The 144,179-nt window shown below is 41.7% G+C and overlaps 1 protein-coding gene across 1 annotated transcript; it reads left to right on the top strand.

The window, feature by feature from the left end:
• The first annotated feature begins 28,120 nt into the window (after window positions 1-28,120).
• SLC28A3 (solute carrier family 28 member 3) lies at window positions 28,121-87,756 on the top strand. The gene is made up of 19 exons (XM_037494024.2): window positions 28,121-28,482; window positions 36,650-36,836; window positions 60,021-60,119; window positions 61,624-61,706; window positions 64,882-64,973; window positions 65,746-65,935; window positions 67,292-67,436; window positions 68,690-68,803; window positions 69,620-69,697; window positions 72,324-72,404; window positions 73,751-73,831; window positions 75,940-76,065; window positions 77,884-78,014; window positions 79,384-79,552; window positions 79,971-80,168; window positions 85,299-85,380; window positions 86,083-86,181; window positions 86,409-86,529; window positions 87,364-87,756. Exons 2-19 carry the CDS (start codon window positions 36,777-36,779, stop codon window positions 87,488-87,490), a joined length of 2,076 nt encoding a protein of 691 aa, XP_037349921.1. The 5' UTR covers window positions 28,121-28,482; window positions 36,650-36,776; the 3' UTR covers window positions 87,491-87,756.
• The last annotated feature ends 56,423 nt before the right edge of the window (window positions 87,757-144,179 follow it).

Raw genomic sequence — 144,179 nt, 5'->3', positions numbered from 1 at the left:
ATAAGTTTTGCTCCAATTTGACTGTTCCTTCTTATTTTGTTATCAGTCATCCAGATGCTTAGTGAAATCTAGAATATTTCCCAAAATACATATGCCCTCTCCAACACTCTCCAACACTCCATCCCAATCCTCCAAAATCTCTTCTGGAAAAAAAAGCAACCCCAGAATGATAATCTGTTTAAAGAAGAAAGAGAAGAGAGCCTCCCCTGGTGGTGCAGCGGTTGAGCGCTGGGCTGCGAAGCTGCCTGCAGCTTCTGCAGCGCGGGCTCGATCCCGGGTCACCAGCGAGGGTCCCACATGGCGCGACAGACCTCTCCAGACATGCCAGCTGCTCCCCTCAGCAGTGCGTTTCATAGGTCTATCTGTTCTGTTCCCCGCTCTGGCTCTGGTGAATTCTCTCACCCTCCCGTGCTTCTGACTGTACCCAATGCTTGTATAAATAAATAAATAAATCTTAAAAAAAAAAAAAAAAAGAAGAAGAAGAAACCCAATTATGTTTCCAAATGGCTTCTATCAACTGAACCCCAAAATGCTGAGCTCCACCTAGGGAGACCAGACTCTCTACCCAGATGCAAACAATCCCATTACTAAAGTCCAAACATTCCATGTTCCATGCACTGTTTTAAGTCAAACTAAAATACTCTGAAAGGGAAAAAACAAATCAAGAGTCTCGGGGTTTCAAACCATAAGGAAAGTCTATGCACCTAACTTTATTTGCATGACTGAACATCTTTTATTATTTGCTGAACATTCAGAATGATATGTTGTAGAGACTCAGCTTTTATTCCCCTAAAAAAATGCAACATTTTGTTCTGACAGTTAAGGAACAACCGTCTCATCTAGATCCTGTTGATTCTTGGGTCTGGGCTTTGCCAAGGCAGGTCTCTATCATTTTTGCTCTCAGACCTCCAGCATATTCCTCATTTCTAAGACACAGCCCTTCCTCTTAAAGGGAGCCAACTTTGGGCTCATATAAGTGTCCAACTCCACTTTGCCTAGATTGACAGCTCCCTAACACCAGGAACTTCTAATGCAATGTTCACTGTTCAGTTCACATTGGAGAGTGTCACTTAGCTTTTATGCAGCTAAGATTTGGCAAAAACCTGAAAATATCCCTCAACAGATGTCTGGAGCCATTCCCTCAGTTTCCTCTTCTCTGGTGCCTACCAAACCTACAAATTCCAGCATCCTTAACAAACCTGACCTTTTATCTTTGATTCTTTCCCCATTCTCCAAACCCCCCACCCCCAGAATGCCACTCTTTTCGTGGGCACCACCTCCCCAGGTAAAAAGTCAGAATGAAAGCAAGCCTTGTATGCTTCCCTTCTCTTGAGGACTGAAGCCCTGTGATGCCCACTGTCCAAAGCCTGCGAAGAGCTGTTCATATCACTGACCCAGTTTTATAGCTGTAGATGGTAGAAAAATAAACTGATTCCTCCATCTTGGCAAAAGCTGGAAATCCTGTGTGTTTATCCTAAGAAAGACATTATTATTATCCTAAGAATAACAAAAAACTCTAAGCTAGTTACCAAAATCCAGTTAAAATAAGTCCTAGGCTGAGAGCAACTAGGCCAAGTTACTTCAGGCCCTCGTTGTCGTTGAAGCTCCCCAAACTCAGTTTTCAACTGTCAAGCAAGCTAAGCTACATGGTCACACTGTCTCTTTTAGCTCTATCACATTCTGATCCTTCTGCTCCTATTACACACGGTTACGCACATCGGATGAGATGTGCGCGCTTCAGGAATCATGTCGGCAGTTCTCATGATGCCCATAAGCTCACTGAATGTACAAGTCCTCCTAGCCTTGAATGGTGGTGCGGGGAGCCAGGTCAGTGCCAAGGATGGGAGCGGGGAGCAGGATGAAGGATCACGGAGTGGTGGACTCAGATGACTTCAGTTTGGTCCCAACAACCAAATTCTTTCACAGCAAGTCCTATCACTTCACTGAGCTATTTCCTGCTTCAGGGTTAGTCTAAGGATCAAATGAGGTTATGTATATGTTGAGGAGTAACCCACAAAAGACTTTATTCCCATTGATCTTTAAAGATGCATAGTGGCCTCAGAGAAATAGCAATTCATGCATTAAATTTTGAAATTTCTTCTCCCTGACCCTATCTTCACTACACCCCTTGACCAAGGCCCCCTGGTTACATGGATGGGGAGCAGCCAGGATCCAGCAGTACCTCCAAAGTGGCACCTTATCACCAATCCCCTTCCTTAAGAAGTAATCAGATTTTTTTTCACTTTAGATGAAAAAGAAATAGGAAGGTTTTTATTAACATTATTTCAAGAAGGAAATGAAATACACTTTTAAGATTTCGAGGGTTGCAAAGGAAAAAAAACATCTCAACCCTGATCTCCTAAATCTCTCCACCTACCTACCCAAATAGTCTCAGAACTAAAGAGGTAGGATTTCAGATCATAAAGGAAGGTCTCCTAAGTCACTGAGGGGTATAGCCCCAGAGGAGAGTTACTGAGAACTGAGAAATCGCTCCAGAGAACCCACTGAGGAGCACTCTGGGCAGAGTGAGACCCAGAGGGAGGAATTCACCTTGTTTTGAAGGGTACCAACCTGTACTGGTGATGGGGCAAGGTCAGATACAGAGGGGAACAATCTGTGTTCCTCAGAGCCCCCAAATGGCAATAAACAACCACTAGAGGGCTGACCAACACTAAGAGTTTTCCCCACTTGAAAACGGAAGTTGGCAGAAATTTCCTTTTCAACTGCAAATGTTTCCAAAAGTTCAAGGATGATCCAGAAAGGAGAAGAGACCCCAAAAATGAGCCTTTTGCAAATCTAGCAGATGGGTACCTGAGCACATATTCTATATCAGCTCCTACCTAATAGCTGAATAAAGACCAAAAACAGGACTTAAGACCTGACAAGTTCTCAGATTATTGTTATGAATAAATGCAAGCTGATTTAAATAAGGACAAAGGCATATGTGCAATGGTTCCAGGGCATATTATACAAAATGGTGTCCACTAAAATGTAATGTTGACAAAGACAGTATTTTCATTTTGTCCACTGATGTTTACCCAGCAAACAGGACAATGTCAAGCATGGACAGCTTAATAAATATTTGTTAAATTGAAAAATAAATTTGATGAAGAGTGGGACCTTCTATAACATGTCACATAGCCATGTTCCTCTCCCTTTACCATTCAGTATATTTACCAGCAGCTTGAGGGAAAATCTGGAAGTTTCACTTACCAAATTATCCTACAACATCCTGGGAAACATAGTTAATATGATGAACAATTTGCATCAAAATACCAAAAATGGAACTCAAGCTAGAAAACTGGACTGAAATCAACAAGATGGAACATAATTCATACAAATTCCCACATACAGGCTGAAAAAATTAAATGTACCATTTCAGGATGGAGAAGGCCTGGCTTGACAGCAGTCTCTAAGGAAAAGGCTTGGAAGTTTTAGTTGGCAGCAAGGCCTGCATTAGCAACATTTGACACTATCAAAACATGCAAGCAATGACAGATGGCCTCTTTGGAAGGGAGTGTCCAGTCTAATAGCTCAGCAGTGGGCTCCCTCTCCGGGGCTACGTATAGAGTGTACGTATAGAGTGTCACACTCATCTGGGGAAGAATGTGGGTGTGTGGGATGCAAACAAGAGAAGTGCCAATAATAATAAATGAGAAATCTTGAAAATGTATCACATGAGGGGCAGTTTAAAACTTGATTAAAAAATCAAGGTGGTTGTAGAGAACAAAAGGCTCCTGGAGGAACAAGATGGTTGTTTTTAAAACTTCCCATAGTTCTGAGTATTCCCAAAAAGATAAATAAGGGTTAATGGATAAAATTATAAGCTTCTCACAATCTGGAGCTCTTTGGAAATAGCATCAACTGTCTTGAGAAGTTGCGCTTCTTTATCATTATAAGGAAAGAGAGGAGAATGAGAATTTTTATTGACTGATTTATTTATCCTTGATGTTTGCCAGGTGCTGGATTAGAAGTTCCGTGAATCTCATTTCATGTTCATAGTCATTCTATGAAATAAGCACTTATTAATATGCAACCCTTATATCCATCACTATCCACCTGCAGAGGAGTGGTCCATTGAAAAACAAAATAAAAGTTAAAGCGGGGAATCACAACAGATATTTAATTTTATCTTAATATAGATAAAATTCATTCATTCCCCAACCACGTTGTTGACCCCAAGGCCTTGTCTAAACTCTATTTCTATATTTCATCATCATTTCCAGTTTCTATTTCTTTAAAGTGGAGTGAGAACTTTAACTCTCTAAAGAAACAATGTGAGGGCCTCCCCGGTGGCACAAGGGGTTAAGTCTCAGCACTATTTAGCTATTAGCAGCCACTGCAGCATGAGTTCAATCACCGGTCAGGGAGCTAACCTACATGGCACAGCAGATCTCTCCTGTCTTGCCTGCTGCTCCCCTCAGCAGTGTATTTCAGTAGATCAGTCTGGTCTGCTTCCCACTCTGTCCCTGCTGAATCTTTTACCTCTGCACCTCTGACTACACCCCAGTTCTTGTATGCATAAATAAATAAAAATAAATCTTTTTAAAAAAAGAAAGAAATGTGAATTGGAGACATCTCCCAGGCTTTTATAATTTTCCCCAAGACTTGACAACCATCTCCTCTACACCTAGTTCAAAAGTCATTTTTCACCATATGATCCAGCAACTCCACTTCTGGGTATGTATCTCCAAGGGAAAATGCAGTCACAATCTCAAAAAGATATCTTCACCCCATGTTCACTGCAGCATTATTCACAATAGCCAAGGCATGGAGACAACCTAAGCATACCTGGATGAATAGATAGACAACACACACACACACACAATGGAAGACTATTCAACCATGAGAAAGAAGGAAACCCTGCTGTTTACAACACCGATGAACCTTGAGGGCATTACACTAATTGAAATATATCCAAGAAAGCAACAAATATTCTACGATCACACTTACATGTGGAATCACAAAATGTCAAATTCACCAAAGCAGAGTAGGGTGCAGGTTGCCAGGGGCCGAGAGGAAATGGGGAGATTTTGGCCAAATGGTACAAACTTCCAGTTATAAGATGAATAAGTTCTGGGGTTCTAATGTCTGCAAGGTGGCTATCATTCACAATACTGTATATTTGAACCTTGCTAAGAGAGTTGCTGAGATTTTAAAAGTTCAAACTACACACATTGACACAATGTGACTGGAGGTGGCGTATGTGTTAACTAACCTCATTGTGGTAATTATTTCACAGTGTATACATACATTAAATCATCACATTGTGCAGCCTCAAACTTAGAAAATGTTACATGTTCATTCTAGCTCAATAAAGCTGGAGGTAGGAGCGAGTTCCTTATCGACTCACCTGCTCCACATTTCAACATTGCACCCAACCATTTCAGAGAAGGAAACAACTCTATTTTCTTTGTCATCCATATTTTTTCAACGTTCTCAATGTTTGATTAAATTATGTGATCAAAATATTCAGCACAGCTGACATGGGCAGGTTTTGGGAGAGAACATGACTACCTGTGGGTGTGTCTGCTTCTTTCACCACTGGACGTGACCGTAGGTACCTCCATGGGCATCTCCAGATGATCCTAAGCAGCTCACCATGTAGACAGATTGGGTCACGCTACAAAGATGGTTAAAAGAAGATTCATTAAGCAATTTTCTATTCTACCTTTCACTGCAAGAGAGTCCTGGCCCCAGGGAAGGTAAGTCACTCCCTCAGCGCCAAAGAGTCAATGAGACTCTCTCTCTGAATCTCCACCCTCTCCACCCTGAAAGAGCTTGCGGAAGTACTGGGTGTCTTCTCCTGGGAGCTTTAATTCAACACGCAGACTCCTAGACTCCACTGGACCCAGAGAACAGACTGAGCAGAGGATGGCAGGGCCCCGCAACTGTGTCTGATGCATCTCCCCATTGATTATGGGGCAGCTCTGGACAGGAATTTTAGAACCTCCAAAGTGGATGAGCAGAGCAATCTTGGCAAAGAGGCACCTGGCCTGGAAGGTCCTACAGCCTTTTGAAGGTCCTCACGAATGCTTTGTCCCCTTGGGTTTCACTGCCTTGCCCTCTTGCGGGTCTCCTGTGGGAGAAGCTTCCGAGGGAGGGACCCCTTAGAAAGAATGGACCCTGGGGGCTTCACTTGGTTATCGGGGAGGGGAGTGGTGGGGATAGCAGAGGGAATCAAGCTGACTCACAGCCAGTCACTGTCTTATGTTTCTAGGGACTCACACCGTCCCTAAGCATCGTTGCCTGGCTGAAGTTTCCCAGTCCTCGTATCCTTTTAGGCCCAATTGAATGCAGCATGTCCCTCTGATTACCTTCTATTGACCCTCCTGCCAGCGACTAAGGGGCTCTTAGCAGAGAGATGTTCTAATAGCAAAGAAGATAGGGAGGAGCCAGGGGATATCTGTTACAGCCATTATTCTCCACTCAGAATCCCATTTTGCGCCTTCACTTGAGGGCTATAAATTGAACCCGGAGGGAGGGGCCCCAAATCCGCAGTGGGGAGTTCATTAAAACAGACACGGGTTGCCTAGGGCTGACCAAAGTGAAACACTGCCACCGTGTGGCTACTCGGGGTCATCACAGGCTGCCTCCGCACCCGACCCCAGCGCAGCCGCCACTCGGCTAGGCACGGACCGCAGGATAGAGCAGGTGGGTACACATGAGACTTCCTGACCGTTTCTTTATGCATATTTATAGAAATATATTCACACGGTACAAAATCCATAAGGCCCACGGGCTGAACAATGGAATGTCGATCTCCCCACTCTTGAGCAGTTTCTGGGGTAGCCTGCAGGAGGTGCCCCAAACACTTGCACAGATGTCGTCTAGTCTACACAATGGAGGCAGGCGCTTGCCTGTGCTTTCACTGCTGTATAAATCTCCTCCCTGTCTGTGCTTTGATACTTAAACCTACTAAACACACGGTCCTTGTCTTTGCAGTTGACAAAATCCCATCTCTTACACATGCAGCAGGAGAAACCAGAAGAGCGATTATAAATGGTCATTCCTGCTCAAATTAACACAAAATTCACCCAAACCACAGTGGAATAAGATTTGGAAACTCTCTTCTGCAACCTTCTCAGTTGACAAGTGAGAAAACAGAGAGGGAACAGGGTCTTCCTGAGTTCACACAGCATTTGCCTCTAGGACGCAGTAGATTCAGCTGTGAGCTTATTGAGGCTCCACACTTCCTCTTTAACCCAGGCCTGCCTGCTCGCTGGGCATTGTCCCCTGCTCCCCAGCATTGCCTCCTGCTCCTTGTTCTAAAGGGCTGTTTTCCAAGAGCTCACCACTGACCTCCAGCTATTGCCAGAAAGCTAGACTAACTCAGCAGCACCATGGCCTGCTGCGACATGCTGGTGGTGAGCAGGCCTGAGCACCAGCCCCCTGGACAGGCTGATCTGAATGAGCCTCAGCTGCCCTGAGTGCTAGATGAGCCTGCAGCTGAGGAACTCAGGCTGGACAGACACAAAGTCCTTCTAATGCTACAACCCTGAAGCAGGTGTACAAGGGAACTAACAAAATGTCTGGAGGTCTTTATAACTGGATTAAGTTATGAAATTATACTGTGTATAATAGTCTCTAGTGCCATAAAACAGAAGGTATAGCGTGATAAGAGCACTGAGGCCTGCCTTACATTTAAAACTCTTTCTGACATGCATTGACTATGCATTTTGCTATGAATAATTTATTCATTCCCATAAGGAATAGATAGTACACACCTATTTAGTTGAACTGTATGTGCCAGACTTTTTGCTGCTTTTAACATCATGCTCACTTGAAGATTATCAAACAACTCCTTACATTTCCATTTCATGAAGAAAGGAGCCCAAGTTTTAGATATTTTTTCTTAATTGATACTTTCATAATTATTTGGGTGGGCGACAAGTTTTAACTTTTTTGCTTGTGAAATAATGGATCATTTTGAAATTGAGGAATTATTCTTTTGCTTTTTTTTTTTTAAGATTTATTTTCAAGGCCTCCCTTGGTGGCACAGGCGGTTGAGCGCAGCGCTGTGAAGCTGTCCACAGCCTCTGCAGAGCCAATTCGATCCCAGCTGACCGACGAGGGTCCCACATGGCACACAGACCTCTCCTGTAGTGCCCGCTGCTCCCCTCAGTAGTGTGTTTCATCAGTCTGCCTGTTCTGTTCCCTGCTCTGTCTCTGGTGAATCCTCTCACTCTCCCACACATCTGGCCTATACCCCGGTTCTTGTATAAAATAAATAAATAAATCTTAAAAAAATATATTTATTTTCATTTATGCATACAAGAACCGGGGTATAGGCCAGAGGGGCGGAGGGTGAGAGGATTCACCAGAGGCAGAGCGGGGAACAGAACAGGCAGACTGACCGAAGTACACTGCTGAGGGGAGCAGCAGGCGAGTCAGGAGAGGTCTGCTGCGCCATGTGGGCAGCTCCATGGCCGGGAATCAAACTCGTGCCGCAGTGGCTGCGGACAGCATTATAGGTTGCGTCCGAACTCCTTGCGCCACCAGGGAGGCCCTATTCTTTTGCTTTTAGTGATGTGTAAGTGGAACTAACGCCAGATGGCAGTATCTGACCCTAAGAAATTAGTCAAATAATTGGGTTTCAAAAGACACAAGGTGGGGGGGGGGCAGGGAGAGGAAGAACCAGAGACAAAATAAGGGGGGAGTGAAATTATATGGGGAATATAACCAAAATGAAAATGCATACATTGTGCAAAGATGAAAAATGATGTGAGAATTATATAAAATAAAATATTAAAAAGAAAGAATTAGAATATAAAAAAATAATAATAATTGGGTTTCAGAAAAATGGAAAAGCTAGAACATGCACAGCAGAGATCTGGAATCGTAGAACATTAGAGCTATATCTGAGAGATGAGATCAAAGCAGAGCTCCTTTTTTATATAAATGGGGAAACTGAGGCCCAGAAAGCTAAGTGACTTGCCCATGCAACCCCTCATACATGTCTCTACTCAGCAATTTCCTGGGGTGCAGGGTCTTTAGGTTCTCACTGTCACTCAGCAGCCTCCTGGTTGTGAAACCCCAGGGTGCCATTTACTCTCTCTAAGCCTCAGTTTCCCCCATCTGTAGAATGAGTAGGCTGGACAAGAGGACATCTAAAAACCTCCATACTCACAAAACTGAACATTAAAAAACACAACAATCAATGCATACATTTTTGCAATATCATCTGTAAAACAGAAACCAGCCATAACCTGGAGGCCTTCATTTTCAGCCCAGACCCTCTATCCAACATGCTCTGTATTTCTCATCAATCAGGCTGCAGCTGTCATGCAATTTCCTCCACAGCTGCGCTCCACCCCGCACCCCACCCCCAGCCTTCCCCCCAGCGGGTGCAGGTCGGTGGGAAGGGGCAAGTTTCCCTACAGCGAGCTGAGTCATCCTTCCCAAGTAATTTGCTTCTGGAGATATTTGGAAATACATTCAGAGACCTGCAGTCAAGTAGAGAGAATAATCCATCATGTGAATTGCAGCTGCCTCCATCAGAGCAGGAGGGAGACCCGGCAGAGTCCAGGATGCCATCCCACCACCTACAGGTGACCCCAAAGCTGCAGACAGGGCCCTGGGCAGATCTTGCTCCCAGCAGGTCAGTGTTGACTTCTCATGGTGAGAGCCGAGGAGATTTGGGGGAAGTTACCCTGTGCCTAAGCCCCACTGCCTGTGATATGGGTGGGTAGCCGGGAAGCTCCCGGGGAGGAACAGGGGGGATCTGACCAGATAGCTGGCCTGCCTCAGGTAGGAGACACCCTCACAGCAACACCAGATCCAGCGTACTCCTCGCTTGGCATCTGGCGTGACCCTCCTCCCACTTCAGTCTCCCTCCTGCCTTCCTTCAAGATTCTACCCCCATCTTTCTCCCGGGCCCCGCAGCCCCATCCCTATACCTTGCTCCCAGGTTTGACCACCAACCCCAACTCCTAGTGTTTTCACTTGCACTGCCCATGAGTAGTTGGGTGCCTTAAATGCCAGCTCATACGAATGTTGCCTGAACTACATGGGTTTATGGAAGCATTTGGAGAAGATGAAACATACGCTGCCTGAGGAGGAGCCTGCTTTTCAGGGGGTGGGGGGGAGGGGCTGAGGGGAAAAAAGGTACTGAAAGGTACTTAGTCCTCCCCAAAATCTGAACAGGTCCAGAATGATACCTGAGTGCACCTGTGAGCCCGCCCAAGACAGGACACGGGTTAGGCTGCCCACAGGCTTTGGAGTTCCTGGGATAGGCAGCCTGGGAGGTGGGAAATGGAAGAAAAGTTATACCCTGGGTATTCGTGTTCAGAGCTGAGGGGTGTGCACCCTGCCCCACGCTGCTCCTAGTCCATCCCCTGCCAGGAGAGCACAGCTTTCAGGTGAAGTGACCACTTTTCTCTGCACAAACATGACTTCTGCTCTAAAATTGCCTGCCCCAGGGCTGAAGTCATCCTTTTTAAATTTGTCCATCTGGGACATTTTCTCCCAAAATGTACACACAGAGAGCTACTGGCCTCCTCATGCTCTGGAGGCACCTTCCCCCAAAACCCCAAACATGCCCCACTTCGTCCTCCCATCAGGACCCAGGGGAGCACTCCCCGTGCAGAGCAACCGCCTCTCTCTGCAGGCTGCCCAGGCTGCTCATTACAGCACACCTAGGACAGGGTGGTGAGGAAGGCACCTGACCTGGAGATGCATTAGAGTACACCTAGGGCCAGCCATTACCTCTAGTCTGTGAGGTGAACCCGCAGGTGTAAATATCTGCTAGCCCAGGAGAGGTCCGTGAGATGTTCCCAGGCCACAAGCGCAGGTGACCTTAGAGGGACTGGAACTCAAGTATTCCTCTCCTGTACCATCCATCTACTGCAGAACTGTGATTTTTTTAAGAGTTGAAAAATAAAAAAGATGAATCAATAATATTCTGGAAGGACCCTACTTCAGTCCTCAGGGTTCTCCAAGATCCCTGAATTCCCTAGGGGGACAAATACTTAAAGGTGCCAAGCCCTTCACTATCCCCCACCACAAGTCTGAGGGGCTTAGAATGACACCTGAGTGCACCTGTCTGAAGTGCAGAAATGCAGGTGGTATTAGAGAAACCAGAACTTACTACCCCACTTTCATACTTCTGACCACTGCTCCCAGTTTGATAAAATTTCTTTAAAGAGCTAAAAGCAGAATTTCCCAGTGTGGTGATTTACCCCCAGGAGGGCTGTGAAACTGCTTTTTAGATCAAAGGTGTCTTTGTTATGTGGGGTGGCTTGGAAATGGGTAGTGAAGTAGAGGTTCCTGACCCCGTGTTCTGTTGGACATACTTTCAAGTCCATTCTCCTTTCATGACTTCCACCACCCTGTGGAAGCTTCCAACATCTCTTGCTTGGAAAACTGCAGTGGCCTTTTCAGAAGTAAAATAATTACATGTGTTCTGATTATCTCTGATTCACTGTGAAGGTTAAGTGAAATAGTGTTGTGAAAATATCTATCCCAATGCCTGCTTATTTTAGACACTCAAAAAAAAATGTCTCTTCAAAAAGAGGGAAAAACACCAAGGATATGTTAAATTTAATTGTAACTTATAAATATTAATAAATGCAATACAAATTTTAAAAAAGAAAACCCAGCTTGTCTATGTATACGTTCTGGTCCCCTCATTCATTCTTCACATGCAGCCAAAACCAGGTTTTCCAAAACACAAATCTGATCGCGCCCAGTCTTGATACTCAAGTGAAATGGATCTGCCACAACAGAGCTGTCCCATGCTTCCCTGAACAGGCTGTCAGTCCCGTGACCCCTTCCCTCTGGGAATCTACCTGGACTTGTCCCATAAATGACCTTATATGCAGCCACTGGTTAGAGGATTCTAGTTGCATGAATCATAGGAAGTAGAATAAATCTGATCTCTTGACCTTAATTCTATCTGTACCTCTAAACCTTTCATACAAAGTATGACTGGAGGCCCTAAAGTCTGGAGAACTGGGTTTTGTTGAGCTCACAGGCAGAGTTTTATGAACTGATTTGTGGCTGCTTACCATAAAGTAATGTTTAATGCTTACTTTTGTAAGGAAAAAAATTTAAATAAAATTTTTTAAAAATACTTATCGATGAAGAGCCAAATTTGATTTGAGTCCATTTGATATGAGCCACCAGTAACAACTGGTGGTGACCATCATATACCCAAAAAGAATCTAATCCCTGTTCATGTGCACAGAATGTTTTCAACATGAGAAAAAAAGAAGTCAGAGGCCAGAAAAAGGCGTAGGGGCCCCAGGAGGCCTTACTGATCACAAACACACAGTTTATAAGAGTTTTGAAGAGTTCAACATGGTAAAAAAAAAAGCATCCAATGTTTAAAGGTTTTCTACGATTCCAGGAAAAATCAAAGATCTTGTCCATACATACTGTTATTTTCTGTTCATTGCTGGAGTTAAGACTCATATATTTAGAAAAGCATTCTCAAGGTATTAATCAAATGACATGAAATCCTGGTTTATAAATAAAATAACCCGCTAATGTTTAGAAGGAAAGGAACTAAGGATAACCATAAATAATGACAGACTATTAGGGATGAGGTTATGAGGCTTCATAAGACATCTTTCCCACTTAGGTATATATTTGAAAATAGTCATTACAAAAGGTAGAACCCTGGGTCTGGGTCAGAAGGACCCAAAGAAGTTTTATGGTTTATTGGTTTATGCCCTGAAAATAACTCAACAAATATTGTGGGGTGAATAAATGACTTAGACATTTAAATCAGTAAAAGGTCTTTATTTGTTGCTTTTTATTTGTCTCTATGGAAAAAACAAATCAATACCCTTGTGTATTTTGTTCATGTCCAAAGCTATAGTTCAATATGTTTTAAACAATCACTCATATCCAGAAAGGGATTATGACTGTCCTCATATTGTGGATTATACAAAATTGAGGTCTAAAAAAGTTTAAATGTTATGTTCAGGACTGAAATTTTTCATTTGAAGAAAGGACTTAACTTGGGTCTCCTGACCCAGATCCAGGGTTGTTGTTCTTTCTATTTTTAAGCAAACAATGAAAACAAGGGAACTTATCTTTACCATTGGTTTTTAGAATGTGCACTTTCCTGCATCCTTGAGGGCACAGAAATAATCCTGCATTAGAAATGGGATTATCATAGCATGCAAAGTATATAAGGAGTGTTTTGTTGATTTAATTATAGCCAATCTATGTAAAAGTAATTTTTAAAACCCTAGATGGTACCAGCTTTCAAACTTTGGTCTGTACCAAAATCATTTGCACTATTTATTTAAAACATACATGTCTGTTTGCTGAAACAATTCTAATGCATTACAGGGCATTACAGGGCAGAGGGGACTGAGAGAGAGCAGTAAGATAGGAAGAGAAACCAGGAGAGTGATGAGTCATAGAAGCCAGAAGAAAGTACATCAAAAGGCAGAGTAAAGGTTGAGAAAGGAGAAATACATAGAAGTGTCCATTGGAGGTAGGAACATGGAGGTCATGGAGATTTTGACAAATAAGTCTTCAAAGAAGTGAGGGCATCAGGGTCTCCCTGGTGGCGCAAGAGTTAAAGTCAGCGCTATCAAGCTAGCCGCAGCCACTGCAGCATGACTTCAATCCCTGACCAGGAGAGGTAACCCACATATGACGGAAGCAGACCTCTCCTGCCTTGCCTGCTGCTCCCCTCAGCAGTGTATTTCAGTCAATCCTCCTGTTCTGCTCCCCACTCTGTCTCTGGTGAATCCTCTCAGCACCCCTGCACCTCTGGCCTACACCCCAGCTCTTGTATGCACAAATAAATTAAAAAAAAAAAAATTTTAAAAAAACAGGGAAAACAAAGAGTTACTGCAGCCAAAAATGGCCGTTTACCTCATCTGAAGCAGTGTCCAGTGTTTTATAGTTGTGAAATTTAACGCCCCCAAAATGGTGTCTTCCCACCACGGAGGGCCTGGAGCACGTGGCAGTCAGACTATATGCTGGGATCCAACTCAAGATGACAGCAGAAGACATCACAGGAGATGCTCACCAGAGCTGCCAAGATGCCCCAGCACAGCACCAGACAAGCGACATTGGAAACAGCAGCTGCAGCAGCCGAACCACCTGACAAAAGGCCACGCTCAGGCAGCTCAGTGAGGGGCTGAGCTCCAGGACTCGGCCTTGCCTTCAGGCTGTAACAGCTGCAAATCTGGGAACTGTTTCAGTTGCTCGGCTAACTGCAACTTGTCCCAACTTTTCTTCTCTTGAGATTGGCGGCTGGAAGCCTCTCCATGTCCTTTAGAGGACCGCAACAGCCTTCTGGAAGATCGGCATGGTAGGGGTAGAAATCGCTGACCCCAGAGTCACTAAAGATCCAAAAACGCTGAAATTCCGAAAGCTGAATCCTGAACATTGAATCCTGGGGGCTGCATCTGCAGTCCTTTGTATTTCTTATCAGAATCTCCACCCCCACTGACTCTTTGTTAGTATTTCACCTGGGGCTCTCACTCCTCACTAGCAACCCCCTCCAGGGGATACCACCTGTAACAGTCTATGGCTTCAGCCCCCTGTTACACAATGACGCACATGTACTTGCACAGAACAAAAGCACCCTTTATGTAAACTTTAGAAGGGCTGCTCCTGGGAAAAGAAGACTTCCTTCTTCCTTCTGCTGGGGTGAGGAAGCAACATCACTTCCCAGCAGAGATGGAAGTCATGTTGAGTCCTGCAGTTTGCTGATTGCATTTGCATGGGAATGCTCTTGTAGCCTCTCAAACTCATTTAAATAGGGCTTCTGTCTGTAGTTTTTACAGGTGCTAGAGGGTATGCTGACTCACTAACATATAAACCACAAGAGAACAGGGCATTTATAGTATTTATAGCAGAATGCTTGAATCTGGGCCTCAGCAGAGATAAAACTGCATAAACAGTTAACCAGCATTTGACAATTGGAGCCAAGGATGCTCAAAGGAAAAAGGACACTGAAGCAAAAACTGCTAAGAAAAGAACTAGGCTGCAGTTGAAGGAACAGTTGATGTTTGGGAGTCTCAAGAGACCATCCCTGTGGTCTTGCTCCATCAGCCTTGACCAGATAATGATTACAAATTGATCCCTCAGGTCAAGTAGTTGCAGCACCAAGGGAGACTTCTGCCCATGGAGATCTGCCACAGCAACCTTCACATCCCCACATATCCAGCCCACACCCTGAAGACTTGTGCTAGCGCTCAAGCTTCAGTCATCCCGATTGTGATGAAGTTACAACTAATACAACAGCAAAAAGCACAACGTGCAAGACCAACAGCCCTGGGCTGCAATTCTAAAGCAAAGCCATCACAGCAGAATTGAGAAAGAAAGCAGCATATGGAGAAAAAGGAACCTTCATACACTGTTTGGAAATTTAGATTGGTTCAGCACCATGGGAGATAGTATGGAGGTTTCTCGAAATATTAAGAAATGGGGAAGGCCAGAGGTGTGGGGGTGAGAGGATTCACCAGAGACAGAGTGGGGAACAGAACAGGTTAGTCCATAGAAATAATCACAGAGCATTGAGAATAATGAGGAGGCAAAGGAATTCGCTCCAATCAATGCATCAATATAAAATAAAATCTGGAGGAAATGCCCCATGAAAAAGAACAAACCAAACTACCAAAAAGACTTCAGGGTAACCATCTTAATGATACTTGCTGAAATTAGGAGAACAATGAATGAACAAAATGAGAAATATAATACAGAGAAAATATGAAGAAGTTCCAAACAGAAATAAAGAATGCAATCATTAAAATTATCAATATGGGGCCTCACCTGGTGGTGCACCGGTTGAACGCTGGGCTGCGAAGCTGCCCGCAGCCTCTGCAGCACTGGTTCAATCCCTGGCCACTGGCGGGGGTCCCGCGTGGAGCAGCAGACCTCTCCTGCCTAGCTTGCTGCTCCCCTCAGCAGTGTATTTCAGTACATCTATCTGTTCTGCTCCCTGCTCTGTCTCTGGTGAATCCTCTCACCCCCACCACGCCTCTGGCCTGTACCCCAGTTCTTGTATGCATAAATAAATAAATCTTTAAAAAAAATAGCTGAGTAGTATTCCTTTGTTTATATATACAACATCTCTATGTTAGCTATTGTTGAGATAGTCATTTCCCTAGTAGACTATTGAACATATGCTGCATTGAACATGAGTACATCTATCCCTTTGAACTAGTGTTTTTACATTCTTTAGGTAAGGGGTTGCTGGCAACATGGTAGATCTATTTTTAATATTTTGAGAAACCTCCATACTATTTCCCATGGGGCTAAACCAGTCTAAATATCCAAACTGTGTATGAGGGTTCCTTTTTCTCCATATCCTTGTCAACACTTGTTATTTTTGGTCTTATGGGTCATTCTCACCGGTGTGAGATGGTATCCCATTATGATTTTGATTTGCATTCCCTTAATAAGGAGTGATGATGAACATTTTTTCATGTGCCTGTTGGCCATCTGTATATCTTTGAAGAAGTGCCTATTTAGTTCTTTCCCCATTTTGTGATTGGGTTAGTTTGTCTTCTCTATGTTGAGTTGTAAGAGTTCTTTGCAGATTGTAGATATCAGCCCTTGTTGGATGTATGGTGTGCATATATTTTCTCCCATTCACTAAGATGTCTTGCAGATTCTCATGCTGCAGTGGCTGCAGACAGCTTCATAGGCTGTGTCTTAACCCCTTGTGCCACCAGAGAGGCCCCTATTCAGCTATTTAAAAAGATGAACCCTGGAGCCTCCCCTGGTGGCGCAGCGGTTGAGCATTGGGCTGCTAAGCTGCCCACCGCCCCTGCAATGCCAGTTCAATCCCCAGCCGCTGGGCGAGCTTCCTACGTGAAACACAGACTGCTCCTGCTGCGCCCGCTGCTCCCCTCAGCAGTGTACTTCGGTCCTTCTGCCTGTTCTGCTCCCCGCTCTGACTCTGGTGAATTCTCTCACCCTCCCACGCTTCTGACTGTACCCAGTGCTTGTATAAATAAAATAAAAATCTTTAAAAAAATAAAAAGATGAACCCTAGTCATTGCAACAACATGGATGGAACTGGAGAGGATTATGCTGAGTGAAATAAGTCAGAAGGAAAAGACAAACACTAGAATGATTTCATTCATATGTGGAATACAAAAGAAAAAAAGAGAAAGCAAAGAAATAGGCAAAAACAAACTCTTGAAATCTGAGTGCAAAACTGAGGCTACCAGAATGGGAGGGGGGTGGCAGCAAGTGGGAGAGGGGCTCAAGAGATTATGGTGGAAAATTACTGGTCTTTTGGTTATAGATGTGGTGTGATAACATACATTTGTAGAGGTTTGAACCTATACCCCTAAAATATAAAGTGTTGTAAATCAGTGTTACCTCAATAAACACTTTAAATAAACACAATTTAATAGATAAATAATAAATTATCTGCCTCTGCAGTAGGAATAATCCATTGCACATACAGGTACCAAGAGCTATAATTGAAAGTGGAGGGTAAGGGCAGCAAGGAAACCATAAAAATGACCAAAGACCTTATTGTATGGAAGGGTGTGAAAACAGCCTTGTATTTTGCCTCTTGGAATTGATGTTTACTACAGAGAAATTACTAACTTCCTGGAACCACAAGGAAAGACCCTTTTTTCCTGAAACATCACGGAGTCCAAATGCTTCCCAAGTAATCTCAATTTTTTATAACCAATGAGAAAAGAGAGGTTGGTTCAGTCCTTACCCAGGCCAGAGGTGTGGAAAGTGAGAGGATCTACCAGAGACAGAGTGGGGAACAGAACAGGCAGACTGACTGAAATACACTGCTGAGGGGAGTAGCGGGTGAGACAGGAGAGGTCTGCTGCGCCTTGTAGGTAGCTCCCTGGTTAGCTGAGGATTGAACTTATGTTGCAGAGGCTTCGGATTGCTTCATAGGTTGTGTCTTAACCCATTGCACCACCAGGGAGGCCCAGCCGATCTGTTTTAAACACTGCCACCTTCTTCTAATCTATATACTCACTGCACAGAAAGCACAAAGATGAAATAAAAATCAGGTCTGCTAATCAGAAATGACAATTAACAGTCAATTCAATTTGCTTTATGTCATTTCTTTTTTAAAGAATCAAAATAGCACATACAGATAAACAACTCTGTTGTCGAGGAACCCTTGGCCACCGACCCAGCCTTCCTTCTCTTGCTCTACAGGGGCTGTCACCACCATGAATTGGATTCATTTTCTCCTGCTCTGATCTGCTGTGATGCCATGGATAGGTGCTCACAGATCAGACATTTCTCTTCATTGTTTCCTGAATGCTGAGTCCTGGTTAAGGAACACTAGATTGCAACCTCCCTCCCCCCAGATAATCGTGTGCTTATTATGCAGGAAATGCCATTCTTGAACAAGGGATTGAGATCAAACTTATGCTCAGGTGCAAGGACTGAAGGGTTTTAATGCTAAGGTCATATTGTGTGGCAGAATATTCAGCTGGAGCTGGGGAGAAGACCTATGTTCAAAGAACTGGGCTTTCGTCTCTGCTCCTTGCTACCCACCACAGACTCTCCCTTCTCAAGCAACAGCGACCCCATTCAGTAGCTAAGGCAAATTCTTGCTATGATTTTCAACATTCTCCGGAATTCCAAGTACTGTAGATCAGGTCAGGGATCTTTGTTTTATTCCCTGATGACTTCCTGGTGTCTAGAATAGTGCCTGACTCATCAGAGGCACTCAGTAAATATTTGTTTGGAGTCTGCAGATGCCAAAGGCAGATGTATGTGCATGAGGAAAAAAAAAACCCAAGTGGGTAAATGTGGAGGCAGACAGCCTGGATTGGGCTGTCTGGCTTTAGCAGGTTCTGGCTTTGTGACATTGGGCAAGATGTTCTGAGCTGCATGGAATATTCTGGGCCTGGATAGGATAGGTGCTCCATCAAGTTAACTGGGTGTGACAACTCTTTTAATTAAACAATTCTGTCTGGGTGACACGTATCTCTTAACAAGTCTATACAAGCATAGTCTCCACCCCGCTCCAGAGGATCTCAACCTTCAGAGGTGCCTTTGTGAACAGCTGTGACCATTCAGAAGAAACAGTCAGGGCTGAGAATCCGGATACCTGCTCACTTCCTGTTACTAATACAAGCAGAGGGAGAATTAAGGGGAAAACCCTGCCTGCTCTGTAGACTGCCAAATTACACATACTCGCTCTGTAACAGTTTTGATGTTTCCTTGACTCAACACAGTCTTAAAGGGAGACAAGTAAATAGAACTATTTCCTAGGCTGCAGTCTTAAGCAGGTACTTCATCAGAGCAACAACTGAAAATCAATATCCAAGCTGACAGCTTAGTAAGGATTTATAAATAATTAGACCAATATTAACTAATTGATACTAATAAAACTAACATGAAAACACCCATGTTTCAGGCACTATTGTTGAAACTAGGGTTGCCAACATCCCTGTTGCAGGTCAATGAACAAGACAAATATCTCTGCCTTCACGGAGCTTATAGTCTAGCCAGGGAAATAGTCAATTAATGTAGTTAATAAGTTCTTCACTTGGGGCCTTCCTGGTGGCACAGGGGTTAAAGTCTCAGCACTATCAAGATATTGCCAGCCACTGCAGCATGAGTTCAGTCCTGGGCCAGGGTGCTGACCCACATTGTGCAGCAGACCTCTCCTGTCTCACCCGCAGTATTTCAATAGATCCTCCTGTTCTGCTCCCCACTCTATCTCTGGTGAATCCTCTCACCCCCCACACCCCAGAACTGGCCTATACCCCAGTTCTTGCATGCATAAATAAATAACTTTAAAATTAATTAAAAAATAAATAAGTGCATTGCCTGTTTAATAAAGGGATAAGTGCTATGGAATTTTTATTCTGGGATAGGAATTATAAAAAAATGAAAGGATTTTGCAAACAAAGTTGGCAAGATTGTAGTGAAAAAGGAATTCTCATCCAACTTGGGAAGGCAAATTGGTAAATTCCTTGTGGAAAACAGTATGGAGATTTCTCAAGAAAACAAAAATGGGGCCTCCCTGGTGGCACAAGGGGTTAAGGACAGCACCGTGAAGCTGTTCGCAGCCTCTGCAGCATGAGCTCGATCCCCAGCCAGCCAGGGAGCTACCCACATGGCACAGCAGACCTCTCCTGTCTCACCTGCTGCTTCCCTCAGCAGTGTATTTCAGTCAGTCTGCCTGTTCTGTTCCCCACTCTGTCTCTGGTGAATCCTCTCACCCCTTGCACTTCTGGCCTATATCCCAGTTCTTGTATGCATAAATAAATAAATCTTAAAAAAAAAAAGAAAAAGAAACCAAAATGGAAATTTCATATGATCCAGTAATACCTCTATTAGGTATTTATCCAAATAATATGAAATATCTAATATGAAAAGATTTATGCCTATGTACATAGCAGCACTCCCAAGTCACAGAACCAACCTAAGTTCCCTCCAACAGATGAAATTGTGAGAACATATACTCGGTGGAGTACTATACAGCTACGAAGAAAGATGAAAAGGTGGCATCTGGAAAAAAATGGATGGACCTCAAGGTAATTTCATTGAGTGAAATCAGTCAAAAAGTGAAAGACAGATTATCAGATGGTTTCACTCATTCTTGGAATATAAATAAAAAAAATTATACACAAAGAACAGAAGGAATAAAACTTGAACTCAGCAAAAAAGAAGATAATGGTTACCAGAGGGAAAAGGGGGGGGGAGATTTATTATGAGAATGGGTTATTTGGTGGAGGAGAAAAAAAGAAAATTTTAAAAATAATTGACATGTGAACAAAGAAATGTAATAATCCAAGCACATTCTAATCGGTGATCATGGAGATGCAAATATTCTAAAGCAACATAAAAATAATGACGACTGTACACCCACATCTTTTACAGTAGCTTTATTCACAATAGTTAAAACATAGAATTGAACCAGTTTTCCACTGATGAATGAATGGGAGGGTAGGGAGGAAGAACTGTTACAGGACAGGTAGAGGGGCATCCCAGACCCCACAAACCTGCCTGCTCTAAATAGGTTCTGTCATCCACCAAATCAACACAAAACATATGAGACTTTAATGGGAAGGAACTTTAATACAATTAGGAAACAATACGGGAAAGGCAAAGAGTATAGTTTCTAAATCAAGCACCCAGAATTACCCGTCCCCTTGTGGGTAAAAGTCCACCCAAGCAGGATTGGCCCAGAGCAAGGCCCCAAAGCCTGCCATCTTCCAGTGGGGACCCACAGAAAGGGATCAGAAACAACCAGACAAGTCTGGAAGGAAAAGTGCAATATCAGGACAAAAACCATCACTGTCACTTCCCCATGGGTCTCTCACCCACATCCATATCAGCCAGTCCACAACCAAAAGGCAAGAGCAGTTTCTTTATGTGTCTCTCGGCTCCATGCGCCTCCTCCAGGTCTCCTTCTGGCTCCATCCTGCTTCCTTCCTCCTCCAGTCTCCTCTGCAGCTTCTTCTCTCCCTGCTCAGCTCCACCCTCCTTTTGGGTGGAGCAGGAAATGTGGAACCTCCCACTTTCCTGGGGACCACCCTGTTACAGAACCAGGCAATCTAATTTTAGAGTTCTCAAGGAAAAAATAGAAACTAAATCATACATACAAGTGATAATTTGCACTTCATTTTGTCCCACATCAGAGGCTTAAAACACATGGTAGACCCACTTAAAAGCAAATTGCCCAATTGGAGTAGGAGTGGCCTGATCAGTTTATTCTGCTGTTTCACTAACCCCTGTGCCAGAATGTCACCTTTGTGCCACAGCTTTGACTGTATACAATGTTCAGCACTCCAACAACTGTCTACCCAATAGTTTAATAACAACTGATCATCCTAGCTCAAAGGATCTCCAAATCATGCTTTTCTAATGCTATCATTCCTCTTATATTTGCTGCTGACATTGTTAGGGGGAAAGGATGTCCTGAGCCAATCCCATACAGGCTTTGTGGACTCCAACCACCCCACTCCAGACTAAAGCCATCAGGACATTGGGAAAGACAAATCCCATCACCACCAAAGGGAAGATTGCTGGAATCTGAGGGTAGGGTTAAGCAGCCAGGTTTGGTATAAAACCAGACACGTGGGTTTTGGGGGCCTTGCTCTGTCGCTCACCTCCTGGCTTCTCGGCTCCTGGCTTGCGGCCAGCTCTCAGAGTGCCATTTGGGATTCCTGATCGGTGGATAGGGTAGTACTTATTTAAAACTTTGTCTCCCACTTTTCTCCCTGAGCTGTACATTTCCTCATTTCCCCTTCCCTTGTAAATAAACCTTTTATTAACCTTTTGCGGGTGCCTGCAGTAAAGCATTGATAAGTCCTTTTAAGCGCGCGGGTGAGGACCCACAGTCAGGCACCCCGTTTTGTATCGGGGTTGCTCTACAACAACATCATTATACAAAATGTAGCTCCTTCTCATGAACTGGGACTATTTGGTTCCCTTGAGATGCAATTTCTACCGGGCAATAGGTTTACATTTACCCTGAACTAATTTCATTTAAGCAGGTTTAACTCCTGCTGAAATGATGGCAAATATGAGGGGGGTTCTTTTTTAAGATTCATTGCGCACTCATGATTTTTCATAGATTTGATTATTTCAATTCACAGTAAAGGTTTTTTTTTTTTAATGTTAAAATAATCTCTTTGACTTTCAAAGCCCTTATCAGATCACACCTTTTAAGTATAACCTCAGGTGTAAAAGCTTCTTATTTCCTAACACAAGAAGTTCTTGGTGCATCCATCCAGTTCCTTTTCAAGGGATGGTGTTTAGAAGCTGAGATCCAGGTATTGAGAGTTCATTTGGCATCTGTGCTGCCTTCAGGCCAGGATGGGTATGGGCACAGGGGATTCTGTGCGCACAAGGCTCTGCGCTCTTAATTAAAGGAGAGATGACCAAAGGACTGGACGATCTGGAAAAGGCTGGCGGAGAACTGAGATGCAAGCAATGAATGTGAAGAACCAGTCCAGGTGATGGAATTTTGTGGCGTTGCGGGGTCCTTGGGTTCACTCTGGGAAAGGTGTCACCAGAGCTCCTGTTTCAGCGGCATGTGGTGAGTTTCCCAGGCGAGTTTCTCCATGAGACAGAGACGTTAGTCATATTTAAAGAACAGGTTTATTAGGGAAAGGGAAAGGGACAGGTTTGCTAAGAGAGGCCTGCATGGTCGCAGGCGGGCGGCCTTGAGGAGAGCAGCCTTCGCTGAGGGAGGCCAGTGAAGAGAAGCCCCGGCGTGGTACAGGTCACGGGCAGGCAGGAGGCTGCTGCCCTGCAGAGGAGGAGACTTGGTGAAAAGAAGTACTGTTATAGGACAGCCCCGATATCGAATGGGTTGCCTGGCTGTGGGTCCTCACCCGCGCGCTTCAAAGGGACTTATGAATACTCCACTACAGGCACACACAAAAGGTTAATAAAAGGCTTATTTACAAGGGAAAAGGAAATAAGGAAAATGTACAACTCGGAGAAAATAGGGAAATAAAGTCTTTAATGCGTCCTACCCGATCCGCCGACCTGGAAACCCAAGGTCACTCTCCGAGCTGGCCGGACGCTGCGAGCTGGTGGAGAGCCAAAATGGGGGACCCCCACAAAGCCCACGTGTCTGGCTTTATACCAACCTGGCTGCTTAACCCCACCCTCAGGTCCCAGCCACCTTCCCTTTGGTGGTGATGGGATTTGGAGTTCCCAGTGTCTTTGGCTTTGGCCTGGGGTGGGGGTGGAGTCCACAAAGCCTGTAAGTGTAACAGGGTGGTCCCCAGGAAAGGGGGAGGTTCCAGCTTCCCTGCCCCACCCAAGGAAGGGTGGAGCTGAGCAGGGAGAGAAGAAGCTACAGAAGAGACTGAGGAAGGAAGGAGCAGGATGGAGCCAGGAGACCTGGAGGAGGTGCATGGAGCCTAGAGACACGTGAAAAAGCTGCGCTTGTCTTTTGGTCGTGGACTGGGTGACACAGATGTGGGTGAGACCCGTGGGGAGGTGACCATGGCAGCTTTTATCTTGATGTTGATTTTGCTCTTTTCCTTCCGGGCTTGTCCAGTTGTTTCTGACCCTTTTCTGTGGGTCCCCACTGAAAGATGCTTTAGACTTATGGCAGGCTTTGGGGCCTTGCTCTGGGCCAATCCCATATGGATGGACTTTTACCCACGAGGGGATGGGTAACTTTAGGTGCTTCATTTAGAAACTAGACTCTTTGCCTTACCTGTATTGTTTCCTAGTTTTATTAAAGTTCCTTCCCATTAAAGTCTCCTATGTTTTGTGTTGATGCGGCGGATGGCAGAACCCATTTAAAATAGGCAGGTTTGCGGGGCTTGGGCTGCCCCTCTCCCTGTCCTATAACATAAGGAATTAGCTTTAGGACATCCTTTTCCCCCTAACATACCTGCATAGTCACAGGTGGGCAGTGGGAGTGCTGCCCCCAGCCTGTGCAGAGACTGCACTGACAAAGTCCTCTTCTCTTTGGGAGGGCTCACTCCTCCGTGGAAGGGCCTGCTTGTTGCTGATTTGGGATAACTAGGCAAAACCAGGAAGGGACCAGAGATTCCAGGGTGGGCCCAATCTCCATATCTTTACCCTCAGGCCTGTGCTCCACTCCCTGTAGCATCTGAGACTGCTTGGGTCTCATGCCTTGTGATAAGGCGCTGGTGCCTGAGGGTCATGACCTCCACAGCTGGGTTAATGGTCATGTTATTCCCCTCGACCCCCACCTCCTTGTGAGTCAGGTTCTGGTCTTGGGGCATCTCCTTTCCAGTCTTTCTGTTCTTGTCCTCCATCACAGGGAGCAGCCCAAGTTGAAGTAAAAATGTTCCACAACCAGAACAGAGTCCAGAGGGCTGGGAAGATTTATGAGTGAAGAAAAAGAGAGTAGAGCAAGATGGAAAGAGAGCAGGATTCTGCCTCTGAATTGAAATAAAGTTTGTTTGGAATCTGTAGTTTAACCAGGGAATAATATGTATTTTCAGAGACTTCAAAAACTAAATGAGCACCTGAAACCTGTATAATGCTATATACCAAATGTCACTTTGATACTGGAATTGTCAGGCCTAGTCTCTCAGCCAGGAATGGATCCCAGGCTGCAGGGGCAGCGCTGAGCCCCAGCCACTAGACCCCAACGAGTTGGTGTCTCACAAAGCCACAGCAGGAACTTCGCAGACTCTCAGGCAAGCAAGTGAGAGGAGGCAGGTTTGTTTAGAGAAAGAAAAAGTTTATTGAGAAAAAGAACAGAAATAAAGTAGGACTCCCAGGCCAGGGAACCAGGCCTGGGAGGAGCAAGGAAGCCAAAGTGGAGTTGTGCTCAGGGAATATTGACCTTCTTTCCCTCATTATTCTAAAGCTGCCCCAGTCTCTTTGTGATTAGTTAGTTCTCGGCTGTCTCACTTAATTTGCTACTGAGTGGGGATCTTCACATTCCTTATCTAACAGCTTTCTCTTTCCCCATTTGTTGCATCTTTATCTTTATGGCCCAGTCCTCTGGATGGGCATCCCTGCATTGAAGTTAAACAGCTGCCTTTTAAGTTGTCCATAAATTAAACCACTCTCCATTTCCCCAATCTCTACCTCCCTTTACCACCTGAAGGAAACCAAGGCCAGCGTTAACAATGTTGTCCTTGGTCCTGGGATATTTGTTTTTCCAGGTGGAATTAGTTACACTCCTCTTGCTGCCCTTATCTCTGAAGCCTTCCTCAACTCTCCGAGGTCCCCTCCTGCAGTGTCCCTAAAACTGCCTAATTCCTAGCTTGCCCTGTGTCTCAACTTCAATTAAAAAAAAACTTTTAATTAAAAAAATATGAGGGCTTCTGGGGCAGTGAGTGGCTGGGTCAATGGCATGACAGATCCACTTCCTCAAAGGGAAAAATTGATCTGCTGTTGGGAATATCCTGAATGTTGCATGGATGTAAAACCCACTCTCCGAGAAGACTGAAATGAGAGAGCACTCACACACCAGAGTGAGAACCTGCAGCAAATATCAGCTACTATTGTAGAGCAGCCCTGATACAAAACAGGGTGCCTGACTGTGGGTCCTCACCCGAGCGCTTGAAAGGACTTATCAATGCTCTACTGCAGGCACACACGAAAGGTTAATAAAAGGTTTATTTACAAGGGAAGGGGAAATGAGGAAATGTACAGCTCAGGGAGAAAAGTGGGAGACAAAGTTTTAAATAAGTACTACCCGATCCACCCATCAGGAATCCCAAATGGCACTATGAGAGCTGGCAGCAAGCCAGGAGCCATGAAGCCAGGAGGTGAGCAACAGTGAGCCCCCCAAGGCCCACATGTTTGGTTTTTATATCCAACCTGGCTGCCCAACTCCACCCTCAGGTCCCAGCCACCCTCCCTTTGGTGGTGACGGGATTTGTCTTTCCCAATGTCTTGATGGCTTTGGTCTGGAGTGGGGGTGGGGTCCACAAAGCCTGTATGGGATTAGCTCAGGACAGCATTTCCCCCTAACACTACAATGCAGCTTCTGAGCAAGGCCGCCCTGGTGCAATCGCCCCATTCCTCTACGCTGGAGGTGCCCACTGATGTTTTTGGGGTTTTTGGATTTGGAGAGCAGGGTCCTTGAGTTCCCTCTGGGAAAGGTTTTTTTTTTTTTTTAATTAATATTTTATATAATTCTTACATCATTTTTTCATTTTTGCACAATGTATTCATTATCATTTTGGTTAAATTCCCCATACAATTGCACCCCCCCTTATTTTGACCCTAGTCCTTCCTCTTCCCTTCCCTCTCCCCCCGCAACAAAGGTTTTGTAAAAGGGTGGTCCCCAGGAAAAGGGGAGGTTCCAGGTTCCCTGCCCCACCCAAAGGAGGGTGGAGCTGAGCGGGGAGGAGAAGCAGGAGAGGAGACTGGAGAAGGAAGTGTAACAGGGTGGTCCCCAGGAAAGGGGTAGGTTCCAGGTTCCCTGCCCCACCCAAGGGAGGGTGGAGCTGAGCAGGAAGAGGAGAAGCTGGAGAAGAGACTGAGGAAAGAAGCAGGATGGAGCCAGGAGACCTGGAGGAGGCACATGGGGCCTAGAGACACGTGAAGAAGCTGCGCTTGTCTTTTGGTCGTGGACGGGGTGACACAGATGTGGGTGAGACCCATGGGGAGGTGACAATGGCAGCTTTTATCTTGATGTTGATTTTGCTCTTTTCCTTCCGGGCTTGTCCAGTTGTTTGTGACCCTTTTCTGTGGGTCCCCACTGGAAGATGCTTTAGACTTGTGGCAGGCCTTGGGGCCTTGCTCTGGGCCAATCCCATTTGGATGGACTTTTACCCACGAGGGGACGGGTAACTCTGGATGCTTCATTTAGAAACTAGACTAGAAACTAGACTCTTTGTCTTACCTGTATTGTTTCCTAGTTTTATTAAAGTTCCTTCCCATTAAAGTCTCCTATGTTTTGTGTTGATGCGGCGGATGGCAGAACCCATGTAGAATAGGCAGGTTTGCGGGGTTTGGGCTGCCCCTCTCCCTGTCCTATAACAGAAGGAAGCTGGATGGAGCCAGAAGGAGACCTAGAGGAGGCACATGGAGCAGAGAGATGTGTGAAGAAACTGCGCTTACTTCTTGGTCTTGGACTGCTTGAAACAGGCATGGGTGAGAGACCCTTGAGGAGGTTAACAATGGCAGCTTTTGTCTTGATTTTGATTTTGCACTTTGCCTGGATGTTTCTGACCCCTTTCTATGGATCCCTGCGAGAAAGTGCTTTAGACTTGTGGCAGGCTTTCAGGCCTTGCTCTGAGCCAATCCTGTTTGGGTGGACTTTTACCCACGAGGGGATGGGTAACTTTGGGTGTTTGATTTAGAAACTATGTTTTTTGTCTTGTCTGTATTGTTTACTACTTGTATTAAAGTTCCTTTCCATTAAAGGTCTTCTGTGTTTTGTCTTGATGCAATGGATGGCAGAACCTATTTAGAGCAGGCAGTTTTGGGGGTTCTGGGGTGTCTCTCTACCAGATTCACCAGAGCTCCTGTTGAAGGGGAAAATAAATCTTTTCAGCTCCCTGCTGAAGGGTTTTAGGCCTGGTGCAATTAATAATCCAATGCAATTGTAATCAACAAGCTTTGCTCACTTAACAAATCTTTCCTTAGCAGACTAACAAAGTTACAAGGGCAGGCAGCCGGCCAAGTTAGTCTATCTTTTCAAGGCCTTCCCGAGATGTCTGTGTTCCTGCCATTTCCCATCCCCTTGTTCGGGAACTTTGTAGCAAATAGTGTTATCAATATAAGAATAGTTATATATAAAAGAAATTCTTTGTCTGTAAACAGGTGCTCAGACCTTACAGGGCTACCCAGGTCTGGGACTTCATGCATGACCTTGTTAGGGGGAAAGGATGTCCTAAAGCTAATTCCATACAGGCTTTGTGGACTCCACCCCCACTCCAGACCAAAGCCAAAAGACACTGGGAACCACAAATCCCATCACCACCAAAGGGAAGGTGGCTGGGACCTGAGGGTGGGGTTAAGCAGCCAGGTGTGGTATAAAGCCAGACACGTGGGCTTCATTTTGAAAGAAACACAATTTATACCATACTTTGTTAGCTTTAGAAATCTTGGTATCTGTCACCTGACTACTCAAGTATCTGTCAGTTTCCTACTCAGGTAAGTAACCCCATAGGGGTACTTTGTATGGACAAAATAAATATGTTGATTTCTACTGTCAGATGTTTTTGAGGTCCAATGAAGCAGTTGTTTGAAACAGCAAGGCATGGACCCTTCTGTTTCCTTTTCACTGAAGGTTCTTCCCTGAGATTGGTCTTGGGCATGATTCTTATTCATACCTGAACCTTTCTCATTGCATATCTCAAAGCAACTGTTGTGTCACTGAAGAGTTTTTCAGACCACAGATGAAACATTACCCCCTTTGAGGTGGTGGCGGTGGGTTCCAGGAAAGAAGCAGTATCTACTATGTATTTTGGGTCAGTGACTCTGAAAACAGTCATTTCCCCAGCTTGCTATCCTTATATGTGCTTATCACTTATGACTTTTGTTTTTCTTCTGCATCCAGGGGGCTAGGCTTCAAATTGTTGACTTCTGATATTGGCAGATTTCACAATGTGATGCAACTTCTTTGTTGTCAGTAGGTGATTTCTCCAGGGCAAAGACAAATTTCTAAAATCTAAATAAATGTGAAGAAAAGTAATACATTACTGATTGTTGTTATTGTTTAAGAGTGTGACTTTAGTGAGAAAATTATTTTTTAATTTTTAGTAAAAAAATAAGCATATAGTACAAAATATAGTACATACTTCAAAACAGAAAGATTTCTAAAATAACACAAAAGTGTCCATAACTTAATCAGATCCACCATTAACATATTGCCTTACTTAGTTTGTTGCCATTTTTTTTTGAACCATTTGGGAATAAACTATAGAAAACAGATCCCTTATTCCTAAATACTCCAATGTCTATTACCTAAGGACATTCTCTTTTTTTTTTTTTAAAGATTATTTATTTATTTACACAAGCACCAGGACAGTCAGAAACGCAGGAGGGTGAGAGAATTCACCAGAGCCAGAGTGGGGAACAGAATAGGCAGACTGATGAAATACACTGCTGAGGGAAGCAGCAGGCCAGGCAGGAGAGGTCTGCGTGCCATGTGGGACCCTCGCCAGCAGCCGGGGATGGAACCAGCTCTGCAGAGGCTGCACGCAGTTTCGCAGCCTAGTGCTCAACTGCTGCACCACCAGGGGAGGCCCAGGACATTCTCTTATATAACCACAGTGTCAAGGAAAGGACATTTGACATCAACACATTTTTGAACAAAATTTAAATTTAGTTATTTGTCATTTAGAGCAAATATTTCCCTTGGTCCAGGACCTACACCAGAAAGATGTGTTGCATTTATTTGACATGTCTATCTGGTATCCTATAATCTAGAATGGCCTTACCGCCTTCTTTGTCTTTCATGACCTTAACAATTTTGAAGAATATGACCTATTTATTTAGTAAAATGGTCCGCATTGAGTCTAATGTTTTCATGATTTGACTTCAGCAATACCTCAAAAGAGTTGTGTCCTTCTCAGTGCATCCCATCAGGAGGAATGTGATGTCATTTTGTTCCATTTTTGGTGACCATTTGGTTAAGATAGTGTCCTTCAGCTTTCCCCATTATAAAGTCTCTGCTTTTTCTTACATGGATTAACATGTACTTTGTGGGAAGACACTCAGAGGCTATGGAAATATATTTCTTTTTATCTTTAGGCACTAGTTATAGCAACCATTCATGATTCTTGCCATGACATTTACAAACTAGTGAAGGAAACATACAGTCATGTGCCTCACATTGACATTTCAGTCCATGACAACCTCATATATGATGAGTCCCAAAATTCTAGTTGCTTCTCAAAGTCATCCTCAACTACACCCAAGTTAAAGTTGATTGCCATCTCAATCATACCTTCAACGTTCAGTACAGTGACATGCTGCACAGGTTTATAGCGTGGGAGCAATAAACTATACCATCCAGCCTAAGTGTGCAGTAAGCTATACCATCTAGATTTTGTAATTACACTCTATGACTTTTCCACAATGATGAAATTGACTGACAAAGCATTTCATAGAACATATCCTTGTCATTGAGCAATATATGATTATATTGAGTGTTCTTTTTTTGTAAAGATTGCAATATTTTTTTCTAGTAGCAGCATTATTTCACTGACCATCCAAAACCACCCACCATTCCCACACAAACCATGTCCTGTTCTCTCATCCATAAAAAGGGACAAAGAGTATTTCCCACAATAAAATAACCAGCACAGTGGTGCTTAGATGTGATGCCTAAGTGTTCAGACCTTGGTCTGGATCCAAGGACCTTTAAATCATGTGATATTGACTCACCTGATCATGTTAGAAGAACATTGATGAGCTAAAAATTGGAGAGAATTTATGTATGCACCAGCCCCGTATGAAATTGTTTTCAGCAGGCTACCCACATGGCAGTCTTCTCTAAACATTGCAGTCAGATACAATAGTTAACCTTATCTAAATATGTGTTAGGGCCTCCCTGGTGGTGCAGGCATTTGAGCACCACACTGTGAAGCTGTCCGCAGCCTCTGCAATGTGGGTTCATTCCCAGCTGGCCAGGGAGAAACCCACATGGAGCAGCAGACCTCTCCTGTCTTGCCCACTGCTCTCCTCAGCAGTGTATTTCGTCAGTCTGCCTGTTCTGTTCCCTGCTCTGTCTCTGGTGAATCCTCTCACCCTCCCGCACATCTGGCCTGTACCCCAGTTCTTGCATAAATAAATAAATCTTTAAAAAAAAAAATATGTCTTAGGGCCTCCGCTGGTGGCACAGTGGTTGAGCGGTGGGCTATGAAGCTGCCTGCAGCCTCTGTAGCGCCAGTTCGATCCCCGGCAGCCAGTGAGGGTCCCACATGGCGCGCAGACCTCTCCTGACGCACCAGCTGCTCCCCTCAGCAGTGCCTTTGGTCCATCTGCCTGCTCTGCTCCCCGCTCTGGCTCTGGTGAATTCTCTCACCCTCCTGTGCTTCTGACTGTACCCAGTGATTGTATAAATAAATAAGTCTTTAAAAAAAAAATATGTCTTAGTAGTGACATACTTCTAGAAACATACTGAGCCCTACATGTCCACTCTGTGTTGCCTTTGCTATCAGGTTTCCCCCGGAATCTTGACTGTATGGGTTCTTACCACGCAGTGCCAGATACCTTCCATGCAGTACCTCATTTAACCCTCACAGTAGACAAGTGCACCTGTTAACCTCAGTTTGCAGGTAACAACAGCTGTCTATAGAGATTAATGGTTAGTAATTTGCCTAGGTTCCACTTAGTATTAGTAAGAGACAAATCCTGGAAGGGAAGCTGGACTGAGTCCAGAACCTTCTGTTTTAACTGCTATGTTATTCTCGTGCAAAACAACCCCAGAGATTGTTCTTGGAAGGGCCAGAATTAGGGTGAGTAGGGTGAGGCACTTAGGACGCAAAATTTAAAGAAACCCTCACCCTCAAGTGCTTATGTGCACAACATTGAGAGTGAATGCCCCCTAAAATTTGCTCCCTAGACTCTTTCTTATTTCACCTTCCCAAAACCAGTTCTGGGGAGGATTGGTCAGTTCCTCCCTAATTCATTGTGCAATAATTCATATATACTCTTGGGATACATGGGAATGTAGGGATTTCAGTTTTCTTTATTTGACCAACAGACAGGCTAGCCAGTTTTGAGCCTACTCCATTCCAAGCATAATGCTAAACACAGAGGAAAGAGCAGAGATTAAGATGAACCTTCCTCTCCTATGGCTTACAGGTACAAGCAATCATTTCTGATGGAACTAATATGACAGGGCAATGCTTGGGCCTTCTTAAGAATCTTCTTAACTAAGCATTAGCACATTTTTTGAGGATTTCCATGCACACACATAGATTAAACTTTCCTTTTTGACAACCTCATTGCTTTTCCATCAGATTTAACTTTTTGTGTTTACTTTGCTTGTGGTTTACTTTCCCCACTAATAGAATGTGCACTGCTGGGTACTAGTTCAGTTGTGCTTCCCCTAGGATTTCTTTCCAGAACATAGCTCTTGACAAGACTAGATTTCAGAGATATGGATTTAAAATTTAGCCTTGCCACTTATTACGTATTTAGAAAAGTCACTCATGCCCCGGGCATTTCATCTGTGAAATGGGGATATGAATACCTCATTTGCAGAGTTGTGAAGATGAAATAAAAACAATTTAAATACCTATAAGGCAGATAGCTGTGTTCAGCAGATGCCCATTGTCTACTCTTGTTTCTTTATTGGTCTACCCTTGTCCCAAGATTATCCTTCCCAGGGGTCACACTAAAGTGATACAGGCAACAATCACTCTTTCATCACAATTAGGTATCACCCAGGCAACAGACACCACGGTAGGTCTTTGGCTGCCGAAAGTGTTCTGGCTTTCCTAGTACCTGCTGTAGAGTGGAAGTGTCAAAAAGTAAAATCTAACTGAAAGCACATTTTGTTGGAAAACCAATTTGAAAGTATTTCTCATTTCAAATACAGATAATTACTTTTATTTCCTCTCTTGAGTGATCTCAATAATTGGAGTTGATTAAATAGATTAAGCTCTGTAAACCTAGCAGAATAACATTTTTAATGTATTAAACTACTTCAAGACATAGAAACAAATGCTAATGTATAATATATGAAATATTTCCCAGGGGAGGACAGCAGGGAGCAGCTAAAAATCACACAGTGGCATAAAATACATTGTTCTCAACATGGAACGAGTGCTATGCACAACTTTTAAAAATTCATTTTACTCTTTTTGGAAATGCTACCCCCCAAAAACAAAAGTCACAAAAAGCGACTTTATAGAACTACATGCATAAGGCAACATCTGTTTCTATGCCTTTGAATATTTTTACATTCATATTTTCAATAAATTTGAAGGGACTGGCATTTTCCTTTTTCTTTCATGAGCTTATCCAAGCCCAGCTCATGGGTTCTCACTCTATATGCCAACTCTTGGGGAATGGAATAGAACAGAGAAACCATTTGACTAAACAACCCAGTGATGTGGTTGCCACACAATGGTTTAAAGCTTAAAATTGAGTTTGGGAGACACTATAGTGAAAATAACTCCAACTCAGAGCAGTTAAGAAACTGGTTCTTAAGCCCTGGCATAAGCTATTTTTCACAAATAATAATTCTGCATGACTGGAGAATGATTTAAAATGTAGTCTTGTAAAATTGAAAGCATCTTTTTCCTCATTTCCTCATCACCATTTCTAGTTGCAAATTGAACAATATCAGCATAGTAAAGTGATAGTTCCATAAATCAAATCAATTCTTTGCTGCAAAGTAAGAGTCTGAATTTTCGTTAGTTCTAAAAACTCTTAAGTATAGGCTTCAGATAGATAGCATTTTAAGGTAAAACTTCTCTGAATTTGACCATCATTTTTGAATTTCAGTCGTATGACTGTGCATTTACTCTAAGTAGGCCTATTTTTTTCCCTTTATTTTTTTAAGATTTATTTATTTATGCATACAAGAGCTGGGGTACAGGGCCAGTGTGGTGGGCGGGGCGGGGGGGGGGTGCGGGGGACAGTGAGAGGACTCACCAGAGACAGAGTGGGGAACAGAACAGGCAGAATATACTCCTGAGGGAAGCAGCAGGCAAGACAGGAGAGGTCTGCTGTGCCATGTGGATTAGCTCCCTGGCCAGCGGGGGATTGAACTGTGCTGCAGAGGCTGCAGATTGCTTCATAGGGTTGCTTCATAGTGCTGTGCTTAACCCCTTGCGCCACCAGGGAGGCCCTATTTTTTTTTTCCTTTCAGTAGATGTGATACGAGAAGGGAAGGGACAGATCACCACTGTGCCTTTCAATGCACACTGTACAGTGTGCTTTTAAATGTGCCGGCACTATTCAGACTTAATGCTACAGTATAGGGGCAAAAAACACATCTGATTTTTGCATTTTGAAATGTTTAAATCATAACATCTGTGATTATAAATGACAGAAAAAAAGATTTTTCTTTTCTTCCAGGGAGTAGAAATTGTTCATAACCTTAAGTTAGTGTCTTAAATTTATGAAAGTTATATAATATCTGGTTTCAGAATTTGGTTTCTTCTAACCATTTTATAATGGGAGTTTCCCAAATTATCTGCTTTCTATTTATCTGCACCTCCCTTGGCAACACTAATCAGACTTTTACATTTGATAACACAGTGACTACTTTGATGGCTATCACAATTATGGAAAAGAACTGATAAAACAAAATGAAAGCTTGATGATGCTGATAAATTGTGAGGACTTGAAATGGAGGTACATGAACACCCAGTAAGGGAGAAGTCAGAGATCACCCCTCCCATTGCACCAATATGGGGGTGAAAGTTGAGAGATGGAGATGGGAGATTAGAGAGATGCACCTGACTCCCAGGCCAGCCAGGCAGCTCTGCCTTTCAGTATAAGCACAATAGATCACTTGCTCAACAGTAAGCATCCCTGGCCACAGGTAGAAAATATGTACTTAAAACAAATATAAACCACTGTTTAGAGATCATTCTGCTTTAAAAAAATTTTTTTAAGATAACTATTTTATTATAACAACAAATTTACTACAAGTCAGGCACTACTCCAGGTGTTTTAAAATATAATAACACATTTTGTCATCTCGATAATAGGATATAATGGATCCTGTTTATCCCCATTTTATTGATGAAGAATCTGAGGCACAGAGAGCACCGTAATTTGCCCAAATTCATATGGCTAGTAAGTCAGACATCAGCACACATTTTCTGTAGAGGGTGAGGTGGTAGATATTTTAGACTTTGGACCTCCGGGTCTGGCACTACTACCCAATCCAGCTCTCGTGGAGAGACACTAGCCCTAGCTGGCACATAAAGAATAGGTATGTTCATATTCCAACAAAATTTTACTTGTGGACATTGAAATTTGAATTGCACAGTTTGCCACTGTACTGAAATATTAATCCTTTTTTATTTTTTTCAGCTATTCAAAGATCTAAAAATCATTCTTAGCTCTCCAGCAGTATAAAAACAGAGCACAGGTAGGTTTAGCGTTGAGCTATAATTTGCTGCAGTACATGGTAGAACAAGGATTTGCGCACAGAGAGCATGGTTCCAGCGAGTCTGTGAATACACACACACATACTGTATGTCATGATAAAAGGAAACGATGATAGTTACAGAAAATTCAGCGAAGTACAAAGGAAAAATAATGAGCACCCATAAAAACACAACCCACAGGGCCTCCCCAGTGGCGCAGCGGTTGAGCGCTGGGCTGCGAAGCTGCCGCAGCCTCTGCAGCACCGGTTTGATCCCCGGCAACAGGAGAGGGTCCCACATGGCGCGCAGACCTCTCCTGCCGCCCGCTGCTCCCCTCAGCAGTGTGCTTCGGTCCTTCTGCCTATTCTGCTCCCCGCTCTGTCTCTGGTGTATTCTGTCACCCTCCTGCGCTTCTGACTGTACCAAGTGCTTGTATAAATAAATAAATCTTAAAAAAAAAAAAAACACAACCCAGAAATAACTACTAGTATTATTTGATATTTTCTTTCATTCTTTTGTCCACTGCACGCAGTATTCAATTTATTTATTTTTGTTTTCCTTTAGCATAGCATCTTCCATGTATCACATAAGTGAAAATTTCAATAACTGATATATAATGATTTATTTTAATGTACCAGAAGCAATGGCTATTTTAAAAGAATCTTACAACTAATCATTTCATAAAGCAAAGAATCCTTTATTTAAGTGAGCAGCTGGTGACCTTTCCTTTTTCTATCCTATATTTGGGTTTCTTTGGATTTTCTTAAAGCAACTTTGTCTGCAGACAGGGATGGAGTAGAAAAACTTTGTAATCCACCAGATCCGAATTTGACTTTTCATTGTCCCTTTCCTAGCCAAATGGCCCTGAGGAAACGGTCACCTTCCCCACACCTTAATTTCCACTTGTTCCAAAAATAAACCACAACCATCAATGCACAGTAACGACCTGGGACCTGACACAGACCAGCAGTCATTTGACAGACGTCAGCCCCTGTGTTCTCTGCACCCCCACCACCCTCAGTCCCTAACACCACTCACAGGAAATAGATTATTTCCCTCGTGATTGTAGAGAAATTGTCCTTTTCTGTTTTGTGCTCCAGAAGAGTATTCTCCCTGGAGTGCAAATGGACAGGCAGACATGGGGAAACTCGAAGTATTAATGAGGTGACCTGCCCTGGAAGCCTCCACCTGTCCCGCCCCTCCTGCTCCACCCCAACCAAGAGGTTATTAATGAAGTTTCCGAACTGGGCATTTCCCAGGTTTCTACAACAGCAAGTGGCATTCAGGTGTCAGCAGAGGCGGCGTTGATTTTCACAGACACAGAGGACGTCTAGGCGAGCCATCTGGGAACCCCGAGTCCAGCCAATTCCCCCCGGCCAAGAGCTCATGGAGCTGGAGCAGGTGCCCGCCTCCAGCGCCGAGGGCTACAGCAACGCCGGCTTCCAGGTGAGCAGAAGTGTTGTCCTCGGGTACAGACCAAGGAACCGGAATTAACGCTCTTTGCTTGCCTCCTTGGCAAGTTTCTTCACTAAAGTAGTGAGGTCTTAGTTTCCAACACGATTTTTAATGCCACTCTTTAAGCTAACTATTGTTTTTCCTTCTTGGGTTGATAAACCTGAAAAGCCTCTTTTAACTAAGCTTGTTTTAATCCTGATTTGCCCTGTCACTCAGGGGGAAAACCTGCCTTTGCTTTTGTTTCTGACTCACAGCAGGGTAGGGTGTTTACTTGCAGCCACTTAAAAAAAAAAAAAAAAAAAACTGGTAAGAGGGAAAGAAGAGGGGAAACTCAGATGGTCATTAACACCTAAGGGCTCCTTTCTCTGAAACCTGTGCTCAGGGTCCCTCTCCAGGAGGGTCCACCCCAGCTGAGGTGGTTTATGCAAAGCAGCTTCAAGTCACCATCAACCAAACTCACTGAGTGATCACTGCTGTCTGGCTGGGTTGGGTGCTGGTGCCGAGGGGGCAGGGAAGAGGAGTCCTATCGCTTGGAAACCCCAAGCTAGCTTCTCACAGGGTCTGGGATCAGGAGCTCTCAGTGCTGTTCCTAGGTGAGCGCCTTTTCCTGATCTGACCCTCCTCATGGGAGCCCACAAGAACAAGTGTCTGCAGCCCCTTGAGCTTCAAGGTCACTGAACAAGCAAAATAAGCATTTAGGTTCTGTAATTGCAGTAACATTGGCATAGACTTCAAACCCAGACAAATTGAGTACAAAAAAATCTGAGGTTGGAAGTAACTATGCAAAGCAGAGAGGAAGAGAATTGTTTCTCCTTAACTTATTAGTCAGACAGGTCAAGAATCACACTAAGCCTGTGGAGCAGTTTTGCGCAATGCTCAAGACAGGGGTAACTGTAGCCACCCTTTTTTCTAGATGCTTTCTTTTTTCTACAAATATATTAAAACAGGGCCTCCCGGGTGTGCAGCGGGTTGAGGGCTGCGCTGTGAAGCTGTCCGCGGCCTCTGCAGTGCGGGTTCAATTCCTGGTTGGCCAGGGAAATTTCCACATGGCATGGCAGGCCACTCCCATCTCACCCACTGCTCCCCTCAGCAGTGTCTTTGGTCCATCTGCTGTTCTGCTCCCCGCTCTCTCTGGTGAATTCTCTCACCCTCCTGTGCCTCTGACCTGTACCCCAGTTCTTGTATAAATAAATAAATCTTTTAAAAAGATATATATTAAAATATATATTAAAATATATATATTAAAATAATATATAATATATATGTATTTTTTAGGCATACAAAAACTGGGGTATAAGCCAAAGGTGCGGGAGGTGAGAGGATTCACCAGAGACAGAGTGGGGAACAGAACAATCAGATAGACTGAAGTACACTGCTGAGGGGAGCAGAACAACACATGACAGCAATTTGCTGTGTGAAGGAAGTTAGGAAACTCTTTACTCATTCTTCTTCAAGTCATTATGAGCCTACCTAGACCTTCTTTTTTCCGGGGGGAAAAAAATAGGCTAGATGACTAACCCAAGACACTTCCTTGACGTCTCTGAGGATTTAGGGATTTAGTTTTTTCCTCATTCAAGCATGCCCGAATGTTCCCTTTAAAAGAGAAAACCCACTTATTCATCAGTAGGTAAGGCAATGGAAAGAAAACAAGAAATCACTGATAGTGTGGATCAATGTAGATGTGTTATATAGAATATATATTATTCAATAATATTAGCCCTCAGCAAATATCTACATATATTATACATATGTTGTATATGTATATGTAATACTTATATTGTGTTATATATAATACATGTGATATATTATAAAATTATATATGATATATAATATATAATAAATACATATTCTAATACTTTTTATAATTTTTTACTGAGGGAACATTGGTTTACAACATTGTATGTGCAATTAATTGTTCTGATGTTGTTTTTATTTCTGTAAGGTTGGTAATAATGGTTTATGTTCCTCCTGATTTTAGTTATTTGTGTCTTCTTTTTTTGTCAGTTTAGGTAGATTTGTCAATTGTTGTTCCTGTCAAAGAATCAACTTTTTGTTGCATTGATTCTATTGTTTTTCTAGTCTCTATTTCATTAATCTCTAATCTTCATTTTCTTTTTTCTGTTAGCTTTAGTTTAGTTTGCGCTTTTGTAGTTTTTTACAGTGGAAGATTCTGTTATCGATTTATATATATATTAAAGATTTATTTTATTTATGCATACAAGAACTGGGGTGTAGGCCAGAGGTTCAGGGGGTGAGAAGATTCACCAGAGATAGAGTGGGGAGCAGAACAGGAGGATCTACTGAAATACACTGCTGAGACAGGAGAGGTCTGCTGGGCCATGTGGGTAGCTCCCTGGCTGGGGATCAAACTCATGCTGCAGTGGCTGCTGATAGCTTGATAGCGCCATCTTTAACCCTGCACCACCAGGGAGGCCCTTGACTTGCTTTTTTTTTATGCATACAAAAACTGGGGTATAAGCCAGAGGTGCAAGAGGTGAGAGGATTCACCAGAGACAGAGTGGGGAACAGAACAATCAGATAGACTAAAGTACACTACTGAGGGGAGCAGTAGACGAATCAGGAGAGGTCTGCTGCGCCATGTGGATAGCTCCCTGGCCGGGGATCGAACTCGTGCTACAGAGGTTGCAGACAGCTTCACAGCACTGTGCTCAAACTTGATTTGCTTTTAAATAAATTTATAGATATAAATTAGGCCTCTAATAGTCACAAGACAGGGAGATTACTGCCCTCCAACAACTTTTTTAAGTAACAGAAGAGGTCACATCCTTTCTATTTTTGTCTCACTCTGCCCCTCCTCCCAACTCCTTTACCAGATCGTTAGGGTGATGGATAGAGACAGGGGAGTGAAGCTCAGAGGCAAAAGCAAAGCACTATGAGAAGTACAGAGAATACCAGGTGGAAGGGAAAGTGAAGTATGGGTGGTCAGGAGCCCTAAGAGCTTCCCAGAAAAAAAGAGGATCCAGAGCTGATAGCTGCTTACTTGTGTCGTCCTATTTATTGGTCCTTTATTTCTTCCTGTAGTTTTGAGTTATTATAAGTATCCTTTCATCTCAGCTTGAAAGACTACTGTAGTTTTTCTTGTAGGAAACACCTGCTAACAATGAAGTCTCTTTTTGTTTATGTGGTCTTCTCCTAATTTTTGGAGAATACTTTTGCTAATTAAAGAATTATTAACTGAAAGGGTTTTTTTTTCTTTCATCACTTTGAATATGTTGAATATGTATGTCATCTCACTGCCTCCTGGCCTCCATAATTTCTGATGAGAAATCAGTTGTAATCTTATTGAGGATTCCTTGTGAGTTCCCTTTTGCTAGTTTCAAGATTCTCATTTTGTCCATGACTCTTCAAAGTTTGATTATGATGTCTTTAGTTGCGATTCTCTTTATGGTTTTGTTATTGTTGTTGTTTTTAAAAGATTTATTTATTTATTTTATACAAGAACTGAGGTACAGTTCAGAAGTGCGGGAGGGTAAGAGAATTCACCAGAGCCAGAGCAGGGAGCAGAACAGGCAGACGGAGCGAAGACACTGCTGAGGGGAGCAGCGGATGAGGCAGGAGAGGTCTGCTTCCCCATGTGGGGTTCTCCCTGGCCGGCGGGGAATCGAACTGGCGCTACAGAGGCTGTGGACAGCCTCGCAGCGCAGCGTTCAACCGCTGCTCAGGAAGGCCCAGTTCTCTTTATGTTTATTCTATTTGGATTGCATTAAGCCTCTTAGATATGTAGATTAATGCTTTTCATTAATGAATTGGCAAGTTTTCAAATGTTATTTCTTAAAATACTCTTTTGCCCCTTTCTCTCCTTCTGGGACTGCCGCTAAGTATGTGTTGGTATAATTGATGGTGTCCCACAGGTCTCTGAGGCTCAACATTTCTTTTTTTTTTTTTTAGGTTTTATTTTTTTTTAAATAATAAATTTTATTTTTATATTCCCCATAAATTTGCAACCCCCCCATTCTGACCCCAATTCCTCCCCTCCCCCCCCACTCCCCAAAAACTGTCTCTGGTTCATAGTTTTTTGTTGATTTTGATTTTCACTTTCTTATAGTTATTCATTTTCCTGGTCCCTTATTTAAGTTCTCTAGATTCCTGCTATGAGTGAGACCATCCGGTATTTTTGTTTTTCTTTCTGGCTTATTTCACTGAGCATGATCCCTTCCAGCACCATCCATGTTGCTGCAAATTGCATGTGTTTATCTTTTTTGAATGCTGAGTAATATTCCATGGTATATATGTACCACATCTTCTTGATCCAGTCATCCATTTTTGGGCATTTGGGCTGTTTCCAAAGCTTAGCTATTGTAAATAGAGCTGCTATAAACATAGGGGTGCAGGTGTTCTTTGGAATTGATGTATTGATGTTTCTGTGTCCTTTGGGTAAATACCTAGGAGTGGAATTGCTGGATCATATGGAAGCTCTATGTTTAGTAGGTCCAGAAATCTCCACACAGCTCTCCATAGTGGTTGGACCAGTTTGCACTCCCACCAACAGTGCAGAAGAGTTCCTTTTTCTCCACACCCTCGCCAACATTTGTTGTTGCTACTTTTTTTAATATGTGCCATTCTCACTGGTGTAAGATGGTATCTCATGGTAGTTTTGATTTGCATTTCCCTGATTACAAGTGATGTTGAACATTTTTTCATATGCCTGTTGGCCATTTGCATTTCCTCTTCAGAGAAGTTTCTTTTTAGCTCTTCTGCCCATTTTTTGACTGGATTATTTTCTTTGTTGTTGTTGAGTCTCATCAGCTCTTTGCAGATTTTTGTGATCAGTCCTTTATCATTAGTGTTGTGTGCAAAAATGTTCTCCCAGTCGGTGGGGTTTCTCTTTGTTTTTGTTATTGTCTCTTTTGCTGTGCAGAAGCTCTTTAATTTGATATAGTCCCAGCTGTTTATCTTTGCCTTCACTATCACTGCTTTGGGTGATGTGTCTGCAAAGATGTCTTTGATGTGCATATCACGTAGTGTTTCGCCTATATTTCCTTCTATGTATTTTATGGTTTCAGGTCTTATGTCTAGTTCTTTAATCCATTTTGAGTTGATTTTTGTGTATGGTGTGAGGTAGTGGTCAAGCTTCATTCTTTTGCATGTAGCGACCCAGTTTTCCCAGCACCATTTATTGAACAAACTTTCTTTGTTCCAATGCATAGTCTTTGCTCCTTTGTCAAAGATTAGTTGATCATAAATCTGTGGGTTTATTTCTGGATTTTCTATTCGATTCCATTGGTCTGTATGTCTGTTCTTGTTCCAATACCATGCAGTTTTGATGATTATGGCTTTGTAGTATAGTTTGAAGTCTGGGAGTGTGATGCCTCCATTCCCTTCTTTTTTTTTCAGGAGAGCTTTGGCTATTCGGGGTTTTTGGTGATTCCATATGAATTTCATCAATAATTGTTCTATTTCTTTAAAGAATGATATTGAAATTTTGATTGGAATAGCACTGAATCTGTATATTGCTTTTGGTAGGATGGCCATTTTAATAATGTTTATTCTTCCAATCCATGAGCAGGGGATGTCTTTCCATTTCTTTGTGTCTTCTTCTATTTCTTTTAACAGTGTTTTATAGTTTTCTTTGTATAGGTCCTTTACCTCTTTTGTTAGATTTATTCCCAAATATTTGATTTTTTTTGTTTCGATAATAAAAGGGATGTTTTTTTTTTATTTCTTCTTCTTCAGATTTATTGTTTGTGTATAGGAAGGCTACTGACTTTTGCATGTTGATTTTGTATCCTGCCACTTTACTGAACTGATTGATTAGTTGAATTAGTTTTTCTGTGGAGTTTTTGGGGTTCTCTATGTATATTATCATATCATCTGCAAATAGTGATAGTTTGACTTCTTCTTTTCCTATTTGGATTCCTTGGATGTCTTTCTCTTGTCTTATTGCTCTGGCTAGGAATTCCAGTATTATATTGAAAAGCAGTGGTGAGAGTGGACATCCTTGTCTTGTTCCAGATCTTAATGGAATTGCTTTCAGCTTTTCACCATTGAGAATGATACTGGCTGTTGGCTTGTCATAGATGGCCTTTATGATGTTGAGGTACGTTCCATGTATCCCAAGAATTTCAAGGGCTTTTATCATGAATGGGTGTTGCACTTTGTCGAAAGCTTTCTCAGCATCTATTGATATTATCATTTGGTTTTTATATTTCTTTTTGTTGATGTGTTGGATAACGTTGATTGATTTCAGATGTTAAACCATCCTTGTGTCCCTGCAATGAATCCTAGTTGGTCGTGGTGAATTATCTTATGGATACATTGTTGGATTCTGATAGCTAAAATTTTATTGAGGATTTTTGCATCAGTGTTCATTAGGGAGATTGGCCTGTAGTTTTCCTTTTTTGTGTTGTCCTTGTTCGGTTTTGGTATTAGTGTAATGTTGGCTTCATAGAACGTGTTTGGTATTGTCCCTTCCTTCTCAATTTTTTGGAAGAGTTTGTGAAGGATAGGCACTAATTCGTCTCTGAATGTTTGGTAGAATTTATTTGTAAATCCATCAGGTCCTGGGCTTTTGTTTTTGGGGAGGTTTTTGATTACCATTACAATTTTGCTACTTGTAATTGGTCTGTTTAGGTGTTCTATTTCTTCTTTATCTAGCTTTGGGTGATTGTAGAGTTGCAGGAATTTGTCCATCTCCTCTAGATTGTTGAACTTGTTTCCATATAACTGTTCATAGTAGTTACTGATTATTCTTTTGATTTCTGCTGTATCTGTTGTGATTTCTCCTCTTTCATTTATGATCCTGTTTATTTGTGCTTTCTCCCTTTTTTCCTTTGTGAGCCTGGCTAGGTGTTTGTCTATTTTATTGATTTTTTCGAAGAACCAGCTCTTGGTTTCATTGATCTTTTGGATTGTTTTTTTAGTTTCAATTTCATTTATTTCTGCTTTGGTTTTTATTATTTCTGTTCTTCTACTGGTTTTGGGGTTTTTTTGTTGTTCTTTTTCTAGATCTTTGAGCTTCGAGATTAGGTTGTTTCTTTGAGTTCTTTCTTGTTTCTTGATGTGAGCTTCTATTGCTATATATTTTCCTCTTATTACTGCTTTTGCTGCATCCCATACATTTAGGATATTGGTGTCCTCCTTGTCATTCAATTCAAAGAATTTTTTAATTTCTTCTTTGATCTCCTCATTAGTCCAGTGGTCTTCCAGTAGTGTGGTTTTTAATCTCCATGAGGTAGGAAAGTTCCTTGCCTTCTTTTTATGGTTTATTTCTAGTTTGACACCTTCATGGTCAGAAAAGATGGTTGGTATGATTTCAATCTTGGTGTATCTGTTGATATTTGTCTTGTGTGAGGCTCAACATTTCTTTATTGATATTCTTTATTTAGTGAGACATTATTCTCATACTTTACTTCTTTGTACAAGAGTTCCTTTAACTTTTTGAACCTATGTTAGTTAATTTAAAGTTTTTCTAATAATTCCAACATCTAAGTTTTCTTTAAGACAGTTTCTTTTGGCAGATTTTATCCCCTACATATGAACCACTCTTCTTATTTCTTTGCATATCTCATAACTTTTTTGCCAAAAACATAATTGTTAAAATAATGTAGTATGATCAGCAACTCTCTCTCCTTTCCCTGAGCTTTTTTGTTACTGCTGTTTGTAGTTGCTATTGCTTTTATTTGTGTATTTAGTTACTTAACTGAATTAATTCTGTATAATTTATATTTCTTGTCATTTGTGGCCAATAAATATTTGTTTAGTTATCTTAATGATCAGCTAATGATTTAACATAAATTTCCCAGGGTTCTGGAACTAATCTCCCAATATTTGCTGGAGCATCTGTATGCATGCTGCAGGGTTTGCCTTCAGTGCTCAGGCAGGCATTTTGCAACTCCTACTTCACCAACATATCCTGCTTCTATTGAGTCTCAAGATCAGCCAAGGTGAGAGCTTTGGTCCTACTACAGTATTCCCCAGTCATGAACCACAACCTTGGGTATAAGCCCAAACTTCTAGATTCCCAGGAATGTCAGAGATAGATATCTCTCTCTGTTATGGATATCTCATTTTTCAGACTTTCCTTTAAAATTTTCCTTACAGCATTCTTTTTTCTTTGTTTTTAAGATTTATTTATCTTTATACAAGAATTGGGGTATAGGCCAGAGATGCGGGGGGTGAGAGGATTCACCAGAGACAGAGTGGGGAACAGAACAGGTAGACGGACCCAAGTACACTGCTGTGGGGGGCAGTGGGGAAGACAGGAGAGATCTGTCCTGCCATGTGGGTTTCTCCCTGGCAGGCTGGGAATCGAACTCATGCTACAGTGGTTGCGGATTACTTCATAAGTTGCATTTTAACCCTAGCGCCACCAGGAAGGCCCCCTTATAGCATTCTTATCTCCAACTGTTGACATATCTCAGACAGTTGCCTATCTTAAACAATTGCCCCCAGGGGAAAAATATTGGGTGATCTCTCCATCAGATTGAATAAAAACAAACTTTGTGAGTATTTTCTAAAGATCTGCAACAGATCAAATGATGGTAGTTTTACAGAAACTGGACTTTGGGAGAATAAATCCCATTTCACCCCTACCATAGGTCTCTAGTTTTTGTGTTTGCAGGGTTTTTTTTTTCTGGATTACTTCAAGTCTTTGGTCAATTTCCAGTATTTTGATCATTTTGCTAGTGACACTGTGGTTTTTACGAAGAGAGGGACTTGGGGGCCCTTACTAGACTATTTCTGTAATGACACCAATAACCTTAGATTTAAATAGCAAAGCTAGACATCTATTAGGGATTTTGTGTAATCAAGTGATGAATGGTACTGGCCATATTTTTGGTTTCAGAGGAGTTGAAATGCATTGGACAATCGCTTATGAGTAGAGCATGACTAAGATTCTAAAATTGATAGCCATCATTCTTGCTTTTTACCAAAACTAGAGGGAAAATTCAAGCATTTAATGGTTACAGAAAAAAGAAAAGAGGAAGAAATTAAATGTTATTTTTGTCTACTGTGAATATTACCAGAGGGATGTCCTACTGATTTCAACAGTCTCCTTTTTAAGGCTCTATATGTTGAGTGCAAAGAGTAAGACATAGTTTGTTATCCATCTTTAGTCCTACATGGATTGCCATGTAGTCGTCATTCAGTAATGATTCTAAGCTCCTGTTCAGTAATGGGAACACCATTTCAACTGGCTCACAAGCATATCCCCAACCTACAGAGGGTAGGCTGAAAAAGTTTTTAGAAAAAAAGATGTTCTTATATCAGTTAGGACAGAACCAAGACTGATTACCAGGCTTTAGTTTTATCATTACTGATTTAAAGTTATAAAACTTCCTTTCCACAATACCTATTTTTTTTAAAGTTTTTTTAGATTTATTTTATTTATACAAGAGCTGGGGTACAGGCCAGAGGCAGGGGAGGGTGAGAAGATTTGCCAGAGACAGAGCGGGGAGCAGAACAGGAAGACTAACAGAAGACTCTGCTGAGGGGAGCAGCAGGCGAGACATGTGGGTTGCTCCCTGGCTGCCAGGGAATCGAACCTACGCTGCAGAGGCTGCGGACAGTTTCACAGTGCTGTGCTTAATCCACTGCACCACAGAGGGGGCCCCAATACCTATTTTAAAATGGGGGTGGGTGGGATTTGCTGACATATTTCATCCAGACACTATTGATTTTCATGAAAAGTTGTCTCGTGGATATCAGCCAAACTACGGTCACATTGAAAAAAACTCTAAACTGAGAGTACTTAGAATTATTATTGTTGTAAGCATAAACTCCCAGTCTCTAGCATACCATAGAAGTCTGCAACTCTCTCTTCAAATTACATAGTGCATAGTGCAGCATGGTTTTCATTTAAAGCAGGATTGGATTTGGAGGATTGTAATTTCATGACACACATGGGGTAACATGCTTGACACAGAAGCCACTTATAACCACTGCATGCTTAATTGTTCCTTGCTTTTTTCTTTGAAAGTAAATTGAGGAAGGAAAAAACAAAGGGAGAAAAGTAGGGAGGGAGGGATGATAGGGATGTCTTGTGTCCTTTGGAAGAAAATTTAAAGTAGAAGTTTCTCATGAAAATCCTGTAAGTCCCATGGCTATGGAGCTCCTGCAGGTGTTCAGCAGCAAAGTCGATGATTACCAGGAAAGATTCAGTGGGTAAGCAGGGGTATCAATTCCTTCTTATTTCCTGATTCTATAAGCTCTGGGCTTGTTTGTTATCTTCTGACAAGAGGAACTTTCTGACATAAACCATGACTTTTTTTTTTTTTTTTTTAAAGATTTATTTATTTATTTATACAAGCACTGGGTACAGTCAGAAGCACGGGAGGGTGAGAGAATTCACCACAGCCAGAGCGGGGAACAGAACAGGCATACTGATGAAGTACACTGCTGAGGGGAGCAGCAGGCGGTAGGAGAGGTCTGCACCCCATGTGGGACCCTCGCCGGGGCCCGGGGATGGAACCGGCACTGCAGAGGCTGCGGGCAGCTTCACAGCCCACTGCTCAACTGTGCACCATTAGGGGAGGCCCAACCATGACATTTATTGTTTCAACGAAAATGTATTGAATTCTGACACTGTGCCAGGTATTATACAAGGAACTGGAGACAAAGAGCTATTGTTTGGTTAAAATTAGTTAGTAGTGGCAAATTAGCACAATGCAATTTTTACAAAAATCTATTCTTGACATAAGAAAGTGATCACACCTAGATTGGGTATTGGGGAATAGTTTCTAAACTTCCCAAATAAACACTTAGAGGCTTTTATTCTTTCATTTATTCAATTAATCTATATGGAATACCTACTCTGTTCAAGTTGGAAAATTCTTAGTAGGGCACACACAAAAAGTTTCCCATACTACCATGTCAAGAGCTTTTATTTCCATATTACATTACGTGGAAAAGTCAAAATCCTGAAAGGAGATATGAGAGGCTTGATCAGGGAAACAGAAAGGGTGTAAAGAGAAGTCATGAATACAAGCCTGTTCTGATTCACCTTAAGGCTCTTTGCTTATTTCAAAATCCAGTCCCAAGAATCTAAAACCAATGATAAGTTCAGATTTAAAACTGAAATTCTAGGGCCTCCCTGGTGGTGCAAGAGGTTGGGACACAGCCTATGAGGCTGTCTGCAGCCTCTTCAGCATAAGTTCGATCCCCCAGCCTGCCAGGGAGCTACCACCTGGCACAGCAGACCTCTCCTGTCTCGCCTACTGTTCCCCTCAGCAGTGTACTTCGGTCGATCTGCCTGTTCTGTTCCCCACTGTCTCTGATGGGTCCTCTCACCCCCTGCACCTCTCCCGTGCCCCAGCTCTTGTATGCATAAATAAATAAATCTTTAAAAAAAAAAACACCTGAAATTCTATGGACTTGAACATTTTATAATATACTCTATGGACTTGATCATTTTATAATATACCAGCTAGCTAGATTATAATGACTGGCAAATAAGGTAATGGTACAAATTCCTCCATAAGACCATCAGAAAGCAACCCATTCACTTGAGGGAAGGTGTTTTGCGCTATAAGAATGTATCAGTGATAATCCAGGAGGAACCAAGACACGCATATCTGTTTCCCTCTGGAGTATCCAGTTGCCTTCATTTCCTGACCTGCTCACCAGTGGGAGCAAACCAGAATTCGTAATAGTACAACCTATAAAGTTGTATGCAGCTGCCCGCCAACAGGCTCTACTTCCCGATCAGTATCCCTCCCTTTCCCCTATATCACTTGACAACGTTTCTAGCTTTTAAAGAACTCTTATTTTCTAATCTTGATTCCATTGATTCAGAAACATTTGCAAGGAGGAAGTAGGTTAGAACACAATGGTCTAACTTGTGTAATAGGGATGTTTGAAACCCAACATTGCTCAATCGAGGGCCAGACCCATGCAAATCAAACAGGTGGGGTGCAAGGGTCTGGTTACATCATATGGAGATCCAGCAAGGAAGAAATAAGAGAAATAAACATGCTCACAAATCCAACAAAAGACATTTCTAGATGCCAGCAAATGTTAGGCTTCCAGTTTACCCACAAATCACTTCTTTATTCCCTACAAACAATGAGATCTTCAGGGCAAGGAAGAGAGAAACAAAGGAGGAAGAATTTAGAAAGCACAGGTAGGAGTAAGAGGTGGACTATAATGCTGCCCAAACTGGCTGTACTCTGCATGACCTTGATCTTGACTGGAGATGACAAGGGGCCTCTTGAAGAAGGAAGTGGGGTTTTACTAAGGGTCTCTTACATAACCTATTTAGATACAAAAATCTATTCTATTTTAAAAAAGGGTTTTCCTCCTGCCACCACCCCTATAGAGAAGGCCTGTTTGCACCTCTAGTTATCCCAATGATTAGAGTTCAAATTATTGAGTCTGCATTTTATTTTTTTAAAGATTTATTTATTTATGCATATAAGAGCTGGGGTAGAGCCAGAGATGCAGGGGTGAGAGGATTCACCAGAGACAGAGTGGGGAGCAGAGCAGGCAGTGAGTCTGCATTTTAGACATTCTACCTACTGATGAAAGTTATAATAGAGAATTGATAATTTGATAGGACATGAAATGAGTGGGCTTCAACAATTTAATCCTGTTTATGAATTTAAATGCAGTAGTATCAGTATCTAGGATCCTAGAGTTAGCGCCACTCTATAATCAGCATCCAGAAAGACTTGGTCCTTGCTTCACTGCCCTCCTCTTTGCATTCAGAGATATGAAGAGTTTCACATTATTTAAACTCATCTACAAGTGAGGGAAAACAGAAGAATGAACTAACAGGTGGAACATTTACCCTTTAAGCTGTGTCTCAGCTGTTTTCCTGAGCTATGGTTAAGAAAAGAGAGATCAGTAATTCCCATTTATCCTTTTCCTAAATCCCTACTACAAGGAATATGATTCTGATTGAAAAGTTTCTGAAGATATTTAGTATTTATAAATGCCAATATAATATTAAAATAATTTTTAAATAATAAATACATATGAATATACTTGGCGTACTATAAGAGACAAGTATTTGTTATGTTTTGGGTTTGGTTTTTTTTTTTTTGTCTTTTAAAGCAAATATAGATTTTATTTATTCCCAACACACCAATGATGAATCCAATGGAGGGCCTCCCTGGTGGCAGAAGGGGTTAAGCACCGCACTATGAAGCTGTCCTCAGCCATTGCAGCACGAGTTCAATCCCCAGCCGTCCAGGGAGCTACCCACATGGTGCAGCAGACCTCTCCTATCTCACCCACTGCTCCCCTTAGCAGTGTGTTTCAGACAATCTGCCTGTTCTATTCCCCTCTCTGTCTCTGGTGAATCCTCTCACCCCTCACATCTTTGGCCTGTACCCCAGCTCTTGTATGCATAAATAAATAAATCTTTAAAAAAAAAAAAAGATATGATCCGAGGAAATTTCCTGGGAGAAAGGAAAATACTACCGAGATAGCTGGCAATTCTGTGCCACCATAAAATAAGCCTCATCATTATCTATTTGGATAATCCATTCATAGACTTCCACCTTCATAACTTAAACACCTCTCAAAGACCCACCTCTGAATATCACCATCTTTGGGGGTTAAGATTTCAAGGCATGGGGCCTCCCTGGTGGTGCAGGGGTTAAAGTCTCACCGCTATCAAGCTATCCTCAGCCATTGTGAAATGAGTTAGATCTCCACCAGGTTGCTAACCCACATGGTACAGCAAGACCTCTCCTGTCTCACCCACTGCTCCCCTCAGTGATGTCTTTCAGTCAATCTGCCTGTTCTGCTCCCCACTCTGTCTCTGGCAACTCCTCTCACCCTCCCAACACCTCTGGCTTACATCCCAGTTCTCACATGCATAAATAAATAAAAATAAATCTTAAAAAAAAAAAGAAATTTCAAGGTATGAATTCAGAGAGAGACACAAACATTCAGACAGTAGTGACAACCCAGTAAGGGCAAATAGAAGACTAGTTTTTAATGGGAAGAAAAAGGATACTGATCACTGAATTCTTGGTTTCAGGGCAATAAAAAATTGATAACAAGGCAAACATTAGAAATTCAAGGGAAGGAAATGTTGAGTAAGTTTCTCTGGTCTTCTCCCTCTCAAACACACAGTAAAAATTCTTAACAGAGTTCCTGCCTCTATTTTTAACAATCAGCCTAAGTCAAAGGCAAGAAACAATAAAAGGAAATCAGAACCAGACTGAAATAATCACACATTACCAAACACAGATTTTCAGCATGAATGTCAAAGCTGCAGGAAGACTGAAAGTCACCCCAGCAGGAGAAGGGCAGTGATGTCTTGGAGTACATAATTCTACACTTAAATCGCTTAGAGCAGTTCCAGGTCCTGGAAACCGTGCACGTAAAAAAAGAAATAAAAAATACACTTAAGTACATTTGGAAAAATTTAGCTCCACTATTGGTTATGACTTGGTTGGAGTGACTATGGGCAAATCTGTCCATTATAAAAGTAAGGTTTCTCTCTGACTAAAGAATAGGCAATCTGGGCCTCCCCGGTGGCGCAGCGGTTGAGCGCTGGGTTGCGAAGCTGCTCGCAACCTCTGCTGCGCTGGTTCGATCCCCGGCTGCTCTCCGGCCACCGGAGGAGGGTCCCACATGGCGTGCAGACCTCTCCTGCCGCCCGCTGCTCCCCTCAGCAGTGTACTTCGGTCCTTCTGCCTGTTCTGCTCCCCGCTCTGGCTCTGGTGAATTCTCTCACCCTCCCGCGCTTCTGACTGTACCCAGCGCTTGTATGTATGTATGTATCAATCAATCAATCAATAAATAAATAAATCTTAAAAAAAAAAAAAGGAAAGGGTGAGTGACCACCCTTCCATTTTAAAAAAAAAAAAGAATAGGCAATCGGCCTCCCTTGGTGGAGCAGGCTGTTGAGCACTGCACTGTGAAGCTGTCTGCAGCCTCTGCAGCACTGGTTCAATCCCAGCTGGCCGGCAAGTGTTCCGCATGTCACGGCAGATCTCTCCTATCTTACCCGCTGCTCCCCTCAGCAGTGTGTTTTGGTCAGTCTGCCTGTTCTGTTCCCTACTCTGTCTCTGGTGAATCCTCTCACACTCCCGCGAATCTGGCCTGTACCCCGGTTCTTGTATAAATAAATAAATAAATCTTTTTTTAAAAAAAAGAATAGGCAATCTGATGCTTCAAGGTTATGTGCATTTCCTGTTCCTGGTACATCTCCCCCATTGGTTTCAGCAGCCATTGATGACACTTTTCTTATTTGGGGAAAACAGTACTAATTATGCTAAAGCAAGGTTAATACTATACATAAAATCACTCCAAATTACAAAGTAATTAGTTTCCATAGTCCTAAGAATTTTTAATGCAAAATTTAGAATAAAATCACAAATAGATTAACTTCCATGGCATTCAGCTTTCCTTGCTCAATTAACCATGTGCTTTAAAACCAAGAGCCTTCTGTGCAACCTGCTATTCCTCTTGTCAATCTTGGGAAGTCAACATTTATAAAGAATATCAGGACCAGGGTTTTGTTTTTTTTTAATCATATGCCTTAAAAATGTACTTTTTTATCCCGGCAAAAAATCCATATCATTTAAAACCAGATATTTGAATTGCAAGACTAACATCTTCAGTTAATGGACTTCAGCGAATCCTAGGAAACAACCTTCAGTGAGGAAAAAAAAAAACAATGTGACTGATCAGCTATTGATATGAACGGTGTAGGTACCATGCCTTTAACCTTCAAGGCACAGCTTGGAAGTTTGGAAGAGGTGAGGTCTGCTATACTGCATTATCAGAATTCATTGTTTTATTTACAGTGCTACGGGGTTGCATGTCATCTGCAAAGTTGTGTGCAGTAATCTCTCAGTACATTTAATTCCTTAGTCAGCAATTTAATTTGCTTGCAACCATTCATTCTCTTGAACAGGTTGACCCTGCAGGTATCCTGTACTTTCTGCTTGCTGGTTTTTTTTAAGATTTATATTATTTATTTATGCACACAAGAGCTGGGGTGTAGGCCAGAAGTGTGTGTGGGGGGGGGGTGAGAGGATTCACCAGAGACAGAGTGGGGAGCAGAGCAGGTGGTCTGACTGAAATACACTGCTGAGGGGAGCAGTGGGCATGACAGGAGAAGTCTGCTGTGCCATGTGGATCAGCTCCCTGGCCTTGGATGCAACTCGTGCTAAAATGGCTGGCAATAGCTTGATTGAGCTGAGACTTAACCCTTTGAACCACCAGGGAGGCCCACTTCCTGCTTGCTTTTCATTCCACTCTTTTTCACAGCCACGTCGTTCCTTTCTCTGTGTTGAGGATATTGGGGGGCTGTTTGAATTCATAAGAGAACTCTTTGGACTTTGCTTGCCTGAAGGCTGGCTTTGCCTCCTGCCCCCAGGCCAGTGGGCACCAGCTGGGGAACCTGCTGTAACCACTGGCAGAAGCCTGAGTGTGAGTATCACTGGATTTGTTATAGGACAGGGAGAGGGGCAGCCCAAACCCCACAAACCTGCCTATTCTAAATGGGTTCTGTCATCCGCTGCATCAACACAAAACATATGAGACTTTAATGGGAAGGAACTTTAATACAACTAGGAAACAATACAGGAAAGGCAAAGAGTTTAGTTTCTAAATGAAGCACCCAAAGTTACCCCTCCCATCGTGGGTAAAAGTCCATTCATATGGGAATGGCCCAGAGCAAGGCCCCAAAGCCTGCCACAAGTCTAAAGCATCTTCCAGTGGGGACCCACAGAAAAGGGTCACAAACAACCAGACAAGCCCGGAAGGAAAAGAGCAAAATCAACATTAAGATAAAAGCTGCCATTGTCACCTCCCCACGGGTCTCACCCACATCTGTGTCACCCAGTCCACGACCAAAAGACAAGCGCAGTTTCTTCACGTGTCTCTAGGCTCCATGCGCCTCCTCCAGGTCTCCTGGCTCCATCCTGCTTCCTTCCTCAGTCTCTTCTTCAGCTTCTCTCTTCTCTTCCTGCTCAGCTCCACCCTCCCTTGGGTGGGGCAGGGAACCTCCCCCTTTCCTGGGGACCACCCTGTTACAGGTTCACCCCGGAATACTGTTCTGCTGCCAGAGCTTGCTCATCTGGGCACTCTCCCTGGCCAACACAGAACAGACAGAAATGAGGGGTGACCAATGTTTCCCATATTAAGCTTCTGGGAAATCTTCACATGTCCCTGGGGCTGGAGCTGGCCTGACTAGACCCAGCCCACAAGACAGCCAGGAGGAAAATGCGCAGGCTGACCAGAGACCTGAAGCAAACAGCAGAGGGCAGGTGGAAATGGGCCCCCCCCCCAAAAAAAAAAAAAAACGAGGGAAGAACACAAAGGACTATGGTGATGGATCATGGGTGCTGTGGCGGTGGGAGAACTACGGGGACTACACCCGAGTGGAGAAGTCAAATACTGTCCAAAAATTAACAATGTAAATAAATAACATTAATTTTTTTTAAAAAAAGGCCCTCTGTCACCAGAGCGCCCCCATATTTGCTTTCCCGTTTAGAAATTCTGGCCTTTCATCCAGGCAGAGGAACAAGAAGCAGGACTTCAGGAAAGGTGAGGTCAGGAAAAGCTTTCTTACTCATGCACGAGGTCCCAGACCCTATCTGAGCACTGGTTTAAAGACTGTTTCTTTTATACATACCTGTCTTCATATTTGTTACATTGACAGCATTGTTTTTCAGCAGGCACAACCTTTTACCCCAAAGTCCCCAGACAATGGGGGAGGACAGGCAAAGGGGGAAGGCGGCAGACACCCAGACATGGCCTTGGAGAGACAGACAGGCTTGACTGGCTACCAGACCCATTTGAAATGCAAGTTTGTTTAGATAGGAGTGCTGAGCCCTGGCCATGAATCTTTAAAGGGAAAGAGCTGTAAGTAAGCAAACTTGTTAACTATGCCTGCATTGGAGTTCACTGAAGCACCTGAGCTGGAAGTTCAGCTGGAACTGCAACAGGGTGGTCCCCAGGAAAGGGGGAGGTTCCCTGCCCCACCCAAGGGAGGGTGGAGCTGAGCAGGAAGAGGAGAAGCTGCAGAAGAGACTGAGGAAGGAAGCAGGATGGAGCCAGGAGACCTGGAGGAGGCGCATGGAGCCTAGAGACACGTGAAGAAACTGCGCTTGTCTTTGGGTTGTGGACTGGGTGACACAGACGTGGGTGAGACCCGTGGGGAGGTGACAATGGCAGCTTTTATCTTGATGTTGATTTTGCTCTTTTCCTTCCGGGCTTGTCCAGTTGTTTGTGACCCTTTTCTGTGGGTCCCCACTGGAAGATGCTTTAGACTTGTGGCAGGCTTTGGGGCCTTGCTCTGGGCTGATCCCATATGGATGGAGTTTCACCCACGAGGGGACGGGTAACTTTGGGTGCTTCATTTAGAAACTAGATTCTTTGCCTTACCTGTATTGTTTCCTAGTTTTATTAAAGTTCCTTTTCATTAAAGTCTCCTATGTTTTGTGTTGATGCGGCGGATGGCAGAACCCAATTAGAATAGGCAGGTTTGCGGGGTTTGGGCTGCCCCTCTCCCTGTCCTATAACAGAACCTTTATTATATTCATTTGCTCGATAATATATTTTCTCATCATTCCCACATGTTTACTCATCTGCACCACCATTTACCTTTCCCTCAACCCGTCTTATTTTATGACATGAGGAAGGTGCACACGTTCATGTTTATGACTCGTTGCTCAATTTGTCCCTTTTGGGCAGTGATCTCAAAAAGCTTTTTGACAAGGATTGAATTTATTTTTTTTAAAGGACTGAATTTATTGATTAGATATGACCACCCTAGACAATTTTCATAATATATGTTATTTATATGACATTGCACATTTTTCGATATATGATTATGTTTTGTTTTTCCATCTGACTCAAATTGATTCCTTTGATCAATTTGCCAGATACGTTTAATTTTTCTTTCATACACACGGAGGTAAACATTTATATAAAACTGAGATCACTGCTTACCACATTAATGCTTTTAATCAGGTTCCTGCTTCCACAACCTACCGGGTGCCAGGATCAGAAATGAGACCCAGCTGGGCCTCCCCTGGTGGCGCAGCGCTTGAGCGCTGGGCTGCAGAGGCTGACCGCAGCCTCTGCAGCGCCAGCTCGATCCCCAGCCGCCAGTGAGGTTCCCACAGGGCGCAGACCTCTCCTGCCACTCACGCTGCTCCCCTCAGTAGTGTATTTTGTCAGTCTGCCTGCTCTGCTCCCCGCTCTGGCTCTGGTGAATTCTCTCACCCTCCCCTGCTTCTGACTGTCCCCAGTGCTTGTATAAATAAATAAATAAATCTTTTTTTAAAAAAAAAAATGAGATCCTGGGTTGCCCTTCGGTGCAGCCATGCCTTACAACCTTGGTGGAGTGGCACCACCAGGTGGACATTGCATGCAACAACCATTCTCAAGCCTACTTTGGCACTAAAATTAGGGTGGAAGTTAATGTGCATTTCATCACTTTTTAAAATTTATTCTCCTCAATTTTATTGATTTGCAAAAATCTGCATAATAATGTAATTGTGGGATTAAAACTGCATATGTGCACTTGTTTAACTCACCCTCCACCAACCTAAACTGTTTCTTACCCTCTTTTCTCCTCCCTTTCCCCATCCCCTCTTGTAACCTGTATATTTTGAGTTTTAGTTTTTTTTGTTGTACTTCGCCAGTTTGTTTTCTTTGGTTATTTATATTCTGCAGATATGTTAAGCCATCCAGTAACTTTCACTTTCTGACTAATTTCACTTAGCACAGTCACATTACGATACATCCATTTTGTCCCAAAAGGCACTATTTCATCGTTTCTTTAATAGCTGCATCATGACCCATTGAGCATATAGTCCACAATATTTTATCCAGTTGTTGATTGTTGGGCACTGTCAATATACACTTACGTTGGTTCCATGATTTGGTGATTGGACATTGTCTCTACTGCCAGCTGAGATACCTGCATTCCTGGCCATGCTCCCTTTTACCTCTTCTCTCACCTCCCTGCAGCAAGCCACCAGTATAGGGCTGGTACAAGGGAAAGTTTTGGGATTTTGTTGAGGAACTTCTCAATTTTCCTTTGAGCAAATTTACTTTAGCTGTTTTTAGGAGAGAATGTAATCCCAACCTTTCTATTTCACAATAGTGTGTTAATATTAGAGTACTTGTAGACTTTTTAAATTTAAAAAAGTAGGGGGAGGTGTGATCTTAAACAATTTGAAATCAAATTACAAAACAGATGTTGACTTTTTCAAGGTAAATTTCAACAGAGAACAAAGTGGCTGTAAACTCACCAGAGAGAGCAAGCAATTGTCAAACTAAACAATGAAATAAACATAAAGATCAACCAATACTCTATAGACTGTCACTTGCAGCAAATATGCAATAAATTTCATGAGCTATCCCACACTCTTTTATAAAACAGAGCTTGTGTTAGATGATTTTGCCTAACTGTAGACTAATACATGTTTTCTGAGCATGCTTTGGCTAACCGAAGCACTAATGTTAGGTAGGTTATGAGCATTAAATGCATTTGCAACTTAGGATATTTTCAACTTACAATTTAAGGGCCATAACCCCATTGCAAGTATGAGGAAGAGCTGTACAAAACATTGTGAGGGTTTAAGACAGTGTCCTATACATACTAGATAGAAGATCAGTCCAGATGCAAAAAAAAATAAGAAAGGAGAGATGTTTCCTGCAGATAAAAATCAGTAGGTGGGTAGTACAGATCTGGAATGCTGGTCTATGTTTTCAGGTGCCCAAACACCTCTCCCCCAGGTCACCACTGCATCCCGGCCCTACTCCTCTCAGGGCAAGGCTTCTATTTGCATTTCATTGGCAGAATCTAGTTACAAGTGTGGAAATTCAGTCTTTCCTCTGTGTGGCCATGTGTTCAGCTAAAATGCTATAGAAGGGGACACCAGAAATAGTTGGGGGGAAAGGGGTTAGTAGCTTCCTGTGTTCTAGAAGTTATAATATGGTTCGGAAACTGAATGGGAGGAAGAAGGAAATAATAAGCTCTGCCCTTCTGTACTCCCTGTAATATCCTCTGCCCATCACACTCACTCAAGCAGTATGGAAAGGATAAGATGAAAGAGACAGGTAGGAAACACACTCCAGGCACAGTGGACTCCTGACTCAGGGATCTGCCTTTCAAAGGGGGCTCAATCAACATCATCACCCTTAGACTTAGTAAACTAACATTTGTTAACTAATGCTAACAAGCCGTGGCAGGCAGCCCAGTGTTTAGACATTCTCCTACTCAACGCTGCAAGAGTCTGGTGTGCTTAGGCAGCTTTCTGAATTGCTGCATAGATAGCAAGAAACAGTAGGATTAGAAGTGATCACCTTTCACGGTCCCTTTTCCAATTTGAAAAGAAGCAGAGACATAGCTGTGTCACCTCAAATGGGTGTTCTGAAATGCTAAAAAATCAAGGTATGTATTCTACTGAAGGTAAAAACAAACCCATTACACCATGCAAAATACATCCCGAGGTGTTCTTATCACAATCTACACCACCCCCACCACACACACACACACACACACACACACACACACACACACACATGCTTACTTTCTTTTCCATTAATTTTAAAATCATCCTCTCCTGCCACAAGTAAGTTTCAGTTTCTGCCACCAGGTGGCAGGAATAATCAGCATCAAGAAGCTTCTCATGGAACCAGAAAAAGTCAGGATTCTTAAGGTCATAATAGTGTTGTATACAAGGGTGGACTGGGGTGTACATGGCTGTGACCTGCCTGGCATGTAACTAGGGACCCTGAAGACTAGTCCTTTCTATTATGCATCTCCTGTTTCCCCACCAACCCATGCTGTGTTTATTTCTAAATTTATATTAAAGAAAACTTTACCCATTCATGAAAGAAAACTTAAATGAGTCCTTAAATCCCCATCAGGCAGCATCAGCAATTTGTGATCTTTCCATACATACACACACACAATTTCTATACTAACTACCAATGATACTGGTACATTGCTGTATTAGTTACTGCAAAATTAAAATCACCATGTTCATTAATTCAACAAATAATCGATAGTCAGCTATGTGCAAAAAAAAAAACAAAACACTGAAGGTAAGAATAAAGGACTGCAACACAAAATGGTCATGTGGCAACAATTTCTATTTATGTTCATACACCCTTGTGTTTCAATGCCACCCAAATTGGAACTGAAATTTTATCTACATCCATGGTGCCAACCAGAGATAAAAAGTTAATATCAATGTCAGACACTTGTTCCTTTTTCAAAGACCAGGTCACAGTCAAAAGAGTGAGCAGAGGACGTGAGCACAGATGTGTCAGGTGCTATTGTCTACAAGTTGCCTTACTTGGAATGAAGTAGCTTATAAAAAGGCAAATTAGGATAAAATGGAAGAAACTATTGGACACCCCTGCAACACACACACACACAAAGAAGAATGAGCCAGGCATTTGTCATATCTGGAAACAATAGCAAAGGGATCGGGACTTCCCTCCAACCTCAAACCTTCAAGTAAAATCAGTGGTCTCAGGGCCTCCCTGGTGGCACAAGGGGTTAAGATGCAACCCATGAAGCTGTCCACAGCCTCAGCAGCAGGAGTTCAATTCTCCCCGCCGGCCAGGGAGCAACCCACATGGCGCAGCAGACCCCTCCTGACTCACCCGTTTCTCCCCTCAGCAGTGTACTTCAGTCTGTTCTGTTCCCCACTCTGTCTCTGGTGAATCCTCTCACCCTCCATACCTCTGGCCTGTACCCCAGCTCTTGTATGCATAAATAAATCAATCTTTAAAAAAATAAAATAAAATAAAATCAGTGGTCTCACAAAAGAAGGCATTTTCTGTGTGCTGGTTTCTACCAGAGATTGCACTAACCCAAACCAAAATACACTTTAACTCCCAAAAACCTGACATCCAGAATAGAATTACTGGGTCTGTGGTTTATTATTATACATTGTTTTGTTTTCTAAGTTGAATGCCTGTGTGATATGATAAAAAGGAGATCAGAAACCCACCCCAGGTCTGCTGATTACAAAGTTGGCCAAGATGAGAGTGATTGGTCCTCAAGGTTGGACCAGTCTGAGCTTTTCGGCACACCAAAACAAAACAAAAACATCTATTTCATTATGGACCAAGAGTCCCTGGCTCCTTTATCATTTGCCCCATCTAAACACTCATCTTTGCTGTCCCATCCCTCAAAATTCTTCTAGTTATCACTCTCTGAAAGAATATTTGCTTTTTGACGCTAAAATTTTATGTTTGCAATCTGTACTTTTTCCTTAGAATGAAGACGACTTCCGTGACAACCAGAACACATCAGGAAACAACTCACTAAGGAGCAGAGGTGGGCTGATAAACAAAGAGCAAGTAAACGCGCTACAGGTAAGGCTGGAGAGCGGCGGGTGAATCTGTTACCATGGTAACCGCTGTGCAACAAGCACCTGAGAGCTATGGGAACAGAACGCATGGCACTCAGCTGGCACTCAGAGGAATGAATTAAATGGTAATTAGAGTGTATACGGCAGAGTCATGAAGAAAACACACACCACCAAACAAAGAGATTTTGTTTATTCACCTGTTCTCAGAGTTCTCTGCTGGGGAGAGTGGCTGCTGCCTCCATCCTTAAGGCACAGATTTCTAGCTTAAACAAATCATCTCAATTTTAAAGTAAAGGAGGCAGAAGACGATTCTTTCATCTGTGGATATGTTATATATAGATTATATCTTCTACATCTGCATGTGCTTTAGAGAAAATGTTTTTATAAATCATAGAAATATTTCTTACAACTGATTTCCCTGTTGCCCACTTCTCCTACAGGGCAAGTGTCCTCTAAAAATTCTCATCCTGCTTTTTTCTTCATTTAATTAAACTTTGCATTCCTGAGGCTCTTGTCAGTTACTCACATAGCCTACTGAGCTCTTTAGTATGTAGATTAACTTTCATTTTTCCCTTTTTTTGAAATTTTTTTACTATTCATCTACTTTTTTAAATTACACTACATTATCTGAAATCATACTGGAAAAACAGAACTTTCTTTAGATATTGGGAAAGAGGAATAAAAAATTCAGAGGAAAGACAACATTCTTTTGGGGTTGGGACTAGGGAGGTGAAGGGAAGGATTTGTAAACATTTATAAACATGCTCTTCATTGTGATTACGTAAATGTCTTTTCTTTCTTTTTTTAATTGAGATAACACTGGTTTACAACACTGTATGTTATTCGGAGATATAGATCCCACCTTTTCAGATCTGTGTACCCCACCACACCCACCACCAGGCACCCATAGTCCTGGGAGCTCCTCCACCCACTGTTCTGCACATTTTCTCTCCCTCTCTGATAGTCTCAATTTTGCCATCAGGTTTCTATACTTTGGTTTTGGATTTTTTTTCTGAGCCTTTCTTTGTTTATATTCCATATGAGGAACTTTTTTCAGTTCTCGAAGGTGCTGAGCTAGTGTTCCCATCTGTAGGCCAAGCCCTGGGCTGCCAGGAAATAAAACCACCCTTGGTTTCAGTCCTTTGGAAACCAGGGCTCATAGAATATAAAGGAGATTTATGCAACTGCTGCTATTAAATTCATTTAGTACAGAGTGGAGGTTGAATGATTATAGTAGAGACAGAAGCAAAAAGCAGAGGCTGTCTTTTCCCTAAAGAAAAGGAGAAAATAGCTCCTTTGGGAGTAAAGGGAGAGAGTGGTAAGCCTTGATTTTTTGTGATAAGGGAAAAAAATGTCTGTGTGATAGATAATAGATGCCATCTTCTTACATAATAATTTAAAAGGACCCTTTGAAAGTTTTTTTTGCCAAAATTCTGAACAGTGGAGATCAGGGTCCATTGTACCCAGAATTCTCATATTCCATTTCTGCTGCATTGTTTCATTTCTAGGGTGAAGCACAAGTCACCATTGAGCAGGATTCTAGAAGAAATAAAGAAGCCACAGAGGATGATCCAGAAACATATCAAGAAGGGTACAGACTTAAACCAAAGAAACAACCACATCTACCACTTATTTTGTTTCCCACTTGGTTTTATCCTCACCTAATTTTAAACATTTTGACAATAGAGATTATCACCACCATGAACCCCTCTTCCCGGCTAACCCACCTAACACCATAACAGAAAAGTTAATGGAACTGTAGGATGATCAACAATGGTAAATTCAAATTGTTGATTCCTGGGGACCCAATATCCAGGACAGTCTTCTAATTAAAGGTATATATATTTCCAACTAATTGCGCCAGTCCACACAAAAGTAGTTAATTCATCTTCTCAACATCAATTGATAAGCATTTGACTTCTCCAATCCTGATCCACCTTAAATCCCAACAAATTTGCTCTTACCTATATTATTCTGAAGGTCATTCAAGTTCAAATTATTTCATAAGGAAAAGAAACAAATTACTACCTTTATTTTGGGGGCCAGGAAAATGAAGGTCAGAGAATTGACTTACCAAAGGTTAGTCAGCTAGAGAAGAACAAAGCCAGCTTACAATTACAGCTTCTGTTTCCCAGTCCAAGATTGTCTGGTACTCAATCATAATACTAAAGTATTTGTCAGTTTTTTGAATTCCTATTTAAATTTTATTTTAATGCATACATCTCTAAGGAACTTTGTTTTTATATATCAAAATATATATCTAAAGTTGGTAAGAATTAGGATTAAAATCTCCTGTCATGTATACACAATCAAGAATATTTACCACCTTGGAGATCCAAAGTCAGCTCCAGCGTACATTTTACTTTATGAAACTCTGACCCTGAGAGCTAAGAGTTTTTCTAAGATGGTGAGAGATGCTGAGACTTCAGAGATTTAAAAATCTGATTAATGCAACCTAAAGTAAATGGATGTACCCAAATAAATGGTACCCTTCTCCACAGCTGCTTTTTAACACTATATCTCTATATCCATCAGGGTTGATAAGGCATCACCAGCCTTTCTAAATTTGACGATGAAAACCTTAGTCTTTACTACACCCTTAGTCCCTCAATATCTTCTGGAGCAAGTTTCTTTTTTTTTTTTTTTTTTTTTTTATTTTTTTTTTTTTTTTTTTTAAATAGAGGCATGTTTTATTTATTTATTTATTTGTTTGTTTGTTTGTTCATTTATACATGCACTGGGTACAGTCAGAAGCACGGGAGGGTGAGAGAATTCACCAGAGCCAGAGCAGGGAGCAGAGCAGGCAGAAGGACCGAAGTACACTGCTGAGGGGAGCAGAGGGCGTCAGGAGAGGTCTGCACGCCATGCGGGACCCTCCTCCGGTGGCTGGGGAGCAGCCGGGGATCGAACCGTTGCGGCAGAGGCCGCGGGCAGCCTCGCAACCCAGCGCTCAACCGCTGCGCCACCGGGGAAGCCCCCTGGAGCAAGTTTCTATTCTCAGTATACATATTCATACCCATTCATAAGATGAGTTTCATAAAAGGGTACCTATCACTACTGTGTGTGAGACAGTACTCTATGTGAGATCCTGTTCCTTTTTAAAGATAGGGTCTCGTGCACTGTGTGACTTCACAACTCCCTAATGGGTCCCAAACCACAGCTGTAAAAGACTGCTCCAGAAAAGCAATATACACTTTTATTTTGTTTATCTAGTGATTCAACAAATGCCTGTCAAGTACTCTTAATGTCCAAGGTCCTGGGACTGGAGCACTCACTGGAGGTTCAGTCTTCAAAGGTTCATAAGAGAACACAGTAAAAGAAGACAGCTGAAATAGTGTGCAGCGAAGTCTCTGAAGATGCAAGAGGATTTTGCAAAGGAGGGACTGGAGCTTTGCTCTGAAACTTGAAGGGAGCTGAGACGTGGATATGTGGGCATGACTGCTAGAAGGAAGGAAAGCAGAGGATTTAACAAGTGGATGGGAAGTCCTAGCTAGAGGCTGAGTCCTTTCAGCTCTAGAGATGGTGAATTTATTATGTGGGATGAGAATAGTGGTGGTTTTAGAAATATTCTTCAGTGGTCAGGAAGTGGCAAGTTAAATGTTGAGTAAATTCCTTCCACCAGCCTCAAGTGGGAGAAGAACAGGACTCCATTAGAAGGGCCATTGGTGTGGGGAGACCAGGAGCACCCCAAAAGTTCAGGACAGTGTTGTGGTTATGGCCCAGCAACTTCTCTAAGCTCACACACTAGTGAGTACGATCCTCCCCATAAAAAGTGAGCAATGCATTCATTTTTCATGCACCTCACACCACCTCAAACCAAGCTCCAGACAGTAACAGACACACCAACTATCTTAGAACTTTCTGGAAAAGCTATATTATAACCCATTGATAAATAGTCTTCAAATCCATGAAATCCTACTTTACATTTCAAGGTCCCACTGAAGTCTGTCAGCCTCCCACTCCAGAGGATAGTGATTGAGGACAAGGAGCCACCAACGTACTCAAACTTTGTGGAATCAGAAAGGATGCATTTTTAATAATCAACATTTAATAATTGTGGCCTAAAGCTAATAGGCACCCTTACAGTCTTGTGATTAGACTTTCATCCTGTGGTTTATTTTCAGGTTTTGGTCAGTTCTCCATTTCCCCTTCTCTATTTCCAAGAACATTTTTTCTTTCTAGCATCTCTATAACCCTCCAGGGCTGAGCACATCCATCCTGCAAAGATTGAGCCAAGTCATGACTTTTCCCATTTCTATTTGTAGGACACAGATCTCATGAATTTGTTTGCCTGCTGATTTTACAAAGCACCATCTAACCTTAGCATGCAAGTTTATTTCACGAGCTATAATAACAAAAATTCAACTGCGTTATTTTTAAAGATTTAATGAGCTTTATTAAATAATTATAAATCAGGCAGCATTTCATCTAGCAAGTAGAAGAGAACTCCAGAAAGCTGCGCAAAATGAAAAGTTTTTATAGGCAGAAAGAAGGCAAGATAAAGGAAGGGGGAATAGAGAAAGGTTTTGTGACAGATTATCTCACCTTCCCTTGGGGAATGGAAAGTCTCTTCACTAGTACTGGCCAGAAAATTCCATACCGACCAGTTGAGACTACATTCCTTAGGGAAGTTGAAGCTGCAGTAAGCTTAGTGTTAAGTCTTGGTGGGCTTAGCCCAAGCACCCCCATTTTGGGACTGTGGTTTCCTCTTTAACACATCGCTGGCGTTTACTTCTACCTGCCTTTTTGTTTTTATATCGTTACAGGTATCTGGAAAGGAAGTGTGGTACTGTTTGTGATTTTTTTAGGAAACATAAAACCACCCTTCAGTACATCTTATGGGGTATTTTACTAGCAGGTAAATAATAAAGGTGGATGAAATACCCATGTTTCTTTTTGAGGATTCCCTAAAAATTGGATCTTTGGAAAAGACCTTGCAAGGGCTAGACTGGCATGACAAGACTTTCTAATACCTTCAGGGGCATCACACACACACACACACACACACACACACACACACACAGATTTATTACCTGTTTTTTGGGAGATAGATATGTAACTGGACAAAACATCATTCTTGGACCTCCTGCTTTTCAGTTGCTTTCAATTCAAAATAACCAGCATGCCATTTTGGCACATAGGGGGCAGCCTGTTCTTGGTTCCCTTCCTCCTTTGGATATTCTGTGACACTTGGAGATTGCTGTAGGCCTAATTCCCAACTGAAGCTTAGGTCAAGTCAAAGCTGCACACCAGGAGAATCACTTTTTGCCAGTGGTTCCTTCTACACCTGGCTTTTCTTTAATAGAAGGTCACTTACAGAGTTGCAATGCCAGAAAAATTTGGTTAGTACTGAATGAGAGGTCAATTATCAAGCCTCAACATTCAAGAACTCAGGAGGGTCTATAAGGAAAAAGATCTAGCACCCTGTCCTCCTAGCATTCGTGCGACACTCTTAGGGACTAGCATGAGAAAACCCCAAACCCCCCAAATGTAGTTCTCATAATCAAAGGAGTAAAAAACTATATCAAGAGTATACTCTGGCTTGCCTGCCCTTGGCTGAGCCAGATCAGACAGTGGGGTCCCTAGTGGGCGATGGAGATGTTCCCTGTCTGTGTTTGCTCCCTGCACAGGTTACCTGGCCATGGTGATTGCAGCCTGTGTGCTGAACTTCCGCAGAGCCCTTCCTCTTTTCGTCATCACTCTGGCTGTCATCTTCTTCGTGGGCTGGGATCATTTTATGGCCAAATATGAACATCGAATCGTTGAGTTCCTCTCTCCCGGCAGAAGGCTTCTAAATAGCCATTGGTTCTGGCTGAAGTGGTAAATGCACTTGGTTCTCCAGTTTCATTTGAAGAAATGTTAGTCTTTTCCTACACTGTTCCAAAATTTTGTTCTGAAATTCCATCCTTATTTATGGAATATTGAAGATGCAAACAAACTAAGGAGTAATCCATTGTAATGCCTTCACTTTAGAAAGAAGAAATCAAGGCCTACGTAAGGCAGTGGTTCATCCTAGATCTTTTCAAATGTCCCAACAAATTGCTTTAACTTCATGTCCCTCCAAATTATAAAAGATATTGATTTAATGGTCATCCGTTTTCTACATTAGAGAGAAACCTTTGTACCTACATGTCAAGAAGCATTTGCTAGGGATTCAAAACAGTGCAAGGATTTAGTCATTTCAGGGAGGACCTTGGCTAACCCTCTAACTTGGAAGTAGAAAGGCATCATGATCAATCAGGAATATCTGTCCTGGCAGAGGATGGGGTACAGTAGCAGTAACACCACCTATCTCAATACCTATTTTCATAAAGAATTGATTCATAATATAAAACAATGGAGATTGCTGACAAATATGCCTGGCCTCAGAACAGAGAAGAGAGAAGTGCTTGGACCATTCTAACTTGGGAAGGTGGCTTCTGCTATGGGCATAAAGCTGGCCTCCTTGGGAAGGAGGGTCTGAGAATTATTAAAGCAGACTCTTACCTATACGATTCAATGTCCTGCAAGTGACCATTCAGGGTTTCACCCTCAGCCACTCTCTGCAGGGCCTCCTCTCCCTCAAGGTGGCCATACTGGGTAGGACACAGGACCAGATCTCTCCAGTGTGGCCCACTGGAATCCACCAGGAGCCATCACACATCTTTGACCTAATAAACTAGGATCGTGCAATCCCAACACATCATCCTTTTTGGTTGTGCCATTCAAGCCGTGAGTCAGCCTTGTCATGCTCCCTATACTCCCCAAGGAGTCAGAACCTACTCAAAGTCTCACTTAGCTCACTGAGCCTCATGTGAGATCGCCAACAGCAGAGAACACATTTCAAACTCCGTTAAAAGAAAGATGGTTAAAAAGAAGACCTCACCCATCTCCCAAAACCGGGGTGACAAGTTCTTGGCCTCTTAAAGAAATCACTAGACTTCTCTCTGCAAACATTTTTGCTCCTCTCTGACCCCTCTATATACCCTTGAACCAGCAAAGGGCCAAGAGTTGTGAAACAAAGAGGACACATTGATTGAATTTTGCCTATTTTCCTTTGTAACCACCACCAAAGAGGGTCTGTTGCAATTTCTAAAAGCACAGCTTCCTGGTGCCAGGGATGTTATTCTCATTAATAGTTTTTTGTTACAAGATTTTCAAGTTACACAACAAATGCTTCCTTTCTTGTTCTTTTAGGGTAATTTGGAGCTCACTGATCCTGGGGATTATTTTCTGGCTGATCTTTGACACTGCCAAACTGGGCCAACAGCAGCTGGTGTCATTTGGTGGTCTCATAATGTACCTTGTCCTGGTATTTCTCTTTTCCAAGCACCCAACCAAAGTAAGTATGAAATGGATCTTTTGGGGAGTTTTCTTCTTTTGTCTCATGTGTAAATTGCTGAAAATAATAAGTATGGGAAAATTTAATTATTATTCAATATTTTTCTTACCTTGCTCTGATATTGTAAGAGGTTAGAGTGCCTTTGTCAGCTTTCATAGTACTATTACTTTCTCATTTTTCACTCAGTAATTTTCCAGTTAAACAACCAGTGAGATATTCTTTCATGTCAAGTCCAATTCCTACTCACATAACCCACATTCCCCCATAAAACGCATACAAAAAGAAAACTCATCCTTTTGGTCCAGATTTCCCCAGGCCAGTACATAATCTAATATTTTATCATTGGATTTTGCAATTTATCAAATTTCCATTTGCAATTTAGGCTAGTTCACTCCAAAAATTTGTCCTGAAACAGTTTTGTTCGTATTGAAGTCAATTCTCATCCTTGTTCTGTCAGCCTACAACCCATCAGTTTGGCAAGAATCCTAAGACATCAAACTTTTCACACATGACTCATAGGAGCAAACTCTGGAGGACTTTACTGACCTAAAGGTTGACCCAAGGAAAAAGTATTCTTCAAGGCCAAAGTCACCTAAAAGGGTCCAAATGACTGACCTCATTTGGAGCCAATCTGCTGAATACCTGCTGTTTTTCTATACCTCCGATTCCATATTTCTTTTCAGGCCACTCTTCTCTGCATCAAAAGTGAAAGCAGATGATTGTCCATTACTGCAGCAATCCTGGGTCTGCATTAGAGTTAATTGGTTCCTTTTACAGTGAAATGAGAGTCCTCCAACAGGGTGGAATTTCACTTAATTCACTTACAAATCATCAGATCAACAAACCTTGGGCACACAAAGAGGTTATGTTCTGCCTTTCCATTTTCCAGACAGGGGAAATAATTATATATATCGAATACTTATACCATGACTAGGAAGGTCAGACCCTCTCTCCTTTACTGGCCCTTCTAAGATGATCTTTTGTGTCTAGGTTATTTTATTATGACAATGGATACAAGCCTGCCCAGTTTAATAAAAAGTAATACAATCCTGAGAGTTCCCTCTTTTTTTTTTTTTTTTTTTTTGGTATGGTTATGTCAAGATATTCTGTGTTCATCACTGCTTTGGTTTCCCAAAGATGAGGGTTGCAGGCCATATCTTAAAAACTCTAAGGAAATAGTGATTCTCTGGGAAATAATGTTGTTTTCAGCATTCATTCTCTAATAAGATATTTCTCTTGATCTTTCTACATAGGTTTACTGGAGACCTGTCTTCTGGGGAATTGGGTTACAGTTTCTTCTTGGTCTCTTAATCCTAAGGACTGACCCTGGATTTATGGCTTTCGATTGGTTAGGCAAACAGGTTCAGGTAAGTTTGGTTCAAAAGAGTGCCTTGCTTTAGGCTTATTTGTCTGCATTATTTGACCCAAAGATTAATTCCATAGCATGAATTAGACAAATAATTTTATTGATGCAAATATGTTAATCTGCCTAGTATATTAATATCACTGTTGTTCCTCACCCACATTACCCACTACATCACTCCCCTATCCCATATTGCCCTCTTTATCCTGCCCAAAGGATGTCATACTTCTCTTTTTTTTTTTAAGATTTATTTATGCATACAGGAGCTGGGGTACAGGCCAGAGGCGTGGGGGTTGAGAGGACTCACCAGAGACAGAGTAGGGAACAGAACAGGCAGACTGACTGAAGCACACTGCTGAGGGGAGCAGCAGGTGAGTCAGGAGAGGTCTGCTGTGCCATGTGGGCTGCTCTCTGGCAGGCCAGGGGGATCAAACTCATGTTGCAGAGGCTGCGGACTGCTTCATAAGTTGCATCCCAACACCTTGCGCCACCAGGGAGGCCCAGGATGTCACACTTCTAAGATGGTCCAAGAAAGAGAGAACAGACTTTCTTTGTATCTGTTTATAACCAGCGCCACCAATGTGCCATATGCGGCTTTCTGGAATGAACTACCACAACTGGCTTATTCTTTAGTTTTGTGGGAGTCCAACTGAATGTCAGAAAACTATATGCAGATGTTGTTCAAAAATATACTTCTATGCCATCCACCAAACGGGGAAAGACTGGGTCTTCACCCTCTGCAGAACCTGGTGAGTTCTGGGTACTGTAACCAGCATTTCTGTAGTTATAATCATTTGCTTTTTTCCTTTCTTTTATTCAGACATTCTTGGAGTACACTAATGCTGGTGCTTCATTTGTCTTTGGTGAGAAATACACAGACTACTTCTTTGCATTTAAGGTAAAGCCAAACCCCTTGTCTATGTGGTCACTTCCTTTTCAGTAACTTCTTGATCTTTGTGCATGTTCAGCTACAACCTAACTGACCAGAAATCAGGTGCACTACACATCACCACACTTTTTCATTTACAGTCTTATCTGAAATCAGTGAGCCATAAACATTTTACTTTGTTACTAGAGCATGAAGGGAAACATCTAGAGAAAGTCACAAATCTTCAAAAATACTTTTGGGGGCTTTGTAGCATTGCCTGAGATACATATGAAAATTCTATAGGATAACTGTATCTGAGACTGCAGGGAAAAGAGTAATAGACACATGGCAATGAGTAGGCATATGGCCACTAATGGCTTCTGTTAGTGGATCAGTGACAGCTCTGCATTCAGAAAATCCCTTAGTCCTGGATCAACCAGAATCACTGCTCACCCACATCAACCTCTTGCTCCAAAGTCCTCATGCTAAACCTTTCCCATCTTCCTTCAGCATTGCCTTTGCCTAGTCAGGTATAGAGGGCTGGACTTTCTACCAACCAAAGGGACCTTGTTCTACAGGGTAAAGGCAGCCTGATCCCATACCCAGGCCTAATCCCACAAGCCCCAGGAAGCCCACCCTCCTCTGCAAATTTCCCACAGATTCTTATCACTGAGGCAGAAAAATGCATTAGACTTTTTCTTTAGCTTTCTTTTCAGTGCTGTGTTCCTACACGTCTTAATTGTTTTCTAACCTAGGGACTCCAAATTTCCCCCCAGATTACCCCAGTTTTAGTGAAGCAAGCGTTACCTTGAATCTTTTTTAAAGTCTGCAGATTTTTTTTTTGCTGATTTGACAACTTGATGCTGAGATAACTAAGCCTCAGAAAAGTCATGTGTATACAAATCAAGGTAGAAATAGGCTTATACCAAGAATTCAGAATTGGAAGAATTAAAGTCACAAGGAAGGAGTAAGTTTCTGTCCAGACTATACCAGTGTCTTGGATCCCCAGCCCACCCTAGGGCACAGCCACCATCCTTGCTGCCAAGGCAGGACCTCTCTGGAACATTGGCGAGACGAGCCCCTTGAACACCCTGGGGCTCTCAGGAAGGCACTGTCCATTAATGTCAACAAAAGCACATCAGCGAGTGTACTCTGAATGATGGCATGAAATGTCTTTTAATATATATTATTAATAGCTTTTTCTAAATTAGATCCTGTACAAATTGTCCTCAGTCATTCTGTGCCTCTGGTGGCAGCTTGTTCCTGGACATTCAGCTGAGGAACAGAGGATGGGGCTGGGAGGGACCCAGACACAGCTCTGAGTGGTCTCTTCAGGGTAGAAACTGTTCCCTGTAGATTCACAGGCTATTTTGAAAGCACTAAAAAAAATTTCAGGAAAATGCAACCTAGAAAAAGACAACCTTTGTGAATACAGAAGTCAACTAAATAGTGCTTACCCAAGGGGAAAAAGGCCAGAGGGCAGGCAAATCAGGTGTAAGGGGTAAACTATAGGATGGTAGATAAAAATTAGACTTCTGGTGGCAAATATAATGTATTGGGTTGTCAGAAAAGTCATGATGCATTTTGAAAAACAGATTTTTTTTTGAAAACCCAATAGCACAATTTTGAAGCGCTCAGATCTTAAACTCAGATTTTTTTCTGTCCCTGGGTTCCACATTCATGAAGTGAACCAACCTTAGAGGGTACAATAGAAATTACTCATGGTTTTTGGGATTATCTGTCCATGTTTCTAACCCCCAATTGTTCAAGCGTCAACTGTATATAGTTGTTAATTTATAAGGCTGTATATCTGACACCTATATAACATTATAAGCCAATACCACTTCAGTTACAAAATTTTTAATACATACTAAAATTAATTTTTATTTTAAAAGGGTAAAAACCTATAAATAACATCATTATTTTGTATATGTGTGTAAGTGTATATCTCTGCAGCCATGATGAATAAGGATGTGCTTCTGCTTACCCTTAATCTTGACCCAGCTAACTCTGCTAACAATTGCTAAAGTCAACGTCTATTTAATATCAGAACAAGAATATCTGCCCTTAGCCTTCTAGTTATTACAAATGCCCCCAAAACTTCATACTTTCACTGAGAAACTAAAGAAAAATTGATCACAGCACAGAAAAAATAAAAAGGTTGCGTCCTATGAAATACACTCACGCTGGGTCTCCCCCGTGGCGCAGCGGTTTAGCGCTGGGTTGTGAAGCTGCCCGAAGCCACCGCGGTGCCGGTTCGATCCCCAGCTGCTCCCCGGCCACCAGAGGAGGGTCCCACATGGCACGCAGACCTCTCCTGCCGCCGGCTGCTCCGCTCAGCAGTGTACTTCGGTCCTTCTGCCTGCTCTGCTCCCCGCTCTGGCTCTGGAGAATTCTCTCACCCTCCCGCGCTTCTGACTATACCCAGTGCTTGTATAAATAAATAAATCTTTAAAAAAAAAGAAAAAAGAAAAAAGAAATACACTCACACTTATTCAGAACAAATTAGGATAAGACTGACAAATGTGGCTTAGTTCTAGTGTTGTTATGAAGTTTCAGAGGTGGGAAAGGAGGCAGAAAGGAGTGCTGAAGCCTGCCTTCACAACCCGGGCCAGAATTAACCCACGCTCCTTTCTCTTCCTTACCCCCCACCCAGGTGCTGCCAATTGTAGTTTTCTTCAGCACAGTCATGTCCATGCTCTATTACCTGGGACTGATGCAATGGATCATCAGAAAGGTACCCAGACTGGAAAGGATTGGGTGAGAGGCATAGCAACAAAATCTCAAATGTCTTTGAGCTAAGATCTTCCAAAGTACCTTTCTCTTTCTACCAAGATCCAACACTACCATCCAAGTTGTAAGATACAAACCCAAAAATCCTATTTGTACCTATGAGGGGAATTTTATGACTCTGGGACTTTCCACAGGATTTTGACTAGCAACTCATAGGATGTCTTCATGAGACAATTACTTCTTTAGTCAAAGAATTCACTGGACTAGGTCAGATGCCTCCCGGAGAGAACAGCACTGCTTCTCCCCTTTGGATATGTGCTCTGTGCCTTAAACACAAGCACTGCTTGTCCTCTGGAGGTTACAAAGCAGGCAGCCCAGGTCCAGGGGCCACCCCAGAATCAAAGCAAGAAGCAGAAGCTCCTTTGGGCTCCTGAGGTTAATAGCACATACAATTTTTTAAAGTACTATGAAAAGTTCATCTCATTCTTGCTGCCCAGCAACTGTCAGCCCTATACTCATGTGTTAGCTCAGAAAATTTGGTAATTTGTAAGTTATTTGAGTGCACATGAGTGCAAGGCAGTGTGTATAGGGCTTGGGCACAATCACAAACTCCTTTGATGCCTATAAATACATAAAATAGAGAACAAGAACCAGAATACCCACAGAATTCAGAACTTCAGCAAAAGCACAAGGGCCCATCATTTTCTGATTAATGGGTTAAGCATTCAGCATTACTATGCTCATGCCTGAGCAGAAAGAAAGCAGAAAGGAAGGAGGCAGGAAGTCCCCATCCTGAGGATGCACCATGGTGTCTGATTGAAAGGGCCAGTAGAAACGTGAGACCATAAACAAGTTCATTTGAGAATCAAGAAGAAAAGACCTCAACTGCATCCTTCAGGTGGCTGGGTGATCTTCAACAAAACAACTAAACAGTTGTATGCCTTCTTATCAAAGAATAAATTCTTTGATAAAATGGGCATAATTACAGGATTTCTTTCATAGGGTTATAAGAACTAAATGTGTTACAGGAATCAAGGGCTTTAAACAATGTCTACAATGCATTGAAGCCTGCTGCGACTGTTGGCAATTATAATTTATTACTTGTTAAAAACAATTCAATGAAAATGCATTGGCTTAATATTCAAATCATATGCAATTTTCAGACTTACCATTCACACAGGAGGATCTGATAGGCTTGGCCTGCTCTGTGGACTAGAGAAGGTATAGTCACACCTAGCGCCATGGGTGGCCAGCCCATAATTGTTGAAGGCCTCAGCATTTTTCTTCTGTTTAAAGATCTTTATCCCTACAAGCAGCTCTTCACTGACTTTGTCCCTTTTTCCATTTTAGGTTGGATGGCTAATGCTTGTTACTTTGGGGTCATCTCCTATTGAATCTGTAGTTGCTGCTGGCAATATATTCATTGGACAGGTGAGGTACAATATTAAAAAAAAAAAAGAAAAAGAAAAAGCACCTTCTGAAATGGATACTTTCTCCAGAAAGTGGATTTTTTTAAAAAAGACAATGCTATTTCTTTTAGTTTAGGGGGAAGAGTGTCAAAAGAAGCAACCCTCAGGTTTGGCAATGTCCAGTTTCCAGAGAGATCCCTTCTAAGAGTCTTACTAGGTGCGCTAGTGTTAATTTGGGTACTTGGAATTTCATGGACAGGAAGAGAAACTGAATCATTTTATCAAAGCACAGAACTTCTTAAATATAGATTCTCAACAAATCTTTTCTAATTTATTAAATTGTTGAGGCCTCTGACCTACACTTCGGAGGCAAATAGCTTTTCATCTTAAAAGGAATTAACCACTTACCTTGAAGCTGCTAACTTGTAAACAAGCACACTCATGTTCTGTAGTGTAATGCTTCTGGCAACGAAAGAGACTGAGAAAGTTCTCCACCAAAAACCACACAGCCATATAAACACCTTTCTCAAGTTAATCTGGTCAATTATCTTTTCTGGGTCTACTAGTGAACAAAAGTGTTTTCACCTCCATGAATAAATGGATAAATGTTTGTTTGCCCAAAGTCCCTTTTAAGCAAAGAATTATGATCCCAAGGAGTCAGAATATCAGCCCTCAGGATAGCACCAAATCTAAGGGGTAGATAAGTAAGAAATGGTAGTAAGCTCATTCTTCAAGGTATATATTTTCAGGCAGGATGGAATCACACAGCAAGGAAAACAAGGATAACTCTTTCCTACTACAACTGCCCAAGGAAATTGGATTTGAAGCAAAAATCAAGTCACCCAGAATAACACACAGCTCCAAATCCTAGGCTAACAACTACGCCAGCCTGGCTGAACCTTCTTGTCGATAAGCCCAGATTGCTATCCTGGAGCATAATCTTAGAGTAGGACCCATGCTTCCTTCCCAAGGAGTTGAAATTATTATAATTATAGTCATAAAATCTCCCAGGACTAATTAGGGCACCATCTTGAGTTGATTACTCCTACCTGCAGGGTAAGAGGGCTCCTGTACTGAGTTCCTATTTAGTCCATAAATTGAAGCTGAACACATTCAATCTTATAGAACAATTAGAAATAATGAGAGGAAAATTGTAAAATTGCACACATACTTCTGTGGTGCTCAATATGATACTTAATATGCTAAAAGTATGGTTATTATTTATGGACAGCCCCACTCTGCAGGCTGCCTGTCTTCTTTAGTGTAAAAGCCTTTACAACTATATTTTGATTTTCCCCACCCAAGGAAAGAGAAGCGTTTCTGATTCTCAATTAGAAAGTGTCTATGGGCATCTGCCCTTGTTATTACTGGTAATTTTTTATAGTTGTATGTATTACCCTGTGATCGTAGCAGGGATTTTCCCAGACCAGGCTACTGGGCAGAGTTACTTAGCCAGTAATGTACTAACCTTAGAAAAGCATAACCAGCAATCAGGCTCCAGTCCTAAGCTAAGTGGGGCCTTATGTGAATTTGCCTTGTTAACTTTGCAAAATTTGCACATGACTCTACATGTACATTAACCTCCAGTTCAAATCACCAGCCATCAATGGGTCCTCTAACTGGAGCATGTATCAGAACCACCTGGAAGATTTGTTAAAACACAAATCACTAGTCCCAACCCTAAAGTTGCTGATTCAGTAAGTCTGAGAATTTGTATTTCTAAGACATTCTTAGGTGATACTGATGGAACTGGTCTACGAGCCATTCTTAGAAATATTGCCTTAAAGAATGGAATTGAGGGCCTCCCTGGTGGCGCAAGGGGTTAAGCACCACACTATGAAGCAATCCGCAGCCTCTGCAGCATGAGTTCGATCCCCGGCCGGCCAGGGAGCAACCCAGGGCACAGCAGACCTCTCCTGACTCACCCACTGCTCCCCTCAGCAGTCTACTTCAATCTGCCTGTTCTGTTCCCCACTCTGTCTCTGGTGAATCCTTTCGCCCCCTGCATCTCTGGCCTATACCCCAGCTCTTGTATGCATAAATAAATAAATCTTTTAAAAAAAATAAAGAATGGAATTGAGTAGATTGGATGCCCTCCTAAGATTTAATCTTGTCATCCTTTGTTTCCAGACAGAGGCCCCACTGATGGTCCGACCATATTTACCACATATCACCAAATCCGAGCTTCATGCCATCATGACAGCAGGGTTCTCTACCATCGCTGGAAGTGTCTTAGGGGCATACATTTCTTTTGGGGTAAGAGTGTTTGAGGACTAATTTATGGACAACACAGCCCCTCTTTTTTCTTTCTTATTACTTTTTGTTTTTCTTTGCCATTGCTGCCAGGTCTGGAGGTCACACATGACTTCTGCTGTGTGGCTGGTCACAGTTCTTTTGGCATGTGATGACGTGAGCTCAAGTTGCTTTACTTTTATATCACCACCACCTGAATGTGAATTATATCCAACCAGAACAGGATGAAATCATATTATGAGGCTGTTTGGGCTGACAATTTAAATATATAAAACAAGACCAGAAAACAAACAAAAACTATTATAGTAAAGACTTTCTAAGCCAGGAGTCAGCAAACTATGGCCCATGGGCTAGTCTAGATTTTTCCCTATTGTGCAACCAGCCTAGGCCAGGCAGGTTCATAGTTGATTCTGGCAAATGGAAAAAGAATCTTTGAGCCTTCGGTGTATCTGGCATGCCTTAAATGCTGAAGCAGAGGCGCTGGATACACAGGCAGACCAGCAGGCAGGCTGAAAGGCAGGCAGCAACCAAACCTCCAAGCTTCCTAACCCCCGAGACCCCACCCCCTAAACCTCCAGTCTCCACAATCTCCTGCTTCTCAGTCAGATGTTTGTATTTATAGGTGCTTACACTCCATGCTTGTGGGTCTCTTGACCCAGGTATCCACAGTCACAGGCATGTATGCCCCATGCTCACGCTCCCAAGCACTTTTTGCAATAACACAACTATCACATGTGGATAATGAAGGGTGGGAGAAAAACAGATATAGAGGCCAGCAGCAGGAGGTGAAAAAGAGCCCAAGTTATCCCATTTTCCTTTAACTCCCACATTTAATAACTAAAATTTTATTAGAAACCAACTATTCCTATTCATGGCAGTTTGCATGCTACACTTGAGTAGTTGTGTGCCAAGAGTCAAAAATATTTACTCTCTGACCCTCTGCAACCGAAGTTTTCTGATCCAGAGCAGTTCTTAAACCTTATTACACATTAGAATCACCTGGAACTTTCAGCAGTCTTAAAGCCCAGGCCCAAGTACCTGAACATAGAGCCACAGCCATGTATCTAGGAGTTCTTACAGAAAGGTGAGTTTCATCTACGAACTTCATCTGGGCTTCAGAGAGACAAAAAGTAGGAAGGAAGAAGAAAAGAAAGGGTGAAGGAGATCTCAGGAATAGAAGTTTGAATGGATATCCGGTAGGTCCACTCTGCCGCTGCTATGGCAACTCTGCCTGTAGCCATGTGCTAGTGGGATGGATATGGGGAGGGAAGCACTGAGTCTGGAATTCTTAACATGTGGGGAAGAGAATCTGAAAACAAAATAAGGATGTGGGGAGAGAAAGGGGAAAAGTTTAAGTAGAACTGCATCAAGGAAAACAGAAATAGCTTACAGATTAAGGACTCTGTAAATGACTATTACGTAAAGACACAGAGGACTTCAGGAGAGTAAAAGGAAGATGGAGGAGGTAGATGGCTCTTCCCACAGTGACATTAAAAATAAAAAAAAAATAGAACAGAGAATTGAAGGAACCTTCTTTAAAATTTCCTATACCACAGGATTAATTCTCTTCTGAAATGATTGGATTTTGGTTTTGTGCCTGTCCCAGAGGACATAGTCAGTTAACACAAATCCCTCCTTTCTCCCTTGCATTCTCAAGGTGATGCTCATGACCTGCCTCACTGCGCTATTCCATGCCTTCAAAACATTTTCTGGCATAGAACCAACCCATACCCATCGCGCTTCTCTTATAAAACTGGGCCATTCATTCTGAACACAACAGAAAAACTCACACTAAGTTGATCTTCTTTTTCCTGAATCAAGGTCTCGTCTTCCCACTTGTTAACTGCTTCAGTTATGTCAGCACCCGCGTCACTGGCTGTTGCTAAACTCTTTTGGCCTGAGACTGAAACACCTAAAATAACCCTCAAGAATGCCATGAAGATGGAAAATGGGTAAGCGGGACATGTTCACCTAGCTAATGACTATACAAGCTGCAGCATGGGCGAGGCTTGCGTTCCATTCCATAATACAGTGAATTTAATTTCCTAGTAACTATGTAGATTTCACCATATGAATCGTGTTTCAACACTTGGGGGAAACTTTTCTAAATACCTGAATGTCAATACATTTCCTTGACTGTGCAGTACAGATTCTTATTTTAAATTTAGTGTAGTGTTCATTGAACCTTGAATTAAAACAGTTGTAAAGCCACATGATGACCATTTCTGGATGTTTCTTTTATAATAGGGAAGAGAAGGTGTGATATAGGTATCCTACCTCTTCTTTTGTTCACTTTCTTTTGCCCCGTGTGGACAAAGACCAAGGATTTAAGATGTTCACAAGGATTTCATAATAACAAAATCCATCAACCAACTTGTTTCTGAGTTTCATCCCTTTTTTGTATATAAATAGTTATAACCATGAGTGCAAAAAAGTAAGTTGCCAAAGAATTGATGTGGACTATGTGTGATTGTACTTAGCAAATGACTAAGTCTATGCAATCTATTATTTAGGAATACAGACATTTAGGCAACTTGAAAAGAAAGGGAATGCCAAGCAAATTCTAGGCAGCCAGGTAGCTCTGAGACTGAAAAAAGGATGAGATTACGGAAGCACATAGAGGGCCTCCCTGGTGGCGCAAGGGGTTAACACGCAACCTATGAGGCTGTCCACAGCCACTGCTGCAGGAATTCGATCCCCGGCCAGGGAGCTACCCACATGGTGCAGCAGACCTCTCCTGGCTCGCCCACTGCTCCCCTCAGCAGTGTATATCAGTCAGTTTGCCTGTTCTGGTCCCCACTCTGTCTCTGGTGGGTCCTCTCACCCCCTACACCTCTGGCCTGTGCTCCAGTTCTTGTATGTATAAATAAATACATTTTTTTTTAAATGAAAGGAAGCACACAGAGAGAGGAGGGACTAAAAAGTGATGGTGATGCTTCATTTCTTAAATGAGCAGACGTCTGGATATTCAGACCTTCCTTGAATTATTAGTTCTTAATCTATGAATATTTTATAAATATCCTCTGGTAGCTACTTTTAATTAAATATACTTTAATACTGTAATCTGTAATATTCTTATTTTTCCCAAATTTTTATTATAAATGCCCCCTAATTAAAAGTGATTTAATAGAATCCACATGTCCATTACCTACACTCAACAATTATTAATCCCATCATGATTTAATAGCATTCAGGTGAGTATTTTCACCAAAGTATGGGCCTGAGACTTTGTCTCTTGATCCAAATGCCACTTCTACATCTGTGATGTGCAATCTACTGATGACCCCTTGGTAATCCTGGAATCACTATTTTTTGATAAAGAGACTCAAGGAATCTCATAGAAGCTGCATCCCAGGGAGCATCCTCATCTATCCCTCTGGTGGCAAACATTGCTGCGAATCTGATTGCCTTCCTGGCCCTGTTGTCTTTTGTGAATTCAGCCCTGTCCTGGTTTGGAAATATGTTTGACTACCCACAGCTGAGTTTTGAGGTATAATTCTACCATGTTCCTCCTCCATTATGTTTCTGCCTTTGTTTTAAAATAAAATAGATTTGTGAACAGCAGTCCCTGTCTATATTACACTCTTACACTATGTACCAACTTTTCATGTGTCCCCCGTATTCCCATCCTGTTTCTGTTTCCTATCACCCTCCTTCCCCAACATAAAATTACTCTCTCCTGACACTCTCTCCAGGTTACTTCAAATGATGCAATTCCAAACTTGACTCCTAATAGATAAAGATGGGCAAGAGAATGTGAAGGGATTTCTATGCCTAAAAGAAACAGCGAGGTGGGAGGTTGGGGGGTGAGGTGGGAGAACCTAGGAATAATCTCATTAGGAAGCCAAGAAAACAGAATTGGAAGCAAGTCACTAATCTAATAAAGTAGCTATTTTTGGTTTTTGTAGATAATATGCTCTTACATCTTCATGCCCTTTTCCTTCATGATGGGAGTGGATTGGCAAGACAGCTTTATGGTCGCCAAACTCATAGGTTATAAGACATTCTTCAATGAATTTGTGGCCTATGAGCACCTCTCAAAATTGATCAATTTGAGGAAAAAGGCTGGACCCAAATTTGTGAATGGCGTGCAGCAATATATGTCGGTAAGTAAATAATTTTGATTTTCTAATATACTTCTGCATCACATACATACATTCACCAAATAGTTACTGGTAGCTCTGTGTGCAGGGCACCATGCCAGACACTCAGAACACATCAAAGAACAAAACAGACCCAAAATCCCCATCTCATGGAGCCCTAATATCCATAGCACCTCTGAACATTCAGTTATGTTGAATTAATGTTTGTGCGTGTGTGTGTGCAGAGCAAGAGAGAGAGAAACACAGCTTCTCCTTACCATTGTGGTCATCTACTTTTGAGCACCTATGCAAGCCCAGTGTCATATGATCTGGGATTGGAATCAATCAACAAGTACTTATCAAATGTCTTCTATGAGCAAAGTGCTGTTTTCTAAGGCCACGGCATTGACCAAGCCTGAGGCTTCTGCCTTTTTGGAGTTCAGGGTTTAATGATCATGAAGGAAACTTCCTGTTTATGGAGTTCTGTGGCCTCTGAGAAGCTACATGACTAACCTAAGAAATAGTGAGACACAGTAATTGCTTTCCAAGTAGATAAGGGAAGAGAAAAAATTCAGGGTCATTGACATAAGCAGGATCCCAGGTCAAAAGCCTGCAAGGAGATACTCATGTCTGCTTGACCTTGGATGGGATAAGGGGATTCAAGTCCCCTAAGGTTAGATTTGCAGCTGAGTCTCCAACTTTCATGTTCCTAAAGAACAGAATTGTCACACATAGAAACTCTTAGGGAAATGTGGATGTTTCTGACCACCCTTATTCATTGTGACACAATGCTTGGAAGTAATGGCCTAGGCACATATTTGATATTAAAAGAAAAGGGGAAAGGGTTATAGGGTAAGGTAAAAGTATCAGGCTTTTCTGCCCTCCAGCCATCAGGATAGATGACAGAACCCTGCGGTCCTGAATTCATGCCTGATGGCGGCCACCTGGAGTAGGGTGTGGGCATAGGTAGATGGGATTCGACTGGGCTTTTAAGGGCGGCGTCACGGGGATGCCAGCAGAAGCCAAAAGAGAAGCAGAAGCAGAGATCACTGGAGAGCCCAGATAGAGTGAAGACTTGCTGGGGGCTGGGAGGCCTGCCAGCCTCCCGGCCCTCCAGCACCCCTGCCTGCCGTGTACCTGGTAATCCCAATAAAAGACCTGCAAAAAACACTGAGGACTCTGACTCCTCCTTTACCCGGTCTGCTGGATCCTAGAAAACCTGCACCGTGTCCATTCCTGCCACTACAGGGGCCTTTCTGGTGGCGCAGGCAGTTGAGCGCAGCGCTGTGAAGCTGTCCTCAGCCTCTGCAGCATGGGTTCGATTCTGGCCGGCTGGTGAGAATCCCACATGGCAAAGCAGACCTCTCCTGTTTCGCCCGCTGCTCCCCTCAGCAGTGTATTTCTTCAGTCTGCCTGTTCTGTTCCCCACTCTGTCTCTGGTGAATCACCCTCCTGTGTATCTGGCCTGTACCCCGCTTCTTGTATAAAAACAAATAAATCTTTAAAAAAAAAAAAAAAAGGAAAAGAGAGGAAAAGCATACTGCCCAAGCTTCTAATTGAGACTGCCCACCCTGAACAATACCTCAGCAACCCCAGCCTCCCCAGGAGTAAACATGCAGATTACTCCCACATATTACACCAATATAAAAGTTTACTCCGGGAGAGTGCTAATCCATATTTTATAGTCAGGGGCACTTTGTACACAGCCGACATGAACAGGCTGTAACTCTGTAGGTCTCCTGCTTCTCAAATGTTTCATTCTTCAACTGACCACACAATAGAGCTTGGCCAAATGTACTCATTGTTTGGACACCACCATAAACCAGCTTGCTTTTCTGCCGAAAATAAACAATGGGCTAAATTAGTGAAATGTTTTTCTATTCCCAACTGCCAGTTGCCAGGAGTAAATAGTTTTGCTAATGAGCAACAGCAAGCTCCCGGTTCTGGCAGTGCTGAGAGGCTTGCGAACGGGTCATGAAGAGGGTAGAGACAGAACAGTGCAGTTGATTTGGGATTGGGGTGAGCCCAAACAGAAGGACACTTGGAAAGATGAGTTCCTTGGTTTCTGTTGCTGCAGAGCCATGATGAGAAAAGTATTTCTTATTCCAATCAACCTGATTGGGATAAATCCCTGAAGTCCATTTGCCAAGCAAGAAGTGGTAGGGGCAACCCAACATCTCGAAGAGGTACCACATGACTGAAATATAACATCTGGGTGCATAAGGCAAAAATGCAGTATTATCCATTAAATTATGCCTACTACTGCCCCCCACATTAGATAGGTTGTCAGAATGTATACGTAGTATGGGTCTCCCTAGTAGCACAAGGGTTAAAGTCTCAATGCTATCAAGCTATTGTCAGCCACTGTGACATGAGTTCCATCCCCAGCCAGGGAGCAAAACCACATGGCATAGCAGACCTGTCCTGTCTCACCTGCTGCTCCCCCTTCAGCAGTGTATTTCAGTAGATATGCCTGTTCTGCTCCCGACTCTGTCTCTGGCGAATCCTCTCAACTCACCACACCTCCAGCCTATATACCCCCATTTTTGTAAGCATAAGTAAATAGAGATAAATCTTTTTTAAAAAAAAGTCTATGTAGCATGAACATTCCCAGAAACAGTGTCTGTGACATAGCATTCTATTGTTTGAGTACCCTATAATTTATTTTCTCCAGCCTTTTGTTGATGAACACTGTTACCATTTGTTTGCTCTAAAAAGTAATGCCTCAATGCCTTTCCTTGTACATATGGCACCTTTGCCCATTTGCAAGGAGAGCTGTAGTGTATTATTAATTTCCAAATTCAGTGCACTCTTTTCATCATGTAATTCTTGCACATTTATGGGCAAAGGCGAAGTGGAATCAATCTAGCTTCCCTTTCCTCTCATTACAAAACCCTACATGGCCACATCTGTGTATCCCTTTCCTCAGACCCCCTGAAGGAGGAGAAAGGAATCTCAAGTGTTTTATACCTTCTCCCTCCCCACAGCCTCTTAATAAGCTTGCCTGTTTTTGAAGCCAATTGAACTAAATGAAAAGCACTAGAAAGAGCAGGGGGCAAGCATGAGCTTTCCCAGATCCAGCCGACTGCTCGAATACTTGAAATTTTTCCCTGCCTGCTACATGCAGGCTGATTGAAAGTATCAACAAGGAGTTCTCAGAAACCATGAAGGCAAAAAACTGAACCATGAACTCTTCAATGTAAGTCTTCTATGTAAGTTTAGCAAGTGAAAAAAGAATGCAACACTACTTTTGAATTTAGTGTTGGCCTGGTTTGTTCTTTGAACCATATCATGATGTTTTTAGAATTTTGGAAAAGAAAATTATTCCCTCACTTGTACAGTGCTTTGCCAAATTAGGTGTGACCCCAGGGAACAACAAAGTCCAATGAATCTGCTGAGCCTCCCATAGTCAGTCGGCCAACCTGAGAAAGAGACCATCTGGGCACCACAAACGGACTGTCGGAGTAGAGGTAGAAGCTCATGCTTGTATAGAGCCAAGTTCCATCTTCTCACTGTGCTGTCAAAGGACTATTCATTCCCCTACTTTCACAGGCACCTACTGTTCCCGTGGGGTGGTCAGGGCTGAGGAATGAAAGGCAAGCACACAGACAAAATAAATCAATTAGAAATAAATCAATACAAAAAGCGAGCAAGCACACACCTAGCCAGAACAGAAAGCATTCCTGCAATATCTGTGAGCACCATTTATACTCATATAATTCCTTCTAAATAATACCCTTTTTACTGAAGTATAGCTTATATACCAAAAAGGCCCAGTTTGGGTATAGAGTTTTGACATATGTGTCACCTAGATAACTATAGCCACAATCAAGATATGGAAATTTTGTATCACACATAGAAAATTTCCCTATGACCAACTCTAGTCAACAAACCCTTTTACCTACCCACCTATTCCCAGGCAGTCAATGATGTTTCTTTCACTGTACATTACTTTTGCTTATTCTAGAGTTTCATATAAACTCTGTTGCATGTATTAGTTATTTTTCTTTTATTGCAAAGTAATATTCTATTCTATGGATCTCCACAATTTATCCATTTACCAATTGAAAGGCATTTGTGTTATCTCCAGCTTGGCGCATTTATGAATAAAAGTGCTGTAAGTATTCATGATCAGTCTTCTTGAGGGCATGTGTTTCTGTCTCTCCTGGGAAAATTCCTAGGAATGAGATTGCTGGGTCATATAAGATAATGTATATAAACATGGTAGGAAACATCCAAGTATGTTTGTGTCAGGCTTTGTCGGTTTACATCCCCCCTCTACAACATATGAGAGCTCTAATTGTTTCACATCCTCACCAACACTTGGTATTGTCCATCTTTTAAAGATGTTTTAGTGGATGTGCAGTGGTATCTCATTGTTTTAATTTGCATTTCCCTGATGACACTTGTCAAGTGTCCAAAACTCTTTATCTGTTTTTCATTGGGCACCTGTTTTCTTATTGGGTCATAATAATTCCTTATGCATTTTTTTAAATACTTATTTTTATTTATGCATCCAAGAACTGGGGTGTGGGCCAGAGGTGTGGGGGTTGAGAAGCTTCACCGGAGATACAGTGGGGAGCAAAACAGAGGAATCTACTGAAATACACTGCTTATGGGAGCAGTGGGCAAGACAGGAGAGGTCTGCTGCACCATGTGGGTTAGTTCCCTGGCCGGGGATCGAACTCATGTTGCAGTGGCTGGTGATAGCTTGATAATGCTAAGAGTTAACCCCTTGTACCACCAGGGAGAACCCCCTATAGATTTTCAATAAGACCTATGTTGAATAAATGTTATATAAATATCTCCTGATACCAATTTTGCATCTCCAGCAGCTAGTACTATGCTTGGCACATTATAGCAGGTGATCAGGTCATGCTGAATATTAGATATTATCATCGAGCAGAATGTCACATCTATAGAAGTCAAGGCTTCTCTTTGTAAAGTCTCTGATCCACATAGCCCCTCTCCCTCCTTCAATTCAGGGAGAGATGGGAAAAAAGAGAGTCTAAGAAGCAACGGTTATTTGCCACCATGCATCATGCATTTATTTGTCAAATTGATTATGTAGTCAGAATAGAAACCCAGTTAGGATGTCAGATTTTCCAAACTGGATCACAGCAAGGATCCATCTGTGTTTATGCTTACTTACAGATTCGTTCTGAGACAATTGCCACTTACGCACTCTGTGGCTTTGCCAATTTTGGTTCCCTAGGAATAGTGATCGGCGGACTCAGTAAGTGAAAAGAATATTTTTCAACAGCTGATATGATGTAAACATGCTGCAGATCTCCATCTTGTTCTGGAACGTTATTCATGTCAGGGGGAAAAAAAAGGTCTCACAATCCTTTGCTGACTATATTTTATTCCTGCTCTGCAATATAGTTTTCCTGTGTATGCCCAAGCTAACTTCAGGAGGAATTTGCTCAAATGTACAGGTACTTCCACTCTAGGGATAACACATAGATGTATAATGCCAATTACAGTAGATGTACAATGGGCACCCAGAGAACGAGGGGTATAATGGAAAGTCAGTGGAAATATGCTGATTTGTTAGCGATATCTATCACGGCATAGAAGTGGATGGTAACAGATGAACTGCAGGTAGATGGGCTTCCCTTGCAACCTACTTAAGTTGCCATGCCCACAACATATTATAAACCCTTTGGATGAAACTTAAATATTATCTCTTCTGGACAGAATGGAAACCTCTGGATATTTTGATAAGGGAAATTTCTTCCCTTCTTTCCACACCAAATAACTGTTTGGGAAGTGGAATTTACCACCAAGTTCTTGAATAGTGAATTAATTACCCAGCTAAGTTTAAAAATCTTTTCCATTCTGCTGACCGAGGACCCTGGCCCCTGAACAATTCTCAGACTAGGAATTTGGAATTCTAGTGAATAGCCTCAACATTAAACTTGCTTCTGTTTCCTAGCATCCATGGCTCCTTCCAGAAAGTGTGACATCGCCTCGGGGGCAATGAGAGCTTTGATTGCGGGGACTATTGCCTGCTTTATGACAGCCTGCATTGCAGGTACTGCAAGCTGTTTTTTGTGTCCTATGTCCCCACACCCAAGGGGTAGCAACGTCCAGGGGTCAGTTTCTTGGCGCTCATATGCTGCTGCAGAAAGCAGAAAGCAGCTCTGCTGTTGAACACATTACGGAAGGAAATGTGTGGAGCATAGCAGAGAAGCTAAGAACAGTAGGAGAGATCAGTGACTTCATTAACAAAATAAAAATGGCACTCTGTTCCATTTCTAGGCATGCTCTCAGGCACTCCTGCAGATATCAACTGTCAGCGTATTTTAGAGAATGCCTTCAACTCCAGTTTACCTAGAAATACAACGAACATGGTGTCCTGTTGCCAAAGTCTGCTGAGCAGGTATTGTATTCTTTTATAACTTCTGCATCTCCATTATAAATAAACAAATTAGACCAAAAGACCCCATCAACTTATTTTTATAACTTCATAATGCTTAATTTAAAAATAAGAACTTATGTGGCCATTCTAACCACCTTTCATTTAGACTTTTCTGAGCTAAGCCGAGGAACGCTATTATTAGCTAGTGCTGCTCAAGTATTTAATGTGCTCCTTGCTGTGCCTGTTAGGCACTTTGTATGAATCAACTCACTTGCAGCCACTGTATAAGTTAGCCACCACTGCCTTTTTTTAGCATTTTATTAAATCAGGGTGTGGGAAAACTATGTCACTTACCCAAGGAAAATGAATGTAAGCACAACAGAGATTTAAAAACTCAGTTCTTTCCACCCACAGCCCATGTCTTTACCTGGTGTCCTAGTACTAGTTACTAAGAACTGCCTCCCTTTCAAGGGGATTAAGCAACAAGATGATGGTGATGGGTTACGGTATCTGTGGGGCCACCGGTGATCCACACCAGACACCCTAACCCTATAGAGTTTATATTTGCAAAATCAATAGCTCTACTCTATCTGCCCTTCTCGATGTGTAAAGTGTTTTATAAGGATTAATTCTATATTTTTTTATCCTGGAGTATGAAAGGAGAGTCCTTGAGCCAAAAAGGATTCGAGATTCAATACCAATTACCTGGTGGGGTCATCCTTAAACAACCTCTGCCAGAATGTGAAGGAGGCAATCAGCTGCCTGCCCTCTGCTAATTTTAGTATATGCCATCTTCTGCTCATCTGTTTCTATTTTCTAAGGCCCAACTAACTGTTGCACTTCACTTTTCACCAGCACCATTGCCAGGGGTCCTGGTGAGGTCATCCCTGGAGGAAACCACAGCCTGTATGCATTGAAAGACTGCTGCACATTATTGAATCCCTCAACGCTGAACTGCAGTTGGATCCCTAATGCATTTTAAGCCCAGCTGCTTCTCCAACAGATCCCTAAGTACAGATGCTTTGGGGAGAAAAAAAGGCTATTCTCCACAGATTGATGCTTTGATCATGGAATCAGTTCTGATTAGAAAGAAGGAAAATGGGAGTGACTACGTCACATCTACAGAATCTTCCTCCTTCCCTTCCAACCTCTTTCCCTCAGATAACGAATGCGGTGTCCCAAAATGAGTTGTCTCCAGCCCCAGGAATGTTTTTCTGATGGTAGAATTTCAGGATATTTAAACACATTTTATGCATGCATGCATATGTATGTGTATATGTATATGTGTATATAAAATATATGTGTCATGTATGACATATGTTACCTATGACATGCGTTACATATAACATAGATGTGTTATATAACATATATATGTATATATGCGTGTGATGGATTGCAACTGGGCTAGGACTTAGCCACACCTACTTAGTATGAGTCTCTGAGTAGTCCAGATGAGATGAGGTCACTCTGCATTCGCCCTGGCTGACCTGAAATAGTCTGAACTTGACTCTTATGCAGGCGAGGGCAATCAGCCATCACCACTCATCGCCTGCCCTCATTAAGCCCTGCAGAAGGACTTCTTCAGGAGAGCACTATGCCATTCCAAATTCAGGTTTTAAATCTCTTGTGTTTATGGAGTTATACTGCTCAACTTAAGCTAAACCACACTGCAGTAACAACAACCCAAAAAACAATAGCAGCTTTTTATTTGTCCCTCACGTTGTATGTTTGGTGACGGTCAGCTTTGGCCATACTCCACGTTGTCTTCATTTCCAGGAAAGCTGGCTCAAAGTGCAGCCCCAGTGTTGGTGTTTGGGAGAGGGCAAAGAAAAGTGGGAAGCCACATGATAACTCTCAAAACTTCTGCTAGGAAATGAAGCCCTTCATTTCCACTCCACTCCATTATCTGAAGCTAGACATATGGCAAGCATGATGTCAATGGCCATGGATAAATCATCCTATCATTGGGAGGGATAGTGAGTATTCTGAAGAAATAACATGGGTATGCATGGTATCCAGATAGGCACAACTTAAACCTATTTGTGTGCAAATTTCTGACTGAGAGACTGGGAAAATTTGTTCCTCTTCAGTCAAAAAGCCACATGATGACAATTTCAAGAAGAAAAATAAATCCTGATTAAGCTTTAACAACTTTCCATTGATAGTTCCATTTGCCAGGACAGTCTCAGCATCAAACTTTCTTAATGGGTATCAGACAAGGACTTTAATGGGTCTCAAAAGAAAATTCCAGAATCAATGGTAGATGATCTCTAATGAAATGTTTATCACAAATTATCCTAACAGCTCAAAGAGCACATGATCATGTGAGACAACACAAACCCTAATGACTGATTCAAAAGGTGATCCACATGAAAAAGCAAATGTGTAAAAGCTTTTGGAATACCTTAAGTAATCTATTTTAAGTAATTGTTTTATTTATATTTCCTTTTGTTCATGCATAAGAGTACCTTTTTTTTAATCGATATATAGTTGATTTTTTTTGTAGTGATGGTATTGGTGGTGGAGGAAGAAGTTAAATGCCTAATGGAGCCTGTTTCTAAAGCACAATATAAAAAAATATTTCTAATAATTGATCATTTGTATCAAAATTTTCTGGGACCTCAATGTGACCTTTCAGTATCTAGACTTTATTTTAGAAAAGTAAGTTTACCTGTCTTTTCCTCTTTCTCTGTTGTGATGTCAGCCTTCATAAAAGCCTATGGAATGGTATGCTAGGATGCCAGTTGTCCATATGTTCATTCTCTTTTGTCTCCCCTGGCTATCTGTTTTTTCCTCCTTCTCACTCTTCACATTTTTCAACCATTTTATGCCTGAGAATCTCTTTCTAAGAAAATCTCAGCTTCTTCTCTGACCATCTAATTTTCAAGTTTTGTCTGTTGTCAGACTCTCCCTTGGACGTCTGTAGCACCTCACCTTTTTGTTTAAGATAAACAATATAGCCATACATTGTATACTGACACTTCCATCAGCAATGGACCACATAGATGCAGTGGCACCAACAGACTGTATCATATAGTCTTAGGTGTGTGGGTAAGCTATACCATCTAAGTCTGTGTATTTATATTCTGTATTGCTCACACAATGACAATATTGCCTAACAATGCATCTCTCAGAATCTATCCCCATTTTTAAGCAATACATGACTGCATTACTACTTTTTGATTGTTTTCTTCTTTTCAAATTACAAAAATATCTATTTGTAATTAAAAGTGACCACTTCATATACACACACACCCCAGCTCTCTTTCCACTATCACACTCCTGAGGTTACTATTGTTAAATAACTACTACGCATACCAGTCTCCAAATATACATTAGAATGTAGGGAATTTGTTGTTTCTACACAAATAGAAGGAGTCTATTTATCTATCACCTTCAACTTCTTTTCACTAGACAATATACTTGGATATGCCAACAAATCATTATAAATAGCTCTATCTCTATCCTTCCCTACACACACACATACATGTGCATACCACATGAGTGTGCATATGTGTATGTATAATTCTACATAAATGAGATAATATACGTGTTGGGGGAGGGAGAGAGTTAGACCTTTTATTTTCTTCCTACTTCCCTCCTCCTCTCCCCTGCCACTGGTCAACCGCATCCCAAAGAATGTGATATATAGATTTTTGTATTTTTTTCATGTTCAGATCATGTTTGCAAACATAACCATGTAATGAGGATTGGGATAGTAGTTTTATAATACTGAAATTATTCATATTTCTATGCAGTTTACTATTCTTCTATAATACTACTTAGGGGATATTCAAGTCTACTGGTAGAACTTTATTCTTTTCACAGCCTTCATAATAGCCCATGACATATTTTGTGTATGTATTAAACATTCCCCTAGGGACAAGCACTCACTTTGTTCCAGGTTTTGGTTTTGGTCTTGATTTGAATTTTATTTTTAGTTTAGGGTTTTGTTTTTTGCTATGTGTGTGTGGGGGGTTTTGTTTGTTTGTTTAATAGTACTTTTTCTTTACATACTAGTGTTTTTATTTCTACAACAATGCTATCTAATAGATGTATAATACGAGTGGCAAATAATTTAAAATTTTCTAGTAACCTCATTAAAAAAGTGAAGAAACTAGCATTTAAAAGTGGTAAAACCTAACATATATTTTATACTTAGAGCATCTCTTAATTGAGACACTTAATTTTCATTGGCAATACATTGTCAACATTTAGATTTCATAAAATTTATAATTGAAAAATAAATTGATATACCCAGTTTACTCCAAATATACTTTAAAGTCTTACAGTAACTGAAATGAGTATCAGTTCTTAATTAAATGACAAATTTAATTCCTCAGCCTTATATATGAATGTGTTCCATATTTCAAGTATTAGTGTTTACTATACTGGACAGTACAATTCTATAGGATGATTTCCTAGATGAATTGAAATGTGGGTATGTATTGGATATTAATATATGTTTGGGCCTATTCTTAGAGAAACATGTTGTCTTAATTTTCACCTGCTTTGTAGTATAATCTTTCTGATGTTTTTATCTACCCCCCTGTGTGTGATATTCCTTTTTAAATAACATGTTTACTTAAGTCTGAATCTCAGTCTTCTTTTAATATTGTCCATCCTTAAGCTGAGAAGAAGGGTAGTATTGTAAGACATAGGATGAGAGAGGATTGTAAGAGTACAGTAAATGAACTGCTGAGCACATTGGACTTAATGCCTCCAGAAACCTTATCAAAGCCCCAGTGACTCTGGGTTGGCTGGACATTTGCTCCTCCCAGTGAAACCAGTAATGGAAGGTTTTGCTGCATGGTGATGTCTTCACTCTTCCTTAGCAGACATAGACGCTGGAGAGTTGTCTGTTCCCTACAGTTCCTCCGTAGTCTCAGAGAGATATTTACATATCACTTTCAACTCACTCTTTTCACTTAGCAGTCTACCTTACACATTCCTACAGTAATTATATCTAATCTTTAGAAGGATGATCTTAGAAGATCTACTGATAGTCTTTTAAGCTAGAAAAGATGGAGTATCCTGTGTTTGTTTAACTGTCTGAGGCCACTCGGTGCTGACACTATGTTGCTGTCAGTGTGTGCACCCTGGTCCTATTTCAAGCCAAGGCTGTGACATCTATTTTGAAGAATTCCGCATTTTGTCTAGATGGCTCATGAAATGTGATGTCTCCAGCCTTCTCTCTGAGTCTACATTCACACTGGTACAGTTTTTACTCATTAAAAAGCCTCTTTTTCATACACCGTCCTATATGTACAGCTATGAATCTTCTCTAATTTCAAAGAAGATAGAAGCTTGCTTTATTGCTTCTTATTCTTGTTGTTTTCCATTGGTTAGTAAAAGGGGAGAAGAGAAAAAATGGCATTTCTTTCCTCAAAACTGAAACTATAGTTATAAACAAATTCTCTAGGCCTGCAGGCCTTAGGATTTCAGCCAAAAATAGATCGGAGTTGTGGCATACAGAGAATTTTCTTTGAATTTTTTCCTATCGGTAAAATCCACACATCCAAGAAGTTAGGTCTGAGTGAGAAGGTCTCTGTAACTACAGATTGCTAATATGCATTCAATTTGCAAATGTTCCTACCTAATTGCTTTTATATTCCTGTCATTTAATTAAGTTGGTGGACCACTGAGAAGAGCCTCAGACATTCAATTGCACAGTGAGGCTGACTCCCAATTACAGAGCAATTCTAAAATCAAGCATGCCTACAAAGAAAGTATTGAAGGACACAGTGTGCCAGGAAGGCTTAAACTACCCTGAATGTACTAGAGGGGGGAGGAAGGCAATCATTCACATTTAAACAGGTCGGCGTGCAGGACTCAAGGAAGAACTGTGTCTGCTACAGGTGCACCATATGGTGCTAATGAGCCATATGGTTCTGAGAAAAGCTATTTTTTACAACCTCCTGCTTAATAAAAAAAAATTGTTTTAAACTTAAGCAGGAAGAAAAGGATATACTTCCCCGTTCTTTTCCTGGCTATAAAGACAGCACACTATAATAATAATTACGTTTTCCTTCATATTACAAAGGCAATGTGACCGTACTTGGATAAGGAGTAAGTACACACAATCCTGGTCTTTAGTATGCTACATGGCATTTTTTCATTCCAAGAGTCTAGAAAATAGAAAATAAACAATGAAGCTACACCAAGCCTGTCCCTCCTACCCATTATTCCTTTTACAAGATGGGAAGACAGTGACTGGTGAAAGGGATACAGCCTGTAGCCACAAACATAGAATTACAGCCTTGAAATATAGACCCCTGACAACTGAACAAACTGCTGTACCAGGAAAAACCAGAATTAGGAAAAAGCTGATGTCTTACAAATCATGTCAACCTCGAGAATCAGTCCTATATTGGCCATGAACAGAGTTTGCTTCCCATGATGTTCATAAAATAAGACCTGAGACCATAGGTCATTCTAAAATGCTTCATCTCTAGCTCTACCTGTCATGCAGGACCACCAAACCCACAGGTGACTGTAGCTGAAAGCAGAGTTGCAGCAGCATTCCCTGGTCTGATCTAAATCCCTCCAACATCGAGTACCCACTTCATTCGTAATCGTTTGCCCATATGTCTGCCTGACCACAGACAATTCTATTCCAGTGTATCATCAGTACCTATTAGCTGGCATTCAGTAAATATTCAGTAAATGTTTGATTACTGAAGGAATGAATGAATAAATATTGCAAAATGGCTAAACTTCCATAAGCAGAAGCAGTTCATTGGATCACTATTAAAACTCTTTTAAAAATCAGAAAATGCATGCTCATAACAAAAATTGCAAATGATATGCAAGTTTATCAATGATAACTTGAAAATTTCCTCCCACTTCAATCTCATACCCCATAGTTGGCCACAGTTAGCAAGTTGGTATCACTGTTGATTTTTCTCTGTATATAATAAACTATACAATAAATTATAACTATCAAGTTAGTGTGGATGAGTCTTTGTTCAAGCTCAATGTCTGAATCACTATCACCTTCCATTTCTTGGCAACATCAGGCACATGATTTTGCTAGTCTTACAACATCAACTATGTTGCTGTTAGAAGCATCCATTGGCCCTCCTGATAAGCTGCAAGGCATTCTGCAATTTAGTAGTTGTCTAGGTTGAAACCAAATGAAATCTCTTGTGGAAAATGGAAAACAAACTGATTCCTCCTTCAGACAGGTGTGGAAGTGTGCTTTAGCCACTGTGAGTCCAGTCCAACTCTGGAACTGAACTGCCAGAAGACAAATCCTGGTCCCTGGGCCTCCCTGGTGGCACAGGGGTTAAAGACAGCGCTATCAAACTATCAACAGCCACTGCAGCACAAGTTCGATTCCCAGCCAGCCAGGGAGCTACCCACATGGCACAGCAGACCTCTCCTGCCTTACCTACTGCTCCCCTCAACAGTGTGTTTCAGTCTATATACCTGTTCTACTCCCCACTCTCTCTGGTGAATCCTCTTACCCCCCCACCCCCACCCCGCCGCACCTCTGGCCTATACCCCAGCCCTTGTATGCATAAATACATTTAAAAAAAAACAAAACAGAAAAAACCCCAACAAATCCTGTTCCCAGACATTAGCTTCACTGCCTTAGATAATTATGTAAACTTTCTGTGCCTCAGTTTTCCTATATGTAAAATGCAAATAAATATATCTCCTCCCCCAAATTTTTGTAGCATTAAGTAAGTTAAAAGATGAAAGGAAAATACTTAGGAGAATACTTTCACAAAGAAAGGCTATGAAGTACATTCTTTTTCTTCACTGAAGTATAATTTATATGCAGTAAATGCATAGATTCTAAGTGTGCAGTTTGATGAATTTTGACAAATGAATATATCCATGTGACTGCACCTTAGTTAAGATCAGCACATTTCCTTCATTTCAGAGAACTCCCTGTTGCCTCTTCCCAGTCAATGCCACCCCCCTATTCTCTGAGTTAACCCTGAGTGACTTTCCCCTAGAGATTGTTCAGATAAATGTTTCAGATAGAACTTCATATAATGGAATCAGACAATACATGCTCTTTTGCCTCTTATTTCACATCACATATTTCAGTTTTATGTTGTAAATCATTGTGTTTTTATTATGTCTTATAAATAGACTGCTATTTATGTATCCATTCTATTCCTGATGGACATTTGGATTATTTTCCATTTTTAAAGAATACTTGTTTTTAAAAGGGACTTTTTAGTTGTCATGCATTCTTTTGGTGTTTCAGAACATTTTAGTTTCAGAACTATAAGTTATAAAGTGAAGAAGGCCTGGCTTACCCAGAAGGGGGTTTGCTCCATATTGCATTTTCTCTCCCTCATAATCTTACTGAGTCTCTTTACTTCTATGTTTTTCATTACAGCAATTTTTGAGGTTGTTGACTTCAGGTCACAGAGTAGAAGGTCAGTGATGCCTGAGCCACAAAGGGGAAGCACAGGGAAGCTAGAGCACCATTGGCTCACTCTGAGATGAATAGAAGGTTGATTAGCCTGCGCCTACACATCACAGAATGGCACTTTCATGGTATTCCATTTTAAGGAAAATCACTCAGCTTTCATAAGTCACAAATAAAAAGTAAGAGTTACATTAGCATCTGACTTCATAGGACTATGGTGTAGGAACACAAATTTTATAACATACATGTTAGAAATGTGAAAAGCACTACGGTTTGAAGTATTACAGGAACACTTGATGCACATGGATATGAGCCCTGGTTACTCTGTAACAGATTTGCCTTCATTTATAGGAATTGAATAAATTGAATTCCATTTATAGGAAAGGTTGGCCAGCTCTCAAAAGTGCATATGTGAAACAAAGACTAATTCTCGCTGGAATTCACCTCTTCAATTCAAAATTCAACCTACCTTTTTTCAGAAGGACATCTCAAACAGTTGAGAATATTTGTTCTCTGACCATTCATTCATCAGTGTTTGGCCATGGAAAATGAATTATCTAGACAGTGAGGGTTTCTAAACCTATTGCAACCAAACAGAAGGAAACATGTTCTTGGGGACCAAGGAGTGGTCCTCTTGTCACTGACTGACTTGAGTGTTGTTTCCATAGCAACAGAATCCAGAGTTCTTAGACAAGCACGAGGAGCTCACAGGAGGCTGCAGCTGGGTACTCATGAAAGTTGGGGTTTTTTTTTCCCCTTAAAAACCAACAAAGTGTTCAGAAAGAATTCAATCAAAATTCCATCTGAAATTGGCAAGGGGATGGTCTTCTGGACAACTGGAAGATAGAGTGAATTTTTCTAATCAGCAATACTAGGGATATACTTGAGGGGAATTTTACTCAGGTTGTAGATATTTACAAGTGCATCTGCTAAGGTGGAACAGCACAGCTACCGTGTTGACATGCATGGCAAGGTACAGGGCAGAGATCCAGTAGTTTTTCTAACAAATGGCCAGAGCCAGCATGGAACTAAAAGGACAAGGCAGGGGTTCAGGCTCCGGAACTAGTTCCCTGTGTTGACCCATTGTACCAAATCAGGAGAGGCGCTCTGAAGCATCATGGCCATTGTTGTGCTCATAAAAGATAGATGTGGGTGGACAATAAAAATGAAAGGACGATAATAAATACCAAGATTGGAAGGAAAGAAGGAACTAACAATAAGAATATTAAAACCAAAGCCACCCCTCCAAAATAAGATATGTTGATGGAAGGATAACAAGATATATAGGCGAATAATATGTGAGAAATGTATATAACAAGTTAAAATGTTAATTGTAGAAATGTTAATTGTGTTATTGTGTTCGCTTATGAAATTCTTTCAAATTTATGTTTGGAACTTTTCCCTCTCTCCTGCTAGTCCTAATTTTACTAAAACACCCCACAAACATTCAAAGGCAAATAATGATTGATTTTCCTTGTGTCTTGAAGAATGAAGAACTTGGAATTCCCCTCCTGGCCTAAATTTCAATCTGCCTTTATAAGATTCACTCCTTTTCCCCAAGATTCATACTTGTCCTATTTCCTGCTGGCCCAGATGACAGCTTCGGTTCATAAACATCTGCCACCAACATCACTCACATCACAGAATGCCCTCTCCCTCCCTGTCTCTCTCAGGCCCCCAGATCCCAAAGTCTAAAAAGCTTCACATACAGGAAACTGCAAAGAGGAAGAAGTCAGGGCCCTGGATTGAAGCCCTGTTTCAAGAGCATTCGGAATGTCAAAGTTAACTACTACGCGCTCCTATTGCTGTAAAGGATCCTGTAAAGTCACCAGCCTGGAAACTGACAGATACAAATCAGTGTGCACTGGTTACCATGGTGAAGTGACTGAAGGCTGCTTGCTGTCTTCCTGCCCTTTGGTGCCTGGCATGTCAGGTGACCAGAGTCCCCAGAAAATGCTAAAAGCCCCATCATCAAATCATTAACCTTTAGGCAGGAATTCAATTGCACCAACTGGTCTGAGAGCCAAGATTCACAAAAGAGATTATTATAGGGGGAAGGAGAATAGCTGGACCCTTCAGAAATCTAGAAAACTATGTAAAGCAAACTCTATTTTTTAAATGACTTATTCATGTTCTTTTCCCAAGGAAAGTTGAACTCCATTTTAAAATGTTTAACCAGCATCCTCTGCACAGTATTTGTCAAATGCTATTCCCAAGCATCCAATCAGAATCCCTGGTGGTGGAACCCAAGTGTCTGGAGTTTTAACAATTCACTAAGCACCTATGCAAACAAGTTTGAAAAATCCTGCTTTAATGTGAATAATTTAAAAATCTCATGACAAAACAATTCTTGTCAGTAGCACCCAAACTTTTCACTATTCTTCATTCTTTTTGTCATGTCCTTCCATCCCCATGGTATCCCAAGAAGTTCAGATTTTGAAAGATAAATTACATTAAATAGTAATAATGTCTCCTTTTTCCATCAAAGATTTATATAATCCCCAACTAGATGGGCAAAGAGAATCTCAAAACTTTATTACACTAGTTTATTTTTTATCACCCAATGTTCCAAAGCCACACCATCATTTATAAATTGAATTCATGAACTAATTCATTTTCCCACATATGGAATCTCTCATTAAGATAACCTTCATCTGAAACTGCAACAAATGGGGAAATGTGATTAAGTGAATATCATTAATAGCAACAGCAAATGGATTTTATTTAATCTGGATATTCCTCTCCAGAAGTCAGTTTTCTTTTCCATTTAGGAAACTGAATTTTTTGCAGGTTGCTAGCAATAATCTTAACAGCAAGCATAATTATAGAAATAATAACTTTTTAAAATGTCAACCAATATCTAGGTAGACCTTTTTCACTACAAAACACTTTCATTTGCATTTCCATCACCTTCAATATTATATCTGCTTTTTTTAAAAAAATATTTTATTTATTTATTTATACAAGCACTGGGTACAGTCAGAAGCACGGGAGGGTGAGAGAATTCACCAGAGCCAGAGGGAAGAGCAGAACAGGCAGAAGGACCGAAGTACACTGCTGAGGGGAGCAGCTGGCAGCAGGAGAGGTCTGTGCACCATGTGGGACCCTCGTCAGAGGCCGGGGATCAAACTGGCGCTGCAGAGGCTGCGGGCAGCTTCACAACCCAGCGCTCAACTGCTGCGCCACCAGGGAGGCCCTTATATCTGCTTTGTGTGCAGTAACGTATATATTTCTACTTCATTTCACATACAGTGCAGAAAAGTAGGAAGGTTGCTCACACTATTTAGGTGGGGTCTCAACTCCACTGCATATCATCTGAGTGGTGGTGATATGGTGGATTAGTTACTTGAAGTCTCTAAACCTCAGAGAATTTATAAAAAAAAAAAAAAGGATTAAAAATATAGCACCTTCCACTGCTGGATACTGGGTTCTGCAGTAACAGTAACACAGGCTAAACTCTATAACTATTGTTTAAGGACAGTGGAATGAGGTGGTCTTCCCGAGCATAAACAGTTTAACCTGCAGAAGCCAAAAGAGTCTGATCTTTTCCCTCCAGATCTGGGTCTTTCTTGAGACAAGAATCCATTTAGGAGCCCATCCAATGTCATACATTTCCAACACTTTCTCCATTCCTGACCTTCCATCAGTCACATGAATGCTTTTCCAGAACGAAAGCAGTACTCACTCTCTTTGGGGGACAGAGACAAACATTTCATAATCCACAGAGGAGTTTATAAATAACAAACAGAACTTATTCTGGAATTTTTCTTGAAGAACGGAAACCTGAAAATGTCTACCCACATGTTGCTTCTCCACATAGGCTGAGCATAGGGTAGCAGGCACACTTAGGAACAAAGCATGACGTGGAAGTCCACACCTGACCACAAGGTGGCAGGATGTCACCGGCAAGGACAGTCAAGCCCGAGCCACACTGGCACAAACCAGGCCAGGCACTGTCTGATGTCTGATGTCCAAGATGATAAACTGAAATATTCCACTTAGTGATACAAATTTTGTAAATGCTGTTCTTCTCCCTAAATGTTCAGCACTTGTTCAGGTCAGTAAAATAGGTATCTAATTGATCTTTACTTAGAAAAGAACCTCAAGTTAACTATGAACTTACTCTGACACAAATGACTGCTTCTGTCTACATGAATTCCAATTTTCAAATATATAAAGGAACAGAGAAACCGCAGGTGTTGGGAGCAGCCCTTCAGAATCTCAGAACCCCTGTATTATAATATTTTCACATAAAGATGAAAGTATAAAGAAAAAAGCATTGTAAAACCTGGATTTTACTACCAACCTGTCTTTTTTTGAGCTACCTTCTTTCTTTCATCTGCCACAAAAGTGCACAATTAAGAATGACAGAATAATTTCAATAATAGTGTAAGCTTTGCATGCACATATTGTTTTAGAGTCAGGTGGTAACTGGGAGATTATCTACTACTTGAATGACCCAATTTTCCCAAGGAAGAAAATAATATTGCCAGAAGTTCATCAGCTTGCCAAAGATAACCCAAAAAGTCCATTCAGAAATGAGACACAAACTTTATCATCTGCCTTTCAGAATAGCTTGGACTAATTTTGTTCTCTTATCTGTGTCAGGAAAGTCATGATTTTCCATTACCCTTTGGAATAGAAAATCTCTAGCAAGGAGAAAAAAAATTGAGTCCAGTATTATGCTGCGAGATTCTGGCAACTCAGTGACTCTATTAGAAATTCAATAGCAGTTAGGACAGAAACTAGCTGAGGAGCACCGTGATTACTACAATAATAAAATCCAAAAAATAAAAACCCTAACAGATGATCTAAGGTGAGTCTCTCTGAAAAAGAACGTGCCAGGTCAGTTCACAGCCACCCAACTGGGATGAGATTGAATAAAATTCAGTCAGAAAGAACAAAATGCCTCTCCTGGTCTTCAGAGACCCTGAGGCCTGTCTAACAATGTGTGACTATAAAGTAATGTGCCTGATTTTAAAAGAAACACAACCAGAGCTTATGCATCTAAGTGAGCTGTGTCCTCAAAGAATTCGCTTTGGGAAACTGCATATTTTTTGCCAAAGGGCTACAGGAGCTCAGATATTAACTCTTCTTTGGGATTCACTTCCAGAGCTGCAGTAAGTCTTGCCAAATATCTACCATGTGTGTAAATCTTGATTTAAGGGTAAAGTTATTTCTGGAAAACCTCCAGAGCCAACTCTTAGGAATAGGCAAGATGGTCAAGGCAGATAATGATATTTTAAAATAAAACTGAGTTGCATATTGTCTTTGGATCAGTACCCTTGTGGCCTATAAATTTGGACCAAAGATGGTTCATCTCATGGAAAAGATTGTTCTTTGGGGAGTCAGTCGGGACACACCGAAAGTATTACCAATATATGTATTAGCGATCCAAAATAAAGGCTTCTTAATTCCAGTTCTAATTATTTTACCTATGTTGTTACTCTTTTGTTTCTGAACTCAGTCTAAGCTCCTCTAAGAGAAAGGCCACTTATTAGATTGAATCTGATGAAATTGCAGTTATTCAGCCATATTTGGAATATAACAAAAATTTTATGGTTCCACCTAAGATTTTGTTTGACATCTTAATGGTGGTAAAAATGAGTTCAACAGTATTAGTTAACACTAATAATAATAATAATAATGACATTAGTTAATATCACTGTGCTCAGATGGGAATCAATCTGAATGTCAATATTGAATTGCCAGAAATATCCAGCACATGATGCCAAACACCTCACTAGAGGTAAACATCAGTTTTCACCCTTGGTAATTCTACTTTTTATATACACTTAGATGTTTTCTTTACTAATTAAACTGCACTTCTTAAGGGTGAAAAACATCTGCCAAGCATACCAACAAGCAAGCAGTCCTTCACAAACAGGACCATTATGTAAGAAATACCAGTCTTGCCCTAAATAAAAATCTATATATACTGTTCAATACACATGTTTGGGAGATCTGTTTGACTGAGTCCCTCTGGATCCTAAAACTGAGTCAGAGAAGGCAAATCATCTGATATGACCTAAACTCAACTCACTAAGCAGCAGTGTGTACCCTGGGGCTGCCCATCTCCTTCCAGAAGGTAGATGTGACCCTACAAATCACATTTGAAGTCAGCATGCTGCAGGCGTCCTTCCCCTCTGCTTCTTCTTCCCTTTGTTTTTAGTTTGTTTCACCTTATCCTACATTTACCTTCAAGACGTGATTAGAGAAACTGCTCGGCCATCCATTCACTTGATCGCGGAAGAGGTATCAACCGACAACTCCAACCTGCCTGGGAGAAAAGACACATTGGCTATAGCATAGAACTTTCTAGCTATTATTTCAGTGTCCAATGTCATTTAATGTTTGGGTGGAAAACTGTGTGCCATCTATCTGCCCCCCAGGAAAAGCTTTAAGGAAGATAGACAAAACCTGGCCTGAGTTTACCAGATATTCTATCAAGATCCTGAGTTGAAGAAGCCTATGTGAAGAGATGCTTCCCATCTACAACAAAACATGGCACAAGCAGAAACCACCCAACTTCCTGGGAGCATGCCCTGTGCCTCCATCCCATAGTCCCAATACTCAAAACTCAACATCATAGGGAAATCTCTCTGTACCATCAATTATATTGTGATAAATTTTAATTGTTTACCTGTGCCTCAAAATGAAAACAGTGGGACCTTGTGGCTATAGAATTAAGGTCTTTGCTGGGGGTTCCTGAGAAGCCACGCCAGCAGGGAGGTGTCCCCTGTCCTTTGTGTCAGCCCGAGAACAGCTAGGTTGAGCTGGCTTCCCTGCCCCAAAAGGTAATTCTGCGTTTGTGATTAACAATCTTTTATGATTATGATTACAATTATGAAAGCAGTATCTTTTCAATATTAAAAATTACATCATTTGGTAAAATATACATATACCAAACTATGATGTTCTATGTCCAATATATCTTAATTATTGAGCGATTGAGCTGGAAAAGATTAGAAAATGCCAATGGGGGGAGAAAATTTAAATTTCATATTGTTATCTTCCAAGGTTACCACAGTAATTATGTGTAGATCCTTCCAAATAGATTCTATGTGATGTATGTATATCGGGTTGTCAGAAAAGTCATGATGTATTTTTCTATGTTTTTCAAGCAAAAACGTGTCATGACTTTTCTGACAACTCAATACATCATATGTACATACTGAGATATAGCAAATTTTTCTCTAATCAAATTTTCCTTTCAAATTCCCAGTCCAAGCCAGAACCATACTTTACCTCCGGTTATATTCCTTAAATTCCCTTTAATCTAGAACACTCATCTCTTACTGTCTATGACTGAATCCTTGAAGAGAGCCAATTTTTACCCACAGTCCTGTCCTCTAGATTTAAACTGGTTCTCCCATCCCCATATTCCCTGTACTGGAAATTAGATCCAAAGGATTAGATTCAAACAATTTCAAGTAAAATCCATCAGAGAAGTGGTGTACTTCATATTACACCACGCCAGGAGACACGTAACACTTAGTCGTCCTCTACTCACCTTTCATGATGCACACTGGATTAGGAGGATGAAGTTTAACCCATCCTACCAGAAAATGACCTTTGAGGTATTATATTGGCAAATTACTTTGCAGGCTGTAAATCTCTGTATCCAATATTCTGATTCCAAAACCATACTATAAGTATATTTCGGAGAACAGACTGGACAAGTTTGAGACCAAGAGGCAGGCAAGAGTAAGTGGGAAGGAATAAGGCAAGATTTTCACTTAATGCCTGGAACTAGAAGGAATGCTACAGCATTTGTGGTGCCCTGCACTTTCCAAAGAAATTGACAGACATTAACATTAGCTTGGCATAAATTCACAAACCCCAGGGACTGGGGAGAGATTAAACAACTGGTAAAGTCAGCCATGGATATTGTATAATTTTTTTTTTCCTGAAAAGCTCTTCCCAGGAGACCATCCTGGGTTTTGATTTCTCTTTTAACACTCATTAGTCAAAGTGACAAAGCCAGGCTGATACGCGAAAGTTCCTCAGAAACAAGAACTGGCTTTAATCCTCCCCAGAGAACCTAATCTAAGTACCTGCTTCGGCTGTAATCCCATGGGGCTGGCTATTGTCACAGCAACTAATCAACAGCAGGGCTTGATCCCTTTTCCCCACTTACCTACTTTAATCTCACTCTATTCTGGGAGCAGTGGCTTTGTGACAATGACCTCCTGCAGGTCAGGTTGCTCACTGAGCTAGAATGTTGAGTTCACTGCTAGAGTGAAGACATGGAACAGGGTCCCCTCAGGTGCATGTTCAACTGGACACCCTCCCACCACCACATGGAACAATGGACAGGAGCCCATGGGTGAAATGGGGGTCATGCTAACCATGCGTGTGCATGTTGTATTGCTCGTTTTTTCAAGATGAGAGTGGCACAGTATTACAGGCAATTGGGGGTGGAGTGGGGGAGCCAGGAACCAAAATTTGTCAATCCTACAAGCACATACAACTGGAAAAACTCAGAAAGAAGATGTCTCCTAAGATGTTTGCCTATCACTATGTCCCTGAGCAAAACACTTGCACAATAACTCAGAGCCAAGGTAGCAATGAGACTGCTAGGATGGCCTAATTCACAGAATAATAACAAAGATGTGCAATTAACCTGGATAAGGCAAATTGTCCCGGGATGTGAGAGGGAGTGGAAATAAATACCACATACTCCAGAGACAACACAGGCATACACAGGCAGACGCACACATGGCCTCAACTGGCCTCAAATGAACATAACAAACCTAGACGGCCCAGCCCAAGTGAAACTCCCAGGGCAGCTCAAATAAGTCATCCCATCTTCCCTGCCGTACAGAAGGAAGACTTGAAAGGACTCCTGGGACACTTGGCGAACACCAGACTGCAGTGACATGAGTGCTTGGAGTTGAAAGGGCGCTCTCCGCATGGCTGGTAGACATGCAGAGCCTTTGGCCAAATGGAAACTCAATAGCTTCTGTCTAAATGATCCGACCAGGTAAATTTTCTCCTAATGGACATCAAGTTGGAAATTAAAAGGAAAAAGAAGAGCACAGTAAACGCTCATTTGAAAAATGAGGCCTAAAGGCTGTTGTACCTGCTGCTTCCACTCTGGGAAGGCGCCTCTGGCCTCTGCTTTTAATACAAGAAGCTTGTACAACCAGTTCAGCTGGAAGCCTGCCTGCCGCCCAGCCAGCAACCCTCATTAGCTGCCTCCGACCTGTTGAAATGCTGAAAATAGAACCTTGAGCCATTTTCTCTGCAGTTCATCTCCTATAATTCTCTGTCTCTCTAAATATTAGCAGCAGCCCAGTTGCACCATCATTTCTAAAGTACTACCCCCTCTCTGCCTTTTCTGACACCCTGACCACACCACTTTTCTTTGGGAAAATGCTTTTTATGTTAAGGGTGAAGTGGTTTTCTTTTTCGCCCTTGGTAACTAGAGATTTACCTTTTTTTTCCTTGATGGCACTTATACTTGGTTAAAATCACTTGTAGGGGAGAACAGAATATTCCCTTAGTTATCCGTAAGCAATAGTAATGAAAGTCCACAGAAATCCACTTCCCAATTCCTATTGAAATTTTATAAGCATTTAAAATATTCTCTTGGATACCAGGTGTTTTCTTTTGCATCCCAACTGAGCATCATTTTCACCCTGGGGTCTAAAACCTAGCCAATTTTCCTCAATTGTTTTACTTAATTTTCCTCAATTGTTTTACTTGCTTAAAATAATTGGCTAACTAATAAGTAAGCTCTCAATTCTGGTTGGTAAACCCATGAATTTCCTAGCATAGGTCTATTCCTATGCTGGAATTAGTCCTTGACAACATTTCAGTTGTTGCAGGACTCACACAAATTTAAATTGTCTGCCCCAGGATGTATTCATCTCCCTGACTTCAAAGGATTCTCTGCTTTAGAGGGGCGTCCCACAAATCATAACCAAAATCCATCTCAGTTAGCCTTCCCTAATTTTTTTACAGTTGTACAAAGTACTAACAGACAAGGCCTACAGATGTATTTCTTCTTGGACACACCCACAGTACCGCCACAGTGTCCTGGGGTCTTGGTGTGCTCGCCTCTGACCCAACTCCTCAGAAGTGGCACCACCCTGTAGGAAGTCAGAGCAGTTTGACCATCACCCCCAGGCAGAGGTTCCCTCACTTAAGAGCTGATTATCTATCTGTATCTCAAAAGACTTCATAAAAAATCCAGAATGAGAAGGTTAATGCTTCTGAAAGCACTCAGAATCGGCAATAATACAGACTACCTGAGCAAACTGTATCAATAAATTCAGCTGCTACCCTATTTGTCACCTTAGCCTAATCAGATATACAAAACAACATGCACCAGAGAGAAATGAATTACAATCAGAAGCAGAGGGACCCAGAAGAAGCAGATGGAGATGAGGATTATTTGCCCCGGTGATGGGTCATTTTTCCTGGAAATCTAATCAGAGGTGAGACTAACATGTACTTTTCAGGGAAGGGGGAGGACAGGATGGGGTAGCTTTGCTTGCTTTGTGACAGCTGCATAACCTTTAGCAAGCGCAATATATCCCTGTGACCTTTCTGCACATCTCAAATTGTAAAGAGACATTCTATGAGGAGTTAGGAATATAGCTCCCACTGCTCTCCTGGTTTAACTCCTGCTGGGGAGGATGTGCCAAAGAATTAAAGAGAAAGATTAGCTGATGAGCCGGCGGCCAGCTGACCCATACCTCCTGTGAGCTGATCGTTGTGGATCACACTTTAGCAGAGGTCAGAAAGATTGCCATGAACGCCTGCCCCCCATTTTATAGGAGGGTGCGCTGACACATATTCAGTTCAGGTTTCCTCACAACCATCTCAGTCTGCCAGTTTCAACCACTCTGATTCTTCCCTATAACCTAATGAAGAACTGGCAGAAAGGCAACTCCTCAGTGAAAATCTGATATAAGATATAGTACAGATATTTCCTGTCATGCCTGAGTGGAACATACTGTGGTCATTATTTTTTAGTTCCGTTCACAAACTGTCACCTCCATGATGTGGAGATACAGAGTCAGCTTGACGGCAGATCAAAGGCAGAGTGAAGGGAATAGGAAACTATCGTCCAGAAAACCCTGATGTACTTGAAAGTTCCTATAACAGTAGAGCTTTACTGTTCTCACCGTAATGACATCAAAAGGGTAATTCCATGAAGTGAAGGATGTGTTAACTAAATTTAGTGTGGAAAATATTTCACAACAGTGGGCCTCCCCGGTAGTGCAGGGGGTTGAGCGCATAGCGCTGTGAAGCTGTCTGCAGTCTCTGCAGCATGAGTTCAATTCCCGGCCGGCCAGGGAGCAAACCACATGGAACAGCAGACCTCTCCTGCCGCGCCCGCTGCCACCCTCAGGAGTGTCTTCAGTCTCTCTACCTGTGCTGTTCCCCACTCGGTCTCTGGTGAATTCTCTCACCCTCCCACGCCTCTGACTGTACCCCAGTTCTTGTATAAATAAATCTTTAAAAAAATTAAGTTTAAAAAAAAGAAAATATTTCACAAAATATAGGTAAATCGCCACACTGTACACTTAAAACTTACAACACATCATGTTAACTATACACCACTAGTTCTCAATAAAGTTAAAAAAACAAATTTCTTTTTTTTTAAAGATTTATTTATTTATTTATTTATACAAGCACTGGGTACAATCAGAAGTGCAGGAGGGTGAGAGAATTCACTAGAGCCAGAGCAGGGAGCAGAACAGGCAGACTGACGAAGTACACTGCTGAGGGGGGCAGCGGGCGTGGCAGGATGGAACCTGCACTGCAGAGGCTGCAGGCAGCTTCGCAGCCCAGAGCTCAACGCTCAACCGTTGTGTCACAGGGGAGGCCCAATAACAAATCTTTCTAATTAAAAAAGAGAAATGTGGACCCTCCCATGAGTCAACACTGGGCCTCTGTGGAAAGCCAGTGCTACTAAAGCTGACAAAGGCTAACGCAGTCGTTGGCAGGTCAATTTGCAAACTGGTTACTGCTGGGGTCAAGTAGGACTTGCAAAGACTGCCCATGTATATCCCGGAGCATCTGGGATGTCTGCCAAGTCTGTTGGGTCTGCCCCGCCACACCCCAAGGCACGGCAGAAATACTGCTGGAGGTAGTACACATGCATGCACATACACACACACACACACACAGGCATATGCACACACATGTACTCACACTTATGCACACTGCCACTGACAGGAAATAGAGCACTGGAAACAGTGCTATTCTAAAGGAAAACTCTGGATATTCTCAAACTGGGATTAACCAATCCTGGGGACTTTAGATTTCCTAACCCTGAGGCAAAAGGTCTAGAAATACGTTTTTCCGCATGGTGGCCAATCATCACATGTGGCTACTGAGCAGTTGAAACAGCTCTAGCCTGAATTAAGATCTGACTGTGCTCTAAGTGCAAAATACATGTGAGACTTTGAAGACTGAGTATGAAATAAAGAACGTAAATATCTCCTTAATGATATTTACATGGATCAAATATTGAAAGAAGAATATGCTGTTCTGTATTTTTTTTTTTAAGATTTATTTATTTATACAAGCACTGTGGTACAGGCCAGAGGCGCGGGAGAGTGAGAGAATTCACCAGAGACAGAGCAGGGAGAACAGGCAGAAGGTTCGAAGTACACTGCTGAGGGGAGCAGAGGTCTGCCTTGCCATGTGGGTTTCTCCTTGGCCAGCCGGGAATTGAACCGGTGCCGCAGAGGCTGCGGACAGCTTCACAGAGCGGCATTCAACCAGTTTCACCACCAGGGAGGCCCTGTATTGGTTTCCTATTGCTAGCATAACAATCTTACAAGTTTTAGTGGTTGAAACAAAAGGAGGAAGGGAAGAAGAAGAATTGGTTCTGTCCTATTGGTCCCAGGATGTCCTTGTTGGGCTTTCAGGCAATGCCAGTTTGGTTCAGAACGTGGCAGCATAGACTTTCTTCCTCTCTGCACATCCACCACCACTCCCCCCGCCCCCAGTGGTAGGAACTGTATCTCTTTTCTGCTTAACCTCCCTTACACCCAATCTCATTATTCTCTGCAGTAAAATATCCCATCTGCTCTTCTCTGCTCCTCTGGGTACCAGGTAGGTGAGCTGACAGCCCTGCCCAGCACCTCCATACCCAGAATTTAAGGAACTTTGCTTCCTGAGCCATTAACAACTTCAGGAGTAAGGTGGGCCCTTTACCCATGTTCCAGGGTTATCCTAAAACTCAGGAGCAATTTTTGCAACTCCTCTTCTAATTTTTCAAATATACCCTTCCTTCCTTGGAGGTCTAAGGAAAGGATATTACTATCCCAGGAATCTTGCTGCCCCTGCCTGCCTCCCTCCACAAACATCTTTGTAAATAAAAAGGGTGGTAACATAAATTCTAGTCTCTACCTCAGAAAGCCTGCTGTGTGTGGTTGGGATTCAAGCACCATACACTGTCAGTTGGGGCTGACTGCCCAGCTACCAGGGAACACTGGAAGGGACAGGATAACGTCTCCATAGGTACTCACATACTCATATGCATATCTTAGCATATTTAACTTCAATAGGCATCACTTTTGGGACAGATTCTCCTGGGTCTTAGTTTTTAAATTAATCATACAGAATTACTTCAATTGTAAGAAAAACACACATATGATTGTCAATATTTATGTAATTGCAACCAAAAGTAAAAAAAAAGAAGAAGAAGAATGACAGAAGAAATTAAGCAAGGTAAACCTTGCACAAATTATCTCCACTATGAAGAAATAAGTTATATATAGTCTAAGAACTAAGTGAGGCCCAGGCCACTCAAAGGCTGCCCTTTGCAGTAAGACCAAAACATAAAGTAAAATGCACCAAAAATGTTGAAAGTTGGTATCAGAAAAATTGTTCAGAAAGACAAAAAGATGAACTATTAAGGAGAAGCATTCCAGAGAACCAAGCCAGAAGTTCAACCATCAATGAATAGAAGTTCTAAAAAGATAATGGAGAAAGTTGAGGGGACAAAATTACAATAATCATGATGATAATGGCAATACATTTCAGATTAAAAATTCTTCATATAATGAATGAAAAAAGAATAGTGAAAATGAAATTTCAAAACCAAACCTTAAGAGAAAAATAATGACTCATCTACAAAGAACTGGCCATCAGAATAACATCAGCTTCAAAATTCTAAATGAAAATTATCCTCAACAACAACTCCCTCCAAATGATCAAAGGAGACAGGAAATAGTGTTTTTAGATAGGTTCTCAAAAACCTACCTCTGTGTATGGAAGGTAATAGAGGATGTATCCTAACGAAATAATAGCTGTGGCAGGCACTACTGAAAGCACTTTACATGTATTAAATTGGCTTAATCCTCATCACGCTCCGATGAGGTAGGTAAATCAACTCCATTTTTCTGAGGAGGAAATTTGCACATAATCTTACAGAGAAAGAAAGGACGAAGCTAGGGAGGAAGCAAGGGTCCACAGAAAAAGGGGGTTCGACCGAGGAAATGACACACAAAAACTCAGGATGATGCAATATGTCACTCCAAGGTGCCCACTGACCCCCCCTGAGGTTGAGCACAGCTGGTCCAATTCGGAGCTGAAGGATGAATAACTCTGAGAGGAAGTCTGCAAGGGGGTAGGAATTGATAGATAAATGATGTGGTATTTTTAACTACCTGGAAAATGAAATTGACCAATATGTTCAGTTTAAGTAATTATTTTACTTAAATGGCAGCTGTTATTTAGTTAAATGGGAAGTGAGATACAATGGTGAAAAAAGATGGAAGATTTTAGTAGTACTTAATTTTTAATGAATTTTAATGAGTCTTTTAAAATATACATTGATAATTAATTGTATGGGGAATATAAAAATAAAATTTAAATAAAAAAAGAATATATATCTATATTTGTATATACTATATATCTATATTGATACTTATGCATACTTTCATATATAAGATAAATACTTTTACATAATTATATATGTAATTTGGAAAGCAAAATTGAATATTGGATAATAAATATCTGAATTCTAGTTACAAAAAAATAAAAAAATAAAATATACATTAATAAACAAATATTATGTCATTGTTCAATTATATACAAAGAAAATGATGATTAAAAGTATGGAAAAACTACTGCTCCAAATATATGGGGTTTGATTTGTTCTAAATTTTCACTGTTGAGCTATGAAATTTGGTATATATAATATATAACAGTAACTATTATAAGGCATTTTAAAAGTTTAAAACATAAACAGCTATGTTGTATTTATTTTACAAAAATATATCCCATGCAAACCAATTGTTCAAAAACAAACATGTAGCCTATGACTTTGATGTTTCCTATGATTAAAATTACAGCGAAGTTGTCACTTAGATGTTATAATGGCCTTGTTAGGATTAAATTTCTTCCTTCTGACTTTTATATTTTTCTAATTTTTTTCAACTATCTGTTTTTCTAATGAGAAAGGAAAAAATTAAGGGGTGAGATTTTTTAAGACTTTGACAATCTATTTGGGTTTAAAACTAAATTCAGGTACTACTTTGATAAAAACAAATTTAATGGAAATTAAAAAAACTTTTCTAGAAAAGAGGAAAAGTAATTTTTGGAGAATGGAAAGGGAAAATGACCTTGTTATCATACAAGAATATTTAGTTATTCTAAGTGATTCAAGTCTAACATAATACATTCCAAAGAATGTATTTCGTACACTTTATTGTACAGCACTCTCATCAAATGTTACTCAAAATGACAGGCTACAGACTGAGAACTGGAAATCCCCCATTACCTAGAAACTGCTCCTTGTGATAGTAAATATCATAACATAAAATGGAAAGAAATGCTGGACTCCCTCCTACCCAATGCATAATTCCAAGAAGGGAGTGAAAGAGAAGAGAGTGGATGATGGCAATGCTCCCTTCCCTTCAAAACTGTTCCCCAAACACAGGCATGAATCCAAGAAAAGCAACCAGGGCCCCACAAATTACATCCTTCTCCTCTTCTAAGCCCCAGGCATAGCTGTTACACAGAGGACCGCAGGGAGTTTCATGTCAGAGGTGACTTGATGGAACCCTCTTCCCTCACTCGTAATTTACTTAGATGCCAAAAATCTTAACGCTGCCTGTCAACAGCTCCAAGTAACATTTAACACATGTGACCTCACTTAAGTCTCTAACTCTCTTTAAGTACTTTAGAAACACATTATCATCTCATCTCAATTTACAGCAGGGTCTTAAAGAAATGCCATTTCTTGAAATGAAATGTTAACAGGAATAACAGCTGCAAAGTGTTGTGACAAAGCCGGATTGCCGCCATCCCACAGCACACAAAGCAAGAAATCTGCTCTCAAAACAAAGAAAAGACATGTCTGCCTGTTAACAGACTTCCAACCATCAAGGGGTGCCCTCAAAGAGGTACAAAAACTCCTGTTCAAACAGAGAATGCAGATTTCTGGGGCATCCTAGTATGTTCCCCCAAATCCTTATACAACCACTCAGTCCAAGTTTGGGGAATATTTTGAGACTGATCCTGGAATCTGGGTGTCTTCCAAGTCCATGAGACTGTGGCATAGAGAAGCATGGCTCAAAATTGTCCCTAGGAATTCTGATCTATTACTCTAGAGCACTGATCCTGGAATACCTTAGGAAAAAGTTCTGAAAATGTGGCTGAGATGATCCTGAAGCAGATCCTCTAGCACTTTAGGTAGAAACTTTGCCACAGAGTCTTCATCACAACTCACACAGTCACAAGAGGAGTACAGGCTCTGAGGATCCCTCAAAGGCACCAGAAATCCCAGAATAGAATCACAACAGCTCCAGATGTTTTATGGCATATGTTATAACAGACCCTGGGGTATAATGCTGCTTCAGGAAGGTCATACACAAAGTTCTTCCAAAGTTGCTACATCCTGACAGGCATTGATCAGAACCTACCCGTGGGTCTTGCCTGTGTCTGGATCAGATTCAAATGTCTGTTTGTAGGCTTCACTCTCCCTCACACTCTTCACTCTTCCTCCATCCCTACTGCCTTCATACCTGTGGGGTGTCCATGGTACAGTCTGGTGACCTGAAACTCCACCACCCAACCTCCTCCAAACCACTGAGATTGTATCCCAAGCTACTGTTTGCCAAACTTCAGCCTCCAATTGTCCTCCATGATTAAGTAGGATGTGCTAACCAGTGCACCAGGAAGGAAGTGTATGAATGGAATCACATGTCCTGTATTGCACAACCCCAGGGCAACCTCCATCTGGTACCCAACCCCTGACCTGGTGGAAAGCCTATGTCTGCCCCCTCCCCAATCTAATCACAGATGCATTCCTCCCCTCTGATCTTAGGGGCTTACACAATCCAGAGGTGGGAGGAGAAGGAATCTGGTTTCCCCACTGCCCTTGCTGAGAGATAGCGGTCCACCATTTAACCACCTCATTGTTCTGCCTGGAGTTGGCTTCCTAAGCAGGCAGGCCTGGGAAACTTATCACAGACTTCCCGCCCAGTCCCTTCCAAAACTACTTCTAGTCCCCCCAGCTCTTACCACCTCCAGCAGGCTCAGCAATCTTTAGGACCTTGCTACTCAAGCCTGAGCTCCATTCCTCTTCAGATCCTGAAATTCCACTATACCCTGGGGTTACCCTGTGTAGGGTAAGGTAAAAGGTATCAGGCTTTTCTGCCCTCCCGCCATCAGGATAGATGAGGGAACCCTGTGGTCCTGAATGCATGCCTGATGGTGGGCACCTGAAGTGGGTACACCTGCGCTAAGACTGCTTTTAAGGGCAGCGTCACAGGGACGCCAGAAGCCGAGAAAGCAGCAGCAGCAGAAGTCGAAAGAGAAGCCGAGAGAGAAGCAAAGCAGAAGCAGAGAACACCAGAGAGCCCAGAGAGAGTGAAGATTTGCTAGGGGCTGGGAGGCTGGCCAGCTTCCCAGCCCCCCAGCACCCCTCCCTGCCATATGCCTGGTGAACCCCAATAAAAGACCTGCAAAACCACTGAGGACTCTGACTCCTCCTTTACCCGGTCTGCATGGGATCAGAAAACCTGCATTGTGCCCGTTCCTGCCCCTACACCCTGCTTTTCCAAACTTGGAAACACAAAGTCCTATTGAATTGCTTCTCTATAATAAAGGGGCTTAGTTGGCAGTGAGTTTGCAGTTCGTGGGCCCAGGGAGAACATCCCAGCCACTAGAAAGGAAGGTAGGAAGGAAAGGAGGGAGGGAAGGAGGAAGGAAGGAAGGATGGAAGAAAGAGAATCAAATACTAAGCACCTTCTTTTGCCATTCTGCTCCACCCTTCCTCCCCCCATTGTGATTTATTCTCCAGTGGCATTCCCAGAATCCTTGAGAATTAATTGCCTTGTATATCTAATTATCTGTGCCCCTCCCAGGATGACAACAGCAAGTCAAGCATCTGCTGGTCTTCACCAGCTGTTAATCCCAAGGAACTACTCTGCTGAAACTCTGGAAGCCCATGTGGCCCCGCACCTCCTCAGACCTGAGAATGCAATTCTCCTGGTTCCCTTCAAGTCCTCCGCCTCCTCACATCCTTTCCCCCTTATATAATCACAGTAGCCCTGCCATTCGGAGAGGCAGCTTCTTTTAGGGTACTAGCCTGAGTGCTGACTTCCTTGGTCACCTTTTATAATGACCTTCTTTATGCAAACACATTCTTATGGTTCACAGTTTGGCTTCCTGGGTAGCAAGCAAAAGATCAGGTTTGGTCATGTACAGGGGGACTATCAGGGATTTTTAAGAGTAATATAGGCATTTTCATTGTGTTTATGCTAATTTAGTACTAAGAACTCCTCCGAGAACTGAATGAGGCCGTAGGTCTGTACATTGTTGATTAATACAGGCTCATAGTTTATGGTCAGTCAAGTCTTCAGTTTGGTCCAGTAAAGGTCTGGTGTGCCCTAGGCCACTGAAGGTTCATAGACATTAACAGTTTCTACTGGTGAGAGCCAGCTATTATAACACAGCATTCCACTTTGATATGTGCGGGCAAGTGCTGCTGTAAGTGGAAAATTTCCCTTTAACACACCATAAAGCAGGAATGATAAGGTACTCTGCTTTGGGCTAATATACCTGACAACTATGAATGATACACATATTATTAAGTGATCAAATAAACTAAGAGTGCTGAAAACAGTGTCCAGCGCATTGTTATTTGCTATTATTATTATTACCACCATACACCTAGAGTGGGAGAAACTGGGAACCAAAGATCCAGATAACTAACACTGGTCAAACAATCCACAAACTGTCATCAGGTCAGAATCTCTTTCACTGATTCTAGGTGCAGCCACCTGCTGAAGCAAATGCAAACAAAAGGAAGTTTGGTGCAGAAAAAAATAAAAATAATTTGGTCTAACCAAGGGGGAGGGAAAAGGTCCAGCTACTGCAATGGTGCAAAGGGAAGCTGCTGTTACAGGAGCTGGCAGGGTGCAGCAAGGCCTACCGTATCTGGTGGCAGGGCCCCAAGCACTCTGGGGCAAAGTCATACCGAGTCCTGCCACCACTTGGTGGTGGCAGGAGGTGACAGATTCCTGCCATTGCTGCAGTGAAGGGGTGGCTCCCCACTGGCTAGCCAACTGGTAGTACAGCTGCATCTCCAATGACAAAAGGAGCAAACCACTCTCTGACGTCAAACGTGGTACTTTTTAGCCAACATTGCCCCTTTGCACAGAAATCCTAACACAGAGAAATACCTGGGAAAATGCCAATTTCCTGAATTCCCATATAAATTTGTCAGATAGAGAACTTTGAGCACACACTTAATCACCGCCACAGCAGGTTCAGGATGCTGCTTCAGTCTTTCGATGGGAGCATAGATGTGCAAAGACCTCAATCCCACGCAAACGGTCCTTCTTCCTTCTGTCCAACGAATAGGAAAGGGCAGCACCATAAGGACAAATTCAGACACTACTTCTGACCAGAATCTTTTATATCATGGAATAAGTATGTCTGCCTTTTGTACCAGAGGGAGAAAATTTGTCTTCCAAAAGTTATTCACTCTGCAAGCATCCTTGAAACAACAGCTAGGAACAAAGAGAGTAATGTCTCTGCTCAGAGGTGTGTAGGAACAGGGAAGATCCATAGCAAATTACCTCTGCTGTAGGTCAGGCCTAGGAGGGTCTTTATAATTAAGCCAATGAACTCTGCAGTGGTTAGGATCACAGAATGCCTACATATGAATCGTGTTAACTCTATGACCTTGAATAATTTTATATAATTCACCTGTACCTCAGTTTCATGATTAGGAAAATGAGAATAGGAGTATCTCTTGAATGTTATGAGAATTAAAATGAGCTAATATTTGTGAAGTGCTTAGAATAGTACCTTAGGAAACAGAAAATACTGTGCATTTGTAAAGTTAAACAAGAAATAGAGACTAGTCAATGCATTCCTGTGGTAGTCCGTGGCTCGGTCCTTTGTGACATTGTCGTCAAACTGACTGAAATTTCTCAGCTAGAAAATGGAGTAGGTGAGTCACAAAACTTGGGAAATTTGGTTATGTTTCCTTGGAGTGACAGATATAATAGGCATACTCAACGTGGGAGATTCAGTTTTTAAAAATGAATATATGCTCTGGATGTAGTTTTCTGTCTAATCAGAAGTCACAAAGAGGAATATTCCATAGATGAAGAATCCAATTAAATGCAGTTGTTTGCCTGCAAACTCCCCTGACATTTTGTACTTTCTTACATCCCTTGGGGGAGGGGTGTGTGTGTGTGTGTGTGATGGCTCCCTCTAGACTATAGAAGCTTCTGAATGTGGGGCCTCTGTCCGGATCAGGTTGGTGTGGTGGAGCTATGACAGATGTCAGCACTGTGCCTGCACAGAAAGAATGGCTCAGCCACTGTGGACTCCATCTGGAAAAGAATCACCCAGTCTTCATAATCGTCTACTGACTGGCCTGGGAGCTGCCATTTCCCAGGAGCCAAGCTGTGCCACTCTGTAGGAGGCTCTCTGCACAGATGTGCCTGGGATGGGGAAGGGACAAATCAGGGAACTTTTCAAAGACAAAACTGAGCAGGCTGACACCCTTTCTCCCCGCTTGTGGTAAATCAGGGAACAGGCCAACAGGACCAGTTTGTCTTTGTGACCTCATACCTCAACTTAGAAATAGAACAAGGACATTCATGGTGCTATTTGGGGAGCAGAGGGTTCTGTTCCTAAGAAAGACAGGTTTGTGATCAGCACCACAATTTATTTTCAGATTGCTTGCAGGTAGCAGCCACTGGCTCTGAAGGCACAAATTCCAGAGGTCTATTGTCTCTGTGGCACCATCAACAGGGTCATGGTTCATGACAAAAAACACAAAGGACATTTCTCCAGCTGGCTGCTGTGCAGTATTTAAGACAGAACTGAACAGAGATATTTCCTACCAAACAGAGATGTACGTTGCTCTGGGTTGCAAGCGCTTGTGGTAACGGGTTAAGGGGCAAGAAACACATTTGCCTTGAGTCAGTGGAGAGGTAGTGAGCAAAATAGGGCACTCTGAGAGGTGCGGCTCTAGTTCTGGCCTCCAAAGGGCCTGTGCCTTAGAAAGTGTGGGTGCAAATTCCAGATGGCAGCCCATTTTGGTAGGCTTGGGCAGGTCTCTTCAACCCTGTATTTCAGGCTTTCCATTGGAAGTGGAGAAAAAGTCACTGTGATATCATTAACTATGGTGGTGGTTGGCTCTGCTAGCGCTGAAAGAGGTTTCTGCAAAAAGCAAGAGCAGAAAGAGGGAGGAGGGAGCTGATGGACAAGGAGGCGCTGTAGGCCTGTAGGGAGAGGGAGCCGTCATTATGGTGACTAAGCATACAGTAGGATTCCCAGGCAGCAGCCATTCACAAAGGAGGCAAGAGAAGGTGTTAGTGCCTGGCACATGGGGACACTACAATGGGAAATATGGACATTACAGCAAAAGATGGAGGAAGTGAGGCAGGAAAGGTTTTCCTGAGGCTAATGCTTTTTTTAACGCTGTGGTTAAGATTCTGGAAGGATTAAAGGAGGAAAGAGGAAGACTGTCTGCTGGGCCCCTTTTGTTACATTTTATATGCAATTTCTTATTTAAGCTAAATTCAGTGGGAAAAGGGCCTCGGAAAGAAACATTGTAAGCACAAATATGGCCTGTGATGAAATTTACCAGGTGTGGGAATACTAATAGTGGTGCATGGGCATAAATATTTTTAACATATGTCCAGATAAACATTTCTGTTATTGGTAGACCCTCTGCACCCTATCCACTAAACTAGGGCTAGACAAGGGAAGGGGATGGGGCGGAATGCATGCAGCAACAACAATGGAGGGACTATGCATTTTGGTGAGTGGGAAATAAGGAAAGGAAGATCAGAAAGCCTGCAGCATGAGGGTCAGAGCTCCCACCAGGCCTAGGGTGGAGGTAGGAGGAGGGGAGAGAGGTGGGAAGAAGATAAAAGCTGAAACATGTTAGGGCACAAGTATGTGTCATATATGAACATATGTGATATTGTAACAGGGTGGTCCCCAGGAAAGGGGGAGGTTCCCTGCCCCACCCAAGGGAGGGTGGAGCTGAGCAGCAAGAGAAGAAGCTGCAGAAGAGACTGAGGAAGGAAGCAGGATGGAGCCAGGAGACCTGGAGGAGGCGCATGGAGCCTAGAGACACGTAAAGAAACTGCGCTTGTCTTTTGGTCGTGGACTGGGTGACACAGATGTGGGTGAGACCTGTGGGGAGGTGACAATGGCAGCTTTTATCTTGATGTTGATTTTGCTCTTTTCCTTCCGGGCTTGTCTGGTTGTTTGTGACCCTTTTCTGTGGGTCCCCACTGGAAGATGTTTTAGACTTGTGGTAGACTTTGGGGCCTTGTTCTGGGCCGATCCCATATGGATGGACTTTTACCCACGAGGGGACGGGTAACTTTGGGTGCTTCATTTAGAAACTAGACTCTTTGCCTTACCTGTATTGTTTCCTAGTTTAATTAAAGTTCCTTCCCATTAAAGTCTCCTATGTTTTGTGTTGATGCGGCGGATGGCAGAACCCATGTAGAATAGGCAGGTTTGCAGGGTTTGGGCTGCCCCTCTCCCTGTCCTATAACAATATGTCTCTACTGAAATATTTCTGGATGAGATGTTAGCATGTGCTTTGAAATAATATAGAAGTGGTAATAAGTGAATGGAATTTAGATGAGATGAGATTGGCCATGAATGGATTATTATTAAAGCTGAGTGACAGCTTTGTGGGGGGTTATTTAATGTCTCTGTTAACTGTTGTATAAGTTGAAATTTTTCACAGAAAAAGAATTTAATAAAAAGGATGCAGGGCTTCCCTGGTGGCGCAGCAGTTGAGCGCTGGGTTGCAGAGCTGCCCGCAGCCTCTGCAGCGCCGGTTCGATCCCCGGCTGCTCCCCGGCCACCAGAGGAGGGTCCCACATGGCATGCAGACCTCTCCTGCCGTCCGCTGCTCCTCTCAGCAGTGTACTTCAGTCCTTCTGCCTGCTCTGCTCCCCGCTTTGGCTCTGGTGAATTCTCTCGCCCTCCTGCGCTTCTGACTGTACCCAGTGCTTGTATAAATAAATAAATAAATAAATAAATAAATAAATAAATAAATAAATAAATAAATAAATAAATCTTTTAAAAAAAAAAAAAGTGTTGTAAACTGTTAAAAAAAAAAAAAAGGATGCAATAGGCAAACAAACATAGTGTGTAACTCCTCCTGCACGCATGAGAGTCTCTTCAGGATATACACCTAGAAGCACCGCCTCATCTCTACTTGACGCTGCCCCATTGCTCCCCAGTCCATGCAGCCTTTCACAGAGACCAGGTAAGAACCCCAATGTCTCATTTGAGGACAATGAGCCCCATCTCTATCACCTTTGTGTAGTGACTCTGTCCAGGTGGGAGGAGGGATGTGTTGATCAGTATCCCTAGTCCTGCAGGTGTTAGAAGTGTGGCAGGTTGCAACTGGGGCAGAAAAGCAATTTCTGTAATGAGAATACTCGCCAAGTCTACCTACTGCTTTCCTGCCTTTGAGTCTTTGCTTTGGGTTTAAGACTTACCCAATGTGCAAAAGTCTGTATTCGTCTGGTGTGTTTTGTTGTTGTTGTTGTTACAAGAGAAATACATGTTTGTCATAGAAATTTAAAGACACTGCCAATAATTAAAAGAAAGAAAATAAAAATCAGCCTCACGATGGCAGCTGTCAGCATGTGGTATTCACTCTATCAGCTTTTTTTTTTCTTTTTCCTAATATTATACATCCTATTAAATGTATTTTCTTCACTTAAGATGTCTTTTCATCTTATTAAATATTCTTCCACAATATAGTTTTTGATGGTGCTTTGGTATTTTGCTGTCTGAAAATGATACAATTAATTTAAATAGTTTCCAATTTTCAACACTTACATTGTTTCCAGTATTTCACTATTTTTGCCTTATGCTCTTTTTGAAGGACTCAGCATTTTGACTTGTCTCCAAATAGAACTAGCCCTAGTGTGAATTATGTGGATGTTGTATGGGGACACACGCGCGCGCACACACACACACACACAACCAGTGGGAACTCAGGATTGTTAGCCATTTGATATTTGGGTTTTCCTCTCTGCATTCTTTACTCAAGCCTTTTTTTTTAGTAACCTCTTTTCTCTTCTTTCTCTTCTCCAGATACAGTTTCCTAATGTCCACGATGATATCCAGAGTTCAGACCTATTCATCTCTGCACACACCATCAGAAAGCAAAAAGTTCTGTCATCAGCAACACTGACCACTTTGAGAAAGCAATTCATGGACCATCCATTAAAACTGAAATACATGCCTGGAAGGCATCTCCAAATGATTTATGAAGGTATTATGCAATCCATAACTATTGTCTTAAGAGAAATTCTTAGGAGTAAAAGGGCTATATCAGAGAGCACAAAAAATATGAAGACTTTTGATGACTGCTCGGCATAAGAGGTGCTTTCTGCCAGCGCTATTGAACAAGTCCCATCGGGGTGATGCAGATGAGTCCAGACAGGTATCTGCACATGTGCTCCTGGCATTCAGGAGAGGAACCCCAAACTTAGGGACAGCAAATTTTGTATAATGGGCACAGCTGCCCTTTGCTCCAGAGAAGGGTACTATCTCCATCTTCCCAGGCTGCTCACAGAACAACCATCCCTGAAAAGATAATTCAGAACAAAAGGGGACCAGTGCCTTAATTATAACATATGCAGAAGCATTAGAGGTTTTTGGAGAATGTCTCCCAACACTCCTTAAAAACACTTTTTTAGAGAGAAGCAACGCCCAAGAGGATTCTACATAAAAGAATTATTGTTTTCCTATCGGCTGAAATGTCAACTTATTGCCCCAAAAAAAGAGCACAATGGAGCATGACCTAATTCTTTACTATCAATATAAATGTTAGAAATATGATCCTCAGATATGTGGTCTGCAATCCTATGTGATCTTGCTCTCTCCAAATGGATCTATTCTTCAGTTTTTTTTTTAGATTTATGGTCAGCCCAAATTACCCTTTGGGTTAGTGGAGTCCATAAGTTAATTAGTTTGCTTCATGAAGTGGAGTTAATTTTCACTTGCTTTTTATCTTGTGTTTTTCAAAGAGTGCTGCTGTCTCATTTTTAACTTTCGATGTGACTAGGTAAATCACTAAATGTCTCTTGGCCTCTACATTTTCATCATCTAGGGGAAACTGGTCTAAATCATTCCTAGGGTTCCTTTCAGATTCCAAATTTTATAATACCTTTGCCCTTGGGCTTGGAATTTATCATTTTTGCCTCAGATGATTTAAGTATGCCTTCTTATACTTAAAGTCCCATACAATGCAAAGATACACAAAACATTTTTCCCCCTAAAAATAGTTGAATGTTCTGGTTGCTGCTTAACAAACACAAAGCATAGTGGTTTATAGCAAGTAATTATTTTGCTCATGCATCTGCAATAAGCATAGAGTTGGGTTTATACAGCTCACTTCTGTTCCACATAACATGAAATGGACAGTTCAAGTGGATCTGGAGGTTTCATTTCTAAGCTAATTCACTTAGTTGACCAGCAAATTAGTGCTGGCTGTAATCTGAGAGTTCAGTTCCTCTCCACTAATGGGGATCTGCACACAGCAGTCACAGCCTGCTGAGATGGCTAACCCTGAAGGAACAAGGAAGGGGACACAGATTGGCTCCAGATTTCTCTTAGGGCTTCAGATCCCAAATTTGTGGTCGCTGCTGGGTCAGAAGTGTGGTGTCTAAGTTGGCATAATGTTTTCAGTGACACTGTCCAGAACATTCCTCACTTCCTCCCCTACACAAATAGAGCATAAATCTACAGTGATTTGCAGGGAGCAGAGAGCAAAGAGAATCATGGAGACAACTTCTGGTTTCAAAGCAACCCGGTTGAAGGCTCTCAGCATCCAGAAAACATAGTTATTATCTTTAAAGGCACAACAACAGCAAATACCATCCTGGGCATTGCCTGCCTCCTTCACCAACTGACCACCCCTCAGTTCTTGTCACATCTGCAGGGGCCCCTCCTACTATGGCTTCAAGCCTTGGTTGTGTGCAACTCTACCCCCTGTACAACTGACTATTAAATATCTTTTTTAATTGAGTCACTCTTTTTGTACCTACACATTTATTAACTAAGGTAATTGACCTCATTGCTACAAATGAAAAAGCATGATCACTGACCACCAAAGAAAACAAAACAATGTGAAATTCTATCCAGATCTTCTTATCAGCTTAGAGTGTGAGCTTGAAGGCTTCTCTCCCTCTATCTCTAACTTTATCTCTCTCTCAAAGCTGAAAGAGGCAGGATGTGCCCTTTGATTAATCAAAAGAACTGAAACATTTGCGTGGAAAGTCAGGAGCAACAGAAATAGATCAGCACCCAGGCCAGTAACTGACAATGAAGTCCTCCCAACCACACAGTGCCACACTGCTATTCTGGCACTTTCCATAAAGATTTCCAAGTGTCCTTCCCCAGAGAGGTGAGGAGGGAAAAGTCACCCAACCAAGGAAAGCAAAATGAAAGAAAAAGAGGATAAAAAGAACACAGGAGCAAAACAGGATGCTAGATAGCACACAGCACGCGCCACTGGCCCCTCTGAGTCAGAAGCCCCAGTTAAGTATAGGTCACTGGCAGCAACTTTTCTCTCATTGAAGCAAAAGGCATTTTCATTCCTATTGAGCCTTCCTGTGCTAATTGCTACAGGATTGACTGCTGCGTAATCCCTTAAAAAAAACTGCTTGGACTTATAATTTAACCTGCAAAAAAAAATAGATTCACTCTTAATTAAAAGCCAAGCTGACCTTTTGGAAGACATTCTAGAAGAAAAGAACTGACTTTTTAAGATTAATAACTCCTAATAAGTTCCATAACCACAGGACCAGTGGACAGGCTCACTTGAATGTCTGGCGTCATCTATGATAAGGATCTAGACTAATCCATGTCATGTCTTTCTGGTCCTGAAATGAGGATTGAACAGATGACAAATGGCTCTACAGAGGCAATTCAGCAGGCACCCACGGTGACTTCAGAAATGAGGCTAGTTCTTGGGAGGCGGGGAGTGGCAAGCAGCCTTTGTCCCAAGAGTTTCCAAAAGAAAGACTGTGCATTCCAAGATTTTAAGGTGATGTGGGGATGGGGCTGAAGGGGTCACCATAGCATGAAGCTTCGGGGAAAGAGTGTTATAATAGTCATTGGGATCTATTCCCAAACAGAGTTCTGCTTTTTGTAAGAAAGCACTGAACTTCCAGAGAGAGAAGGTGGTCTAAACTTAGGAAAATCTGAACCTTGTCTTCACCTTTGAGAACTGGGAAAAAGCTGGAACCTGTCAAAAATAAAAACAAATACATCTTGGAGATCCAAGTGGACATGCCCAGGGATCAGAAGGATTTGATCCTACATCCTGCCCCTGAGGGGAATTGTTCAAAAGTCAGTTAGCCTCTCTGGATTCAAATCTTTGCTTGAAAAGGAGAACAATAGAGCCCTCCCTCTATAGATTGATTTATTCATGGTTTTCAAGTGTGTTCTATCTGATGCTCACAATAACTCAGGTGGAGCGCATACCTGAGAAGCAGGTGTCATTGTTTCACCAATGAGTGTCCATCCTGGAAGACTTGACCTTAGGTGACAGTCATCATTCCAGTTCTGCTACTTAGTGACTGTTATTTAACCTCCTCTAGGATTCACTTTCTTCACCTACTAAATGGGAGTTAAAAACTATTTACAGCGTTGGTGTAAGAGTTAAATGAAGTACTATATGTAAAGTGCTTAGAAAAGTCCTGGCCTATTTGGGACAACATGAATGGAAGCTGAAGGGATTATTCTAAGTGAAGTGAAGCAGAAGGAGAAAAATAAATAACAGATGGTTACACTTATTTACACATACATGTGGAATCTAGAGAAAGCAAACAAAGGATCAGACAAACACAAACTATAAAGTCCAACCCTTGAAAGTGGACCATAGATCTGAGACAATCAGGAGGGGAGGGGGAGAAAAGAAAACAGGTGGGGGCCTCCTCAGTGGCTCAGCAGGTTAAGCACAGCTCTGTGAAGCTGTCCGCAGCCTCTACAGTGCAGGTTCGATTCCCGGCTGGCCAGGGAGATACCCACATGGCACCACAGACCTCTCCTGTCTCGCCCGCTGTTCCCCTCAGCAGTGTTTTCCTTCCATCTGCCTCTTCTGCTCCCCACTCTGTCTCTGGTGAATTCTCTTACCCTCCCATGCCTCTGGCCTGTACCCCAGTTCTTGTATAAATAAATAAATAAATATTTTTTTAAAAAAAGATAGAAAACAGGTGGGAAGGAGAGCAGACTGGACTGTATGGAGGACTATGGGTGCTCTGGTGGTAGGAAAACTATGGTGACCACACCTGAGGGAAGAAATTCTATATTGTGAAAAAATAAACACAGATGTTTAAAAGAAATTTAATTTTTAAAAAAATCAATAAAAATTGTATTTATAAAAGAGAGAGGAAAAGTCCTGGCACTTAATAAGCTCTCAATAAATGTTAGTTCCTCTTGACTAAGGTATCAAAACTGGGGTTCTAGTCTAGGTCTTCTGCACCAGGATAGCTCACTGATTGAGATTCCGGGTTTTAAAGTCTAACAGACCAGGATGTGAACCCCAATTCCATGACCTATCTATAAGGCTCCATTTACTCATCTGGAGTGGGAGAGTGATAATAGCAGCTCCCCTATACAGTGACAGAGAAAACTATATATGCCCAACTACTGGGTAGTTGCTGTTCTCATCTTTGATGTTATTCTGTGCTTTCTACTATCTCACAGAAACACTGACAGAGCAAATTGGATAGATAAGAGAGCTCTGTGATATTAAGACTACAAAATTCTGAGATAAGATCATATAGTTGGCCAACTTTAGGATAGGTTATTTAGGAATTTCCTGCTTTAGCAGAAAGATTAACATACTCAGCCACTGTGCTTCTTATCTGAAATCTCATTAAAATAACAAGAAATGGATTTTTTTTTAACTTACAAGGGCAAAGAAAACAGAAGAGGAAACATCAGCAACAGAATTTCAGAAATCTGGAGCTAAAGGGACAAAGGCAAGTGATGGAGATAATCAAGAATCTTAATCCTAATTAACATGGAGAAAACAAAGAATCAATCCCAGAAGATTCATGAATTAGCATCACCAGGCACTTCTAGAAGTGGTCCGGAAGGTGGGGCTAAAAACAGGATATTGAAGAACAGTCAGACCCTGAGGTGCCATCCTGACACACTCCTGCAGGTGACTCCTCTCCCCAGCACTGTCAAAAAACTAAAAGTTCTTTTACTGGAAGAAACATCAAATAAAGTTGAAAATGGAAGTATTGTACTGATAATAGGGAAATTAAGTGAACATTTATACGTAGTCCTTCTCAGGACATTTCTCAAGCAGAAGTAACAAAATTAAACAAAATTTAAAAGTCAGTCCCTTGGATGCACAAACCACATTCAAAGCACTCAATAGCCATGTTGGACAGTGCTGGTCCAGAGCTGTTCTATCAGTGAAGAAAGTTCAATTGGCCAACTCTGGCCTAGTTCAAGAATAAATCATTTTCTGGAGGATCTGACCAGTCTAAGAAGAAAGACTCCAAGACACGGACAGTGGGAGTTCCCCAAGAAAATGGCCAAAATTTTAAAATCCCTAAAACCACTATCCTCCTGTCATCTTATTAGACCCCCGTCTTTGAAGTAATACCATCAGCCTCTATCATGTAAGATAAGAGACCAAAATAAGCAGGAAAAAATGCAATTTGGAGAAATACTACCAAAGCAGGGAGAAGAAAACTTCAAAAGACCATTAATGTCTTCAAAGACCAAAGAAATGTTGCAGCCATAAAACAAAAGTAGATTATTACAGCAAGAAACATTCAGGGAATTTTTTTAAAGAAGTCTTAGAAATTTTCAAATAGTAACAGAAAAGAAATATTCCGTAGACGGACTAAAGACTGAGAAAATATCTTAGGAAGTATATAAAAAGATAACTAGAGAGAGAAGGGGAAAAGAAAGATGAGAAAGTTGTCTTAGTCTTTGAACTTGGCCTTCTCAGTAGTGAAATGCCAAGAACATGAGCCTGGTTCCAGGGCCATCACATAGAGAAGCTACTCACGAGCCTCTGAAGGTGGGATTTCTGATTCTGTGTGTCAGAATCACATTGTGTTTCATTTCTTTTGTGACCTCCACTTCATGCTACACCTAACCTCACACCTTGCTTTGTGACAATATCTTCTTTTTCTGGAAGTGAAAACAATGAAGTGATTTTCAAAAAACATGGGGCTCTACAGGCTATTTGGAGAAAAGAGGCTTAAGTTGGGGTCATTGTGTGTGGCACAACCTCTTTCTTTTTCCTAGGATGTGACCCCAGCCTTTCTTTCTTCTCATCAGCTTCTGCTGTTGTTCTCCATGGTGCCCTTGTCCTCCACCTCACCCTGGCTGCCCACCTCTCTGTAAGCAGTTATCATGGTGCAGCTCAATCCTGCAAGTGTTTTAGTCTAGAGAAGAATGGCCAGAAAATATGGCCATTGATGAGTTCACAGAACCATCTAGGAAAGATCTGTGAAGGAATCTCTTGTCTAAAAGAGTCTATTTCTACGCATATGCAAGAGATTCACAAAGCACTGAAGAATGTACACCAGCAGAAACACTACAAACTTGGACTAAAAGAGACAAGGAGAGCATTAAATGTAAGAACACGCTCAGGTTCCTGAAATGAAATGTTGAAAGGCTGGTTGTGGATAATTTGTGAATAACTGTGAATAATTGTGAAAGTTTTGGCCTCCAGACCTACAAGGATGGAGATGCCATCAATTCCATGTACCCTAAGAAATATACTTTCTTATGAGTAACGTCAAGAGCTCAAAAAGATAGAAGTCTTTATGACCTTGGATGAGGTAACCATTTCTTACACATGACATCAAAAGCAAAAATGAAAAAATGGGTAAGCTGGATTTCATCAAAGTGAAAGTTCAATGTCTCAAGGACCTCATCAAAGAAGTGAAAGGACAAACAACAGAATTGGAGAAAATATTTGCCATTTATCTACTAAGAGACTTGTATCTAGAATATGTGAAGATCTCTTACTTGTCACCAAGATGACAAATAACCCAACTGAAAAGTGGGCAAGAAGTTTAGTTATTTTTTCAAAGGAGATATGCAAATGGCCAGTAATCACATGAAAAGATACTTAACATCATTGACTATCAGAGAAATGCAAAGCAAAACCACAGTGAAGACCCACTGCTCACCCACCAGGGCAGCTCTAGGAGAGAAGACAGACAATGACAATTGTTGGCAAGGATGTGGAAAAATTGGAACCCTTGTGCACTTCTGGCAGGAATGTAAAGTGGTACAGCTGCCTTAGAAAACAGTCTGGCATGAATATAGAATTACCATATGACTCAATATTTTACTTCTAAGTATATAGCCAAAATAAATGAAAACTTTTGCACAAAAACTGCTACATGGATGTTTATGTAGCATAATAATAATAATATAATAATAATAATAGCCAAAAAGGGGAAATGACCTAAATGTCCATCAGTTGGTAAGTGGATAAATACAATCTGGTGTTTCCACACCATGGAATATTATTTGCCAATGAAATAATTATTCATGCTACAACACAGAGGAGCCTTGAAAACATGCTAAATGATAGAAGCCAGTCACAGAAGAACACACATTGTGTCATTCCTCTTATATAAAATGCCCCAAATAACAAAGCACTTAAACTTTTGGGGAGTTTTCAGAGACAGAAAACAGATTAGTGGTATCCTGGGAGAGAGTGGGTAGGGGTATATGGAGGGTGATTCCCAGAATATGAGATTTCCTTTTAGAGTGATAAAAAAAAATGTGCTAAAATTGATTGTGATCATTGATCAATTCTATGAAAATACTAAAAACCACTGAATTGCATACTTCATGTGGGTGAATTGTAAATTATGTAAATTATATTTCAATAAAACTGTAATCAAAGGAAAAGTTAAAAATCATACCTGAGATTAGATTAGTTCTATATCCAGCTGGGTGCTTGGCAGTGGAATTCAGAAAATGGTGCTTTTCCTTGTTTCACAATATGGAGAGTGTAGATGGGTCAGGTTGTAGTGAGGGGCACTTCCCAGGACACAGAGTTGATCTCAGATAGGCTGGGTTATGCCATTGCAACTCAGACACACCAGGCAGTACCTGCTTGCCTTGGGCTTAAAAAAAAAAAAAAAAAAAAAAAAAAAGGGTTGAAAAAACTACCCAGTTGCAAATAGTTACTACCTTTTGTGGAAAAGGAAGGACAACTCCAAAACTAGAGCTGTGAATCCTGAGAGTGGAGTCTTGAGCCACACAGGTTTATTTGCATGCTTTGAAACCTAACAGAATTTACCCAAAATTGTTCCAAAATGATTTCAAACTTGTTTGGGAGTGGTGGGTCCTCTTTTCCCCATTTTGAATAGGAATATCTACAGTTTTTATCCAATTCCTGCCTCACACCATTGTATTGGAGGAAGATAACTTGTTTTTCTTGTTTTATAGGTCTACCGGTAGAAAGAAAGATGGCGGCAGAATGAAAGACTCAACCATACCTGATATAAACTATACAGATGATGAGACTTGGGACTTGTAATCTGATAAAATCTAGATGAGATTTCTGGGGAACTTTGAGTTGATGATGTAATGGTTGAGAAGTTTAAGGACATTGGAAGGAATACATGCATGTGTGATGGATATAAATCGTTGGGAATCAAAGGGAAAAGTGTAGTAGGTAGAAAAATGTGCCCCCCATCCAAGAAGTCTACATTCTAGTTTCCAGAATTTGTGAATATGTTTCCTTGAGTGGTAATGAAGCCTTGCAGATGTGACTAATTTCCTTAAATTAGTCTGGCTAACCTGAGTTATTCAGGTGAACCCAGTGTTCTTAAAGAGGATAGCAAAAGCATCAGATAGGGGATGTGAAGACAGAAACAAAGGTCAGAGAAAGAGGGAGGCCTGAAGCTACACTGCTGGCTTTGAGGATAGGAAAAGGAGCCATAAGTCAGGAAACGCAGGTTGCTCAAGAATCTGAAATAGGGGCCTCCCCAGTGGCGCAGCAGTTGAGTGCTGGGTTGCGAAGCTGCCCGCAGCCTCTGCAGCGCTGGTTCGATCCCCGGCTGCTCCCCGGCCACCTGAGGAGGGTCCCACATGGTGCGCAGACCTCTCCTGCCGCCCGCTGCTCCCCTCAGCAGTGTACTTCGGTCCTTCTGCCTGCTCTGCTCCCCACTCTGGCTCTGGTGAATTCTCTCACCCTCCCGCGCTTCTGATTGTACCCAGTGCTTGCATAAATAAATAAAAATAAATCTTAAAAAAAAAAAAAGAATCTGAAATAGGCAAAGAATCTCATTCTCCCTTAGAATTCTGAGAAGGAACACCTGTCAACACCTTACTTTAGACCCACATGACGCATTTCAGATATCTGACCCTTAGAAATGTAAGATGATGCATTTGCCTTTTTTTTGAGTCACTAAGTTTATAATTTGTTACAGAGCAGTACAGAACTAGTTCAGAGATCTTGTGTCTTCTGCTTTCGTGTTCTTTGCAATCGGGCACCAAGTAGAAATTCTGACCACCCTGACAGATAGAGAGGCCTCAAAGAAAGAGAGACGGTCTGAAGGATAAGGTACAATAAAGGGAGAAGAGACCCCAGATCCTAGCCTTTGTATCCACCCTCGAGGCCACTGATGTGCAAGTGAAACCATCTTGGATCCAGCAGCCATAGCTGATTCATCACAGCCATAGCACATGGAGCAGAGTGCAGCAGTGCCTGTCCCCATGCTGCAAGGCCACAATCATACTGCTTAATCCAACAAGTTGTAGGGTAGCTTGTTTTATAGCAATGAATAACTGAAACAATATGATATCACTAAATGTTCCCCATTATCCTATGAGGTAGGGACCAATATCATTCCCATTCACAAATAAATATACTAAGACTTTGAGAGCTCAAACTAGTAACTTCTAAGTCACAGTAGGTGATCCTAAGGAATATGACTATAGAAACTATGCTCTTAATTTGGATATCATGTTATTAAAACCTTTAGTTTTGAATGTCAGAAGTTCACCTTTAATGACCTTATTTGATATTTAGAAGAAAGCTTTTACAGTAGGAGGAAAGTCAAAGAAGCAAGACACTGGAAGCAAGCCTCAACTTCTGTTAGAACTCAGAGAGAGGGCCTCTCTGGTGGCGCAGGCGGCTGAGCACAGAGCTCTGGGGCTGTCCATAGCCTCTGCAGTGCCAGTTCGATCCCGGCCGGCCACGGAGATACCCACATGGCGCAGGAGACCTCTCCTGTCTCACCCGCTGCTCCCCTCAGCAGCATGTTTCAGTCGGTCTGCCTGTTCTTTTCCCTTCTCTGTCTCTGGTGAATCCTCTCACCCTTCCACACATCTGGCCTGTACCCTGTTCTTGTATAAATAAAATGAATCTTTGAAGAAAAAAAAAAAGAACTCAGAGAGAGAGAGAGCATGTGTGTGTGTTCATGCACATACACACATATGTTAAGTTTTCCCTTGAAGTGCTGGTTACCTTCTGTCCTGTGGGCTGTCTCCAAAAGTCATATAAATTTTTAGGCAGATACAAGTGGCTGGATCACAACAGGAAATATAGCGATAGCAGTTCTCATACCCACATCTCCAGCGCTGCCATCAAAGAAAACCTGAGATTCTCTAGTACCAATTTAAAAATACAGGGAAGGATTCTTATTTGTCCATCATGAGCTTCTGCTCATTGTTGGGCTAATAGAGAGCTTAAGGGGGTAAGATCTATGGAAACATTGCAGCTCCAATTTGATGCTTGTGGTTTAAATTCTAGGAGGGAGAACTTTTCTGAGGAAGGCAAATAGTCAAGCAAATAACATATCCATTACAAATGGAGAAGGTTGTGTACAGAAAATCAAAAACTATGTCAATGAAAGACACTTGGAAATTATAGAAAGAAAAGTCAAAATACAGGATTGTTTTTCTTTATGTAAGATATTTGACCCAAAGAAAGCATATTCTATATGGGTCTATAGGTCAACCTTGAATAAAAAACAGAAATTCTCCCTCCTGATGGCATTCACAAAATCTTTCCTAGTAATGTAGAATCAGTTAACCAGAATCAAACTAATGTAACAACCTTGACCTCAACCATGAGAGTAACATGAAATTCCCCATGGCAGTCAGGAGACTCCTGAGAGAAAATGGCCCCATGCACACAGGGAAACTGGCTAATCAGCCACTTAAAAGCCAGGAGATCCAAGTCAGAAGGGATTTGCAGAGGTCACCTAATCTATCCCAGAGATTTTGCCAACTGCTAATTTGTGCATATACAGCATCAGTGTGAATGCACAGAAACCTCTCTAACTACTTTCCCAACTAGAATGTCTGAAAAGAAACTCTCTCTACAATCAGCATCCTTCTTCCTGACCCCACCATAAACTAAATTACTGCAAGAACTCTCTTCTCTATATATTATCTATAAAACCCAAAGATAGCTGCTGACATGCGCACATACTAGACATTAGCTGGTGAGACCTGGGATAGCACTGCTCATTCTAGTAGACTTGAATAGCTATTCTCAAGTTCAATCACTTTTTCTTTTATCAAGAAGACATTCTCTGTCTATCTTCATCTCTGCAAAATAAAATCTGGCTGTTGAAATCTATATGTCCTTTCCTCTAATGTTTCATTGGCATTTCTTCTATGAAGTCACATATTTCTGGCACACAGTTTGGTCCTTTTTAACTTGCCTAAAACTTTTGAGCCTGTGATTTATTAGCTATATAAATGAATGCCCATAAATATGTACAAAATTTGCTAACAAACTTTTAACACTCATAAATCTTATTACACTTAAAATATGTGATATCTAGATAGGATTTCTAATATTAATTTTAAAATATTAAGTAAATGTTCTGCAATGCTTTGAGTTATTCTAAATGGTTGCTACATACTTCTTATTTATAATTTATAAATTAACAGGGATGTTTCCGAGTGATGACTGGATACTTATACACACAATGTTTGGAATGACCACATAAAGTACTAATCAGACCCAACTAAATTGCAGGGATACATACACACACACACACACATACGCATACACACATACACACATGCACACAGGAAATTAGTTGGAAGTCCAGCCATGTGAAGGTGAGTGAGAAGTGGAAAAAAGAGGGATAAGAGATTGATGATTTTGCACAAGAGAGACGAGAGCAAAAAGAGGATGAGAGAACTTGCCTGTAGGTGAAAGGAGTGAAAACGGGCATCCCCTGTGAGATGTGTCCACTTTAGGACTTAGGAAGAATATGCCTACAGAAATCACACTTACAGAAGACTCACATGGGCCAAAAGCTAGAAGAAAACTAAGGTGAACTGGAACAAGCACTGGAAAAGGCATTCAAGTTCAATTTTTTCAAAAAATCTCTGAATGCCAAACAAAACAAATTTGTGAGCAAATGCCTATAGTCTGCCAATTTGTAACTTGTGGATTAAAGAATAGCTGTGTCGATAATATATTTTAGCTGTAGTGGCAGAGTATAGACTTGGGAGCCAGACTCCTTGCTGTGTGACTCTGATCATGTAACTTAAGCTCCTGAAGCTTCGAGTTTGCTCCTCTGTATCATCAGCCTCATAGGTGGGGTGACCAGATGTCTAGATTGGCCTGAGCCCATACAAGCTTATTGGGTATCTTTATAATGATTGGAGTGATTAAAGGAATAATTATTAGCAGTGTCCTACTTATAGGAAGGGTTAAGGAGATAATCCATGTAAAGTACTGAACATCATACCTAGAATACAGGATATTTAAAAAATAACTGACAATATCTTGATGCAAGACTAGCTCTGCATGGAATTTAGAAGTGAGAGAGATTTCCCATCCCCCAGCCTCTTTCTAATGCCTGAAAGTCACCCAGACTCCTTTACATTGGCTTCACACATGTGCTTGCACAGCTGTCCCTTGGACTCCCCCTCAGAGATCAGCTGGCCAGTCCTGGTGTTGGGGTGTCCCCAGGAAATATAAGTACTATGCTCTCTAGTTAAAGATGAACTAAGAGTGAGTTAATTTCAGACTGGTGGAGGGAGAAACTCGGGAGCAGGTTTTTGTATTCCTTCAAATAATTTCACACTTGCAGTTCCTGTGAATATGAACTCTAACCTGTTTTCTTCAATTCAATTTTTACATCTGCCCAAATATGAATTATCCCAAGCATAAAATCAACGCACTCAGTGCCCTCCACTCAAATACTATTCTAAAACATGAATTATGGCATTTCTTTAAGTTGCCCTCATTTATCAGAAAAATTAACAGAAGACAAAATTTTAAATAAAATAGAAACTACAATCCATCAAGTTTACTTCTTACTTATATTCTCCCACTCATCTATCGTTGCATAACAAACTACTGACCCAAAACTTAATGGTGTGAAACAACTATGCATTGTTCCCTCTCAAGGTTCTAGGGGCTGACAGGCTCAGCTTTGGACCCGTCATTTGGCTGCAATCAGATTACGGCTGGATCATGTGTCATTTAAAAGTTTCTTCAGCATGTCTCAAGCCTGGGCTGGAAAAACTGGACACTGTTTGAGTATCTACCTCAAGCAACCTGTCCACCTGGCTAGACTGGGCTTCCTTACAGCATGATGGGTCTCAGGGTAATTGCACTCTTACTTGGTGACTAGACTCCAAAGACAGTGTATTCAAAATGACCCAACAGAAACTACAGGCCTCTTCCAAGTGGGAAGCTAAATATATAGTCACTTCTACCATAGTCTCTGAGTCAAGAGCGAGTCACGGGACAACCTTTACTTACTAAGGAGAAGGACTAGATGTGACCTCTCAATGGGGAATGGAGTGTACATGTAGGGAAGGGAAGAACTGATGGTGACCGTCTTGAAGATAAGCCACCATACTATCCACCCATCCTTCTCTTCAACAATGTTAACAATGGAATGGAGGACCAAGGAAGACAGGTCTGACTAGAATTTCCTAAATAGTGATTAAAATCTTTAAGTGTTAACATATAAATATCTGTTCATATTTTTATTCATGCGTGCAAGAGCCGGGGTACAGGCCAGAGATACTGGGGGTGAGAGGATTCACTAGAGACAGAGTGGGGAACAGAAAAGGCAGAATGACTGAAATACACTGCAGAGGGGAGCAACGGGCGAGCCAGGAGAGGCCTGCTGCGCCATGTGGGTAGCTCCCTGGCTGGGGATCAAACTCGTGCTTCAGTGGCTACGGATAGCCCAATAGGCTGCATCTTAACCCCTTGTGCCACCAGGGAGGCCTTATCGGTTCATTTTTAATAAATAAATTAAAAATTCCTTGTTTGGTTATGGGAAAAATTAATAGTTTCTTTATTAGGAAGAACTCAGACATAATTTTCAGCTCTCCTCTCTTTGAATACCAACTTAGTCCAGGAAAATATCCAGTGTTACTCAACTTTGTTGAATAGGCACAGAGCCAACCTCCAGATGTCAGGACAAATACAGGGGCTTAGCGATTGACTGGGTTAGAGGAGAGGAATGATTTGAGCAGATGCCTTACTGAAGTTGTGAGAGGAAACATCTGTTGTCCTATTTGCAAAGGTATTTGGTAATCCAGGAGATGGTGTGAATGAACAAACTGAACGACCTGTATTGAGATTCAGAGCATGAACACTGATGTCAGTGTTTTGTAGCTAATTAGATGAAGAGTGTTACACTGTGACTCTAATTTTACAGAATGAAAGCAGACTGTTCCTCTCCATCAGAGTTTACTCCCAATTTCCAGGCAGAGTGTGGCTTGGTTCCCATTCCTCCAGCAATATAATGAACAAGAATAAACCACAGTCACCCAGCCTCAGTGCCTTACGTTATGTTCCACAAATTCCCAGACTTCACTAATTTTAAATGGCATAATAAAGTCACATTTCTTTATGATGCAAAAATGATGGTACCTCACATACCTGCACCCTAAGAAGCCCAGTTCTTCTACCAGCTTCCACTACACCAGCATTTCTGGGACACCCATGGAATCATTTCATGCACCATGATGGAGTTTTCTTGGCTGGTTACAACCTCAGTTGCTGTTAGGCTCTGGATCTGCTTCTTTCTAGCTACTACTGTTTCCATTCTCCCATCTGCCCCCCTCAGTTCTCTGAATTCCTCTCAGTGAATAAAGAAACCAAACTATGATCTTTAAAAAGGATTTGTGGGGTTAGAGTCAATCAGAGGAATTGCAACAAAAAAGAAACCTAAAGCTTCACTGATAGTGTCCCCCAAAGAATTCTGTTTGCCTGATCCTTCACATGAACCAAGCAGGTAGTACTTAACTTTTCCAACCTTGAGAGAGGGACTCAAATACTGTTTCTACTTAGAGTCAAGTCATCAATACCCACCAGAACAAAGGACAACTCCCCCTGCTAGCTTATCTTGCCCCAGAGACTTACCTCCCATATCCCTTTCCTGCTCCCAGGTCTTGCTTCCTTGCAAGGATGGTTGACAATGACCATATCCAGTCAGTCCCACAAGGGGGAAACACTGCTCTACACCCACTCCCAGCCCTCAATAAGACATTTCCAGAGAATTCTGCTCAGTTTTCTATGATGCGGTTGTGAGATCAGGATTTAGGGTAACCAAATTCTGAGCAGTTACTCTTCTCAGCCCCTCTCCAACATGAATCATTTACCCGGCTACCCACATTCACGCCTCCCAAGATCAAGTAACAAGTATAGAGATGGCAAAATTCTTCCTGATACCACCATAAAAAGAACAAGCAAATTTGCTGAAAGATAATTAAAATGCTCACTCCATGACCATTACCCACTAGCCCACTCAGCTTCAAGACCTCAACTTCAATTAAGTGCCGAGTGTTATAACTCATGATCTAGTGAGTACATTGGTTCCTTGATTTCTGTGAGCTGATCTTGCTAGTTAATTGAACTGAGAAGAGTGTCCTGGGAACCTCTGATTTATAGCCAGGTGGTCAGAAGCACAATAATAATCTGGACTTGCAACAGTCACTGGAGTCTGAAGAGAGTGTCATGGGAACCTCCTGTCTGCAGCAGGTTGGTCAGAAGCCCAGGTGGCAGCCTGGGCTTGCAGCCAGCCTCTGCGATGTATGGGAGTATTGGGAAACAAAAAGCTTAACCTGTGGAATCTGATCCTATCTCTAGGCAGACAGTATCAGAATTGAGTTAAATTCTCAGATGACCTGTCGGTGTCTGAGAATTGCTCGTTGGTGTGGGAAAACGTCATTTCTACTTTAGTTCCCCCTTTGATTGTTTTTATATAAGTTGGACATCTATTTGCAAAGTCAGTAGAGACCAAATCTGACATCTGTTGTCAAAACTAAGAGACCAAGGACTGCATTTCAAGTAGGGCTCGGTTTATTTTCAAATGCTATTCCAGGAAGGAAAGAGAACAATGTTCACAGCCTGATTTTACAACTCAGTTCCTCCTCTGTCTTGCTGGGATTCACAAAGAGGATAGCAAAGAGTGGATTTTCTTTGGTTTCAGCTATATTAAGATAAACTGATCAGGACAAACACATTGTAAAATAGCCCCCCCCCTTTTTTTTTTTTTTTTTTGGTTTATGGCTATTTGTAAGGCACGCAGCATACAGGTGAAAAAATGTCCTACTATTTGTTCAGTAAAACATTAACAAATTTATGTCTTGTAAAACATGAGCAATCTGTCATTTTGCTGGGTTTTTTTTTTATCTTTCTCTGACTTTTCAGAGACTCTTTGTTACAGTGTAGGAATTGATTATCTGCTAGGTTCCTATTGCATAAAGATATTTCCATTTCTTGACAGAGCTTGCAAATCCAGCCTTTACTGGCCTGTAGAGACCCTCATACCCAAGACAGAAAGCTATCAGAACACACAGCTTACAGAGAAACAGATGCAGAGGTTTCTGGGGACACTTGTCTGAAGTTTCTCTAGATCTTATTTCTTAAAACTAAAAGAATCAAGAAACTTCCACTATTTCTGATATCTTGAATCTCTGTTGACAAAAACCAGGTACTCTTCAAAACAAAAGTAAGTGTATCCTTCTTTGGTGCTCCCATAAATCACAAGGTCTCACTCACCATGAACCATATTTAGTTTTTGACAGATCCATAATTTTTTATTAAAATAAGAAAAGATATAACCACCTTCAGGAGCTCTTTGGCAGCTTCTCCCAAAGTAAAACTTATACCTATGATATAACCTAGCAATTGCACACTATTCAAGCCAGAGAAATCAAAACAAATATCTACATAAAATCTTCTGCACAAGTTTTCATAACAGCTTAATTCAAAATAGCTCCAAACTGGAAAGAATCAACATATTTATGAACAAAAAAATAAACTGTAAATACAGAAGTCAGACCTCACACAAAGTTTTCTGGATGATTCTACTTACGTAAAGTACAAAAACAAGCTATACCAAAACTAAACTATAGTGATAGCAATTCAAACAGTTGTTGTTTTCTGAAAAGGGGGAGGTTTGGGACTTACCGGAGTAATGGAAATATTCTATATCTTAGTTGGGATGAGAGAAACCTGGGCATATACATCTGTCAAAACTGAAAAATATACACTTAAAATCTGCACATACAATTGTATATAAATTACACTTCATTCTTTTAAATGAATATTAGGAGGGGAAAGAAAGAAATGAAGGATCCCTATTGAAGTAAAAAGGAAAGCAATAGTCCTTGTCTCTGTGATAATTTAAGCTCCATATTTGGTCTATGTATTCAAATGAATTTTTATTACCCTGGGATTAAAAGTCATCATCAACCAGATGACAGCAAAGAGAAAGAGGAGACAGACCTTCCAGAAATCATTTTCCCCATGATCTTTTTAAAGAGCATTTTTCAGTCATTATCCTGAAAGAAAACAAGCAGCTGGGTCTCTTAACAAAGAGGTTTAATAGGATACTGGAAAAAAAAGAGGAGAAATTGAGTCGAACAATGCCTGTTTCGGTGCCAGTCACACAAAAACCAAGCCTGGTAAGGTGAAGTCAATGGCGTCTCTCCGCCACTAACATCACTAGAGGCATAACACGGGATAATGAAGGGTCCTCCAATTATTGGCGTGATTTGAGGCATATTGTTCAAAACATTCTAAAACCTGAAATTGCAGCAGCAAATGCATTGATGGTCTTCACCCTCATCTGTGAAAATAGATGTAAATGCAAAAGGAAGGAAAATCTGGGGCTCTTTGGATCCTGGTTTGCATTTATTCAACCCACTATCTCTTGTTTCTTTTTACCTTCCTTGCCATTTCAAATCCATTTCGCTTGAGCTGCTGGTTTCAAAGTTTTCATCTGACCTCCAACCCAGTTTGTTCATTTCTTACCTCCTTTTCAGTTTTGCACAAAATTAGCAAAACACCCATAATAGATGATTTGTAAGGACATCACGCAACGTTCTGAAACACTAAATAAAAGAGACATGGGTTTTATTTAGAAGGGTTCTCTCTTCCCCTGAGACCATATACACGTCTGCTGTTAATTGCAGAATTCAGATGTTGGAAGGTGGGGTGGAGAAACCCCATAACAAAGGAACACCATGATGCCTTCTAAATTCTACTTAGACTAAATTAAGATTATGTGGGCAACAATACAGGTACTGCTTTTGTCCTTAAACATATATATTAGCAGAGGTGCAGGCTAAATAAATACAGTTTGGTAGAAAATGAATTCTGTAAATGTAATTTATAGTATTAATTTGGGCTTGTAAATTTAATGCACTCAAACTAGAGCTGTGCAGTGCTCATTTCTGAGGCTGTTTAATATGTTAAAATAAATATTGAGCAGCTGGCGGAAAAACATGTCCTCCACACTACAAAAAGCTATTTTGAAACAATAAATTAAGTACCTGCTGAATATTTACAATCATGAGTTTTTAACTCTTAGGTAAATTTTCTTCCTAAAATATTCAGTGTGCTATCCATTCAAACAGCAGGCAAATTCTGGTGGCAGCACCTAAAAAATGTGCAGACTAGTAAATAAGTGCCACAAAATGAGAGCGGCATCAGAGGGGCACTTTTTGTAAAATAGGTTTATTTAATAGATTTAATGCACCTGGAAATCTGCAAGAAATAAAATATTTGGGGAGCTTTATGCTACCCCAAATCCTTGACATTCACCTTTCACCCTGCTGAAGCATTTACAATGATGACTCAAATATTAAAAAGAAAAAGGAGTGAGAAATCTAGAAGCATTCTTATTTAAGAGTGTAAAACTGAAACTATAAACAAAGTATTTTTTAAAATAACCAGAGTGTGGGACAAAAATTAATTATTTGATCTTGGGGTGCTGGAGAGGAGAGAAGCTGAAGATCATACATAAAAGAGCACCAGCCGGGAGCTGGGGGAGGTCACTGGTGTCTCTTGGTCACCTGGTGGCCCAGCCTGTCTTTCCCGAAAAGCCTTTTCTGTGGCCCTCAGGTGGGATTACCGGGTGAGAGCAGGTCACAATCTCACTCTCCTATCTTTACTAGGAAGTTTTGTTGTTTTTAATTCCAGAAATTATCATCTTTACTAAAATTGATAGTATCAAGCTAAAAAGTTCCCTGGGCAGGGGGCGGGGTGGGGGGGGCGTGGAATGGAAGCCCTGTGAGTAGTTTCCACTTTTCATTAATTCTTCTTCCTCCACATTTCCCCCAGCAGTTGCTCCCTTCTCTGGAGCACTGATTATAGACTCCTCAAAAGACACAAACTGGGGGCCTCCCTGGTGGCGCAGGCGGTTGGTTGAGTGCCGCACTGTGAAGCTGTCCGCAGCCTCTGCAGCATGGGTTCGATCCTGACCGGCCAGGGAGAATCCCACATGGCGCGGCAGACCTCGCCTGTCTCGCCCACTGTCCCCCTCAGCAGTGTATTTCAGTCAGTCTGCCTGTTCTGCTCCCTGCTCTGTCTCTGTTGAATCCTCTCACCCTCCTGCGCATCTGGCCTGTACCCAGGTTCTTGTATAAATAAATAAATCTTAAAAAATAAAAAAAAAGAAACCACGCATGGTACAGGTCTAAGGGTATGCTCTTCTGGCCAGTGGAGTAGTCAATAGCTGCAAGAGGTTAGCTAGGTTTAAATTAATTGAGATTAAATGAAATTTAAATTTCAGTTCCTCAGTTGTATTAGCCACATTTCAAGTAATCAATAGTCATGTGTGACTACAGCCTGCCTCATTAAACAGCACAGTTGGAGAACATTTCCATCACCACAGAAAGCTCCTATTGAACAGTGCTGGCCGGTAGCAAAAACAAAATAACAACATTCTGTCTTGAAAAAAAGTATTTACTACTTCATATTCAGAGATTGGAGAAAGGCTTCAAAGAAATTTTACAAACAACATTGAATAAATTTGTGTGATAAAGATTAGATTTACCTTAGAATACATAAGGATTTTTAATGGTTCATGCTACAGGTGAGCCACAAGCTTTTTAAAATAGCTAACATATTTTTTTATTTTATAATTAAAACAAACCCCAAAAAGCTAAATGTTGGCTTCCTCTAATCTTTATTGGTTAACCCCATGGTATCTGCAAAGTATTTTACAGTTTCATATATAGACTTTCATTGGTTTCTTGCATATGGTTGTTCTGGTTGTATACTGAACAATTCTAGGGTATCATTCACATAGACTGCATTGTGAACCCTAGCCTAATATAAAGCACAAGCTGCACAGAAGTGATACAACAATACAATACATATCCCTCCCTGCCTTGATGAGAGACACTCTCTTCCACTCTCTAAGTTTAACAAACCTTGATCTATATCTTTAACATTCTGCTTTTTCCTTGCTTTCTGAGGACAAAGGGCATTCTGCAAAGAAACTTCAAAGAAAAGCCAATGACAGAATCTTGCAAAGACAACAGAATTGTTGGCCACCAGGCACTTGTGTTGCAAGAATAGGCATGTTGACCCTAACCCACTCTCCTCCTTCATTCCCTTGTAACTCTAATTAGCTACCCCTGCTCTCTGCTAGTGAGCAGGTCATCTTTCAGACTCTCGTCTGCTACCTTCATCATTCGTTGACAAATAAATAAAACTACTTTCCTTCTCAAAACTCTATTCTTCTTATTGGCGAAGGGGAACCAAGACCTGCAATTCAGTATCAGAAGCATACATCAGCCCATCAATTTTATTTAGAACATCATTCAATACCACACAATCGTCAATTAGTAAATTGAGGGTTTGAGGCATGAAATAAATTTTTCTAAATCCAAAAAATTTCTTTTGACATTATCTAAGTTTCTGAAATAGATAATCAAGTGAGAATTCACATCAGAAAGGTGTGCTTTTGTTTTCAGAGTCAAGTTTCACAAGCCAAGTTGCTTTGCAGGACTTACAGGCATGGAGGTACTAAGAGCTGTGTGTAAGCTTCTCATCAGACACACATTTTCAGAGGGATGAAAAAAAGTTTGAGTTAAATATTTCCTTGCAAACCAAATGTTGAGATTGGGAAACATTGTAACTGTGCCTTTGTCCTGAGTATCCAAGGAGAAATAATGTTCAGATGAAAATGTTGCAGCCTTGTATACAGCAGATTTGTGTGTGTTAGAAAACAATGCTGCAAATAATCGTATAAATAATAGAACAGTACAGTGAACGGCTCCCAAAGAACTCAGGAAGCATGGAAGGCATTATCTCATTCTGGCTAACAGCTGCTCGCTGATGCAAGGGAGTAGTAACCTCCACTGAACTTGTACGTGCTTTTGCTGTCAGAGGAAGGGAACAAATTTAAATTATCCACCAAGACTGGTTGGCTCTGGGGCTGAAATATGATACTGGGAGTTAAGGTGGCAAAACTCTGTAAGCAGGACTCCTTCCTGCCCAACCTTCTGACAACTGCAATGAGAAGCAAGCCATTTTCAGAACTTTGGCCCCAGCAGTGAGGCAGCATCTTGGTGTTCTGGAGGCTATGGACACCAACAGCAAAGGAATGAATGCCTCTGGCAGTTGGCTGATCCCATGGTCTAGACCTCCCTTTTGGAACCTGAGTATGATTTGAGCTCTGTTGGGCCTTAAGGTCCCTGCCTCACCCTCACTGCTCTCTCATGACCTGAGTGACCTTGAAATGCCACAGAGCAGCCTACACACACTCGCACACTCTTACACACACACTATAAGGCTTCATGCCCCACCCAGATTCCCTCACCTGTACTACTGCCAGCATTCAGCCCTGCTTCCAACACCCACATCCCTATTCACTTGCCTCAGGGCTGTCACTGGCTCGTGGAACCTGCTTTGTTGCCTAATAACTAGTAACAGGCTGAAAGTACCATGGAATTAACACCCTTAGAAGCAACCCCCGCCCCCTAGCTCTCTGGGTACACCCGTGCTCCCTCACTGCCTTCAGCTCCTGTTGCCACACTGGTGACTTGCCTGAAAGCACACTATTCCCTGGCTGCCTTCCCTTTCCCTCTCACTTCGCCCCTCTCCTGCCTGTATTTTCTTCAGCAACTTGTATCAGGTTCTCCTTCTGGTGGATCCAAATGAAGATGACCCAGCAAAAAAAAGTCTACAAAACAACAGACATCCCTGCCAGGATCTAGCAGCCACCACTTTAGTCCCACAGGGCAAAGACCTAGTGGCCCTTCTGGGCCTACAGTTACCTACAATCTCCCAGTGGCTGAAAGGGAAGTGGAGGGATGGCTGGGACCAGGATCCAGGTAACCTCCTGCTATGACCTCTGCTGGGTCCTTAACTTTTTACAAATGTGGCTCTCCCACATACCTCAGTGTCAAGTATGCTGTGAAAGGCAGCATTGGACCAAGGAAGAAACCCTGACCGGACCTGTCCCCAAGTAAATTGACCTTGGGCCCAAGTTCCACTTCTCTCAAATGAAAGGTAATATTAGCAGACACCAAACATCATCTCCTCTGTGTAGCCCTCCTTGAGGGAGAGAATGTAGAGAATTGCTTGGTTGGATGCCTTGCCCTGACTGTCCACTCTACACCTGGCTCCACCACTGCCAGGGGGGTCACCGTGTATAGGCAGTTAACCCCTCCAAGCCTGGAGCATCTCATCTGGAAAATGGGGAAAATGGCACTACCTAGGCCATGGGGTTAATGGGAAAAGTAAATTAAGTCATTTATCACAGAACTTGACAATTGAATTCTAATACTGTAACCTAATATTATAGTTGTTATTATTCTGCTCCATCAGATGTGATTAGTTATGTCCTATGACTTTCCATAACCTTTTGAACACATCATCATTCTTACGCTCTTACTTTTGGTTGCAATTTTTTATTTCCATCCTTCTTCTTTGGGTAGATGAAAGGATCATTCATTTTAGGGTGCCCAGTGCCTGACCAATGGAATAACGCTTGGAAAAATATTAAAGCATTTTTCTCTTCTACTTCTTGAGTCTGTGACCTCCACCCCAGCTTGTCTGAAAACCCATCCACCTGAGGGATGACTAGGATTTGCTACTGAAGAAAAGAAGAGAGTAATATGCAGCTTCTGACTGGCAAATTAGATTAGACACTATAATAATAGCTGTACAAACTGGGCTAGCTCCTCTCGAAAAGATTTTCCAAATTCCTTTATGACTTCCATTTCGGTTTTCACTTCATTTTCATTTCACTTTTCATTTATCAAGGGCAGAGTAGTGGGAACACTCAGCTCAGAGAGTTTGCTGAGTGCTGAGAGTGAGGAAGACACCCTTCCACCCATGACAGTCACCTCCTTGTTTGATGTTAGAGGAGGTGGTGTGGTAGCAGGTCGGGGTGATTGTCAAATCTTTAACACAGGCACTGACCAATCAGAACAGATGTCAGCAGTGAGCCCCCATGAGGGTAGTGCTGGTATGAAGCAGGCCAAAGTAAGCCATTCAAAGCTCTCAGTTAATGGGGAGAGAAACAGGTGATTTGACCCTCAAGTTCCCTCTTTCAGTAAACTAATTCTGTCCCCCAGAGGTTCACTCAGGTGCCCATGATGGTAAAGTGCTGATTGGTGAACATTTGCTGGTGCTCCTCCTGTCCGTTTCCCTCCCCCTTATTTCACTCTGTCTCCTGAGATCATTCCCTTATTAACTGCTTATACTCTTCATCTTAAGGACAGAGTTAAGAATAAAAACTCCAGCATCTCTCAAAGCCAAATCCAGGAACTTGTTCAATATAATCAGTTATAAGCCATTTCACCAAAAAGATTTCACCTAAATGTGTTCAATGAATGATATTTCACCCAATCGTTCATTGCAGACATTCTTTCTTTGCAGACATACTCTCAAGTGCCTACATTTCAGCTTCTGTTGTGTGCTTATGAACAGAGCCTCATGCTCTTGTGGTTAATTAAGTACATCAGTTTTGGCATCAGAGAATCTAGGTTCAAATCCCATATCCTCTCCTACAGAATGCCTCTCAGAATTTAGAGGTATCTTCTGAGAAGCAATCAGCACAGAGCAAGCACGACTCTGTTATATTTTACTCCGGGTAAGAGGTTCCATCCCAACCTGGATTCCCACTCAAACTCCTGCCCAACTCAGTGACTTTCTCCGTTCCAGCACTGTCAGATGAGAAGCCAAGGCACCTGTCCTGAAACCATCCTCTGCTCTTTTAAAATGTACCGGAGAGAGAGCACTCTGCCTTGTCTTTTACCTGCTGCCTGGGATTGTGGGTCCTGGGTGCCACTCTAAATATCAAGGGCCTCCTAACTGCTGGCTAATGACAAAGCTGAAAACATGGGTAGGCAAAGAGCCCACAAGGAGCAGGCTGCCTGGAACTCTTTGACCCTCTTTAATTTGTTTCTATCTTCAAGGTCTGCTTTAGTTCTGACCAATGTTATTATAAAAACTGCCTCTCCAGAGAGGATGTGATGCTTAAAATTTTGTAGTGACATAGTTTGGGGGTCAGAGAGACCTTAACTAAAATCGTGG

This window comes from Talpa occidentalis, unplaced genomic scaffold (genome assembly GCF_014898055.3).
Source record: "Talpa occidentalis isolate TD23 unplaced genomic scaffold, MPIMG_talOcc4v2.1 talOcc4.7, whole genome shotgun sequence".
In the NCBI taxonomy this organism is placed as follows: domain Eukaryota; kingdom Metazoa; phylum Chordata; class Mammalia; order Eulipotyphla; family Talpidae; genus Talpa; species Talpa occidentalis.
The sequence above is the reverse complement of the archived record's forward strand: the minus strand, read 5'-3'. Positions and strand labels throughout refer to the sequence as shown.

Coding starts and splice junctions, on each gene's coding strand:
- SLC28A3 (XM_037494024.2), top strand. CDS start 36,777: ATGGAGCTGGAGCAGGTGCCCGCCTCCAGCGCCGAGGGCTACAGCAAC. Junction 72,405..73,750: donor TGCAATGGATCATCAGAAAG/GTACCCAGACTG, acceptor TTTCCATTTTAG/GTTGGATGGCTAATGCTTGT. Junction 76,066..77,883: donor GGGCATACATTTCTTTTGGG/GTAAGAGTGTTT, acceptor TCCTGAATCAAG/GTCTCGTCTTCCCACTTGTT.